This window comes from Calliphora vicina, chromosome 5 (assembly GCF_958450345.1).
Source record: "Calliphora vicina chromosome 5, idCalVici1.1, whole genome shotgun sequence".
Classification (NCBI taxonomy): domain Eukaryota; kingdom Metazoa; phylum Arthropoda; class Insecta; order Diptera; family Calliphoridae; genus Calliphora; species Calliphora vicina.
The window spans coordinates 107319894-107464072 of NC_088784.1; the positions used below are offsets into that span (position 1 = coordinate 107319894).

The 144179-nt window shown below is 29.0% G+C and overlaps 2 protein-coding genes across 4 annotated transcripts in view; both read left to right on the forward strand.

Moving 5' to 3' along the window:
* The first annotated feature begins 705 nt into the window (after positions 1–705).
* On the forward strand, positions 706–114271 carry Hr3 (Hormone receptor 3). 3 transcript variants are annotated; one of them, XM_065512127.1, is made up of 9 exons: positions 706–763; positions 109415–109642; positions 109775–109940; positions 112545–112708; positions 112996–113099; positions 113169–113315; positions 113410–113653; positions 113771–113921; positions 114003–114271. In XM_065512127.1, exons 1-9 carry the CDS (start codon positions 745–747, stop codon positions 114121–114123), a joined length of 1344 nt encoding a protein of 447 aa, XP_065368199.1. In that variant the 5' UTR covers positions 706–744; the 3' UTR covers positions 114124–114271. The 3 variants fall into 3 exon arrangements, with proteins under 3 accessions (XP_065368199.1, XP_065368197.1, XP_065368198.1); XM_065512125.1 differs by lacking the exon at positions 706–763 and adding an exon at positions 69513–69671; XM_065512126.1 differs by lacking the exon at positions 706–763 and adding an exon at positions 69513–69671 and having other exon boundaries at positions 112999–113099.
* Positions 114272–143903: 29632 nt separating this feature from the next.
* The window catches only part of LOC135959573 (uncharacterized), a 6864-nt gene continuing 6588 nt past the window's right edge, over positions 143904–144179 (forward strand). Inside the window, exon 1 of the mRNA XM_065510520.1 lies at positions 143904–143921. Within this exon, the coding sequence (XP_065366592.1) occupies positions 143904–143921 (18 nt within the window). The remainder of the gene's footprint in view (positions 143922–144179) is intronic.

A 144179-nucleotide genomic window follows, 5' to 3' on the forward strand; every position in this document is an offset into this window, starting at 1 on the left:
AAACACTCTGGCTTTAAAGCCAAAACAAGCAACAATCTCATGAAAGGCAAGTTTTCGATGGTTAAACAAAAAACAAAATTGTTTTTTTTTTGTGTGTTTGTTCCACTGCATCTTCTTTTTCGCAATAAGGCAAAGAAAGCTGGCTGGCAGGCAGGCAGGCAACATGCATCTCTTGGCCATCAATTGTTAAAAAAGGTTTTTCAGTGTGTAACCGTTAGTCCACCCGTTAAAGTCAATATTTATAAACTTTTTTTATTAATCATTTTATTTAAACAAAAGAATTTAGTTGTAATTTTAAACATTTAAAAAACCTAAAGAAACTAAATCTCAACAACAATTCAAACAACAACTATTAAAAGACTCCACTAACGTTTTGTTTATGGCCAAACAAATAGTTGGAGCGATGTTGAAAGGTGTTTTTATTAACGTGTTTACGATTACAATGCTGCCGTTACCTTTAGTAACTCAGACTAGGCTTAAATGTATGCCAAACTCAATGTCTGCTCCTGCTCTAGTTTTTCCGAATCCATGAGCATGTGTTAGTGAATGAGTGTCTTAATAATGAGCATGTGAATAAATAAGTAAAGAGAAAAACGAAATTTATGCTCAACGTTGTAAAAATATATCAAATTAGAAAATAACTGTTTAGTTTTATTACAAAAAAAAATATAAACATAAAAAATTAATTTTAAACAAAAAACAAAAATTGTCTTTGATTGTAAACCAAAACTGCAAAACAATATAATGCCCAGTACTATAAGAGGTAAGTTTCAAATGATCATTCTCTTAATTTCACTAATATGGATTATATATAAGAGGACTTGGCCGAGGTCTGTTTTACAGATCTCACTGCTCACTACCTGTCCAGCAAATGAATTATTTAAGCACATTACAAGTATTTATTTTTTGGCAATTTGATAATTTATATAATAATTACATCGTATAGATAAATGGCTTCAGTGCAGTAATGATCTATTGTTCATACGGGTTTTAAGGGATCCTTAAGTCTTTACAATATTGGTAATACTATAATATAAAATAAATAAAAAAATCGGGAATAATCGTAACAAAAAAGATTAATAAAATGAACAAGAGATGAGACATCTAAAGTTTAAATTACACCAATGGAAACCATTCATAATAACACTGCATACTCAGTATTTCTTTATCGGGTCAGATATTCTATTAAATTAGCTTTAAAATTTCAAAGGATAAATAATTTAGAAAAAATTTTATTGGGATGATGGATTTACAATAGATTGCGTATCTTTTGAACACGGTTTTTGTTTTTAAAAACTTATATGTCATTTTGAAGAGTACATATCTGTCATTTATTCTCACTTAGTTATTGAACATTATAGTGTAAACAACACATTTATTTTGCTTCGAAAACGTCAGATTTTCTGCCAACAAAGCTTCATATGCTGAAAGTTATTGCTGAAGCACACTGATTGCTCATGATGAATGTGTTTCATCGGTTTCATCGTGCGAGAGGTGATTTGTGCGGTTCAGAAGAGATGATTTTGACACGGAAGCCAAAAATCGCCCAGGCCAGCCAAAAAAGTTTAAAGGCCAAGAATTGGAGGCATTACTCCATGAAGATTACTGTAAAACTCAAAAATATCTTGCAAAATCATTGGGAGCTACTCAAGCAGCAATTTGCCAGCTGCACTTCGGAACCATACGAATATATGAAAGACGATTTTGCATGTCCGAAATGCAGCTTGAGAAGAAAATCATTTTTTCACCGACTCATTACTTGCGATGAAAAATGGATCCATTACGATAACCCGAGATGGAAGAACCAGCCGAATCGACACCAAAGTCAAATATCCATGGCGCTAAGGTACAGTGCAAAATGGTCCATCACAGGGAACATGTATCGAACGCAACTGCTTCTTTTCAAGCGAGCATTGTCCGAAAAACGCCCAGAATATGTCGACAGACATGAAACCGTAATATTCCATCATGAGAACGATCTGCCACATGTTGCAATACCTGTTAAAAAGTATTTAGAATGAAGTGGTTGGGAAGTTATACTTCACCCACTTTAGAGTCCAGACCGTGCACCGTCCGGCTACTAATTGTTTCGATCGATGCAGAATTCTCTCTCTTGGATACGTTTTACTTTGGAACAGAATACACGAAATTGGCTTGATTCGTTCCACAAAAAATTAGAATTTTTTTTGGCTCGGAATGGATATGTTGCAGGAAAGATGGAAAAAGGTCATAGCTAACAATGGCCAATACATTGATTAAATTTATATTGTACAAATGTTTCAAAATAAAAGCTACAAATTTGAAAAAATAGCGAATTTTTCAGTCATACACCCAATAGATTGCAGATATTTTATTCTTTCCGAGACCATTATTATTCACAAAGATTTCATGTTTTAGTTAAATTTAATAATGATGGGATCTTGGGGAGCTAATAAAATTTCCAATGATGACCAACTTTGTTTAACAATATGAATTAATGATCGATGCAGAACGCTCACTCTGGGATATGCTTCACTTCAGAACAGATAATTCGAAATTGGCTTGATTCGTTCTTGGACTCAAAAGATGAGTAGTTTTTGGCTCGGTATCCATATGTTGGAAGAAAGATAGGAAAGGGTCATAGCTAACAATGGCCAAAACTTTGAATAAATTTATATTGTTCAAATGTTTCAAAATAAAGGCTAAACATTTGAAAATCTCCTGCAAATTTAAAAAAATATATATTTTTTTTTCTGGAACAAAAATACAAAAAATTATTTTTAAAATTTTGTATAAAAAACCCAAAAAAAAAATATTGAAAAACTTAGAGATTTCACCCTATAACAATTTTAATACATTTTTCTATACACATGGTATAATCGATTTACATAGTAATAAACTCAGTTGTTGGCTTTTATTGAGATATTCTTAGACATCTTCTATATAAAAAAAGGAGTCGATTTTGGTCTTACGTTTATCGCCGCATCAGGCTCAAACCGATTCGGTCGGACTCCCACATTTTTAATATGTTTGAGTTAAAATAATAAAAAACACCACCCATTTAGAAATTTTTAAACATTTAAAACTATTTTAAATTTCTTGCATTCCATTCCTTTTACCAAAACATAAAAAGTAAGTGATCATACCCTGATTTAATAATAGTACGACTTGAAAATAAAACAAACACCTCCTTCTATTTTGGGGGCACACAGAAAGAAAAATTGAACTTGACCACACATTGTTGTCATATTTTTTTATTTAGTTTTTCATTTGATTTTTTTTGTTGTTGTATTTTGTTGGTTGTTGTTGCACATTTCAAAAAACCAGCAACTAAGGTTGCAAACATGCATTAATGTTCCATAACTACTGTTATGTTATGTTTTTCTCATACATGCAATTCATACATCAAACTCGTACAACAATAACAACCAGCCATCCAGCCAGCCAGCCAACCAACCGACCAAACAACTAGTTATTCATCCGTTGTTCGTCGTTGTTGATATTCGTACCAAACCCATTACGAACGAGTACAACAAAAACATCCATCCATCCATATACAATACTACGACCACAAACCAGTCTAGGTTTGTTAAAATGTTTACACATTGTTGTTTTTGTTGTTGCAGTTGCTGTTTGTTTATTGTAACATTGCAACACAGTTGCGCAATATAGAATTAGATAAAAACTGACTGACATACAGCCACAACAACAAATGCAACAGCAACAACACATTTCTTTTCTGTTTTTTTCGTTAGCTTTAACTTGTACGATGTTTGATGTACGAAACGTTTATGAGTACGAAAATCAAGTACGACCGCACACACATAGATACACACATGTGCAGATGCATAGGAGTCGGTGTTGCCATTTCCATATGTTCGTAACATTTGCCCTCGTTTGCAGTGGATCAAAGGACCAATCTATTCTATAATGTTGCCCTGTTTCAACATTATGCAATATCAGATATAAATATTTATATATTCCTCAAATCTGACTGAAATCGGATAAGTTTAACATTAGTACTGTAGAATTCAAAGGTGAAATTATAAAACATTTGAGATTTTCATAAAAATATTATGAAATATTTTGTTATTTTTCGAAAGTTTTTATTTAATTTTGAATTATTTATTAAATGTAACCAAAAAGCCGCCTTTTACTTATAAAAGCTACAATGGCCCATAATCATAGTCAGAAATAAAGTATATTTTAAGAGAAATAAAGTCGTCTTTACTTAAGAGTGGACTTTAGGTCTACCATAGACAAGATAAAATATACTTTTGACGTTCAAGTCGACTGTAAATATAAAACTAGCTGAAGCTCATTTAACAACAGCATCAACTGTTCTTCACCAAGTAAAAAAGTTCGACAAAAAGTCAAAAATGTTTATATTACCAGATATTGACAGAGATTTTGCAATTATTGAATAGTTATCAATAAAGTTAGAACCAAAATATCCTAATTATGATATTAATCTTACTTTTCCATTTTTCCACCACAATTTGCTGTTACTTTTATTGTTTACCTTTTTTGTTTTTTTTTTAATTTTGCCACTTGTCTATATCTTTTTGTATATTGTATGAAAACATTTTCTACATTTGAGGTGGCACCCAGTTAAAGTCGGTTCAATTTAAAACACACTTTAATTTTGACTATAGTTTCAAAATAATTAAAAGCAGGTATTTATATTAAAGTTGTTTCTAAAAAGAACCGACTTTAGTGTTTGACTATGATTACGGGCCAATTAATTTAACCAAAATTCGAACTATTTGACAGAAATTTACAAAACACCGGACTTAAAAATTCGGGATTTACAATAAATGGCGTATCTTTTGAACGCGGTTTTTCTTATTTATAACTTGTATGTCATTTTGAAGGGTGCATATCTAACATTTATTCTCACTTAGTTATTGAACATTATAGTGTAAACAATAAATTTAATTTTTGCATCGAAAATGCCGAATTTTGTACCAACATGGCGGGAAGTTTTGCTTTACTTCTTTAATTTAAAAAAAATGTGCCGCTGAAACACACCAAAGTTTATGGTGAATGTGTTCCATGGGGTTCAAAGTATGAGAAATAGTTCATGCGGTTCAGAAGTGGTGATTTTTACACGGAAGACAAATATCGCCCATGCCAACCATAAAAGTTTGAAGATTGTCGCAAAACTCAGCAAGAGCTTGCAAAATCATTGGGAGCTACTCAAGCTGCAATTTTAAAATGTTTGCATGTCCGAAATGATGCTTAAACGCTATAAAAGAAAATAATTTTTGCACCGAACCATTATTTGCGATGAAAAATGGATCCATTATGATAACCCATAGCGTAAGAGATCGTATGTGAAGCCCGGCCAACCAGCCGAATCGATACTAATGCCAAATATCCATGGCGCTAAGGTAATGCTCTGTTTTTGGTTTGACCAAAAGGGTCCTATCTACATGATGGCCAGACCACCACAGGGAACCTGTACACAACGCAACTGATGCGTTTGAAGCGAGCATTGACCGAATAACGTCCAGAATGAAACCATAATATTCCATCATGACAACGCTCAGTAACATTTTGCATGTTACCTGTCCAAACCTTGCCCGTCCGACTACTATTTGTTTCAATCGATGCATAACGCTCTCTCTGGGACACGCTCCACTTCCGAACAGAGTATCAGAAATTGACTTGATTCATTTGTGGCCTCAAAAGATGAGCCGTTCTTTTGGCCCGGAATCCATATGTTGCCAGACAGATGGGAAAAGGTCATAACTAACAATGGACTATACTTTGAATACATTTGTTTCGATATAAAATCTAAAAAGTTGAACAAATCTAGCTCTTCCATGACGAGCACCGTGAGTAATTTATGCTGGAACTGGCACTGCGGCAATGTGTTGTGTTGGAACTAGGAGAAAGTAGAGAAGTAATGTTTGTGGAAATTCGATTTGAGCATTCCGACATTGAAAGTGGCAGGAAAAACCTCAGCAGAAGTTTTATTCCACATACGCCCAACACGAATTTTCCCTGTAATGTGCTGTCCGGTCTATTCGCCAATTGACCTCAAATGAATAAGTTTTTGTTGAAAGACATGTATTACGTAAACATCTGCGGTTATCGGGTACAAGTTTCCTTGTTTCAACAGAACTCATTTCATTGTAGTATCATTGGAACAGTGAAATTCAAACCACTTTGCGACAATGGTCCAACGAACCAATAGAGTTGGATATCCTACTGTCACCGATAAGCTCTTCTGGTCTTCTTTCGACATTTGAATACTGTATTCTGATGACCTGAGCATCAAAAGCTTACCGATGAAGCAACATAATCTGTCGAACTTTTGTGTTTCAAAATAAAACATTAAGTCGTACTAGTATTGAATTCCAACCTATGCTCAAGAACCCTTACAGACATTGTCTGTCACAACATCCTGATTACCAGTGATTTTGCACAATTTGTTTTGCCATAAAATCGATTCGATTATTGGGGAGTTTTATGATGCAAGCTCTGGTAACACTGCTAGCAAGTACTTATTCGTGTGTGTTTACGAGTACAAAATATAACAGGTTTATGTACGAGTATTTCACTTAACTGGGACTTTATTACGGGACTTTTTATTATTTTTGTATTGTATTTTTTTTCTTTCTTTAAATTCTGTAAACAAGTTTGATTTTTGTGCAGAGCTTCGATTGTGTGAGAAGTCAAAGACGAAAAAGAAGATGGTACAACAAACCACTATACACAGATACTATATCCATACATACAAACATACATATGGATACGAGTAGAAGCAGCAGTAATAATTCTTAAAATACTGCACAAGTACATTTTGTGGCACAATAACAACTAAACTGAACTGAACAAACTACAGTGTGTTACAAAAATGTATTTAATGATCTTTTTACATGGTACTATTCATTTTAGTTCTTGCTGCTTCTGGCTGGTTCTTAGATATTTTTTTTTATTATTAAGTGTTTATAAGTTTTAAGAATTATTTGTAAGTTTCTTCTAAATATTGTTGTTTATTGAAAGTTTTCTTTATTTTTTTTTTAATTGTAAACATAGAAAAACTGTTGTAATTTAAAAATTATGCTTATACAGTTAAATTAAAATTCTTTGGTTTAATTAGTTGCTGGTTTGTGGGAAAATTTTAGGTTGCAATTAAACATTCAGCCATTCATTCATTTAAACATTGAAAACGAGTTAAAATTCTTAAAGCGGTTTTTCTAAAGAAACAGTTTGAGAAGCTAGTTATGTTTTCAGTAAATATATGTAAAATATATAAAACACATACTTCTAAGTATGTATTAATAAATTTGTATTAAATTGTAATTTTCCACTTCCGTTTATTGCGACAAAGTCTTTAATTAAAAATTTAAAAAGAACTTGAAATATAAGCAACATTTCATAAAATTTAACATATCGACATAATTTTGTAAAATAAATTTAAGAACTTTAGATTTTACAGGGATAACTAACTAACTGTTTTAGTAGACAAAAAAGATTTATTGTGGGAAATATTGATGATCCAGCTTCTGATTCAAGAAATAAAATGGCATATCTTGAGCACTGTAAGCAAAAAAGTAGAATGATAGGATATCGTTAGGCTTTACGGCCTTGAAGTTTTAAGTTTTTGCAAAGAACTTAGTTAAGGTGTTCTCATGATCGCTATCTATACTGAATTAGCTTTTTAACAAGATATAGGGAACAATATTTTTTTGGAAAAATAGTTATTACAAATTACCCGAAGAATATGGAACTTCAATAACAAATTAAACTATTGGGTATATGACTTAAAAATGCGGGATTTTTTTCAAATGTTTAGCTTTTTTTTGAAACTTTTCTGCAATATAAATTTATTCAAAGTATTAACCATTGTTAGCTATGACATTTTCCCATCTTTCTGGCATCATATGGATTCCAAGACAAAATAACTGCTCATCTTTTGTGGCCAAAAACGAATCAAGTCAATATCGGATACTCTGTGATACAAAGTGAACCGTATCCCAGAGAGAGCGTTCTGCATCGATCGCGACAAATATTAGTCGGAAGGGGCACAGTATGGACTATAAGGCGGGTGAGGCAAAACTTCCCAACCACTTCATTATATATACTTTTCACGGGTATTGCATAATGTGACCGAGCGTTATCATGAAGGAATATTACGATTTCATATCAGGCTGGGCGTTTTTCGACCAAACGAATCAGTTGCGTTCGGTATAGTTTCCATGTGATTGTCTGGTCAGATTTCAGCAGCTCATAATGGATAGGAAGGACCCTTTTGCTGCCACCTATAACAGAGAATTACCTTAGCGACATGGATAATTGGCTTTGGTGTCGATTCGGCTGGTTGGCCGGGCTTCACATACGATCTCTTACGCTTCGGGTTATCGTAATGGATCCATTTTTCATAGCAAGTAATGTTTCGGTGCAAAAATTATATTTTTTTATAGCGTTCAAACATCATTTCGGATATGCAAAATCGTTTTTCAAGGTCTCTCGGCTTCAATTCATTGGTACCCCATTTAACTGCTTTAGGATAAATGCTGCTGGCCTTAAACGTTTTAAAATCGATGATTGATTAGCTCCCTATGATTTTGCAAACTCTTGTTTACTTTTATAACAATCTCCATGGAGAAGTGCCTCCAATTCTTGGTCTTCAAACTTGTTTGGCTGGGTGATTTTTGTCTTCATCAAAATCACCACTTCTAAACCACACAATTCATCTCTCGCACGTTGAGACCGATGGAACACATTCTACTAGAACTATTTTTCGACTGATTCTACAAAAATGCAAAAGTCTGCGATCTGGAAAATAATTTATTAATGAAAACAGTTTTAAATTAAAATGTATTGTAGAAATGTTTGCATTGGTTTTTGTTTTATAAACTTTAGTATGATTTGTAACGCAACATATGTATAAGTACATATGTATATTTTGTGATGTTGATTTATGCCAGATACACATATGATCGTGAACGAGACACATTTTTATTATGAAAATAACATATTTAGTGTGATTATTCGATGCGGTAACTTGCTTTTTATTTAAAAATTTTTATTTGAATTATAATTTTGAGCCACTTTATTAAATCGTTTGCGCAGTACTGATAACAAACGATGATTTAGGTACCGGAACGCGACATTGAAACTTTAAAAAAATTCAAATATAAAATTTACCGTTATTCCTTTATTATATTTAAAAACTCTTGCGGAAAATTTCCTAAAATAATAATCAAATTCCAAAGGATATCCCAGTCCTTTAGCAATAAACATAGTTTTACAATAATTTCACACCGCACCTGTTTTTAAGGGATGAATTAATGGCACAAATTATGGTTTACATATAGACTTCCAGCCAATGCACTTGGCATTATGCCTACTAACCCTATTTTCCAGTGACGAGTCCTATTTTTCCGCGTTGTTGTTTTTCTTTGTCAGTGACTGAGTGTGTGTGTTTCCGTGTGCTTTTAACATCGTTTTCGTTAAAGAAAAAAAAACACACAAAAACAAGAAGAAACAAAACAAACAACAACAATGGAAATAAACATGCATGCACATAAACAACTTGAAAAAGCCCCCACCCTCTTGTACTCTCTCTCTGACTCTCTTTGATTTTACTCTGCAACTCTCTGAAAGCTGCATGAAAATTAAAAAGGAAATTCTTTAAACAAGACATACAGGCGGGCAGTTTGGAAGGAAGTATCCCTTTTTTGTTAAAGGAATTGCACTTAATTTCCTGTTGGCTTTTCGTTTATTATAATTCTACTACTAATAATATGGGAGCATTTAGGTTTGTAATAGAAGAAAATTAAAATTAATAAAAGTATAAAATAAGGGTTAAGTGGAAAGTGAAAATTTGTTGTGAAAGTTTTCATTTTAGTCACACACACAATCACACTCATGCAGGCACACATGCAATATAGAAAAAAGGAGTAGAAAATGTTTTTACCAGCATATGATTTCAGGCAGAGTTTTATGTAATGAATTCTTTTTTTTTATATAAATTTTTGTACATTACTCTACATTTTTGTAGGTAATAAAAAAACTTGTAATTTTTTGTAATTTCTGTCACGAACATTTGGGGAATGAAGGATCCTGAATCGAATAATCAATTATCTAGAGAAACCCTCTCTCCCTCGCTGAATGTGCTTTATATATGCTTGGCATTCGAATAAAAATTATTCAAATATTCGAGGAAAAAATAAATTTTTCATTCGACTGAATCAAATTTTTCAAATTAGAAAAGTCGAATAAATATATTTTAAAGTTAAAATTTAAAAAAAAAATAGTTCATATAAACAAAAATATGGAGAAAACTACCTCAAAGAAACGAGATCAATAGTTTATAGTTTTATTCCATGTTGGCTACATTGAACATTGAAATGACATTCTTCATTCATTTTTAAATCGAACCTAACTTAAAAACCAAAAGCTTGTGACTATTAAATACCTGGAAAAGTTTAAGGTATCTATAATAAAGTAAGAATGATTTTCAAATTAAAAATAAACATTAGTATTCATGTGCTCCAAAACAATATTTTCTACTGAATTTTGAGTTTTGAATTTGATAATTGAATATACAATTTTCGTTATTGGTTGAACTTTAATAAAAAATTCTTGAATATACAATTTTCGTAATTGAAAACACAAACAATATCTAAGGGTCTCATTTTGAAGAATACTAGGAAAATAGTTTGAAACTTGAATATTTTCCATACAAAATTTGTTTAACGTTTGTCGTTTCGTTTTATAAAATGAGGCCCTAAAATGTGTATTCAATAATTTTTTTTATTAAAGTTCAGCCAATAACGAAAATTGTATATTCAATTATCAAAATTATCAAATTCAAAACCTCAAAATTCTGTAGAAAATATCAGAAAATTTTGTTTTTGAACACATGAATACTTGATTCAATTATGAAATAATTTAAATTAGTTCAATATGTGATAAATATTTGAATTGAAATATAATTTTTTCTGTGTACCCACCACGAAAAATATGGGGGATTGTTTTATCATTCCGTTTATAACACATCGAAATATTCATCGCAGACCCACAAAAGTATAAAAGTATAGCTATGATCATCCTTCTGTTCGTCTGTCTGTTGAACCCGTGTAGGCCCTAACACGGAAGGACTTAGGAGGATGAAAGGACTTAAAAAATCAAATATTACTTGTGGATCAGAAATTTTTGGTATTGAAAATGGTCAAAATCGGTCTAGTTCATCCAGAGTTATGCACCAAAATTTGAGACATCCACCAAAAAATAGATATTTTTCGAAATTTTTTTCCAATTTTCTTTAAATACATTGAAATTTTGCTCATGTTACTCCTATGAAAAAAGGACAAGCTCTGTTCAAAATGGTAAGTATCTTTATTTTTTTAAAATTTCTAACTACATATTTTCTTATTTTGTCAATTTTTCTTAATTTGTCATTTTTTTTGTATATATTATTGTATTGACTTAGTAATCCAGATTTAGATCAAAAATATGTCAAAAAACGATGTAGTGGTTACATCTTTTTCGTCAAATATTTGCCATGTGTGACCCTACCTTTATGGTGAAGAGTACATATCAACTTTAATGAAAATGTTTGGTTAAAAGTCACTGCTATTTCATTGATAGTTTTTTATATAAATTTTGTCATTAAAAGTAGCTAAGAGCAAGCAAAAATATTTTTTCTGATTACAGTAAAATTTTCTCAAGATAACAATAAATTTTAACTAAAAATCAAGGTTGGTTACCGATTCAAAACGGTAATAAGATAAAGGTAACGCTAATTACAATTATTTCGGTAACGATTATTGCAGTTATTTGAGCTGAAAGGTTATTTTAGGGGTAGCGGTAGCCAACCTTGCTAAAAATACATTATATTTACAAAATTTAGAAATTTTTTTAATATAATGTTAGAAAAAATCATCTATTTATCAACAGATTTCCCGGGAATTTTGCAAATTTTTCACTACCCGATTCCCGAGATTTTTAGTCGGGATTCCCGGGAATTAAAAATTGACTAAACAAAATAAGTTAGAACTCGTTTTTTTTTAAAAAAATGTGAAAAGTTTTTCGTTTATATCTCGGCAATAATAGACCGATTATTAATCATGGCTATTCCTGTTCTCACTTTCACCATTCACCCTATTTTTGAAAGCATAATTACAACAATATCATATAAAATAAAATTTCGAAAATTATATAATTAAGGTTAAAAAAATCAGGTGTAAACATTTATAATTAGAAATGCTGAGAAAATTAGATACTATTGTTGTAATTATGCTTCCAAAAATAAGGTGAATGGTGAAAGTGAGAACAGGAATAGCCCTGAATATTTATTTGGGGTTTTTCGAATGAACATTTAAAAAGACATATGGAAAACTGCACGATCTAGAAATAAAGGTGACTAATCTTCAAAGCCAAGATGTACCGGTGCGAATTATTCCAGAAACTTCTAGTAGAACAAAGGCACACCATTTGGTATTTTCAAGTAAAGAATGGATTTTAGCCTTGAAAGAAAACACAGCAATAGTACTTGTTTTGTAAATGATTAAAAGCTAAATAAAACTGAATGAAGAAACAAAATTTTAACTCAATTTGTAGTAATTTTGAATCAACAAAAATTTAATCATTCAAAGTTTGAATAAATTTTATTATTTATTATATGCAAAATTAATTAAATTTAAATGAAGCTAAAGAATTAGATGTTGGGAATACATTTATGGAATGAAAGGCTGACATTTTTTAATTACGCATTAAGATTTTACTGAGTTAAAGTAAAATTTAATTAATTAAGACGAAGCTCCATATATACATAATGATTATAACATTAAGTTTTTATATGAAATTTAGCTACAATATTCATAATTTACAGTATTATATATTTCGGGAATAGCCGGGTACCCGGGAATGTAGAAACAAATTTTCCCGATTCCCGGGAATCAAAAAAGGTCGTGAAATTAAAAACCCTAGTGATGGATGATGAAACTTATGTACTGGCAGACAATACCAGACAAAAAAAAAATAAAATTCCCCACGAAGTTCTTCCATTTGCAGTTGTGGGAAAAAAAGCCAATCATTTTGACATCAGGCGCGATAAACACAAAAACGGCATTTATATTTCTTAAAACATCACAGAGTACCTACATATTTCTGGCCCGATTTGTCATCATGCCACTATGGAAAAAGGCTCTTGAGTGGTATTAAAACATTAATGTAAATTTTGTAAAGCGGGAGGCGGGAGGTGGAAAGGTATTGGGTTCTTGGAGAAACAGAATTAAAGAACACAGGAAAGGTATCCCAGAACATGTCCGATTTTAAGCGTATGTGGACAACCTCGTCCAAAAAGGTAACGGAAGCAACTATAAAATTTTTAATGGGAGGATTTCCGAAATATTTGAAAACTATTTTAATGTTTAATGAATTTGTACAACATTTGAATAAATTTACGTATTTTTGAGAAGAAAAGGGATTTATATGTAAAAAATTTGCTTGTTCTTTTATTAGCTTCGATTGGAGATTCTTACCAATGTTTAGGTTTTTCAAATTAAAGATAAAAATTGTAAGAATTTTGTAATGGGTTGGTATCCAGGACGGTTGCAAGGTGAGTTAGTTTTAGAAATTTGTATGTAATCTTATTATCTTCATGTTCATTTTAACTTATATTACTCGAAATTTGTGGCGAGTAGGTACTAAATAGTGTTTACAATTCTTGTTGTTTTATTATTAGTATTATAAGTTTTGTTAGGAATTTCAGGCTTTTTACTTTTGTGTCCAAAGTTAATTTGGACATAATGTTAAAAAAAAGATTTTTATTGCTGGTCACGGTGGACCATTCTGTGGAAATGTCCATGTTATTATGAGTGAAAACGTTTAGTATTTTTTATTAAATAAAACCAAGATTCGTTCACTTTAACTCATGTTATAAAGAAACATTTTGCTCAATTTTTTCTTTAACAATTCATATATTTAAATCTCTGCCCTGCATAGAACGAATAGCAGGCATAACACATAAATATTGTTTGCTCTATACGCAATCCTGGAACGATATGAAAAACTGGAAGAATTTTCGTGTCCTTGCTGGATATTTCGTTGAAAGCAACAGCAACAACAAAAAAAATCAAAATAGAAAAAAAAACAAAAACAACAAAAGTGAATACAAACATGCTGCATTCTGTTGTTTGTATTCTCAAAGTAGAGAAGTATTCAACGCAAAAACTGGAAGATTTGCAAAACAACAAAAAATATCTATCTATCTATATCACACATACAAAAACAGCAAAGTGTTATAAAGAAATAATAATACAAAAAAAAAACCAACAACAAAAAATAATTGAAACAATTGAATTGCAATTGTCCACAAAAAACATGTGCTAATGCGTTTAAATAAATAAATAAAAACAAAATGAAATGGAATAAAATATGGCAACGCTTGACGGAAATATCGATTTTTCCTTAATTTATCTAACGGTTTATTATTATTTTGTGGGGGATGGTTGGTAGAGATGTTGAATTTTTTCGCTTTTCATTTATGGTGCTTTTTGTTATTGTTGTTGTTGCTCTGAAACGACACACTTCCAATTACTTTGACATTATTTGTGGCAGCAGCACCCCATGTTAAAGTTTTTTTTCTTTTTTTTGTTTGTTTCTCGAGTGTGTGTGAGTTGTTTTTTTTTTGGTGTGCTTCTTCATGTTGCAAACGAACCCCCGCCGTTCCTCTCTCCCTGGTTTTATAGAGTGCGCACACGCTGCTGCATTTATGTTCGTTCGCATTGTTGCAGCCAGGATACACATCTACATCTAAAAAAAAATATCCAAACCATCCATCCATCCAGTCTGTTAGTGTTTGTGCAATACAGAAAAGTTAAGATTGCATTTAAAAAATAATAAAAAAACAAGAAAATACGCTAAAAATCATATAAAACGAAACGAATTTCCAAAATAAAATAAAATTCTTAAACTAAAAACTTAAGTGTAGTAAAACGAATACAAATAAAACAATAAGACTCAAACATTAATTTGCAAATAAGTTTATATTAATTAAAATAAAATAACAAAAACTAAAAAGCTTGAACAAAAACATTTTTCATCAGGAATTTTCTATTGTTTCGTATTTCCTTTCCTTACACTCGACAAGCCAAAACAGGAGCAAAAAGAGATTCACTTTCGTTAAATTGTTACGGGAAAATCGGTATAAGAAAAACGAAATAAAAAACTAAAGCAATTCGTATTTATTTAAAGCAATTTATTTTTTAAAATTAATTTTAATTTAAATTAATGTTGTACCGTTTTATAAGTGCACTTAAAAGGCTGATTTTTTTATTAAAAATAAAACTAACAAACAAAAAACCCCAAATGGTTAATTATTAAGTTTTACCGTGAAAAAACCCAATTAAAAACAAAATCAAATCAATCAATTTATCGAAAAAAAAAATAAAATTAATGAAATTTTTTGAATTTGCGAAACGGATTTTTTACTTGAAAATTTATTTAAATGTTGTGATTCTGTGTTTATATTAAAAAAAAAACCATAAAATAAAATAATAAATGAAAAATATACATGTAAGTGTAATTTTAACTCATACATACACCCCAATATCTCAGTGCATACTTGTGTGTGTGTGTGTATATGTGTTTAACTTTAACCCAGCAAACCAAAAAAGACAAAATAAAATTCCATTACAAAAGATTCAGGCGAATATTTCTTCTACAAGTTTTAATAGTTATATTCGGGAAATCGTTAAGATCCAACCGGCACTTCTGAAAAATTTGACTAGATTTATCAGTGATACATCTTTAAAGCTGGCCACACTCGGAATGATTTCTTCGCCTGATTTGTGATTGAATATTTTCAATTACTTGTGATTGAATTTCGATATACGAAGTACGTACCTTTTTAAATGATACACAGGTTTTTTGATACAAAATTGATTCCTTTGACCCTTCAAAAAAAAAGATTTTACGAAGTCATCAAAACAGGTATTGTTTGTGAGATGATTTCATCGTTGGACTCAAACCTCTTTCCGCCGATACATTTCCTCAGGTTTGGAAAGAAGAAATAGTCACTCGAGGCTAAATCCGGAGAATAGGATGGACCCTTGCATTGTCCTAGTGAAAAAGAACTTGTTTCTTGGCCAAATACGGTAATTTTTCCTCATTAAATCGAACCAATAAGTTGGCATAATATTCTCTATTGGTTGTTTTAGCCATTTGAAGGTAATCAATGCTGATTATACTGCGTGTGTCCCAAAATACGGCCGCCATGACTTTATTGGCTGACAAACCTACCTTGGCATTCTGTGTCGTCGATTCACCCCAAGAAACCCTCTGTTTAGACTGTTCTTTGGTCTCAGGTCTACGGCCATATTGCGGATAGCATTCTCATACCCAAGTGATCATTCAAATTTAAAACCACTAAGCCATGTGAGATGCCTACGGCTTCCACAATCTATCAATCTCCGATCGGCCAACACGATATAGTGATTCTTTTCAATTTTTTCGGGTGTAGAAACCTCAACTGGTCGGCCAGAACGTTCGGCATCTTCCGTGCTTGTCCGGCCACAACGAAATTCAGTAACCCACATTTTTACCATTGAAATTGATGGTACAGAGTTCCCATAGTATTTATCAAGCTTAGTCTTGGTATGAGTGATTGTTTTTTCATGCTTAATGAGCACACGTAATTCAAATTTTTTTCCAATTTCTCCTCAAATCACGAGGTAGTCTATTATGGCTGTCAAAACATAAACTAAATGACTTGTTCAAATTTTGACAGGAGCCAACTGACAGATGCCTGTTGAGAGGAGCAGTATTGCCGTTTCAGTTAAGATCCGGGAAATTCAAAAAAGTTGCGGACTTATTGATTCACCCTCGTATATCCAATCATACATTGTCCAGTAACTATAACTATAAAAATTCCAATCGACTTTCCACCAAGATCCAAGAGTCCTGATCCTTTTCCATACCAGAGAATGCCAGAGCCATAGATCAGAAACACTCCTGCCAAAGACCTAAATCAGTTGTCAAAAACCTAAGTAGTAAAAAAAACAATGTGAAAACAAAACTCGTGTGATTATTTTGAGTAATATTTTCTAGTTTCCGCTCTATGTATATTTCTCAATGGCCAAAGCATCTGAATATCGTTGCAAAAAAGTGGTAATAAATCGTCTAAACTACAGGTCCGATTGCAAAATGATGTATAAAGTTTAAAATATATTAAAATTTTGAAATTTTAGCTTTTTACCTTGACTTGATTTTGTTTCCCGCAAATTAAAGATTATGTCCTCCTCTATGATTCTTTCATACATAATTTAGCAATGGAACCAGTAGTTTAGAGAATTCAGATTTATTAACACTGTTAATTCGATCGACCCCACTGAGAGTCAGTATAGACTGAAATTGAGTCACGCAAGAGGACAGAGTTTGGAGCCCAATCTGCAATTTATGGAATATCGAAATTTTTTACTATAATTTAGTCAGTAAAGTTTTAATAAATCAAATGCTTTTTGGTTTGCTGGGTTAGATAAAACACCTCATTCATTCATTCACTTCCAAGCATTATCAGTGGTGTTCATCTGAAATAGTAAAATTCTACTAATAAACATTGTAAACATTTTGCGGCTTTATGGGCGTATGGTTAAACAATTTGACTAAAGCTCATAAAAACTACATATAAAAAAGGTTTACGATTAGTAGCATAAACAAAAACAAATTTTCATAAAAAACAAAACAAAAATCCAATAAACAGAGATAATCTTTTATATTGCAAATCATTTATAGAGTCGTCAATATCTTCGTTATAATCGTGTTTCTCTTTGAATATTATATATTCCTGCATATCGCGTACAATCGTTAAATAATTACGATAAACATAAAAATAATATTTGAAATATTTTAATAAAATATCGTCAAAATTAAAAAAAAACTCATTTAAATAAAAAAACCCAAATTTAAGGACAAAAAACAAAAACATACATAATAATTAAACGTAAGACACAAAAATCCCCTACGGTAAAGGGATGCAAAAATAATTAAACGCACAAATCTTAAGACTCAATGTTTTAAACAAAAAAACCTTAATAAATAGTGGAGTCAAGTACTGAAAGTGAACAATCTCCGACTAAGTCATCAAGTGAATACAAACCAAAGCCCCATTTCAAAACATCCATCATCTGAATAAAAATTGAAGAAGTTCATTCGATAGCAGAGCAGAGGACATTTTATTACACAAATCTAGGGTTGCCGATCTAGGTTACCTAAACGACAACACCACGACGGAGAAAACAAATTTGGTATTGATCCAGCAGCCTATAGGGCAGCTAAGGACAACGACGACGTCAACGTCTGTGTCGGCTGGTGGAGATGACAGCCACGTAACCACCACCGTTACAACGGCCGCCAATAGCGAAACACTATCGACTGCCGCCAATGCTGCTGCTGTTATAAACAGTAAAGTTCCCTCAATTTCTATATTTCCTTTGCCCTCCAACACAACGTTGCGCACTATTTCCACAGCCAACAAGGCTACTTCGCCACCTTTGACTTTTATAACCACCACAGCGGGCTCGAAAACAGCTACTCTGGTAAGGAGTGTGCCCAGTTTGGTGTTGCAGCAACAGCGACCACAGCAACAACATCAGTATCAGCAAACCGACAAGTGTACATTTTTAAAATTCGATGTGGTACGTAAAACCTCAAACGCTTCATCTTCTTCAACAAATTCAACTTGTACGTCAGCGAATGCAATTTTTGCAACCTCTGCGTCACCTTCATCTTCGGAAACCACCACAACAACAACAACACTTATGATTCCCAGCAATGCTGTTCATATAGACAGCCAAGATCTCGAGGAACTGGAAGAAGCTTCTAAACAACAATCACAACAGCACCAGCATCATCATAATCATCATCAGCAACAACAACAACAGCAACAATCTCACATTATTTCCAATCAACCGATTATAGTGAAAATCGAACCAACCCAAGCATTTCACATTGTCGACGAGAACGATACCAGAGTTTTGAGTTTGCCTTTAACCGACAGCGATAAAGTTGGCGCCAGCTGGATTGATCTTAAGGATATAGCCGGTTTGCAAACTTCTTCGGGTGCCACTCTATTGGATGTTTGTTTTGAGCCGGTAACAGCTCTCACCAATACGTCGGCGTCAACGGCAGAATCAATGACCATCGATATACCAACCGAAATTGTGATTAAACGACAGACTTTGAACAAAAATACACAGTCATCGATGTCGACGACAACAACGACATCAACTAAGGCGGTGGCAACGATAACATCTTCGGCCTCAACGTCGAGGGAACAATACTCGGGACCGAGTACGAGTGGAGCCATGACAGGTTAGTGTGCGAAGAATAGTTTTAGAAAAATCTTCTATCTCAATTATAAATATAAGATTATTATTGCACTGTGACCTGCTGCAATTAAAGTACATATGTTTATTCAAAACAAACATTTTAATTGTCATACAATTTATGTATTAGATTATTAAAGTTATTTTGGGACGATATCCACAAAATCTGGTAATATGTTTTATATAGAATATGGGGGATTTCATGTCAAGTGAATCAACTTTTGAAATCGATATCTTCCGATCGGGATGAAATTTGCACAAAGGTTAGTCCTATCGGAGAGTAATTTTCATACAAAAATGTTAAAATTAATTTATATACATATATGGGCATTTCCACGGAAAAGTCCATTGTGACCGGATAAAAATATTCTTAAACAAATTTTTTTTCTAACATTAAAGAGTGAGTCAGAAACAACTTATACACACTATTCCAGCCAAAAACATATCCTTGGTCCCACAAATTATTTTGTTTTTAATCTTTTCGAAATCATTAATTTTTAACTGTTATTTCGGTCAAAATGAACAGTGAAAAAAAAATACATGAACAAATAATTAAAACTTTTCAAAAAAATCCAATATTGATTTTCAAAAAAATAGCAAAAGATCTGAAAGTTCATTCATCGTCACTCTGTTTCAGTATAAGGAAGACTTGAACATTGGATCAGAAAAAGGTCTAATAGATATTAATAAGACTAAACAAGTAGAACAACACTTTCGAAGAGCACCGAACCCTTCTATCAGAAAAGCAGTTCGTAAAGTTAAATGCTCTGATTGTTTTGTGCGAAATCAAGCTAATGCTGGATTAAAGTCGTATAAAGTTCAGAAAGTTCCAGATCGCAATTCGGTAAAGAACTTAAAAAGAACTCAAGTCAAAAATTGAGAATAAAGTCCTTGTGTGGTATTCAAACAATAAAGTCAATTTTGTACCACGGAAGGCAAATCCACCCAACTGTCCAGAACTTCGCCCTGTGAAAAGGTATTGTGTTTTTGTAAAAAAGCAAAAAAAAAGAGGATTTCCGGAAAAAGTGGATAAATTTATAAATACCACGTAATATGCAAATATTTTAATGTTTAATCAATTTGCCCGGGAGTTCTAAGAGTTCTACTCCACAAAAGACGATAACAATATTTTTTTAAAGTTAAAAATATTAATTTGTAAAAATATTTCTTAGAATTTTCTAAAAACAAATTTTGCCCTAAAGTTCAACAATTTTCAAATTTGTTTTCATTTAGAATATTTAGCGTAAAGTTAGATTTTCAAAAGGTGTAAATTCCTAATACATCTTCCTAGAATTTTTTTAAATAACTTAAAAAGAAAAAAGGTACTTTTTTCCCAAAAACTAGCGAAAAATCGCCTTTTTAACATTTTTAAATTCAAATGCATATAACTTTGGAGTCAGTCACGATTAGGATTTTTAATTTCCCGAAATTTTTTTCTACATTCCCGGATACTCGGCTATTCCCGAAATATATAATGATACTGTAAATTAGGAATATTATAGCCAAATTTCATATAAAAACTTAGTGTTATAATTACTAAATATCAGAGCTTCGAATTAATTAATAAAATTTGAACTTAATTCACTAAAATCTTAATCCATAAACCCATTCATAATATTTAATTTTTTAGATTCATTCGAAAGCCTTTGTTTAAACTGACTTAATTTTAAAGTTAATTAATAACAGAATTTATTCAAACTTTGAATGATTAAATTTTTGTTAAATCAAATGGTTTACAAAATTGATTGAAAAAATTGTTTAAAACCTTTTTGTACTAGATTTTAATTGAAGAAAAATTTAATAAAATTTTGAAGAAGAAATTTAAAGAAATTAGAATGATTCAATAAGAAATAAATTCTATAAATAGTGATAATAAGCGGTATATTATTGCCAAGATATAAACAAAAAACTTTTCACTGTTTTCTGGTGAAAAAAAAAACAGAGTTCTAACTTGGTTTCAATGTATTTTCGTCAGTTTTTAATTCCCGGGATTCCCGACTAAAAATCCAGGGAATCGGGTAGTGAAAAATTGAAAATTGCCGGGAAATTTGTATCGGGAATTCCCGGGATAAAAACCCTAGTCGCGATTTTTAAATAATTCTTCTTCTATTTGAGAAAATCGGGAAATATTTGGACCCGCTGTTATCAAAAAACTAGACTAGAGTGGGTAAAAATGTTGAAAATTTAATTTTTAAATGCGAATATCTCCTAAGTTATAAGAGATGTAATAGTTTTGAAATCGGAACACAGCCGAAGAAATAGGATCGTTTTAAAAATTGAAGATACCCGAGGTGTTCTACTTTGGGGAACCCTAGTAGCACCCCTGGTGGGCCCATGCGGTCAAAATTCTAAACTTAAACTCAAATTTCATTCAAATCGGACTAAGGGTTTAGAAGTTACAGATTTATTTCCCTCTTTTTTTTCTCATACCACTGTGCGCTGGTAAAATTTTAAGACAATTTATTTTTCAAAAATTTTTAGATCTTTTTAATAGTTTTCAGGAATGAAAAATTCCAAGTCACTAGGAACACTAGGCCCTACACTTAATGGTTTTGGAAATTTTGTTATAAGTTGAAAATATTTCCAGCCGATTTTTGCTTGTTAATATAATTGGAAATATAAAAACAATATGACAGCTATGAATTACGAATTCAACAAATACCTGAAAACAAAATGTAAGATGTAATAATGCAAGAAGCTAAATAAAGGACTTGTACAAAGTAAACTATATCTCAATATTTAAAGTTAAATTAACAAATGTTTATTTCAAAATATGTATTAATAAAAACTATATTTTGTAGCTAGAATTCTAAATTGTTTGCCAATTTAAAAAGTAATTGAATTTATCATTTTGTAGCCAGTCTCAGCTTCATTAACAAATTTTATTTTAAATTACACATAATATTAAAGATTTGAGCTTAATTAATAAATATTAAAAAATGTGTCTTTTTACACTAACAGGTTTTTTTCTATCCATATTCTAACCAAAAATACTCAATCAAGGTCAGTTATAAATTATAAAAACCAAATTTGGTTGTTACAGCAATTGAACATATGCAGAAAATAAGTTTTTCCAAATACGAGTATAAATAAATGACCACAAACACCGCATCAATTTGTATTGTACGATTGAGTATTTAAAGAAAAAGAAAAAAAAAACAAATAAAGATGAGGGTAATAATGTAATAAATAAAGTGTAAAACCATAAAAATGGTAATAAAATAGCTTTTCATTAAAACCTCATAATCGTTAGCTAAAACTTAAACTAGCAGTATGTACTTAGTAACAATTTTTTGGTTATTTATTTTCAAGACTCTTCATTAGAATTTAAATACAAAATGAATCTTCTGAGTATTGAGTTTTGATGAGTCGAAGACTGCTGCACATACGAACAACTACTGGCTACCGACGACAGACAGTACGGTGTTTGAGTTAGTGAATTTAGCCGTCATAATGTAGGCAGTCAGTCGCTTATGTGCCATTGCAAGTACTGTTACTAGAGAGGGGATGTATGGCGGGGGGGCTTTTTAAACGGGGCTTCAAGTTTATAGTTCTGTTAATTCTTTAATACATACGTTTTTTGTTGTTTAATGTACTGCACGTATCTACATACAACTAGTACATGTGTTTTATTCTACTGGTTTTCTGACTGTTTTGTTGTTTTTTCATGTTGCCTTCTGTTTTTTTTTTTGTTCACTTTGCTTTACTACCAAGTTCTTTATTCTGACTGTTTCTTGGTTATATTGTATTCTTTTTTTATTATTATTATTACAGTTGTTGTTAGTTAATTCTTGTTCTTGCACAACATTCTTGGCTATAACATACATATACATACACGTACAGACAACCAACCAACTACTTCTCAGCACAAAAATATAACTGTATAATTTGTAGTTGACGCTTTTACCGCTATGGTTCGTAATACGGTAAAAAAAATGTATGTATATTTGTGTGACTGTATCTACTGGTACAATAACCAAACGATACGTTACCAACTGCAACAACTACTACCACATTCTACCAAAAGCACAGCAAAACATAGAACAAGAACCAACAAACAAACAGCAAGCTTAAGAATAAGAACAGCAAGAGAAAAAGTAGCAGAGAATGTTTGTTAAAAGCAGGCAAACAACAGCAACAAGTCTTAATATTCTGAGTATGACAAGCCTGACTTACCACCAGCAACCGACCGATTGGGCTTTAAGTAAAAATACACTTATACTTATGCACGCATTTACACACAGATACACCAAAATAATGCCAAAACAGTCAGTCGTACTACATTCGCAACAAGATATAAAAAAAGCTGTAGAACGTTTAAATTGCTAAAATCCAAAATATCATATATAGCAACAAGAAAAATAACCCAGCTGTTTTACAAGTCGTCTATGTTTTACCTTTAGACAGTAATTTTCACTGTTTTTGGGTCAGTTGTCATTTACGTGCTCCTTGTAATGCAAAGAATAATCAATTGTTTTCTTTATATTTTCCCTGGTAATCCAGACTGTAGTCACTTTACATATTTTTTGTCCTGCACTTTAGAAAGTAGATATTTCACACACCATAGGTATTCTCACTACAAAGGAAAATCACACCGATTGCTCGCCAAAGCTTATGATGAATGTATTCCATCGGTTCATTTCGTTCCGAAGTGGTGTTTTCGACACGGAAGACAAAAATCGCTCAGGCCAGCCAAAAAGTTTGAAGACCAAGAATTGGAGACATTACTCCATGAATATTGTTGTAAAACTCAAAATCATTGGAAGCTACTCAAGCAGCAATTTGGTAGCTGCTTGGCGAGCAACAGTATTCCTCAAAAAGCATGGAAATTGGGTTCCATACGAATTGAAGCCGATAGACCTTGAAAGACGATTTTGCATGTCCGATATGATGCTTCAACGCTATAAAAGAAAATCATTTTTGGACCGAATTTGCATGACCGAAATAATGCTTGAACGATATAAAAGGAAATTGTTTTGCACCGAATCATTACTTGTGAAGCCCGTCCAACCAGCCGAATAGACACCAAAGCCAAATATTCATGGCGCTAAGGGAATGCTCTGTATTTGGTGGGAGCAAAAGGGTCCTATCTATTATGAGCTCCTGAAATCTGGCCAGCCCATCACATGGAACCTGGGCCGAACGCAGCTGATTCGTTTGAAGCGAGCATTTTCCGAAAAACACCCAGAATATGCGGCCAGAAACCGTAGTATTCCATCATGACAATGATCGGCCACATGTTGCAATACCTGTTAAGAACTATTTAGAATGAATTAGTTGGGAAGTTTGGCCTCATCCGCCTTATAGTTTATTTCGATCGATGCATAACGCTCTCTGTGGGAAGAGCTTCACTTTGGAACAGAGTATCCGATATTGGCTTGATTCGTTCTTGGACTCAAAAGATGAGTAGTTTTTGGCTCGGTATCCATAAGTTGGCAAAAAGATGGGAAAAGGCTAACAATGGCCAATACTTTGAATAAATTGAAATTGTACAAATGTTTCAAAATAAATGCTAAAAATTAAAAAAACCCGCATATTTAAGTCATACTCCCAATAACATATGCTAATAGTTCCGAGAACGTTTTATGATGCCTAAGTAACAACAGTAAAACAGAGTTCGTCTCATAAGAAAATTATTTTTTTGTCAATTCTCCAAAATTTTAGATTTTTCTCATATATTGTCATTTTATTTAAGAACTACTTTATCATTTGGCCATAGCTAGTCAAGTTACCAGTTAGTAAGCTATTAAGGTAAAATACTGTATATAACCGATTTGTGAATTCCAAAACGTTGACTACTTTGGACCAGCTATTAGACAGTCTCTTTGTAATCTATGTAGGCGACATTTTGTTTCGCCTAGGACATACACATTTTAAAATAACTAGTCACATAGTTATTCCTATAACCAGTGATGAACCCAAATGATAAGAAAAATAACTAGTTCGAGACAATCACCCAGAACTGCTGGGAGTCTACTGTTAACTACTACAAACGCTTAGATACATACATATACTATCACAGAATCACGGAATAAAATTTGTATGGCAAAAAGAAGAATTTGTTAATTCAAAGAATGAAGACATTTTTCAATTCATTCGAAACGGTGTTGAAGTTATTTGAAAATTTAATTAAGACATTGTGAAATAATTTTTGAAGACTTTATACAAATACATAAATACTTTAAAAAGATTTTCAATAATTGTTATGTGAATCACAAATTTTTCCGACTATTATGTTACAGAGATCGCTGAAAGTAATGTTATTCAAAGAATCGTAGAACTCAACTCTCGTACTTAGTTGAATTAATTAGGGTTATCTATTATTCGAGTTTAATTTTAATCGAATAAAATTTATCACTTTTTTATTATTATTATTAGTAATTAATTTTTAAATTTTTCTCGATTATTCGAACGAATAAGATGTGCAGATTATTATTCGAATATAAAATGTATTTAAAAACCTAAAATTTTCAATAATTTGTTTTGTAAATCACTTTCCACAATTTTTTTTCCTTTGAAAATTTCGAATTTTTTACCAGGGAATCGTCATATACGGGAAGTTTTGCTTTACTTCCTAAGTTAAAAAAAGGGCCGCTGAAGCACACCGATTGCTCACCAAAGCTTATGGTGAATGTGTTCAATCGGTTTTAACGTGCGAAAGATGGTTTGTGCGGTACAGAAGTGGAGATTTTTGACACGGAAGTCAAACATCTCCCAGGACAGCCAAAAAAGTTTGAAGACCAAGAATTGGAAGCATTACCCCATGAAGACTGTTGTAAAACTTAACAAGAGTTTGCAAAATCAATTTCAAAACATTTGCGAACAGCAGGATTCATACAAAAGCAGGGAAATCGGGTACCATACGAATTGAAGCCGCACGCAGAGAAAAAGTATAATTGGGCATGGTTACTGTAACCATTTAAATAGTGTTACAAGTTTTTTAACAATATTATAGGCACAGTAACTATTTACATGATTGGTTACCATAATATGGTTAATTTATGAATCACATGATTGCATCAACCATATATATGGTTACAGTAAACAAATATATGTTTGTGGCAACCATATTTATGATGAATAATTTTATCATAATATGTTGTTCTCAGATTATGATAACCCTTAAGCCGAGAGCAACATAATATGATAAGACCTTCATCATATGAATGGTTGTCACAAACATATATTTGTTTACTGTAACTGGTTGCTACAATCATGTGAATCGTAAATTAACAATATTGAAATGGTTACAGTAACCATGCCCAACTATATTTTTCCTCTGCGTGCGTGAGACCTTGAATGACGATTTTATATGTTCGAAATGATGCTTGAAAGCTATGAAAGAAAATCATTCTTGCACCGAATCATTACATGCGATGAACAATGGAACCATTACGATAACCCGAAACGTAAGAGATCGTATGTGAAGCCCGGCCAAGCAGCCTAATCGTCACCAAAGCCAAATATCCATGACGCTGAGGTAATTATCTGTCTTTGTTGAGAGCAAAAGGTTCCTACATCTATTATGAGCTGCAGAGATATGACTAGACCATCACGTGATTCGTTTGAAGCGAGCATATTCCATCATGACAACGCTTGGCCACATGTTGCAATACCTGTTAAAAAGTATTTAGAATGAAGTGATTGTCCCGTCCGACTACTATTTGTTTCGATCGATGCAGAATGCTCTCCCTGGGATACGTTTCACTTTGGAACAGAGTATCCGAAATTTGCTTGATTCCTTTTTGCCAGAATGATGGAATAAATTTATATTGTACAAATGTTTCAAAATAAAAGTTACAAATTTGAAAAATAGCGAATTGTAAACACCCAATAAATTGTAGATATTTTATTTTTTCCGAGACTTATTATTTTAGTTAAATTTAATAATGTTGGGATCTTGTTGAAGAACTTTGTTTAACAATATGAATTAATGATTTTGTTTTTTTTTCTACAATATTTTTTTTTATACTGAACTGTTTTACAGCATTTTAGTTTGGAAATTCGAGTGTTCGATTATTCGAATATTATTCATCCGATTAAAAATATTGTTTTGCCTCGATTATTCTAATGACAGCCCTAGTATAAATTCATGGACATTTGAAGTGCATTTTTAGTTGAAGAACAGATAATAGCTTAGCTTAAAAATCGGCCGCCAACATCTAGATAGGAAACATCTCAGGGATATTAATAATATTAAAATAAATCCTCGCTTGGTTTTAGCTATTGAAAATTTTGGATTTTGAAAACAAAAATCTTAAACGAAGTTAAAATTAAAATTCTATAGCAATTCACAATTAACAAATCGTTATTGATATATAAATTACTGAAGTCTGATTAAAACATGTCACCACGCTTCTCTATTGAATTCTCATTTTCAAACGGTTAAAAAAAAGAATTAACTGTTTTAAAGCTTAGGTGACGAATTCAAGAATCTTATACAAAAGTTTAGAAGAATATTTGTTGTTTGGGTTTCTGTTAAGAATGATTTGTTCAATAGAAACATATTGGCAGTGGAAAGTCAGTCAGTCATTCAGTCTGCCAGTCGAACTGTCTATTCTTAATGTGTGTATAAAAAGAATTTTGACGTAATATCAAAAAAACTACATATAGACGATTACAGAACAGTGCTAAAGAACGGGTTACGTGAAGGTTTTACGCTGACGAGAGAGGGGCCATCAACTCTTTTTTGTAGCCAATACGAGCGAGCAACAAACAGCAGACATGTTTCTTTTGTTTTGAGGTAAAGTTAGTGTGTCGGAACATCGTTCAGTTACTTCTTTAAGTCAGTTATGTTTAGTTTAGATACTTTGCTGTTTTCAGTAAACTATTCTCCTATTGTTGTTGTTGCTGCCTGCTGTGGTTCTTTAAATTTTGCTAATGTGCTAGTTGTTGTTGCTGTTGTTGTAGTTGGTGCTATTGCTGTACAATACATTCATAGATACATATGTATTTATATTTAGCTAGTTGTTCTTTATTTATTTATATTTTTTTTTGTTTGTTTGGTTTTTTTTTTTCTTGTGTTCTGTTGGAAAGTGGGACGTTTGAAAGCATACTATGCAAAGGTGAATAGCCTACAAATAGTTGTAGTTGTTCTTTTAGTTGTTGTTCTTGTTGTTGTTATTTTAGCAGTATCTCTTCTATACATAAGTACATACAATAATACTCGTACATACTACCAATATAATGCCAAAGCGGTTTTTAGTTAGTTGCGATTTTTCTGTCTGTTTGTTTGTATGTTTGTTGCTGATTCTAGCTGTGTTCTGATTGTTGTTGTAAGTTGTTAATGCTGCTGATGTTGCTGGTTTTTCTTCTGCTTCTTCTTGTTATTGCGGTAGTATCTAGAAGTAGAGATGTTGTTGTTGCTGTTTTTGTTGAGGACTGACGTTGTCAAGAGTATTAGCAAGTCGTAACTCATACTTACCAGTGTTTAAATAAAACTCATGTATTGCATTGTATTCAATTCTTTGACTCAGTCATCCAGCAGTTCTGGATGACTGTCCCGAAATAGTGATTTTACCAGGATGACCACTAGTTTCATGCATAGCTACATGACCATTTATAGATTACAAAGGGACTGTCTTAAAGCTGGTTCAAAATATGGGATTCACATATCGGTTACATGGAGACCAGCTACCTAAGGACTGTCAAATAACCAATATTAAATAGTCTATGAATCATTTTTTTTTATAATTATATTGGGTATATTTTTTAAATTTTTAACTTTTATTTTCAAACATTTGTACAATATAAAATTATTTAAAGTATTGGCCATTGTTAGCTAACTATGACCTTTTCTTTCTGTCAACACATGGATTCCGAAACAAAATAACTGTTCATCATTTGAGGTAAAGAACGAATCAAGCCAATATCGGATGCTCTGTTCCAAAGTGAAGCCTATCCCAAAGAGAGCGTTCTGCATCGATCCAAACAAATAGTATACGGACGAAGCAAGGTCTGGTCTCGGATGAGGACAAGCTTGCCAGCCACTTCATTCTAAATACTTTTTAACAGGTTTTGCAACATGTGGCCGAGCGTTGTCGTGATGGAATATTACGGTTTCATGTCTGGCGTTTTTGGCAAATGCTCGCTTCAAACAAATCAGTTGCGTTCGGTACAGGTTCCCTGTGATGGTCTGGTCAGATTTCAGCAGCTTATAACAGATATCAACCTTTTGCTGACACCAAATACCGAGAATTACCTTAGCGCCTTGGATACTTGGTTTTGGTGCCGGCTGATTAGTTGTGCTTCACATGCGATCTCTTAAGCTTCGGGTTATCGTAATGAATCAATTTTTCCTCGCAAGTAGTGATTCGGTGCAAAAATGATTTTCTATTATAGCGTTCAAGCATCATTTCGGACATGCAAAATCGTCTTTCAAGGTCTATCATCTTCAATTCGTATGGTTCCCAATTTCTCTACATTTGGGTGAATCTGCTTAAGTATCTCCCAATGATTTTGCAAGCTTTTGTTGAGTTTGACAACAATCTTCATGGAGGTATGCCTCCAATTCATGGTCTTCAAACTTTTTTGGCTTTTTTCCGTGTCAAAATCACCAATTCTAAACCGCACAAACCATCTCTCGCATTTTGAAACCGATGAAACACATTCACCATAAGCTTTGGTGATATTCGATTTTTATACCCTTTACCATCAGGCGCGGATCCAAGTCAACCATTTGGGGGGAGGAAAATTAAAATTTGTTCTACATTTTTCTTTTTATTCCTTTTTTTATATGAAAACTTTTTGGTTTTAGGGAGGGGGGAATTTCCTATTTCACCACATCTGGATCCGCGCCTGATCATTAAAGATAACGAAGTTGATATAGCCATGTCCGTCTATAAGTTGAAATCAACATTCCGTAGTCGCCAAATAACTTACAAACTTGATTCTTACATCAAAATAGCGGAAATTCTTCCAAAGACCTTTGCAACGGCGTATATAAAAGTAAGTCGGACCTACAATTGGTCAAAATCGGGAAAAATATTTTTTATCCTGAATTTATTTTTTTCACCAAATAAATTTTTTTTTTTAATTTTTCCACAAATAAATTTAAAATAAATTTTTTTTTAAAAAAAAATATTTTTTTTTAATTTTAAAATTTTTATATTAAATTATAATTTGGTGAAGGGTATATAAGATTAGGCACAGCCGAATATAGCTCTCTTACATTTACAAAAATTTTGTTTTTAAAAAATTGGTGAATAATAGGTGTAAAAATCGAGGAAATCATAAAAAACCTCGAGGCAATCTTAGTTGGACTAAAGCAGATATATTGATGTATCAATAATTTATGTAAGTGGCTATGGAAATATGACTTCAAAATACAGATGGACATGCCTATGTAAACTCCGTATGTGGAAATTAAAAAAGGAATGACTAACTTATATATATCCATGCCACTCTTGGTGAAGGGTACACAAATTATTGATGAATATGAGGACTATACTCAATTATTTTCAATTTGTAAATTGACTTTGTCATATGATATTAGTGGTGACTAAAGAAGCTAGTCCTTAAATTTAAATATAATAAGACTTTTAAAATGACCACAGATTGAATCTAACAATGGACTATAAAATTACAATACACCCCGTTATTATTATCTTTATTCCGAAAGTGGAATAAATAGAACTGCTGGGTATAGATATTTAGATAAATAGATAGATTTCTTTTTCCATTACACATCTATTACTGATGATGCTGCTGCTGTATATGTAGTGCTGCTATTCTATTCTTTTTTGCTGTTTTTTGTTGCGATAATGAAGGTGTTTATTTCTAATTGAAATATTTTCGGTTGAGAAAGAGAAACGTTTCAACTAACTAATGAATGTAAAGAAAGAAGCATTTTTCGTATACAAAGCTTCTTTAATTTGCCGTCTTTTTGTCTAAAATAAAACTGTAAAATTATTAACTAGTTTTTTTTTTTTTGGTGTATTTTTTTTTGTATGGGATGAAAGTTACAGCTAATCATATTGTTTGTGGCGGTTCGATGTTGCTGCAAACCTAATCGTATTAAGGTTGTTTTTTTTTTCGTTATAGCGGAAGATTTGATTGACTTATTTGTTGTGACGGGGAAAATATTTAGTAGAGTGAGAGAAACTGTTGCAGAATTCAACAGGTTTTTGGGAAGTTCGATTTCTTAATATTGGTTTTATTATGATGCCAATTTTAGAACTGATGAAACAAAAATAGTTATTAACAGTTTCATAACAAAATTTTAACGGTATAAGCGAACAAATAAAATACTCACATATAAGCTTTAACATGAATTTATTGTTAGCTGTGGAAAAATTTGTGTTTATAAAATTAAAAAAAAAATATGTATTTTTTAATACTAGTAGTAGGGAGGAAACAAAAATGTTCGAAAAGGCATCGGACCTTACCCGTTCAAAAATTTTTAAAACTTGGTTTAAAAGATATATATACAATCCTGTGTACCAAGTTTTAACAAAGGTGCGATGACTTTTCGAACATTTTTGTTTCCTAGCAACTCACAGTGGTTTCAAATCAAAATTTAGGTGGAAAAAATTATTTGGCTCTTTTTAGAATAGAATTGGTGTCTCCGATTCCAAAAAAGAAAAAAATGTTTAAAATATCAATATAAATTTTTTTTCAAGTTACAGTAGGGTCTAGATATATAAAAATCAATAATAAAAATATTAAAAAAAAGTATTTCGGCGGGTGCTGGCGGCTACAATTTTTTTACAAAGACATTCCCTAGAAGTTTCTTTAAATGATGTATATAGTCATTGGACGGGCTTCGAAGGTCTTTTTTTTTGGCAAGCTATATAATATTCTTAGAAAAAAAAAATATCAGGATATTTGAGACCCAAGTTTAAAGGACTATAACAGGAAAATGGAGACGCCCATAAATATAAGATATACACTTAATAAAAGCCTATATTAATGTTTATCTATGTTTTGAAGTATGAATTTCTACATGGTAAAACAATTGAGATATATGCAATTTAGTAAAGCAGTAAAATATTAAAAAAAATTAACGAAAATTTGTTGAACTTTTGGAGCTTCGGTCGAGAAAACGAAATGTCGAATTGAAAAGCCCATTTGTATTGGTGGAGAGCAGATTGTCAGCTTTCGAAAAAACTTTGTTTTACCAAATTCTAAAGATACCGATTTTTATAATTTTGTCCACCTAGATTTTGATTTGGAACCACAGTGCTACTACGAGTATTAAAAAATATTTTTTTTTAATTTTATAAACTCAAATCATAAAAATTTTAAGTTATTAAAAAATTTTAAATGAAATTTGAGAGGTTTCCCTCTCCTTATGTATATTCACTGGATATTGGAATGTTTAGAAGGTAAAAATGGGTAAATTCGGTAACATTATGTCTTCTAAACTAATACAGATATAATGAATATTTAAAATGCATCTTCATCCTTTTTAAAAATTTACAGAAAGGTGTTTGGAACTTTTGTTGGAATTCGAACTTATTAGGAAGGAAATCGGGTAAAAACTGATTTTTACGGTTTATTTTGGAAACGTATGTACCTCTTAAACCAATAAACATGGAATTTAATTTTTACTAGTATTCATTACTTATCAAAAAATTCCAAATATAAATTTGGTACTTTTTGGAAATTGTGAATATTGTAAAATATGTTTTTCGATAAGCTACTAAATATATTTGAATACAATTTTTTATCATCTCAATGGGAAACAAGAAGTACCAAAAAGGTGTAAAAACGGGAAAATACATTTTATTCAAAATTATTAAGCCAATTTTGATTACATTTAAAATATTAGTTCTTCCAGTCATGCAAAAATTAACCCGAGTCCGAAGGTTCAAATCCGGGTAAACAGTTTGGTACTTTTTTTTTAAATTTTTTTGTTGAGCACATGAACACAGATTTGCATTGTTTCTGACATATCTGTGTCAGAAAAAATTTCGCCAAAATGGAATATTTTTAAAGTTCAAACTTGATAGGTAAAAAGAGGAAAAAGAGAAATTAGTACTTTTTCTTCTAATGATACTTTTTTAAGATTTTAAATTAAAGACACAAAATGTTAGCTGATATGTTTCCGAGTGAAGTAAGAAACAAAAATAGCTGTCTTAATTGTATTAAAGTACAAAAAAGGGAGACATAATGGTATTTTTTCAGTCTTCTAATGGTACTTTTTGAATTTTCTATAATAATGGTCCTAGAAACGTGAAATTAAGCATATATCGTAATAATTAGTCATAAGCATGTCATATTGTCACAATGTCCTAATATTTCACGACTCGGCGGCTCGGCTCTTAGGGGTTCAGATCTGGTCTCTGCTGGTTACGATACACAATAAACATTTTAGGACATTTTTTGCTAGAAAGGCAATAACATTTCCAATTTCCATTTTCGTTGTGAAATATTAGGACATTGTGACTTGATAGGAGACCTTGTGAATTGAACTTGCTAAAAACTACAAACAAATTCATTATTAAATAAATCTAATAAGTTTTTCAAAAAATTATTTCACGTTTGGCATAACTAATGCCCAGTTTTTGACTTCGTATTTAAATACGTATTTAGCAATTTAGACATAAACAATATTGAATTAAAATATAGAAAATACTTCTGCTATGTAGATTACAAACGTAACCTTTATTTTAAACTAATTTATATGAAAACAAATTACAAAATTTATGAACATCGAGATATATATCTTCAAATGACCTTAATTGTACTAATTATCCTCTTTCTAATTAAAATATTGCTTTGAATATATTAGAATTAAAAAAACTTTCAAGGGTTAATAGAAGACCGAGCCATATTTTCTCAAACTCTCGTTATTTTTGACAGTTCTCATACAAAAATGATTGTATCAACAAAGCGTCATATGCGGGAAGTTTAGCTTTACTTCTTTAATTTGAATAAAAGTGCCACTGAAGCACACCGATTGCTCACCAAGGCTAATGGTGAATGTGTTCCATCGGTTTCAAAGTTTGATATGGTTTGTGCGGTTCAGAAGACAAAGATCGCCCAGGCAGGTCAAAAAAGTTTGAAGACCAAGAATTGGAGGATTATGCCATGAAGAGTTTTTTTTTTAAAAAAACAAACACAAACTGCGAAGCTTTTTGCTTGTCTGCAGAAACACCCAGAGTCTCTTGCAGGAATCGAACCCTTGGATTGATAGTCCAGTACACTATCGTCTAGTCTATCGGGGCACCCTAATGGTGTCAAACACAGCAAAAGCTTGCAAAATCATTGGGAGCTATTCAAGCAGCAATTTTAAAACGTTTGCGAGCAGTAGGATTCATCCAAAAGCAGGGAAATTGGGTACCAATTGAAACCAAGAGACCTTGAAAGACAATTTTGCATGTCCGAAAAAATGGATCCATTACAATAACCCGAAGTGTAAGAGATCGTATGTGAAGGCCGGCCAACCATCCGAATCGACACCAAAGCCAAATATCCATGGCGCTAAGGTAATTCTGTGTATTTGGTGGGAGCAAAAATGTCCTATCTGTTATGAGCTACTGAAATCTGAGGAGATCATCACAGAGAACCTGTGAACCAGGGCATTGGCCAAAAATGCCCTGAATATGTGGCCAGACATGAAACCGGAATATTATCATGACAACGTTTGGACACATGTTGCAATGCCTGTGAAGCAGTATTTAGAATGAAGTGGTTGGAAAGTTTTGCCTCACCCCCTTTACAGTCCAGACCATGGCCTTTCCGACTACTTTTTTTTTGAATCGAAGCAAATCGCTCTCTCTGGGATACGCTTCACTTTGGAACAGAGTATCCGATATTGGCCTCAAAAGATGACCAAGCTGTTATTTTGGCTCGGAATCCATATGTTGCCAGAACGATGGGAAAAGGTCATAGCTAACAATGGCCAATACTTTGTGTAAATTTATATTGTACAAAATAAAAGCTAAACATTTTAAAAGGTCCCGTATTTTAAAGTCATACAATATGAACTTTAAACCTATATAAAAACTAAATTAAAGTGAATTTAGCAATTCTGGAGAACTTTTAATGTTGTATGGCCATGGAAAATATGTATACAAAATATTATCGAAATCAAAAGAGTAACGGTTCAAAAATTAATTTTTTTGATCGATATTTTTCCAATAGTAGAAATATAGTGAAAATCAGAGGCGATACAGAATGAGGATGAAAAGTTGTATGTATTTTTACACCGAAAGAAACAATTCTAGGTAGAGTTATTATTATTATTTTTGACCAACAATATTTTTGCCTAATATATGTAACTAAAATTTATAAACGAAAAAATAATGACGCTGGTATTATTATCATCAAGTAAGTATGAGTAAGAGTGAGAGTTTATACAATATTTGTTCCAAAATATTATGAAGATACAATCAAATCAATGCAGCTTTTAATTATGCTGCCCATGGAACCGTCTAAACTTAGTTTATTACTATCGATTCATTAATTAAACTTTTGTAAAAACAACATTTATTTAATACATACAAATTTAAAAAATAGAAAATTAAAAAACGCATATAAATATATTTCTGTTAAACTGTTCGTAATGGATGATTTGGTTATTTGTACATTTGGCCCTGAACGTGGTCGTTGGTCTTGGCGAATAAATTTTGGTGTTTTTGGTTGTTTCTTTGGTTAATTTTTTTTCCAAAACATTTCACAATTTTTGGTTTATTACAAAAGTTATTTTCTGGCTTTGCCATTGTTGCTAATGTTGGTGTTGTAGTTGTTAATGTTGTTATTGTATTTTTTGCACTATCACCTTTTATTATAAATTGTCTTTTGTTGTTGCTGTTGCTGCTATTGCTCTTGCTATTTGGATAATAGAGTGTCTTGTTGTGGTTATTTTAGCTAAACTATACAACGGAGCGGATGAACAGCTAGATAAACTGACAGCCAGACAGACAGACGGATGGACAAATGGACGGTTAGACAAACCGTGTTTCTTTCATACATACAGACAGACATAATCACATATGTATCTGAAAGTTTCCAATGAACTATAGTAATCTGTTCAAAAAAAACAAAAAAAAAAACGATTTCATAATATTTAATATGCAAAATTAATTCAAAAAAAATAAAATTAAATAAAACGAAATGAAATGAAATGGAGAGAAAAAGCAAAAAAAAAAAAGTTTGCAAACTCCATCATCATAAACGCACACATGCGAGCGAACCTGCATACAACTACAAAAATCCACATAATTTTTTATTTTTCGCAAAAAAAATAAAAAGCGAAAAATCCATAGATAATTGTCTAATGATTTCATAAATATTTGTTGTCTGTAAAAAATAAATAAAAAATCAAATTAGATAATATTGTATAGATTTACATATAAATGATGGTATCTATGTTTTATATTAACAGAGCTGTAAAAGAATGATTCATTTCGGTATGAATCTTTGCATCATTCATGTGTGCTGATGTTTGTAGCTCCCAAAACTATTAGTCTAACACCCATCTTATACTGATCGATCAGTATCACCTTGTGAGTAGATATCCATGTGAAATTTTGCCAAAGTGTGCAGGTCGAAATTTTGAAGATGTTGCGATAACATTTGGCACTTGTATTATTTTCAAACCAAAATTGGTCCATTATTTCACCTATCCCCCATACAAATGTCCCATCAAAATGAAACTTTTCGGTTATAAATGCTTAATTTATATATTGAGTGTTTGATTTAAAAATTCGGGATTTGTTCAAATTTTTAGCTTTTATTTTGAAATATTTATACAATATAAATTTATTCAATGTATTGGCCATTGTTAGCTATGACCTTTTCGCCTCTTTCTGGCAACATCTTTGCCAACTCATCTTTTGAGGCCAAGACCGAATCAAGCCAATATCGGATACTCAGTTCCAAAGTGAAACGTATCCCAGAGAGAGAGCGATCTAATTTGATCGAAACAAATAGTAGAAGGACGAAGCAAGGTCTTGACTATAAAGCGGGTGAGGCAAAACATCCCAACCACTTCATTCTAAATACTTTTTAACAGCTATTGCTACATGTGTCCTAGCGTTGCACAGTGGTTTTTTTTTGGAAATAATTCGGTATCTTCGGAACTATTAGAGATATTGTTACGAAATTTCTCATAGTTTGAGCTGAGGTGTTTTCGAGTTGGTTTACTTTTGTTCAGCTTCCTAGCGCTAATGGGGGCTAGTACGTACGCCCCTCAAAGTTGGTCACCTCGGGTCTCAAATTTGTAAAAAAAATCTGAAATTTTGAATATAAATATGTCTTGAGAAGATTTACAAAAAATACGCTTACAAGTGTAGGTTATCTCTATTAGTTGAAGAGATATTCAGGTTTATTGATTTATTTTATTTGAATTTTGCTCGATCTTTTTATAATTTTTTAGATATTGCGGGCCTACGGAGGTTCGAAATTTATTTTTAAAATATCAGCTATATTGGCAATAAAATTCTAAATAAAAAAAAACTTTTCTAATTGTTATCTCTTCCCTATAAAAAGTTATACAGATCCAAATTTGGAATTTGTAAAAATGGCCGTATTTTTAGTTTTTTTTTTCTTTTGTAGAAAAAAAAAGTTTTCTTCGGGACTATATAGAATTTTTATATGACTTGGAAAGATAACTTAATGCAAAAGCGTGTAAAGAAAAATTTGGATCACTTAAGCGGACATACCATCCCCCAGTCCTATCCAAACTTGGCCAATTAAAAAAAATAATTTCGGTTTGAGTAAAAAATTCTAAAAAGGCAAAGCACCGATCCACGAAAAAGCTCCATATTTGTATAAACCCATATGTTTCTTAAACTCAGTTTTTGGAACACATTTTCCCCGTTTTAGGAATATTCGTCTAATGCCATTGATTTAAGGATATTTGAGTCTATATTGGTTCCAAATTTTGTTATGATATCTTTAATTGTTAAAATTTTACATTAATTTAAATTTTATATTTTTATTCGTGAAAAATCACCATATGAAATTTTTTTTTAGTTTTTAAGGTAAATGAAGTCCCAAAATTTTATAGAATTATTTAATTTTACTAAAATATCAATCTAAACGCCCTAAGGTTTTCAACAATATCAAATACTTGTATAAAAAGCCGTTATTTACTCCTTAGAAGTTCCACAAACCGTGTCAAAATCACCACTTCTGAACCGCGGTACTTTTTTCACATCCTATAAACTCTAGACTTGCGCAAGAAAAATTGCCCTGTTTAAAAGCAGACTAAGTCATTTTCAAAGCTAAAAAAGTTGTTGTTTACAATATAATGTTGAATAACTAAGTTAGAATAAATGACTGATATGTACCCTTCAAAATTACATATAAGTTGTTAAAAAAAAATCACTTACGGAAAAAAATTATTTAAATTTTAAAAGAAAAATGTTTTTTCTCATTTACTCTGTGGCTAATCCTTCCTACTTGTTATACCCTTCGTGAGAAGGGTATATATAAGTTTGTCATTCCGTTTGTAATTTCTATATTTTTCATTTCCGACCCTATAAAGTATATATATTCTGGATCCTTATAGATAGCGGAGTCGATTAAGCCATGTTCGTCAGTCTGTCTGTCCGTCTGTCTGTTGAAATCAATTTTCTGAAGACCCCAGATATCTTCGGGATCCAAATCTTCAATAATTCTGTCAGACATGCTTTCGAGAAGTTTGCTATTTAAAATCAGCAAAATTGGTCCATAAATAACGGAGATATGATCAAAAAACCGCGACAACCTCAATTTTTGAACTATTTTTGATCTATATCTGGATTACTAAGTCATTAGTATAGACAATATGGATATCTAATGATAGATATTTCAAAGTCCATTGCAACGATGTAGATAAGGCTATAGTAAGTTGAACCTACAAAAATCAAACAATTTTTTTTGTCATAAATTTTTTTTCAAAAAAAAAATTTTTTAAAAAAAAAAATTTTTTAAAAAAAAAAATTTTTTAAAAAAATTTGGAAAAAACTTTTTTTTTAAAAAAAATTAAAAAACAATTATAAAAAAAAAAAATTGAAAAACAATTAAAAAAAAAATTTAATTTTGTTTACCTAAAAATATTTAAAAAAATTTATTTTAAAGTATAATTTGGTGAAGGGTTTATGAGATTCGGTACAGCCGAATATAGCTCTCTTACTTGTTTTTTGAATGTTTTAATTTTGCCCAAAATACGAATGAAACTAAAATTTGAATAAATTCATCCTGAATGAATTCATTATACAAGAGTTTTTTTATAAAAATATGCGCTTATTTTTCATCTTTATTCTAATTAAATTTAATGGAAAAACGAATTAATCATCGATGAATTAATACAAATTTCAATTTAATTAATTTTTGGGAAGAAATAAATGCTTTCAAATTTAATTTTCTTTCATTTTGTGGGCAAACGAATGCATTCGAGAATTTTTAATTCATTTGAATTCTTTCAAATTCGAATTCAATTCATTTTGTGGATAAACTGATTTTTTTTCAAGAATTTTTAATTCATGGTGACTTAGAACTGAAATATGAATCATTCATTTACAGCTCTGTTTGTTAATAATGTTGTTGTAATTGCATTTAACATAAAATATTATTTGGTGTTGAAGCTGTTGAGTGAGGACGGATATTTATTGTTTTAGACAATGTTTGATAAACATGATTGATTTTTGTTTTGTTTTTGGTATCATTAGTTAAAAGCCAATGTTGCACAAACATTATTTTTAAGTTCAATAAATATGTATGTTTGCAACAACACACTTATGCCAATGCAAAATTAATTTGCACGCAACATACAAAATACAAAATACAGGCAGGCGGCAGTAGCCGGACAGCGCAGCAGCACACGAAAATTATTAAAAATGAATGTGTATCATAGAAATTAATTTAAACACCACACTAGACCACTTCTTTCACTAATCGCCATTCGATAGTCAAGGTCTTTATCAAACAACATAAACATCATCATCATCATTATCAACATTAACATCAGCGTCACCATTAAAACGTGAAATTTCGCAAGGAATTCGTTCGTTCGTTCGATCGCTGTTTAGAGTTAGTTACATCATGTGTTTGGCGGTAAATATTGTTTATAAGAAACGGAACAGACGAAATAAAAGTTGACATAAATTAACTTTCTTGATTTTATTTAAACTTTATAATCGTTATTATAATAAATTTATTAATGAAGGAATCAATAATGTATTCTCAATGACTTCATGGTTCATTGAAACATTTGTTGAAAACGTGTACAAATTTCACCCTTTCATTTTTATATTGAAACTTGAATTGAAAATATTCCAATGTAACAATGGCCAGCTAGTTTAATTATTCATATTCTTTAACATAACTCCAATTATCTCTTACAACTGCCCTCAAAATTGTTTGGAAAATTAAAATTTTTCTCATTTTCTTTAATAGCAACGGAAATTTACAATAAGATATTCTAGGGATTAAGAACTAATTCTAAAATTTGGATCTGAATTAATTTAGCATATGAAACAAAACTAATTGAATTTATATAGTAATAATACAATATTATTCAGCAACTTCTATTAGGAACATAAGCTGTGTATTTAGAATCTTCATGTCTGTCAGACTGCTGAGATATTTGGTATTCCATAATTCACAAATTTCATTGAAAGGTTTTCTTAGCTAGTGTTTTGATGTTAATTAAATTTTCTTATCTTTATTTTAGTGTTAATGTTGTCTGCGATTGAAGAAGTTGTTCATTGGTGACCACTTTACATCCCATTATCTGATTCATGTTCATTGCCAGCAGTATTAGGTTTTCAGTGTAATCTAAATACATACTTAAGATCAACTTCTTCAAATATTGTTAAACAATAGAATTGAATGGTTGATATTGGCCATTATTAATTTCTTTTAATATGGTATAAATTTGTAAATAAGAGCATTTATGTACTATATGTATTTTGCCCAGATCGATGACTCATATTTTACGACATTTGAAAATTTTACGTAATGAAAATATTTACAATATTGCAATGATATTTTAAAACATTTGCTATACATATTTTAAATTTTTTCGACATTTAAAAATGTTTACGATATTTGAAAAATTTACGATATTAGTAAATTTTACGATATTTGAAAAATGTTTGATATATACTTGAAAACTGTACGAAATCAAAATTTTGTGTACTCGAAAATTGTATGTACTCGAAACATCAATAAATTTACGATATGTATTAATAAGTTTTACGATACTTGAAATTTTTTTATTTCAACAATATAATACATAGTTATAAAATAATAATTTTGCAATACCTATTTAATAATTTTACATTATGAAAATGTTCGATCAATTTCAAAAATTAAGCGATATTTGAACATTTACGAGAATTTAAAAATTTTCGATTTTACGACATCATAAGTTTGGGATATTTAAAATTGTATGTAGTCGAAAAATTTTACAATATACATACGATACGATATTTGAAAATTTTACGACATTTAAAAATTTCACGTAAATTAAACAATATTTGAACATTTTACGAGAATTGAATATTTTTTAGATTTTTCATCATTTTTCTATATCAAAATTGTGTGTACTCGAAACATTTTACAACATTTGAAAATTTTCGATATGTGTTTATAAGTTTTACGATTCTTGAAAATTTTACATTATGTCAACAAGATAATAATTTTGCAATATTTGATCATTTTAAAAATTTTACGATATTTAAAAATTTCATGATATTTCAAAATGATTTCAAAAATTAAGCACCATTTGAACATTTTACGAGAATTTAAAAATTTTCGATTTTTCAACTATTTTATCAACATTTTGGGATACATACCTATTCAAAATTTTAGATAAAAATGTAACACTCTAAATTTTAGAGCATCTTTATGTGTTAAATCTTCATCTTAAACTCACGAATGATTTTTATGGATTAGTATCTAATTCTTAATAACATACAAGTCCAAGGTTTTATTTCAAGATTTTCTATATGTATCTACAAACCTTCTATAGGTGTTTCAAAATTGCGTAATTTACAAATGTATTTTTTTTTAATTATAAAACTTTCGAAATTTAGGAAAATTTCGATCAGATTTTTGGCAAAGTCGAACTCTATCTCAAAAAATGTTGAATATCTATAACATAACAAATTTCAAATAATATTTATTTGCATAATACCTACAACATACTAATTTAAATTGGCTTTGTGTTTAATGATCTCTCTGGCCCATTGTACTACTTTAGGTGTGTGAATTATTTATCACATAATTTAAAGCAAAAATCTTAAACGTGTTGTGCACAAGTGTTTGAAATAATTATAGGACAAAATTGCAACAAGAAAAAAATCATCATCTTCATCAACAAAGCACAATCTCTTAAATCAAACACTTATCAGGTTAAAGAGAGTTGATGCAAAGAGAATAGAAAACAAAACATTCAAACTCGTACTTTTGTATTTTTATTATGTTTTTTTTTACATTTCTCGAACACAATAAGTTATTCACCTTACACGGCAAAAAAACACACAAAAAAAAATCAGAAAAAAGGTAAACACAACAATTTTTATGCTCATTCCATATAACAGCTGTTTCTGTTAAATAGCAACAACACCAACTATTTCCCTTACTGCGGCAAAGAGAATTAACAAGAAATTAAAAAAAAAAAGTTCGAAAACTTCAAACACAACAGTGAACGAACTGTGACTGCCGAGGAGGAGATACATTAACGTTGAAAAAACAACAACAGCATATAAACTTACGAATGAAAATAGTAAAACAGAAGATACAAAAAAAATCGGCACAGAGACACACATACCCAGTCAGCAAAATTTTGTAAACGAACAAACACCCGAACTAAACGATGTATGAAACGACCGCATATAGATGGTAGATGGTAAAAAATTTAGAAAAAAATCATAATGAAGCAACAAAAATACATAAAAAAACTAGTGCTTCATGTATCTTATTCATAAGAAATTCATGTTATTTTACCATCATTGTCATCATCAGCAGCAGCAGCAAAAACACCAAACATCACAAACACTAGCATACTCCCATTGAAAATCTCTTGGATTAACGATAAAGAGATATTTTTTTACATCCATACAAAACAAAATACGTCTACATAATGTAATCGTATTTACATTGTGTGAACGTTCGTTTGTTTGGTCGTTCAATCCAAAGATGACGGAATGTTTACAGTTTTGGGGCTCGTTTTACCTAAAGAGTGTATATTAAATAATAAGCAAATATTAAGAGAGCAAATGTGATGTTGTGTACCATGCTAAATTGTTTTAACTTTAAAGTACCACTTGTTTTGTTTAGTACTTTGTATGCAGTTCTGTAAAAAATACAGTTTTTAAGGTTTGCAGAACTAACTGATTCTAGCATATTCTTCCTAAAGATACTCTGTTAACGCTACACATGAGATCACGAATGTCTTGCAGCCATGATATAATATTATTAGGGTATCCATTCGAATAATGATCGTTCGATTAATCGAACATTTCTTACGACTAATTATTCGCAGAATTGAAAATTACCATTTTCGAATAACGAATTATTCGAAATTAATTAATGAAGATTAATGGAATAAAACGAATAATTTGTTGAATTTATCAATTTTAAAATTTAATTTTTCAAGATATGAATATTTATATTAGTTTAAATTATTTTAATTTTTTAAAATATTTTCGTGAATAGGAAACTATACGGAAACTATGACCAATTATTTACAGAATTTTGAATGTACGTATATCTGTATATTTCAAACATTTATGACCGTTAAATTCATTTTTGGGGAGGACTTTTGTATGGGGCAAAGTTAAGTAATGGATCAATTTAAAACTTATGGTGGCAAAAAACTCCATGAATGGATGTTAAACATATGGAATATTTATCCTAGAGTTTGATCGAATATAGTATGGTTTCGATTTGTTTTTAAATTTTCCATAAAAATGCTGGTTGGAAAACAAGTAAGAACATTTTTCTTTAATTTATAGTGAAAAAAATTTTATGAAAAAAATTATTTTTGGGAAATATTTTTCCCGATTTTGACCCATTGTAGGTCCGACTTACTATTGCCTTATACAGTGGTGGCCAGCTTTTTAAGACATATACTTGAATTTTTTTCATCAACTGAATTCTAAGTGCGATAGAGCGAAAACAAAAGAACCTAAGGGTATGAAATTTATTATTAATATTTCTAGTTTCTCAAAAATGTTTTGAAAACACGTATACGTAAGGGTATGTGGAAATACGTGGACCCACCTCAGCGAACATCTGCTGTTAATAACATGATATGACCGAAACTAATGGAACTAAAAATACGAAATTTGGTCCGAATATTTTATCATAATATTAATAGGCAAGTCGATTTCTTTAGACCCCTTTTACGCTCTCATTATACATTCAATTAGGGTAAAAAATATACTATTTTAAAGGGATTTCTTCACAGAAGTGCAGAATATATATTTTGTTGAAATCGGTTCAGTTTTTTGGGAGTTGTAAGCGTTTCAAGATGTTACTAATACATATGCAAAAACGTGTACATGTGAACCTTAAGCTAAAATGTAAACAAAACAATGCGTGTTTGTCCAATTTGTTGTTGTAAATAAATAAGAGAAACAATTAAACAGTATTGATTTCGCTCTGTTTTAAGTGAGAGTTGTTATAGAAAACAAAGAAGAAGACTTTAGTAATACAAAGTCACTTAAAAACCTATATTTGGAAGGTGGTTTTTTGTTTGTTTTCTAACTCCCATATGCATAACCAATTTTTAAATTTATCAAAGGTGTTTATAAACAAAATTGTGACGGTTTTCAAACTTCATACGAATCAATTTCTTATCACGGCATGAAGTTTAATAAAAAATGGGACTGGTTGGAACAAATGGTGAGTCCCATACAAAGTAAATAGTTATTTCTAAATATTTTGTGAACTATAATTACAAGATTCTTTAAACTTAGTCTAAATGGCTCATTTATAATTTTGCATAGTTTCGCTGAAATTGTTCGGGATTGGAATAGTGGGCGTGGCCGTATACAAAGTAAATAATTAATTTCGAATATCTGTAGAACTATAATTGTAAAAGTGTTTAAACTTTTTACGAATTAATTTGTTATTCGTACGGAGGTTAGCCGTTTTTAGCTAACTAATTTATTCCTGATCCCTGTACGAAGTTTAGCTAAGCGTGATGAAAGGAAAGTTAAAGTAAAGCTTGATATGAGTTATTTTTTTACACAAAATATTTAAAAATGGGTGGGATTAGAATAGTGGAGTGGTATCTCCCATACCAAATTAGTTAGTTATATTTTGCATGTGTTATTTTCGTTCCATTGTACGGAGTTAGGTTGTATCAGAAATCATTCATATTTTTTAATTTTACTAGGGTAGGGGTAGCGAAGTACACCGATAGAATAAATTTTACCCTAACTCAAGTTAATATATTATTGTTATTAATATTTATTCAATCCAAATTTAATTTACAAAAAATATAAAGAAAAAATGATTGGCTGTCTGGGCCTTAAATAAATTTATTTATTTATTTTAAATAGCTGAAACAGTTACAGTAATTGTTTTATTGAAATGTATAGTGTTTTTTTAAATGTTTTTGAGTGACAGTGATTACAAAAAACAAAGTAGTTTGAATTCTTAAAAATCTTTTACACAAAATCTGTATGATATTATTACTACGTTAAAAATATGTACTCTTTGTGGAAAATTCAATAATAAATTGATTAAAAACAAGCTAATTCTTCCCCTATTAAAACAAAAGTACCAGAAACTGCAACAAAGTACACATTATTATCATGCCTGTTTGCTTTTAAAATAGAGAGAGAGAAAATTAATTACAGTGATATAAAATTCTCTCTTAATACATGTTGTTTGGTAAATGAAAGAGTAAAGAAAGTTATGAAAGCAAGACAGAGGAGGAATAGTGAGTGAGTGAAATTTTGGGGAGCAATGTATGTTGTAATAATATATTTTTTTTATTGTTGTTGTTGCTACTATAACAGTACCGTTCGTTAATCATTCGTTAAATGTGTGTTTTGTTGTTTGGCTGGCTGTCATGCACATAAGTGAAGTGTGTGTGTGTTTGTGTTTCAGTCAATGTGAGCTGCAAAATTTACGAAATACAAATATGTATATGAACTAATGTGTGTGCTTTAAGTGCCACATACCACATATTTTTATCTAATGGAGTACAAGTTATTTATTGTAGTTGCTGTTGTTGTTGTTTATGTAACTGAAGATAGTTTTGTATCTTTCGACTACATTAAGAGGGAGCATAATGAAAATTCAAACTAACGATTTTCATTTCAACTCTCTGCATTTAGTTTATACATTTTATTATTTATGTACGACTACAATTTACAAAACACGTAATGAACGCTCGCTCGCTTGTTTGCTCACCGGTTTAAGAGCGTTCGTTTTGTGTTTTGTGTGTGCCGTTGTTTTCTATACAGATTTTACTGTTTTGGGGAGCCCGCGAGCGTAAGTTTTCCACAAAAACAAAGCTGCAGAGACGTTGACGGCGTACGGATACGTGGACGCCAGCGTCGCGTGTCATGTGTGAGTGCGCTGCGTTGTGTAGGGAATCAGTTAAGCTGGTTGGTGGCTGGCTGGTAGACGGGCAGACAGACTGGTAAAGAGGCAGCGTACTCAAACAGCAAGCAACTAAAAAAAACACACAAGCAAACAAACAAACAGCAACTACTAGCCAACAATGTTGAGGATGGATGAATGACTGTGGCTGGTTGACTTGACTGGCTAGATGGATGGAATACAGCGAACTCGATAACATTTTGAGGCAGTCTTTGGCTACACTTCGTATTGAGCGTATCGCGGGTATGTTGTTTTGCGTATCGTTTGTACCGCGTTATAGTTACTCGTCGTCGGGCCACCACCACCAACAACACTACCACCATCATCATCATCAACATCGTCGTCATTCAGCATGATAATACAACAACATTTATAGCAGCAACAACAACATTTTATTATAACAGACACATTTAAACAAAAAACACACACACACTCATGAAAATATCATAAAGAGCGAGCGTTTTTCATAGTGCTGCATTAAAATACAAAAACAAAAAACAAAAAAAGAAACTTAAAACATTTTGTTGTAAAGAAAATTTAAAACAATTCTAACGTTGTCAAACTTAAAATATCGGTTCAATATATTTAACAAAGCGGACGAAACACACTTAATGCGAAATCGGTTAGTTTTGTCTTCAAAAGAAAAAATAACTAAATAATAAATAAATAAATAAATATTAATTCAAAATACCTACATACTTGAATTAACTTCAATTTGAAATTGTGGAATTGAAACGAAATAAAGTGTCCATAGATTTATTTAAGCACAAAAATGCACAAGTGCATTTGAAAATTGTAACGAAAACGAAAAGAAAAAAATTAAATTAAATGAAATAGAAAAAAAAGTATGGAGTTCATGACGGAAGTGACGTAATTTTTCCTTCCCCCTTTTTATTTATTGTGAATGAATTAGAAAAATATATTATAGAAAATCAAATTATGTACAAAGAAAATATTAATTAAATCCTATTAAACAACATAAAAATATATATTCAAATGAAAAAGCAAACATGAAAAAGTTTTATTTAAAACAAAAAAAAAAAATAGAAAGGAAACATAAAACATAAAGAAAATCACAGAAATCTTTAATAGAAACGAAATATTTTAAAAAACAACAGTTTCAAAATGGAATTAATTTAAAATAAAAAAATACATAATTTTATAGTGGTTGTATAATACAAGTATTTATCAAAAAAAAGAAACCCAAAGAGAAAATTACAAAAAATAATAAATATTTAAATTTAAAAAGTTTAAAAAAAAAACAAAATTAGAAACTATTATAAATCAAAACATGGAATTTCATTAAGAAAATCAAGTTAATTAAGAAAACTAACTGAAGTTTTATTAAAATTATTTTTTTTTCTTAATTTTTAACCACAAAAAAAGGATTACAATTTTATATAATACAAAAAATTATACTTTTAAAAGGACTTTATTACATTTAAATGGATCAAAAAACATGTTCCCAAACTCCCAAACTAACTTAAATATACATATAACGAATACGAAACAATACTGGTTAAAATAAAGGAAATACTGTTTTTTTGTAAAATAAATTAAGTTTAGCAATTTCACAAACTAAATTAATACGGTTGCCATTTCAAATTCATTGTATTATTTGTTTAATACGAACTTTCTAGTAAACCAGACTATGTAAGAAATACAGGGTTTTCTATTAATAGCAAAAGAGATATAAAAAATACTGTCTATTGTCAATTGTAAAATCACAATAAGCTAAACTGTTGATAACTATGAAGCAAATATTGGGTTTTCCAACACGTCTTCCATTTTTTAATAAATGAACGCTCAAATAGTTATAGTTCATTAGAAAAGAAAGAAACTCTAAAATAGTTTTATAAAGAAATACTGGTTTTTATAAATCAAAGTGTAAAAAGTAGAAAATCAAAAGAATTGAACATATTTGAAGCATCATTTCTCGTAAAAATGTATATCGATTCAAAATCTTTCCTTTTATAAATTTTGCAGTAATTTAAAGCCTATTTTAAAAAATACTGGAGAATAATTCTGATATTCCATTTGAAAGAAAACATTTTCGAAACAAAGATTTCAACGATTTTCTTTTCGAATTGAATTAACCTTTAATAAAATACAAATTTTATTATAATTAAAGCTTTAATGAAGTTGATTAATGAAGTTGACTTTGAAGAGAAACTTTCCAAAAGTTGGAAAAAAAATCTTAGTTGATAGATTTTTGTATAAGCTATCATCTATTGATATAAGTTTTCACCCTTCCTGGATCCGCGCCTTGACTAATAAAGTTACATTAACATTGTCCAAATGTTTTACGAAACAATGTGATCACTAAAAGATTATTCATTTAATTAAACAAGCTACAATTTAGAAAATATCATCCAACGAAATTTGAATCATACCTCCGGAAAGACTCGATTATTAATTCAACGTTAGCTATATCAATCAGAAGTTTTTCCTTAGGGAAGTATTTACAAATACATTACATTATAATATTGTTTGTTCTTACAAATGCCATGTAAGATCGAATAAATATTTGCTAAAAAGAGCTAAAAATGAAAGCAGCATAATAAATATTTTGGTTAAAATTTTTTTAGCTTTTTTATCATTCATAATTTCCGCATTTTTCATTTGCGACCTCATAAAGTATATATGTTCTGGATCGTTATAGATAGCGATAGCAACGGCCGCCTGTCCGTCTGTCTATTAAAATCCACTTTCCGAAGACCCCAAATAACTTATATGCATGATTGATACATCAATATATCCACTCCCTTTGGTGAAGGGAGTATAAGATTCGGCAGAGCCGAGGATAACTCTCTTACTTGTTGAGTTTGTAATTGACATTGTAATGATATCTTGAGTTCTGAAATTTTTCGAAAACGATTATCACAAGTCGGTAGCCCATACCCATATTTAACTGTAAAGACTTCACCTGATCGGTTCACAAATTTATCAACAAAGCACATTGTTTTTCATAAAAACCTAATTTTAAAGATATCGATTCATAAATGGCCCAAAAATTCTATGAATAAAAAACTCTATTTATAAAAAATCTAACTTTTTTACAAAAGTCATAAAAATCTAAAAAATAGAAAGTATATAGCTGGTTGTCAACTGCTGCAATATTTGAAAACCTGGATAAATTCAGAAATTTTGAAATCTTAAGGAGTGCGAGAGGTAATGTTATGACACTAGGATTGAGGTCAAAGGTAGCATTTTCAGACAGGCATAGAGTTTCAAAATTTTCAGACAGATTCTCATTGAGTTTCTTAAGGCTTCGAAGACATATCTATATTATCATAATAATTTATTTCAAAAGAAGTTTTAAATAATTTACCAGATTTTTCTTCATTTTTATCTTTTTTAAAAATAAATTTCTAAAAAAAAATTATGATATATAGAACTTTCTATATAGGGTTCTAAATCGGTTTAGATGGAATTGTCTAAAAATCTGACTTCATCTATCACACAAAAATGAAACTTCACAGAAACATTTTTATTGTCCCATGGAATTAATATGTAAATTTGTGATCAATTTTAAGCAGTTTCTTGAGTTCTAATAATATAGATCAGTGATCGCCATAAAGACAAAATGGATTATTTTAACATATGCAATTTCTTTCATTATTTGAATGTGATCAGATATTAATTGAGAATTTGAAATGAACTTCGTAGCAATTTGCGTTGTTTACTGATAAGTAACCGATCATGTTGTAGCTATGAGTGTCGATCGCTGATATAGATTATAAAAATAATTGTCAATTATCTCAAGCTTTAATTTTGAAATCATCACAAGATCTTTTTTATATTATTTGACATTCTTTGCTATTACAAAAGTTAGCAAATAAATATTCGCTGCATACAAGGTTTATGCTTATTCAGTCATGGATCCAGGTCAACTATTTGGAGGGAAAAATACATATATTAAAATTTATTTAGCATTTTCCTCTTTTTATATTAAAACAATTAGGAGAATTTCCTTTTTTCACCCCTGGGCTTATTTCACCATATATGTATGCAGTGAACTTACCTTTAAAATAACATGTCTGGTAAGATCATGCAAGATCGTATGGCAGTAAAGTTTAACTAATTTACAGACGTTTTATTTGAGATTGTTAAATATATTATGAAGAATCTAACAGTTTTAGAACAAGATCCAATATTTTTCCTGACACAATCTATTAAGAATAAATTTGTAATTCTAGAAAATAAAACAGTATTTCCTTTACAAGTAAAGAGTTTCTTTAATAATTTGACTCTTATTATATTTAAATTTGTTATTTGTTGGGAACATTATTTCACAATAATTAAATTTTTATTTAAATAATTATAAAAAACTTTAAAAACAAACAAACTATAAAAATTAAAAGTTTTAAAAAAAGGATTTTTGTATGAAAATATTAAAGTGTTTATTAAAATTATTTGTTAATTATAAAAAATTAACATACAAAGGACTAAAAAAAGTGATTTATTACCTTAATAGTTAAGAATATGATTAAAAATAATCTAAATGGCACAATTTACGTTAAAATTCCACAACAAAACATATTTTAACAAAAAAAAAAATTTCAAATAAATTTTTTTTTTAAAACACATCCAGTAAAAAAATAAGGATTAAAACACAATACTAAAGTAGTCAAAAAATGCTGTATGTATTTGAAAAAACAGTTGTTAAAGGGATAAAAGCATTTGGTAAAAGGATTAACTCCACATTTAGATTTTTTTTTAAATTTTAATGGAAAAGCTTATTTGATAGATTTGTATTCATTATTAAATTTCTTAATAAATAAGACAAAACACTACTAAATATAAAAGGCCTTAATCATAATCAATTTCTACAGGTTTATAAAACAAATTTTATATTGAAATTTTGTTTTATAAACCTTTTAAAAAATTGCATGTGAACAAGGGGGAAAAAGTTTAGTTTAAATTAATTTTTTTTTCTTTACTTTATGTTTTACTAGTTGACCGCCCCGGCTTCGCCCGGTAGCTATTTACTAATGTTAGTTCTCCAAGTTTCTCCAACCCACATACACATGCCTGTTCTTATTTATTGGCAAATAAAATATATAAATTCGTACTGCATACTTTAGGGAGATTTTTTTATTACAGTTGACTGGAGTCAAATTAATTGACGGAATTTTTTGATTTTTTTCTTTACAAACCATCTCCTGAAAATTTCGAATCGAATAAAACAAAAATCAGCCAAATCGGTCCAGCCGTTCTCACGTGATAACATTACATACATGGACCATTTCATTTTTATATATATAGATGAAGTTAAACTATTTAGCAAATGAACTAAATATTCATAGTTAGATAGAACAAGAACAAGTTTTGCTACTTGAAAAACCCTTTCAGCACAGCTTGTCGTTTTCAGGGAAAATATTCATTCTATAGAGCTTTTTGGTGTTTCAAAACCTATTTGATTTAAGTTTATCTAAAAAGCTGTATAACAAAAGATATTTAACATAGTTTTCAATCTATTTAATTACATTTGTTAATCCTAATAATGCCATTTTTTTTGTTGTTGTATAATTATTCATCTTTGAATTGCTTTCAAAGCATAATTGAACCTAATTTATGTGTGTCCAACTTAAATAGAAATCATTTGGGTTCAATGACCACCTCTAACATAATAGATAAGAAAACATAAAGAAATTTATTTCAAAAATGTTCTTTATTTTCATTTAACTCATACAAAAAAATAATTAGTGTGATTAACATTTAAGTCATTAGTTGTATTTCAGCAAGAAACAAATGCAGCCTAATTTATTCTTTAAAAGGTTATTAACGTTATTTATTAACTAACTAACGTTAGAAATGAAAAAAAAACCGTTTGTTTTCTTTAAATAGTAAACTTGTATTGCTAAAAAAGCAAAATCTTAAATGTTTGAGCAATACCTTGGTTTGCTTAAAACCTGATTTAGATTAGAGTTATTTGAAAGCTTTGTCACCCACTTACCGAAATTTAAAAACATGGTGGATTCTTTGTTGGACCTGAAAAGGAGAAGGAAAATATTTTGTCAGATCAATTTATTAAAATCATAAAAATTTCAGATGATTTAATTAAATTTAATTACAATTTCGATAAAATCAAAAAAAAAATTTTAAAGTTTTGAATTTGGACTTTATAGAAAAACGGGGACTTGTTTCCTAAGTATAGAATATGGAACATTGAAAACGATCTCAATTTTCTGTTTTGGATCAGATTCGAAAGATCACGCAGAGAAAAAATATAGTTGGGCATGGTTACTGTAACCATTTCAATATTGTTACAATTTTTTTAACTATATTATAGTCACAGTAACCATTTACATGATTGTATCAACCATATATATGGTTACAGTAAACAAATATATGTTTGTGACAACCATTCATATGATGAAGGACTTATCATATTATGGTGCTCTCGGCTTAAGGCTTATCATAATCTGAGAACAACATATTATGATAAAATTATTCATCATAAATATGGTTGCCACAAACATATATTTTTTACTGTAACCATATATATGGTTGATATAATCATGTGAATCATAAATTAACCATATTATGGTAACCACAAATGTAAATGGTTACTGTGACTATAATATTGTTAAAAATCTTGTAACACTATTTAAATGGTTACAGTAACCATGCCCAATTATATTTTTTCTCTGCGTGATTGTATTCTAATTCAACATATTTTTAACACATTTATTTGGCTAGGGCAAGGGGCACGATGGAATATAATATTGTAAATTAGTAGAAAATTAAGTTTTCTGTTTAAAAATTATGATTGAAACGTTTCAAATCGGTATTCAGGGTATACATACCATTCCATTTGTAATTTCTACATTTATCATTTGGATCGTTATAGAGAGCGGAGTCGATATAGCCATTACGTAGCCCCCAATTAATACATCAACACATACGCTATAGAACCGGTTCGTTTGCTATTTAAAATCGAGAAAATGGGCCCACAAATGGCTGAGATATAAGGAAAAACCAGGACAACCTCGATTTTTTACCTATTTTTGATCTATAGCTGGACTACTAAGTCATTAATATAGACAATATGGATATATAATTATAGATATTTTAAAGTCCAAATGCAATAGTAAGTCGGACCTACAATGGGTCAAAATAGAGTAAAATATTTTTTAACCCGATTTTTTTTAACAAAAAATTTTTTTTCTTTAAATTTTTATTTAAAATTATTATTGAATACAAATTTAAAGAAAAAAAAATTTTTGGAAAAAATTCAAACTAAATTTTTTTTAAAAAAATAAAACAAAAATTTTTGAAAAAAAATTTAATGTTCCTTAAATTTTATTTATCAAAAGCATTTATTTATTTTATACATCATTTCTTATTGTATAATATACAAAAATATGGAAAAGGTTCGAAATTTTGAATTAATTCTTAATTCAAATTAAATTTTATCTTTTATTCATTGCGTTAATGAATTCATTAAGATTATGAATGAATTCATAGGCATAATTTCTTAATACTTCAAACGTACTGAATTCATTACTTTGAGAATTCATTCTTTATAGACTTAATTCCTTATTCAATCATTCAAATTTTCTTTCATTCATAATCATTACAAAATAGCATAATAAAATTAATTTATTATCAATTCAAATCTTTTACAAAAAGGGTTCAGTTAAGTTTTTTCAATTAATTTTGTAAATGATTAAAAGCTAAACAAAAGCAAAGCTGAATGAAGAAATAGATTTGAATTAACAAAAATTGAATCATTCAAAGATTGAATGAATTTTATTCTGAACTAATTCAATTATCCAAAGCAACTAAACTAAGTTTTTCTGATTTTTAGGGTTCTGATTTGTTAAAATACACGGCTTTATTATGGGTTTAAATCCCGCTACAAAAGTCAAAATCATAAACTATATACATTTTCTTTAAAAGAATTGACAATCAGCTGCTTTTGTTTTGCTGTCATTTAATCAAATATATGTATGAGGAAGTCAGAGAGTGTCGTCATCAGATTGTTTTACATTTTAATCAAATGAAATAAAAAATATTTATTTCCAAATTAATACATTTCTTTTAACACAGCTGTAGCTATTTCTAAAAATATAAACTAAAGAAATATTTAATCATAGTTTCCGAAAATAAAAAAAAAACATACATATTCTAATTAACATACAAATATAACATCCCAGGTCATTAAACCATAGATAAGAAATTATTAACTACAAACCCATAAACATACAAAAAAAATAACAGAAATAAATATTGTTTACATTCTAACAACAAATCAATATTAAACAGATAAAACAAATTGGATAATATTAAAGAATTTAAAGGTGAAATATTGCAATTGAGATTTAAAAGTTTTGAAAACAAGGGAAAATAAACATAACTGAGTTTAGTTTTTACATTTGAATTTAAATACATAGTTCTTAATTTACTTTAGTTAGTCCTCCTTATTCATAATTAATGTTTAATTTGACAAATTCCCTTCATACAAATAAACACTTGAAAACAAAAAAAAAAAAAAACTCAAAATATACAAGAAAAAAATCTGTAGGTCATTGAACTGTAGATAAAGAATTATTGGGTGACTTTAACCAAATGCCCACAATAATCAAACACACGAACTAGAATGTTTGCAGATAAAGAAAATACAGTTATTTTTTTTTTTACAAATAACTAACTTTTATTAAAGTTTTATTGGAAAAAAAAAGAATTGTTTATTTAAATTAATTTTTACAGAAAATGCATTATAAGCAAAATAAAGTTTTATTACAAAAATAATCAATATTTTTTTTTGCAAACAAAAATGTCACCCACTTTAAAAATGCTGAAAATCAAGCAATAAACTGAAATTTAAATTTTTCATTAAACAAATTATGACTTTAATAGTTTTAGCTGTCAAAGAAATTTTTGTTTAGTTTGTTTTTTTTTTTTTGTTCTAACAGTCAAACAAATTTCTATCATTGTTTTGTAGCAGTGTTAGTTAGTGAGCGATTGAGCGAGTGTGTTGGTATGTGGGATAGCGGTAGTTTAAATTAAAACAACTACATTTTATGTTTTCCCCCCGCAAAAAGAAAGAGAAGCTCCCTAATATATACCCACCAGAGATGGAAAATTGTATACGATTGTACTTTTTCATACTCAAAAGTATGAAAGTACTAGAGTACCACGACTTATTTGAAGCATTCAAACAATTTTTAGTATATAAATAGTTAAAGGGACCGTAACAGTTATGAATTTTTTCATAAAAGGAAAATGGCGGAGTCGATATAGCCATGTCCGTCTGTCCTTCTGTGTGTTGAAATCAACTTTTCGTAGCCCCAAAATAACTTACATACATGTTTCATACATTAATATATCCGCTATAGACCCGGTTCGGTTGCTATTTAAAATGAAGAAATCCGGCCTACAAATGGCTGAGATAAAAAAATCACGACTATCGATTTTTTACCTATTTTTTATCTATATCTGGATTACTAAGTCATTATAGATTATATAGACAATATTTATACATATACGTTTCTAGCGCCATAATAATGCGGAATGGGTCCAAATCCGAAAAAATATTTTTTAATTCGATTTTTTTTACCAACATTTTTGTTTGCTATTTTTTTTACTAATAAATTTAAAAAATAATTTTTTTACAAAAAATTTTTGTTTTAAAAAATTTTCTCTTGTTTATTTTCTGTAGAAAATCTTGTGGATAACAGTATTTTCTATAGAAAATCTTGTGGATAACAGTATTTTCTATAGAAAATCTTGAGAATAACAGTATTTTCTATAGAAAATCTTGAGTATAACAGTATTTTCTATAGAAAATCTTGAGTATAACAGTATTTTCTATAGAAAATCTTGAGTATAACAGTATTTTCTATAGAAAATCTTGAGTATAACAGTATTTTCTATAGAAAATCTTGAGTATAACAGTATTTTCTATAGAAAATCTTGAGTATAACAGTATTTTCTATAGAAAATCTTGAGTATAACAGTATTTTCTATAGAAAATCTTGAGTATAACAGTATTTTCTATAGAAAATCTTGAGTATAACAGTATTTTCTATAGAAAATCTTGAGTATAACAGTATTTTCTATAGAAAATCTTGAGTATAACAGTATTTTCTATGGAAAATCTTGAGTATAACAGTATTTTCTATAGAAAATCTTGTGTATAACAGTATTTTCTATAGAAAATCTTGTGTATAACAGTATTTTCTATAGAAAATCTTGTGTATAACAGTATTTTCCAAAGAAACTCTTCTGTATAACAGTATTTTCTAAAGAAACTCATCTGTATAACAGTATTTTCTAAAGAAACTCTTCTGTATAACAGTATTTTCTAAAGAAACTCTTCTGTATAACAGTATTTTCTAAAGAAACTCTTCTGTATAACAGTATTTTCTATAGAAAATCTTGAGTATAACAGTCTTTTCTATGGAAAATCTTGTATATAACAGTATTTTTTATAGAAAATCTTGTGTATAACAGTATTTTCTAAAGAAACTCTTCTGTATAACAGTATTTTCTAAAGAAACTCTTCTGTATAACAGTATTTTCTAAAGAAACTCTTCTGTATAACAGAATTTTATATAGAAAATCTTGTATATAACAGTATTTTCTATAGAAACTCTTGTGTATAACAAAATTTTCAAGAGAAAATCGTGTATATAACTATATTTTTATAATCGATTTTCAATACAGAACTACAATAATTTGAAAATATTTATATAAAATAAATTTAAATTTTAGTACTCTGGGGGTGAAAAAAGCATTATTTCCGAAAATTTAATTTTCCATCCCCGATACCCACTCTCAAATACACACACACCCCCTTATTTTCTATCACTCACTCTCTGTTGCTTCCCCCGATGGCCCCAAACAACGGTGGGGACAACAAGCAACATTAAAACAAACATTAAGCAGTTTTTTTAGACAAACATTCATACATAAACTACAACTACAATTGTTTAGCCATCTCTTCCCCACACTTGTCCCACCACATCGAGCGATTTCTTTTGCCCACTGTGCTCCGCTCCGCACCGCTCAGTTGGTAGGTTGGTTGGTTCGTACGTTCGTACGTTCTTTCTTTCATTCAGTTCGTTATAAAAATGTTCTGTGTTCTTTCTATACTTTTGTTAGTAGAACAAGTACCTTAACTCAGCATAGGTCATTGGTCTTTTTCGGCGTCAACGAACGACTATCGGTACTCAACTCAGTCCCGTAGATACACACATATACACACAAACATAAACAAACACACACACACACATATAGCTACATACAAATAGACAGAAATATGTAAACATCCATACGTACATGCAAACAAACCCATAATAAATTGTAAAGCTTTAAGCAGAACGCTGCCATCGACAACGACGACGCCTGTAACGCCGACATGAATCTATGAATATTGTTCTCTGCCCCAGTGTACGTGGGCGCTGTGTAACAATAATTTTTCTTCATTTATTTATTTCTTTTTTTTACACAAACAGAAATGAAAATAAAACAAAAACAAAAAAGATTCTTTCTTCTCGCTGGCTGGTTTAAACAGCAAAAGAAAACTAGTTGTAAAGCGCAAGCGCATTTTCTAACGGGAGTCTAATATATTTAATGATGTTGCTGTTGTTAGTTGCTTCTTCTTTTTCCATTTCTTCTGTTGCTGTTATTCTCCACTATTATTGTTGTTGTTGTTGCAGTTATAACATTTTTCCACATGCCGTCATAGAAAAAGTTCAGTAGAGCAAAGTTTTTTTTTATGTGTTTTTCCACAGACATACTTACACAGTCGTGTTGTGTTGTTGCTGTTTTTATGAGATTTTCTCTAAATGACCAAATTTCTCTGCAAAGTTAACAGTGCAGTGTTGTATTGTTTTGATGCAAAAAGTCAACAACATGCAACATTTTTGCATTGTAATGCATTTATTGTTGCTGTTGTCTACGCTTTTCATTGCTTTACCGTTTGTTTTTGTAACTTGGTCATATGCTTGAGATGAATAGAAAGAAATTAAAAGAAAAAGAATTGGAATTTAAAGGAAGTTTTTATTTTTCTTCCCATTTGTCTTTGACTAGTATTCAATTACAGAGAAGAATCTAACTAAGAAAGAAGCACGAACAAAAGAAGGAAATAAAAGAAAAACAATAGAATAAAATAAAAAACATGAATAAAAAACATTCGTTATAGACAGATTTTTCCGTTATTAGACATTATAAAACACACTGGGAAAAATACTTATGTGTTTGAAACAATCAATAATATTTTGTTTATTTTGATTTAGTAGGCATAAATAAATCTTTTCCCAATAATCATTTTAACTGGAATTCAAGTTGGAAGCAAGTGTAATTCAAGCCTTGAATTACAATTTATATCAATATTATTCTCCAGTAAAAGGGAAACAAAAATTCAAGCCATATGTTTTTTTGGTAGAAAAACATTAAAATTTTTCAAGTTTAAAACATTCAAGTTAAGTTCCAACAAAATATTCAAGTGCTTGAATTTTTGGGGCTTTGCTAGTTATTGGTTTATATTTAAAGAAACTTCACATCGTTATTTTTAGTAGTTTTGTTGAGTTTAATTTCAGATGGCTGAGGATTGGTTGTTAATGACACACATACATACATGACACACTGGGTTGATTGACAAAAAAAAAATCCAGGGACAAAACGAAAAATGTTGTTCAAAGAAATTAATTTGAAACCTTCTGATATGGATAATATTTGGTATACATGTTATCCATAGCCTTACAAAATTTAAAGTTCTCCAGAAATTTGAAATTCGCTTTAGTTTGATTTTTATATGGGCGCAAAATACCTAAAGAAAAACTATTAATGCTTTGGAACTATTAGCCAGATTTTATAATTTTTGATCTCATATTAAAACTCTATGCATTAGCTTTTTTTCTAGAAATCCGTTTTTCATAAAAAATCGTCCTTGAACGAAGGATATCTCGAAAAAGGTACCTTCCATTTTCCAAAGATTCATGGGAGTTTCTCGAGTATATATTTGAATATTTATGTATATTTTTATAACTATTTGTTCAATTTTTATAAACTTAATCCTATTCTGTATTAAAAAAAACCAAATGTTTTTAATGTTAAGTTAAAAATTCACTTGGGCTGTATGACAGTTAAGCAGTTAAGATAGAAAATATATAATAGAACTTAAAAATTATACGATATTTTTAGCGAACGTTTTATGGTATCAATTTATATTGTTGAGACATTTATCTTTACTTTACTACTGCCAATTATATGTTTCCCTCGGAAAATGGTTTTTAGAAAAGACTAAAGGTAGGGTCACACACGGCTCATAAGAATTATATGTATTTGTAAAATAGATTTCAACCAATAAAATTATCGCAATTTATAGGGTCACAAATGACAAATGTAGAATTTGCAAACAAAAAAAAAAACTGTTCCGCATTTTCATTGTTAAACAATATTTGAAAACTTGATGCCAACAAACCCACAACCACTCATCAATTCAAGGAGGATATTGAATGTTTTCTCACAAAAGCCTGTTATAATTTCCATGAAGGAAACATGGGGACAAGTGTCTCCAAGTCTCCAGTTTTGTCGACTATTTTGGTAACTTTTTGACAATGAAGCGTCTACATTTTTTAGTTATGTCTTTGATGAGAAAAAAACAAAAACATGAATTTAAAGATGTCTCTTCCAACTGTTACAAATGTTAACAAAATATGCAGTTTTATTATCGACATCTACTTCAGAAAAGTACCAGAATTACTAAAATGTACTAGTGAGTTTCTGGTTCCAATGTCTACATATGGTCCCAAAAGAAGAACCTAGTCAATAGTACTATCTATAGCTCTTAAATAGCATTGTCTGGTACTGGTGACTGTGTCAATAGCAAGTCAGTACAGTTTCATTATTGAAATTTGAGAGAAATATTGAAACTTCATTTCGTTTTTACATGTCAATTCAAAGGTTTTTATTATTTTAGAACTGGCTGATATTGTCCTGCAGATACTTGTGCATATATGGGAAAATTTCTAACGAAATTTCGGTTTATTTCGATTTATTTTGTTAGCAGATTATCAATAGTACAGACATATTGTACCACATTTAACAGATTAATGCAGACTTTTGCACCTGTCTCATACTCAAATGACAGTTGTAAAAGATCAGCAATTTGTCGATAGAACTGAAATTATGTAAAAAGAATATGTAAGAGATTATATCCCTAAGAGCAAAGAAACTGAACTGTCATTTTGAGATGTGATGTTAAATTGACACCATTTAGTAACTATGTGACGCATTTGTCTACCTTTTCTCACAATTGGACAAGTAAAGTGGCAGGTCATTCACATTTTCACATGTCACGGTACTGATCATCAGTAAAATTCATCACGTGCTTATAATTTCTATTTGCAAGAATTATTCTATTAGTTATCATTGAAAACCTATTGACATTTGGCCAAAATTTATCAGAAATCAAATAAATTGTCTAATTTTAATAAAAACAAAAAATCGTTAAAGTTGAATTGTATTTTCATGATTAATAAAAAATCCCGTTAAAAATTAATTCCCCAAAATCCCACCAACATTTTTCTCACTGCACTTTTCTCTTCTCTTCGTAACATTTCTTCTGTTTGGGTTTGTTTTTGGGTTAGTTTAGCTTTTCATGCCAGTGGGTTTACACAGCTTTCTATCGTAACACACTCTTTGGTGGGGACTGTTGGTGTAGATATGTGTGTGTGTGAATGTATGTATGTATTAGTGATGGGGTTTACACACATACATAGATGCATACATATGTAATGTGTACACAATAAATAAATCATTTTTATGTTCCTGAATACTTGCAGTCTCTCTCACTTGGGCTCCCTCCATCATGTTCTCTTTTATATTTGTTGTAATTTGGTGGTTGCTTTAGTCATTGTAGTTGTTGTTATTAAGTTTTGTGTTTTATTTGGTTTCTTGTTGGTGTCTGTGTGCCACATGAAAATCAATGATGACGTATACATGCGTTGTGGGGCAAATACTTTGTTTTTTTAGTTGTATGTAGATTTCCTTACTATGCGATTAAAACAACAGCAAAAACATTATAAATACAACAAAATAAAGAAAAAATCATGCCGTTTATTTTAGTTTTTTTTTATTATTTTTGTTGATGTTTTCTTTGCTGTATGTGGATGTATGTATGTTTTCATTTAAATGTGGATGGATACCGGTATGCAATGCGGTTCACAGTGTTACGGGGTCATAAGCAGCAGCAACAACAACTATAATAATTTGTGATTACAACTTATGCAGCAGTAGTTTAGTTGTTGCAGTGCAAAAATAAAGAACAAAAATTATTGGTGTCAAAAATGGAGGAAATATTTTGTAAACATTTGTTTAATAATTCCAAAATATCATTGAATTCCTCAACATGCTTTCTACAATACATGAAGTTGTCATTGATCTTAACAATTTTTTTTCTGTTGCCGACTAAACCAGACTATATTTTCTACGATAAATTTCTATCAAAATTAATTATTGAACCGTTACTCTTCTGATTTCTAGTTAGAAATTTAAATCCCTGAAGACTTATTTGACAGAATGCCTATACAAATTAGTTTACCGTGAAATTAACCGGGTTTTTACATGTACACGATACGAATATTAAGGAAACTCATAAAAATTAGAAGGAATCGTAACGGTTATAAGTGATATCAAAGAATTTATTTTGTGACTTTAAAAATAAAAAAGAGTTTTAAATAGCCATAATAAAAAACTCATTTGAGGAGTTTTATTTTTCCCATTAAAAAAAAATAAAACTAAATTGAGGAGTCTTATTTTTCCCTTCAGAAAATAAAACTCATTTGAGGAGTTTTATTTTTCCCGCCAGAAAATAAAACTTATTTTATGTAAATTGATTATTATAATTTGTAAAGCACCTTGCATTGCATTTGAATAAATTGTCATTATAATAAAATCAAGTGGGATTTTATTTTGTTATTTTTTGATTCCTATTATCAAATTGTTATTGTTTTTTTTTCCTTCAACAAATAAATTACTACAAACATTATATCAGATAGACTTAATAAAGAAAGATACCGAAAAAAAGTAGAAAATAAACGAAAAGAGTTTTATGTTCGACGGTAAAAATAAGACTCCTCAATGGAGTTTTTTTTTTTTGAAGGGAAAAATAAGAATCCTCAAATGAGTTTTTTTTCTGACGGGAAAAATAAAACTTCTCAAATGAGTTTTTTTGTGACGTCTATTTAAAACACTTTTTTAAGAATTTCGTGTGAACTTTTATTTTTACGTTGAAAAATAACTGTTAACTGTGAAAAAAGTAGAAAATAAACGAAAAGAGTTTTATGTTCGACGGTAAAAATAAGACTCTTCAATTGAGTTTTTTTCTGAAGGGAAAAATAAGACTCCTCAAATGAGTTTTTTTTTCTGGCGGGAAATAAAACTCTTTTTTTAAGAGTTTCATGTGAACTTTTATTTTTACGTTGAAAAATAACTGTTGAGTTGAGAAGTTGAGATCATTTTTTTTAATATCACCATAGATTCTGAAAAAGCACATCAATACAAATTTATTGGTATGTCATATAACAGTCTCTGTTGATTCTAACAGAGTTTTTGATTTTTTTTTAATTTAATTAATTTTAAATTAGTTAATGAGAAACTTAAATTGCCATTATTAGATTGTTCTCTTTGAGCCGACCACTGGTTTTAGCCCGTGTCTGTTTAAACACTTGATTAAAAGTTGTTAGCAGATAATTAATTGTATTGAAATATCACAGTCCTATTTTATCTTCTGGCAATTGATCAAACTTTTGAGAAATTCAAGAAGCGAGAATGAGAGATGTTTTTTTTTTCAAATTTTTCTATCCAGCGATCTTCATTACTATTGTGGTCGATTTCACTGAAATTTTTACTTGTAAATTAAACAAAAATTTTCCTACACAAATTGTTTTCTTGCTTAACACTGTGCCGCATGGCATAATAATCTTTTTCAACAAAACAAAACATGAGACGATGTTAAGCCACTGGGTCATAGAACTTTTTTATTCTCCACCCATTGCAACAAACATGCTTCTGGTTGTTGTTTTTATTTTGTATATGTATATCCATATATAAGTACATGTGTATTTTTATGTTCTTTTCCTATAAATTTCTTCTTTTTGGGGATGATGGTGGTTTGTACGACGGATGACAAGGTGCGGTGCGCTGCGGGGCCGAGACATAGTAACCAACCCCTTTTTCTTTTATATTAAAATGACAATTTTTTGTAGTTGTTGCTGTTGTAGTTTTATGCTGTTTTTCCATATCGATTTTTCAAGTTAAAACAAATCATAAAAGGAAAGTTTGTGGCATATAGACACACACACTCTGTTTTTTTTTTGTTTTTGTATAGCATGCAAAAAGTAAAAAATAAATTAATGAGGGATTATTAAGACATTAAAGGATTTTATGTTTTACAGTTAAATTAAATTGGTGTTTTTCTTTTTAAACATTGAAAAGGGTCTAGATAATAGAAATATAATGAAATGGATTTTAAAGTGTGTTAATAATAAATGGTTAGTTTGTGTAGAACATGCTTGTTAATTGAATTTAGGGGATATTTGAAAAAATATTGATTTTAAAGCTAACAAGAATTTAATATTCATTTGGAACGCACAGAGAAAAAATTTGGTTTATAAAAAGTAATTATTCATATGATTGCGGTAACCATAATATGATAAAGTTAAGATTCACATGATTATCGGAATCATATATATGATTGTAGTAAATAAATATTTGTTTATGGCAATCATGTTCATGTTGAATCATTATATAATATGCTGTTCTTAGATTATGATATCCATAAGCCGAGAACAACATAATATGGTAAATTCTTCAACATAAAACGGTTTTCACAAATATATACTTATTTGCTGCAACCATATGTATATATGATTGCTACAATCATGTGAATAGTAATATTACCATATTATGGTTACCACAATCATATGAATAATTACAGTTACCATAATATTGTTTAAAAACCTTTAAAAAGGTTTAAATGGTTACAGTAAACATGCACAACTATTTAAAAACACATACATATATGAGTAAACATATTAGAGAACAGGTTCGAAACATTTATTTTTGAAAAATTAAAGAACTATTTTCCAATTTTAAAACCTTTAATCAAAAACAGATTCTGTTAAAAATAACACAGGGCAACAAAATCGAAAAAAAATGTAGAGGCTTTTTAAACCACTACACAATTTTGATGTATTATGGTCCCAGTAGTACAAATATGGTCCAAATTTTAAATTCAATGGAGAGGTTTTTAAAAAAAAAATTAAGTAAAATTGTAAATTTTTTTATGCGTTTCTCCACATAATTAATGATTACTCATAAACGGTTAGTCCGATATTATTAAAATAAACTTAGAAAAATTTAAATTTACATAACCTTTAATCCATTTATATATTGCGTTTTAATCGGCTCAGTACTTTCGGAGTTATAATAACAAATTGAAGCAAAAAATAGATGTTTATGTGCAAATATTTTGGTTTTAAAAAAATTATGAAAAATCGAAAACGGCAGAAATTGTTCAGCTTTGTTGCTTTAACGCAAAGCCACATGTAATAGGAACAAAATGAGAGATCGATCATAAAACTCGTTTGATTCTTTTCGAATTTAATCACAATTAAGTGATTTCGCTTATTTTCATAAAATTTTAGTTTTTTGTTTGATATACATGAAACTGAGTAGTTAATGTTCTTTTTTCCATTAATTAAATGATGAAAACATTTTCACCATGCTATGTACAAATTTTCACACATATATTGCGTTTCAATCGGCTCAGTAGTTACGGAGTTATAATTACAAATTGAAGCAAAAAATAAATTTTTGTACGTGAAAATAACAAATTTTTTTGTTTTAAAAAATCATGAAAAATCGAAAACGGCAGAAATTTTTCAGATTTATTGCTTTATCGCAAAGCCACATGGAATAGGAACAAAATGAGATATTGATCATAAAAATTTATGGATTTTTTATCGAATTTATCACAATTAAGTGAATTCGCTCATTTTCACAAAATTTTAGTTTTTTTGTTTGATATACATGAAACTGAGTAGTTAATGTTCTTTTTTCGATTAATTAAATTATGAAAACATTTTCCCCATGCTATGTACAAATTTTCACACATATATTGCGTTTCAATCGGCTGAGTAGTTCGGAGTTATAATAACAAATTGAAGCAAAACATATATTTTTAACGAGAAAATAGAACATTTTTTTCTTTTAAAAAAATCATGAAAAATCGAAAACGGCAGAAATTTTTCATATTTATTGCTTTATCGCGAAGCCACATGAAATAGGAACAAAATGAGATATTGATCATAAAAATCGATGGATTTTTTTTTGAATTTAATCACAATTAAGTGAATTCGGTCAATTTCACAAAATTTTAGTGTTTTTGTTTGATATACATAAAATTGAATGTTCTTCAAATTTTGAGATCTGATAATTGAAGAACTTTTTTACTGCACAATGGATATCAGTGTTTTCAGTAAATATATTTTTTCCTCTCCAACAAACTTTAAAATTTTTTTTTTAAATTTATTTGTGAAAAAAATTTTATGACAATCACTTTTTTTCAAAATTAATTTTTTTATTTTTTAAATTTTTTAAAAAAAAAATTTAAATTATTAGTGAAAAAAATGTTATGACCAAAAATTTTTTTGGTGACAAAAAAATTCGGTTTCAAAAATAAATTTCCCGATTGTAGGCCCAATTTACTATGGCGTTATATATGACGTTGCAAAGATCTTTGAAGTATCTATCATTAGATATATGTACATACTGTCTATATTAATGACTTAGTAATCCAGATATACATATGTAGATATAAAATCAAGGTTGTTCTGGATTTTTCCTTATATTTCAGCCATTTGTAGGCCGTTTTTCTCAACCAGGTCAAAAATTATTTTACATTTTCCTTTTTTTTCCTTTTTTATATGAAATCTTTTTTTGGGTTTTGAGGGGGGATTCCTATTTCACCCCCTCTGGATCCTGGCCTGCGTTTGCCCCTCATGGTTTAAGAAATTAATTAAAGAATACAACAAGAAAATTCTTATTTTTTGCTATACTGGATGTGTTTTAAAAAAACCAATTGATTTCATAAAAGTTTATCTCGATCTTATTTTTATTAATATTTTTCTTTTCTTTCTAATTTTTATTTTAGGAAAATTTCTTAATTTCTTTTCATCATAGTTCTTATATTCTTATTATTACTATTATGCGTGTTTTGAGTATTTAAGTTGAAAATTTAAACAAAATGTTTTTTATACTAAATACTATACAAACTTTGAAACAAAGTCCGTGTCGCAAAAACTGTAATTATGGGTCAACCAATAAGGGCCTTTAATTAGAGGCCTATATAGATAGACTATAATAAATATAATAGAACACAGAAAGAAAGGAGGGTGTGTTACATTTATTTTTGATTTGTTTTTGCGTGGGAGAAAGAAAAGAAAAGAAGAAGAAGAAGAACAAAAGCATAAATTTGTTTTTTATTACAAAAAAACCAATTCCACCAAATGTCTTCCGGAATAAATAGTCGTGAAATTTTCGTGTTTTTGGATATTTTGATTTGGAATCAAACAAAGCGGAGAAATCGACAAAACAATGATAATAACAATAACAACAGCAACAATAATAACAGCAGTAACAGTAACATAAGCAGAAGCAGCAGCAGTCACAGCCACAACAACTCTAATAAAACCAGCCTGATTAAAAGTGCTGGTGCTACAAACCTCAGCAGCACTGCTCAGACCAACAAACAAAAGTCGCAACATTTGAAACATTCAACTTTAGTAGGGCCAACGTCATCGTCCACGACATCTTCCTCATTGTCGTCATCATCATCATCAGTAGCAGCAGCAGCAACAGCAGTAACAGCAACTAAAGCTGCAGCCACAAAAACAAAAACAGTGAAAGTGATAAAGTGCAAAAATACAAATAAAACTATTACAAAATTAAATAGTAACAATAATAATAATAACAATAACAATACAACTATTATTAATAATAAAAAAATCAACAACAACAACAAAAGCAATACAACAAAAACAACAGCAACTAACAACAATTTGATGAAAAATCAAATTGAAATTTTACACAAATTCAGCTGAAACTTTCTAACACAAAACTAAACTAACACACGAACAGATAGATACATTATCAAATCAATCATTGTTAAACTACAGCGGGAATGTGTAAGGTAATGAATGTGTGAACAACTCTGTGCGAACTAAATGATTCATTTAAAGAAAGTATGAACAGAGTCAAGAAAAAAAGAAGCCACCACCACTAAAAAAAACTCTTCTTAAACATCTTTAAGTTTTTGCTTTCGTTTTGAATTTTTTGACAACTAAACAGAAAACTTGTGGTTAAATTATAATTTCACTTCAAACTCAAAATTCATCATTATAAACCTCTTAAAGAGGTGAGGAGGAAAAGGTGACAGCTTGAATTTGAAATGTAAAACTTAAACAGAAAAATACTGGTATTTAATCTTTCAATTACTACCTACAAATTCTATCAAAAATTTCGGTTATTTGGAACAATTTTCTAACTTTTTCAAAAAACAAAAATTATATAAAACCAAACAAACAAACAAAACAAACCCTAAATAAAATAATAATCCAAAATCAAGGCTTTAAAAATTTATAAAATAATTTAAAATAAATTTTAAGAAATTAAAATAAAAAAAATCAGAACAAGTGTCTTAATAACAAAAAATAAATAAATAAATTAGCAAATACAACAACCCTAATAAAATAATAAATAAATCCAACTACAAAAATATTAAACAAAATATATACATAAAATTTAATAAAATTATAAATAATTCAAACCAAATTTGTACCTATCACTTCATTAAATACATAAATAAATCAATAAAAATTAGCTAAAATAATAAATAAATAAATAAAATTATATATACAACCTTTAAAACAAAATAATAGAGGACTGTGATACTAGTATTTCACATCAAATTCAAGTTAAATTTATAACAAACAAACCAACCAACAAATATTTAAATAATATTTATAAATTTATATAACAACAACAAAAAAAAAACGCAACAATTTATTATAATAATCATCAACACAAATTGGCATTTATTAAACAAAAAACAAAAGAAAATTTATTTTAAAAACCCCCCTCTCATTAAACCAAGTGCAATGTTAGCCCCAGATTTAACAGGGCCTTAAAAGAAAAAAAAACAAAAATCTAATAGAAAAATTATTAAAAAGAAAACATCAAATGTTTCAATATTAAACAACAACAAATAATAATAATAAATAATAAATTAGTAATTAGCATTTATTTATTTTATACATACAAAACAAATAACAAACAAACAAAAAACCCTTATTAATTAACAAATACGATTTGTTACAAACAAAACATTAAAAACAAAAGAAATTTGTAAAAAAAACAAGAATTTTTTACAAAAAATATTAATAAAATAATAAAAACATATATATGCCTTAAAACAAAAATTTTGTGAATAAATATTAGTATAACAAACAAAATATATTAAAAAAAATAAACATTATAACATTTAAACATTATTATTATTATTACAAATAATTAACAAGCAACATTTAATAACTAAACTAAAGAAAACAACAACAACAACAAGATTTATTTTAAATTCTTTTTTTTAATTTGACTTCAAACCACAACAAAAAGTTAATAAATTAAGCAAGTATAAAATGTATACGCAACGCATGTTTGATATGTGGAACAGCGTTACATCCAAACTGGAAGCGCACGCCAACACATTGGGACAAAGTAATGTACAATCGCCCGGACAAAATAACTCAAGTGGATCAATAAAAGGTAAAAAAAATAACAAACAATCAACTAAATATAATAAAATATAAGAAAAATAACAAAACTAAAAAAACTTTAATCAAAATAACAAACAAATTAATCGAATTTATCATAAAAATATGTAATCAATTCAATGAAATAGTGAGTTTTTTATAATCAAAACGATTTGGAAGGGCATATTACAGAAATAGTAATCATGATCTCAACATATCACAAAGTCAAAAGTTCTATTTATTATACATAGAACATAATTATAATGATTGCACCAGAATCATATCAACATTTTTGCAACTTTTTTTAACATATTACGATCACTGTAATTTTGTATATGATTGCGGTAACCATAATATGATTGAAGTAACCATAATATGATTGCGGTAATCATAATATGATTGCGATAACCATAATATGATTGCGGTAATAATAATCTTCACAATACCTAATTGTTCTCGGACTACGGTTACTCTGAGAACGACATCTTATGCTATAATTAATGATTCTTCATGAATATGATTGCAATAAACATATATTTATATAATACAATCATATACAAATAACCTCAAAAGTGAGTAAACATCAGTGAACATTCAGCCCAATTTACAACAACCGCAACCGAAACTTTTAAATTTTAATAGATGGATAGATTTTCAAATGTTCATTATCTTAGAAAAAATCAAATAATTTATTGTGATTAAATTTAAAAATGGGGAATTTTTTAAAATTGTTTGCTTTTAATTTGAAATATTTGTACAACATAAATTTATTTTAAAGTATTGGTCATTGTTAGCTATGTCCTTTTCCCATCTTTCTGGCAACATAAGGATTCCAACCCAAATCATTTTTGAGCCCAAGAACGAATCAAGCCAAAAAATACACTGTTTCAAAGTGAAACGTATTTTAGAGAGAGTGTTGTGCTGCGATCGAAACAGATAGTACTCGGAAGGGGCATGGTCTGGACTATAAAGCGGGTGAGCAAAACTTCCCAACTACTTCCTTCTAAATACTTTTTAACATGTATTGCAACATCTGGCCGAGCGTTGTCATGATGGAATATTACAGTTTCATATCTGGCCGCATATTCTGGGCGATTTTAGGGAAATATTCGCTTCAAACGAATCAGTTGCATTCGGGCCGGATTTCAGCAGCTCATAATAGATAGGACCATTGTTGTCCCACCAAATACAGAGCATTACTTTAGCGCCATGGATATTTGGCTTTGGTGTCGAGTCTGCTGGTTAGCCGGGCTTCCAATACGATCTCTTACGCTTCGGTGCAAAATTTATTTTCTTTTATAACGTTGAAACATCATTTCGGACATGCAAAATTGTTATTTAAGGTATCTGGGCATGGTACCCAATTTTCCTGCTTTTGGATGAATACTGCTGCTCGCAAACTTTTCGAAATTGCTGATTGAGTAGCTTGCAATGATTTTGCAAGCTTTTGTTGAGTTTTACAACAATTTTAAAATTTGTCTGTCAAAACTCTAGAACTAATTCAATGGGTGCAGATTGGGTCTGTTTTCATGCTCAGTAAAACTGCCATAACTCAAAATATGACCGATTGCAAAACATTATAAAGTTTTTCCTGAAAGCTACTACTTCCATTTGATAATAACATTTGTAAATAACCGCTGAAAACAGTTAGGATTAATATTTTTAATTTTTTTGTTTGTTTAAGGGGTATGATTTTAGTGTGGTATTGATATTTTAAACCTATTAATTGTGAAATGAGTCCTAAGCTGTTTATGACAGCCTGCTAAAATTGACATTTTATAAATGAAAATTCGGATTTTGGGCTTATTTTCAATAGCGTAATTCTCGGAACCATAACCTATAAATTGATATCGAAATGTTGATTTCAACACACAGATGCACATCGTTAGCCAGCAAACACTAAGTTAAACGTTTGAAATATGATGTATTTGATATTAAACCTTATTCTCAAACCTAATTCAAACAGAGGATTATTTGGATTTGAGAAAAAAAACGTATGAAAAATTAAATTTTCTCAACTTTATATCAAATCTTAATTTCAAATCATACTCAAAGCTAAACACAATTCACAGAGAAATATAATTAAAAAAATTTATAATATTTGTAATTTGTAATTTGTTGTGGCAGTAACACAGAAATTAAATAATTAATTCGAAAATTTCATATGAAACCATCGTAATTTGAAAAAATAATCTGAAAGTATGTGCTATTGTGAATAAAATCAAAATGTATCTCTTTTGGTATCTGAACAGGGAGAATGAAATTTAACAGAATATTTTTTGAACTTAGGAGGAGATTAATTTACTTTTTTTTAAACCACTAAAATTTTTAGTGAATTGTGTTATTAAATCGCCTGAAAAATTACAACTATGTAATACCTTTGCTGAACAGGGAATTTGAAATTTTAATAGCAAAATTGCTCAACATTGGAGGCAATGAATTATAAAATTTCTTGTGAAATCATCATAGTTTGAATAAATAATCTGAAAGTATGTGCTATTGTGAATAAAATCCAGTATTGTTCACTTTAAAAATGCCATAGTAACGATATTTTATCTCAACATGAAATTTGTAATTATAGCGTATATTTTTGTTGGAGTTTGGAGAGGATTAATATTAAAAAATATTTAAAGACACTATAATTTTAATGAATAATCTGGAAGTAAATACTATTGTGAATAAAATCAGTTATGTTATTGTTATATCGCTTGAATAATGCCAACGAAATAATACGTTTGAAACGTTATAAATAAATTATTGAACTTTGAGAACAATCAATTTAAAATTTTGTTTTGAAACCATCATAATTTAATAACGTTTAGATACGTCTGAGCTTTTGTTTATAAAATCAGATATCGTTCAGTAAAATCGATTGAAAAATCACAAAGTTGTGCTACTTTTTCTAAACAAGGAATTTTAAATTTTATAGCTCAAATATACAATGTCAATCATAAACTTCAAAGCAATTAATTAAAATTTTTTATAATTTTAATAGCAAATCTGAAAGCAGCAATAGTTATTGTGAATTAACGAATTTTTCCAAATTTTTTTTTGCATTTTTTTTAAGAAATGAACATAGATTTGAGCTGTAAGTCATTATTACAGTACTTCCAGGTATGCACTAGTCATTGAAAAATATATTAATGAGTAATTGTTAACAAGTTTTTGCTGGCTAAATGATAAATACTTCAAAAATATCACCCACAAATCTTACAAAAACTCTTAACTTGCCATAAATATCTTTGTTTTTTAGGCTCATTATTGTTATTGTCAATATATAGTTATTGTATTATTTGTAAAAAAAAACTTTAAGGGTTGGTTGTCCGATATATTTTTTTCTTGTTTGTTTCCAGTTGTTTATTCAACGTTGGCAAATTTTTTGTTGTAATGCCAACTTCATCATACATAATAATTATTGCCAAGTTTTTTTTTTATTTTTTTTATTATTATTATTTCTTTAAATCACTTTGTTGTATAAAATAAATAAAATTTAAATGTGTTGTTATTTTTTTTGTTTAAATTTTGTTGGTAACAACAAAATATCATACAAATAAACTGAAATAAAAGTAGTGAAAGTCATAATAATTTCTCTGTTTGTATATTTTTAAACTTCCACATACTCGCTCACACACATTTCAATCTAAAGTACAGTTAGGGTCATTTAAATAGGGGTGGGAGGGTGTTGTAAATGTCACAAAAAAAGGAAGATTTTGAAAGATTTTTGATACATTAGAAAATTTCATATGAATTTGATTATAATTTGAATAAATTATCTGAAAGTAGGTTCTATTGTGAATGAAAAATTAAAAATTTCTATCTAAACGGGAAGTATGAAATTTTTATTAATTTAAACTGTTTTGATACATTGGAAAATTTCACATGGAACCATTATAATTTGAATAAATTATTCGAAAGTATGTGCTATTGTGAATAAAATCATATTACATTTTTCACCTTAATTGCTTGAAAAATGCAAAATTTCGAATATTTTTAGAACTTTGAAGGAGATTAATTTAAATTTTGTCTTGAAATCACTACAATTTTTTGTGAATAATCTGAAAGTATGTATGTGTTATTGTGAATAAAATCGTGATTGATTATTTAAATCGCATGAAAAAATACAAGGATGTAATACTTTAGCTGAACAGGGAATTTTAAAGTAATTACAAAATTTTGTGTGAATCCATCATAGTTTGAATAAATAATCAGGAAGTATGTGCTATTGTGAATATAATCATAATTCGTTTACTTTAAAAATGTCAAAATAACTAGAGTTGGGTTGTTCATGAACGAACAAGTTCAATTGAACAATTCAGTCAAATTAACAATGTGAAGTTGCTCAATCATCTTGTTCTTTATTGTTCTTTTTATTCACTTTATTCCTTTTGGTCATCTGTCATTATATGAAACTTATATTTTGAAAAGCTTTTAAATGGGATTTATGTTGTTTGAATTTTATATAATTCCTTCTTCTTTTCTTTATTATTAAAATCAAATTCATTTTCCAAAAGCAGAAGTGATCTGTTCGTTTTGTTTACTGCAAAAACATTAAGAGAGCAATTGTTCATTCACTTAGTTCAGTCAAACTCCACAGAATAGAAGTGAACAACTGAACAAAAAGAACGAACTTGTTCATTTATTTGTTCTGAACAAAAACGACCAATCAGTAAAAAGAACGATTATGCCCAACTCTAAAAATAACGATATATCACAACATGAAATTTGAAATTAAAGCGGATAATTTTACGGAGTTTGGAAACCATCAATTTAAATTAAAATGCTTGAAGCCACTATAATTATTATGAATAATCTTCAATATCGTTAAGTATATGCTATTGTGAATAAAATCAGTTATGTTATTGTGATATTGATTGAAAAATGCCAACGAAATAATAGTTTTGCAGAATAGGGATTTTGGAATGTTATATTTAGCTAAATTGTTCAATGATTGAAAATTAAGAAATTTTAAATTTGAAGTATGATTTTTTTACAATTTTTATAGAAAATTTTTATTTTAATTACAAATGGTTACGATAAACATATACTTAATTACTATATTCATATATACGATTGCTACAATCATGTGAATGGTTATCACAATCATATACATAATCACAGTGACCATAATATCGGTAAAAATGTTGAAATAGTTATGGTAAATATGAACAACTATATTTTTTTTGCTCTGGCTGTAGGTGGTGGATATATAAAAATCGGCACACAGCCGAATAAGTTTAGATTATTTTCATGTTTTATTAAAAAGAAAGTCTAAGTGCTGCTATACTGTTCATCTGTACTGTAGAGACATAAAACATATGCACATGTATCAGTAACACCAACCATATCAGTCAATTCATTTTTTTTATTTTGAATTTTTTTTTTATTTTTTTTTTTGTTGAATAGGGAAATTAAACAAACAGTAACAAATACAAACACAAAATGATCTTACTTTAGTGCCAAATAAAGAAATATTTTGTAATCGAAAAATTTATAAATAAATAATGAAAGAAATGTAAATGAAATTCAAATAAATAATAAATACAAATTTACTTCTTCAGGCTTTTCTGTTGAAGACCTAGTAGTGGTGGTGGTGGTTCGTTAAGGAAAATTCTTTTTAAACAAAAGGCCATTTTCAATGCTGGTTGTTTAATTATTTATGTAGGAAATTTAAAGTTAAATGTGGTAGCTTTTGTAGCTGGCAAAGTTTTCATTTCTTAATGCCTGACACGTACCTACTCTTCTCACTCGACAGTAATAAAATTAACAAAAAATTAAATGAATAAAAATTGTTAAATACATGATAAATATACAGTTAGTTATAGCCCGTTCACGCATTTGTTGTCATTTTTGAATGTTAAAGCGATGACGTGAGGGACAGCAAAAGTTAGCAGCAGCGATAAAAATGATGAAAGCGGCAGCAACATCAGTTAGTAGTAAAGACATTCCTAGTACTTAAAGTAAAAGCAAAAGAAATTTTGAACAAAGAGAAAGAAAAGAAATGCGGGGTACAACAAACCAAAAAAACTTTTTTTCTTCTTACAAACCCATACAAACACCAAATATCACACACATTCTTACTTAAAAAAAATAATGTTTTTACGAAATAAATACAAACAAACCAAAAAATCAAAAAAAAAAAACTATTCATATAAGGAGTGAGATCGAAAAATTCTTAACATACATATATGTTTATAAAAAAGAAACCACTAAACTTACAGCTTTAATTTTTTTTTTATTTGATTGAAATTATTATTACAATTTACAAAAAAAATTATTTTTATAGTTTTAATCACTAGTGATGAAATTTTGAACCTTTTTCGGAAACCCTTCCATTAACGTTTTTATAGTGCTTTCTGTCACTTTGCTCGAACATGTAGTCCATCTCCGTTTAAAATCTACCACACTTTTGGACACCTTTTTTGTACTCTTCAATTCTCTTTTAACAAGAGCCCAATATCTCTCCACTGGCCTTAGCTCCGGGCAGTTTGGAGGATTTGCCTCTCTTGGTACAAATACCACATTATTGTTCTTGTACCACTCAAGGGCTTGTTTGCCATAGTGACAGGATGCCAAGTCAGGCCAAAAATAAGTGGACACATTATGAAGTCTTATGAATGGAAGCAGCCTTTTTTGTAAACATTCCTTGATGTAAATTTCGGTATTTATAGAGCCCGTTGTAACAAATGAGTGGCTTCTTTTGCCGCAACTGCATATTGCTTGCCATACCAAGAACTTTCTGGGAAATTTTGTCTGCTTTTGGGTCCTAAACTTTTCTTCAACATTCCCTCGAGCATCAGCAACATAAAATTTTTGACCTGGAAGTTGCGAAAAATCTGCCAGAACATACGTTTCGTCATCCATTATGCAGCAAGAATATTTTTTTATAAAACTTGACTTCAATTTCCGTGCTCTGTTTTTGGCCTCTAAATTTTTAGTAGCGTTCCTGTCAGGAACTTTTTGAGCCTTGTATGTTTTTAAACCTGCATTAGCTTTAACTTTTCGTACCAAATAGTCCGAGCACTGAGCTAACCGGGCTGCTTTCCTACCGGATGTGTTGGGAGCTCTTTTGAAAATGCGTTCTATTTTTTTGGCTTTAGAAACATCATGTGGACCATTCCTTCTACCTGAACCAGGTTTTCTATCAACTGACAAGTTCTCCCGGTACTGTTTAATAACATTGGAAACAGTTTGACGGCAGACCTTTGTATGCTTGGCCAACTTTTTGTAAGACCAAGTTGGGTTTTGTTGAAAATATTTAATAATTTCAGTACGCACTTTTTTCTGGTCACTCATTTTAATCAGATTAACAAAAAAATTAATATAATTGACATTACACATAATAACTGACATGTTTTTCAAAGGTAACTTGATCAAAAAAAAATTCAAATAATACTTGGGTTAAAAAATGTAATGAAAAACGTGTGTTAAGAATTTTTCGATCTCACTCCTTAGTAAAAATGCTGATTGTGAATCTGGGCAAACACTGTTCAAAAAAAAAAGAAATAAAATAAAAGCATTTTATAATAAAATAATAATAAAAAAACTACAATATACACAAACAAAATTGTCTTTTTCCGTCTACAATTCCCGCGATTGTGCTCGCACTCCCGGCCATTTACCCAAAAAAAAAATTTCAAAAAAGAGGGAATTTCGGTTTTCAGAGAACATATAAAAACAAATGGTTTCTTTTTTTTTGTTTGTTTGTTAATTTCGGATCTGCGTAAAGAAAGAAAGAAATTTGTCAAGTATGGTTAATATGAATTATTGCACAGTGGGCTGTAAAAGCACAAAATTTTAAAATTAAATTTGAAAATATTAAAATTTGTATAAAAAAATCACAAAGTATATCTATTGTGAATGTAATTAGGAAGTTTGTGCTATTGTGAATAAAATTAACTATCGTTCAATGAAATCGATTGAAAAATTACAAAGTTTTGTTATTTTCTCTGAACAGGTATCTTTAGGTGCAAAATTTTTTATTAAATTCCTTGCAATACAACCAAAATTTTAATAAATATTCTGAAATATTTAAGAATGTTAAGTTTGAAATTTGTTTGTTATGAATAATCTGAAAGTTTATGTTATTGTGAATTGTTACAATTATTTGTTTCGATAATGTTTTCTCAAATTTATTGAAAATTGCCAATGATGTAATACTTTTACTGAGAAGGGAATTTGCAACTTCATAGCAAGATTGTTTAATTTTAAGGGCTACTAATTTCAAAATTTATTTTTGAAACCATTACAATTTAAATAAATAATCTGAATAGCTATGCTATTGTGAATAAAATAATCTCAGTAAAATCGTTTGAAAAATTACAACGCTATGAACAGCGACATTTGAAATTGAAGCAATTTTTATTTTAAATCTTAAGGGCGAGGAATTTTAAAAAAATTGTTTAGGGCCACTATAATGAATAGTCTATAAGTCTGTGTTATTGTTATTGAAAAATGCCATCAATAATGTATGTGTTGTAATAATTTTGATGAATAGAGAATTTGAAATTTCATACCTAGATTGTTCAACTTTGGGGGCTATTAATTACCAAATTTCTTTTGAAACAATTAAAATTTTACTAAACAATCTGAATATATGTGCTATTGTGAATGAAATCAGCTATCGTTGGGTAAAATTTACCGAAAACTTACAAAGTTGTAATATGAAGTATGAACATAGAATTTTAAATTTAATCGCACAATTTTTTCCACTTTGGGGGCGATTGGTTTGAAAAATTCAGCAATTTTTATTAATAATCTGAAAGAATGTGCTATTTAAAATTGTTTCAAAAATTACAACTTTATGATTCATATGAACAGGGACATCTAAAATTAAAAAAACAAAATTTTTTAAATTTTAAAGGCGTGTCATTTTAAAGATTTATTAAGGGCCACTACAATATTTATGAATAATCTGAAAGTCTGTGTTATTGTGAATCAAGTTTGCTAATTCTTTTTTACATAAATTGCTTGAAAAATGCCACCAATAATGTATATATTGTAATAATTTTGCTGAATCGGGAATTTGAAATTTCTTAGCAAATTTGTTCAAATTCGGAAGCTATTTATTACATCATTTCTTTTAAAATAATTACAATTTAAACAATTTCAATATCAGAGCTATTGTGAATAAAGTCCACTATCATTGAGTAAAATCCATTATATAATTACAATGTTATGATATGTGGTATCACAACAGGAAATTGGAAATTTAGTCACAAAATTTGTTCAAATTTGGGGGCGATTAATTTTTAAAATTATGAAGTTTTTCAAATAATCTAAAATTCGGTGCTATTGTGAATAAAACCAGCTGTTGTTCAGTAAAATTGTTTGAAACAAATTATAATAATATAAAATTAGAATCGTCTTAAATTTAATCGTCTCTATTTAAGAGAGATTATTTTACAACAATCCACTACAATTTTTGAGAGTGTTGGTGTGTTATTGTGAATTAAATCAGCTGTTTCATTAAATTACTTGAAAAGTAGCCAACAACTTCTAATTCTATGTTTGCCTGGGCAATTTGGTAGTTTCTCAACTTTGGGGGCAATTAATTTCAAAAATTCTTTTGAAACCATTAAAATTCGATAAACGAACAGAAAGCTTAAACTATTGTGAATAAAATCAGCTGAAGTTTATTAAAATCGATCGAAAAATTATACAGTTCTATTGTTTCTGAAAAAGGAATTTCAACTTTTGTTGCTAAATTGTTTAACTTTATCTTTGCAGGCAATTAATTTAAAAATTTCTGGTAAAACCATTATAATTTTAATGTGCTATTGTGCATAAAATCATATATCGTTACTTGAATATATTGAAAGGTGCCATAATTGTAATATTTCTTCCAAAATTGAATTCGATTAATTTTAACATTTTTTCTGAAACCTCGTAACTTGTAAAAATAATCTATAAAACTGTTATTGTGAATTAAATCGTTTGGTGAATTTCAAAATTTTTTTAAATTGGAAATTTAAATTTACCAGTTGTGAAAAGGAATCAAAACTTAAAAGTTTTCAATCGATTTAAGTGAGCTAAGGTTGATTTTATTCAAAATAAAACACTATTAAGGAATTTCAATTAAAATTAAGGTCATGTAGAGAAATTCTGAATTATTAGACTCCCAAGATGAAAATTTAAGAAAAAATAAAAAAATAGAGTGTAAAATTGGTTAAGAGATGAATGAATGCTATACAATTTGTAAAGGGAGTGAAGTTTTAAATTATGTTTGATCATAACATCTGGGAGGTTCTTTATAAACCATTTTGAAAAGAAAATCTTATGAATTTGTATGTTTAATGCACTGAAATTTACATAACTAACGCATTTGCGAATTTTCAGATTTTTAATTTAGAATCTACACCAGTTTTCATTGCAAAGCAATGCTACTATCAAACATTGTTAATTTATATGCTAATGAAATTCACTACAACTAAATTAATTACATTTCAACAAACTTTATTTTTAACTTTAGCTTAATAATAAAAACTTTTTATCTTCTAACATGCCACTGTGCATTGTTGATAGCAGTATGTTGTCAATGTTGTTGTTGCTGTTGTTGCTATACGCTTATTTCGTTGCGTTCTGCGTTTAAATCAACGAGCTAGCGGACAAACGAAATGTATACAAAACGCACACGCATAAGCTCACACACGCACACACTTACTCACCCGCTAACACGCATAGAAAAACATAGATACATGCACATACACTTTACTTTACTCACTCCACACACTCAATGGGGCTTTTGTTGAAGAAAAAAAAAAAATAAAAAAAACTCGCGAACAAATTTAAAGCAATAGAAAAATAATGATGAAAAAAAGGGACGGTGGTAACAAGCGGTATGGGAGAACAAGCAATTGAATGGAATGAAAATCTAACAACAAAACAAATTATGAGGGTTCCAAAACTATGGCGACAAGAAAAAAGCACTACAAACAAAAAAGTACACACACATAAACTAAACTACACTCACTCTGTCAGTCAGTCAGTACTTTAGTACTATTACATCAACAACAACAATAAGAAGAATAGGAAAAACATACACTCAATATATCGTAATAACTACAACAACAATTATATCAACCCACTATCATTAAAATAATTTATACACTCTTCACATTATGCGTATGTTGTTGGTGCGTACTAGAGCTGCAAAATTGAATTCTTTGTTTTCAAATTGTAACAAAAATAGTACTTTTTTGGCTTCATTAGTACGAAGCCACAATCTGTTGAAGAACTTGCTATTTCAGTTGAGTTATCCTCAACACTGGATTTTCAACTCCTACGAATTTTTTTTAATGAAATTTTTAATATTCTCCTCTAGCGTTCCTTATTTCCCGCACTTTTTCCATTACCGGGAAAGATAAAAAGATTTTACGGGAAGTTTTTAATATTAAAGAAAAAATAAAAAATACGTAATTTGTTTCAAGTCAGAATATATCGTTACCTTAACATAGACACGCCCTAACTCATTTTTCCCAAAAATTTAGTTTTTTACATACTTCGATAGATAATCCCGTAATACACCATTAAATTAAATGTCACAACATTAAATTGGTTGAAGACCTTTATAAAAGGGATACAATTTTCCCCTTCCTATTTGATAGTATTCAGATATTTTTCAACAAGAGAAAGAAATTTCCAAAATTTTCCAAAAATGTTTAATTCGGGAATTCCTGTGAAATTTTTCCCGATTAGGAACCAAAAAACAGAGAATTAATGTGCATTATATGATATTATAATAAAAGCTACATGTTATCTGTATGGCGATCACTGATTTATATATGCAAAACACGAATGTAAATGAAGCTCGTTAAAATTATCAAAAGGAAAACTAATTGGAGTTTTTTCTTTAGGTTAGTTAGGTTAGCCAATTCTTTATTTTTAAAAATTTTAAAAATAATGTGTCCTAGAAAGATTATCTTAAGTCTCGAAGGGAATATTCGATATTTAGATGGTAAATGAAAACTGAATTTTGATGGAATTTCTAATGAAGTTTTACCTAATAATACTTCACATCACCACTAAATTGGTTTTTCACATAAATTACGTGCACACAGAAAACAGATTTGTGACAGCAACCGAATTTGTATGATTCTACCTTAGTTGTGGCTATTAAATTTTAAAAGGGATAACAAATATTTGGTTGCTTTAAACGAAATTCTTCTTTGTCAACTGACTTTCTGTTGATAGTACCGAAAAATTCTATGTGTGCAACCGAATCATTCCATTGGCAACAAAGTCAGTTTTCTCTGTGTGATTACAAACGTGACATTCGACAAATGTCAACAGGTTAGTGCTGAAATGTATAGTAGGTTGATGTGGATTTTATACAAAAAAATCATGTCCTGATCATTTTAATATAGTTGAAGTTTTCCACAGGTTTTGTATTGCTCTCATAATATATTTTCTATCAAGATTTTCATTTTATTTAAGATTGCAGATTGAAATTTTTATTACGCCCATTTATTAAAGGGCGTGTAATTTTATAAATCTTGGAAAACGCAATATTTTCATATTATATTCTAACATTTAAAACTTAAAAAATCATATACCTACAACAAATCGGCAAATAAAATAAAACGGGTTCGCTATTATCTAGTCTTAGTCTAGAACCTTATTCGTATTTAGTGGTCTTACTAAAAAGGATCAAAACTTAAATGGTATCACGTGAACCAACTTTTCTCAATCTGTCTATAATATTCTTAACAACATTAGATTCTTACTTTTTCGAAGAATTTGCTCTTATATATTTAAATCAGTATAATTACCCAAATTATAAAAAATAAAAAAAACTTTAAATGTAAAATTTCCAAAACTTAATGAAAAGTTAGGTTTAGATGATTTTTAATTGTTCCGCTCAGGTCTCTGAGTAGGAAACTCAAGTTATGGTAGAAAATTATTATTATAGTAATAAGAATGTTTAATAATTTGTACGTCGCTATGAACTAAGTCCCCTAAGAACTGAATTCTCTAAACAAAAATGAATTATGTCAACAATTATAGGTTCCAATTAAAATGTATGCATATTCCTTCCAAAAATATACCTACTTTCAGATTTTCTAGAGACTCATTTTATTTTAGAAAATTGGGGAGTTATTTCATTGTAAACTGAATCCTGAGAATGAAAAAAATTAACAAATTATTTCAAGTTTTGTTCTCGAATTTTGAAAGTGATTTTATTTTTCTCAAGTAGGTATGTATGTAGGAGAAAAAATGTTGTAAAAACGAAAAAAAATTATTAATTGCCCAAATTTAACTCAAGATTTCAATTGTTTTCAAGCAATTCTAAAAGCGATTTGGTAAGGTAACTAGGACTACAAAACTACACTAGGTAATTTCGTTAGAGTACAGAATATTTTTTTGTTTTAATTTAATCTTAAATCTTGAGCTAAATATTTTGGAAGTAAAGACTGGTTCTTACAATCCCAAGTTTTCATTTTAAATTGCAGTCTATAAACTTCTTTCTATATTTATCAAATATTGAAATAGTACCAAATATATTAAACACTTGGTTCATTATTTGCTTGAAACATGTACCAACATTTCCAAAATAATAGAACTAAAGAAATAGAAAACAAAAAGATTGTATTTATTTCATACAAAAGAATGAGAATGAATCAGATGAACGAAACAGCGATTATTTATGAAGAAGAATATAAGAGCCGGCAGCAGTTGTTGTTGTTGTTGTTGTTAGAAGAGGAAGAATAAAATCTAATAGCAACGACAACAATAAATCTATACAAATTCAAATGTTGATTACGACAAACCAGGAATAAATATTATATTAACAACAACACAAATAATAATAATAATAAAAAAAGGGGAATCGAAGTGCAAAGCACATAATCAAAGATTCACAACAACAATAATTTCAAATTTCTTGCTCATTTACAAAAATATACACGCACTCTCATTCATACACACACACTACAGTTCTTGCTTTTGTTGTTTTATTTTTCTTTTTATTTGTAGTCGTCAACACATAGTAAAAGTCTAAAAATTCACAACAAAAAATATTAAAAAAAACAATTTATACTTTTTTCGGCGGTCATTGAACCCATCGCATTCAGACGCCAACGTTGTTTTGGGCGCAACGTAATCGCTACGATTGTAGCAGCCAACAACGCAGCTACTGCTTCTTAATATTCTCTGTTCTTAACGCTGCTCGCTCCTCGTTTTTTTGTTCTTACTAGCGCTGCTGTTCTGTTGTTCTTTCATAAGAATTCATATCATTTGTTTGGCTGTGTTTGAACGTATGTGAGTACATAGCGTTGTCGTCATACAAAAGAATCAAAATCAAACAAATTGATTTTAAGTTTTTCCTACGGTATTCTCTTTTTTTAATCATATTTTTTTGATAATGAGTAATAAGGGAGAGCAGATATTTATTCAAATTACAACAACTACCAAACAGAACAATTCTATTTGGGTTCTTGTTTGTGGGGGTAGAGAGGGTGTTTAATCTATCAAAATGTAAAAAGATTTCATAAAGTCATATGTTGATGCATGATGCTAATTTAATCCTAAATATCAATGAAGAGATTTTAAATAATTTTTAGAGGGCTATTATTAACTGAAAATATTTATAAATAAATTTTGAACAAATTAAAATAGATTTTGGGGAAATTTTTTTCTTTTTCTATTGGGAATATTTTAGGTAATTTCTTTAAAATAAATTTTCTGAATTTTTAAAAGACAATCAAAATAAACTTTTGTTTTATTATATTGAAAATTTCGTAAATATGTATCAATATTTGTTTGTGGCTTAAAAACTAAATACTGTTGCAATTGAAAAATAAATTATTAGAGTCAACTGTTTTTTTTTTGGAATAAATTCGAAAATAATCCATAAATTTCTATGATCGATATCTCATTTTGTTCCTATTTCATGTGGCTTTGCGATAAAGCATTAAACCTGAACAATTTCTGCCGTTTTTGATTTTTCATAAGAGATAGCTCTCTTAGTCTGTGCCGAATCTTGTATACCCTTCACCAAATTTTTTTTTAAACTTAAAATTTTTTTTTTGTTTTTTAAATTTTTTTAATATTTAGCGAAAAAAAATTTTCAATTGTTTTTTGTAAATTTTTTTTTTGTTTTTTACATTTTTTTTAAATTTAGCGAAAAAAACTTTTGGTGAAAAAATTCGGGTTAAAAATATTTTTTCCCATTGTATGTTCAACTTTCTAAGGTATTATATACGTCATTGCAAAGGTCTTTGAAAAATCTATCATTAGATATTCATATTAATGTCTTAGTAATCCAGATATACGTACAGTGAGCCTCAAAAGTGAGTAAACACCAAAAATAATTTGATTTTTTTTAAGATAATGAAAATCCTAAAATCTGTCCATAGATTCAAATTTAAAAGTTTCGATTTTTTGCAGATTGATTTGAATAATCGATTTGGTTCTGAAAAAAAAGATTTAATTCGGAATATAATGATTTTTATGATCTTTAAATAATCAAAAAATTCACTGGTGTATACTCACTTCAGAGGCTGTGTGTAGGTCAAAAAATAGGTAAAAAATCGAGGTTGGCCTGGTTTTTTCCTTATATCTCAGCCAGTTGTGGACCGATTTTCTCGATTTTAAATAGCAACTGAGCCGGAAAAATTCTGGAGATATTGATGTATGAATCGTGTAAGTTATTTGGGGGCTTCGGAAAGTTGACAGACAGACGGACATGGCTTAATCGACTCTTCTTTTTACATTATCATCATACGTTCGTTGCTGTTTTTCCAACATCTTAAGGGATTGTTTTTAATAACTTATATGTCATTTTGAACAATAAAGTTTTTTTTTGCTTCCAAAATGCAGAATTTTGTGCCAACAAAGCGTCATATGTGGCAAGTTTTGTTTTACTTCATTAATTTGAAAAAAATCCGCTGAATCATACGGATTGCTTATGGTGAATGTGTACCATCGGTTTCAACGATCTAGAGATAGTTTGTTCTGGTTATAAGCGGTGATTTTGACACGGAAGACAAAGATCGCCCAGGCCAGCCAAAAAAGTTTGAAGACCAATAATTGGAGGCATTACTCCATGAAGACTGTTGTAAAGCTCAACAAGAGCTTTCAAATTCATTAGGAGCTACTCAAGTAGCAATCAAAACGTTTGCGAGTAGCAGGATTCATCCACTTTGGAACAGAGTATGTATTTGAAACTGACTTGATTAGTTCTTGGCCTCAAAAGATGAGCAGTTCTTTTGGCTCGGAATCCATATGTTGCCAGAAAGATGGGAAAAGGTCATAGCTAACAGTGGCTAATACTTTGAATAAATTTATATTCTACAAATATTTCAAAATAAAATTTAAAATTTGAAAAAATCCCGCATACTTACCATGAAGCCTCATTAACGCAACCAAATTTAGCATAAATTCTTGATTTTCGTCAAAATGTAACTAAATTTTCATTTGGATTTAAAAGCTTCACAATTCTACAATATGTTAAATATTTCTAAACTTATTTGCAGCATGGCTGGCAAAAAAAAAACAGTTTTGATTAATTAACATTCGTTAAAACAATGTATATACATACATGCATGCATTTATATAAAAATGGGAATTTTCTTGTTAATTATTTAAAATAATATTGAAATCCGTAGTTGTATATTTTTTGGTCTTGTAATTCCACAAATCGCAAACATGTTTGAAAACATGTACCCCAAAACAAACAGACAGACAGATGGACGGACGGACAGACAGACGGACACGCATGCAGTATCTATGAGAATACAACAATTTAAACAAATTATTTTGTTTTTTTGTTGTTAATTTTAGTATTATTTTGTGCGTAGCGCAAAATCTGGCAAATGTCCATCATAAAAACAACAACAAATCATTAATAAATAAATTTAAGCAAGAAAAACCCACAAACAAACACAGTCACTCATTCACAATCAATAAATGAATTTCGCATACGCACTAAACTGTGTGTGCATTATTATTGTTTCGAGGAGTGGCTGTGTGGGGAGGTTAAAAAGGTTAAAGATTTTAAGTGTCCAAAGACGCAAAAACAACAACAACAACAAGAAATATACGGACTTGGAAAATAAACAAAACTAAACAACCACACGCAATCTATTGCATTACTTTTGCGCGCAAAACTACAAGTTTCTAGTTTTTCTCCGCATAAACACATTCATTACTTCTGAATATGTTAGAAAAATAGTAGAAACAAAAAACAAATTGCATTTCATTTCTAACGTGGGGTTTAGTGCAAAATGCCCATACAGTCAGTCTCTAATACCCGTTCAAATAAACATCAAATGCTATTAAAATGCTTGATGTGTTGCTAAAGAGAGGGGTCAAGCAGCTGAAACGAAGTGGAGTTTGTCAGCTGCTTAACCCCTGCCTGCATCCTCTAACTAACACAACATCATCAATTTGAAAACTCATTGTATGTAACACAGATTGTGCATTTAATTTTATTTAGTGGCGTCTATGTTTGTTTATACATATATTTATATAATAGAGAATAGATTCATACAGGCAACCAACCATATTTCGACGTTCTACCAGAATGCATGTTGTAAGACAGGGTTGGGATTATTTAATACTTGTGAGGAATGAAATTTGAATAAAACTTTACATTCGATTTGAACAAATTTCAACTAGTCAAATTAATGAATTCGAAATCCGCATCATATCCAGGCCTGTCATTGAATTTCATTCCGATCGAACATGGAATTAATTTTGTATTTCGCTTCTTCAGATTGATATTTGTTTTTCAATTTCGGTACCAGAAACTTAACTTTTGTTTTAATAAAAAAAACGCTGTCAAATTAAAATCTGAAATTCAGAATTCTTAAATATTTTTTGAGTTAACATGGAATCTGAAGATGGGAATACAAACTACGGAATTGAAACAATTCCAAACAAAATGTATGACCGGCCTGATAGTACAGGAATTCTGCTGTTGTATCATCTATTTATATCAACCACTGCATTACCATAGCGCAAGGAGAGGCCATTTACTGAAACAAGTAATTTTAACCATATTAAAGAATATACAATTTTTAAGTATTAAAATAAATCATGAAAAAGTTTTTACAAAACAAGGCAAAAAAGTTTTCACATGAGTTTTTGTTGATATTAATCATTTTTATTATGCCATAAAATGTGTTTGTTTATAAATGTTTTGAAATGAAATTTTACAGTTATAAAGAATTTTTAGTTTAAAATGCTATATTATAAAAAAAATTCCACAATTCTCCAAAAAAAAAAAAAAAATTTTAAAAAATCCCTAAAATGGCTTTTTTATAGCAAAAGCGGGAAATATTTAATAAAGAACATTATGGGCGCATACAAAGTCATACAAATTTAAGTCATATTAGTCATTTTAAATTTGTAAAAAAGAAATATTTTTAAATTACGTTTTTTTATAATATATTCTATTAATCTAATAACTAAAAAGTAATCACCATTATCGTGGTTGGCGTAAACGTCTTACGCCTACGACAGTTTAGTACTAGATTAAAGAAACAGTTTGCATTTTATCTTTAATCTATTACGAAACTGTCGTAGGCGTAAGACGTTTACGCCAACCACGATAAGGGTGAATGTGAATACTTTTTTCTCCAAAAAATTTCGAAAATTAATTTCTTTTAATTTAAATTGTAGATATTGTTACGGTTTTTCCTTTTTAAAACGGTGGTTTATTTATTTTAAATAAACCGTATTCTTTTAATTGCAAATAAAAGCGATCAATAGTTTAAATATTGTAACAACTCTTATTTATTTAAATTTACACAACAAATTAAATAGTCACACTCTTTTAATATACCTACTTTAAAACGATACTTTATAATGAGCAAGAATACACTGGTAATGCAGTTGATGTTGTTAACCCATTTCGCTCCGAGATAAAATTTTTATTTTTTTTTAATAAAAAATAACTTTTTTAGGGTAATTATGACCCCCTGATTGCAAATATCTGGTCAAAATTTGTTTTCAATTTTTCGTTTTTCCAGAAAATCCAGTTCAAAATTTCGAACAGTTAAGTTTAAACATATGTGATGTCCCGCATTTGCATGTAAATCATGGTTTTTATATTTTATGAAACAGTTACATACATATGTTGGCAATAATTCCTCATATTTATTGTTTTAATTTTATTTTTTTTTTACTATTTTTAAATATTAATTTAAAAATGCCTATTTTTAGACACTTTTTTTAATTTAATGTAATTGTAGAAATTTGCCCCTAGCAACGAGGGGATGGTCACGTCGGGATATAGTTTTTTATTAGCTAAAAAATGAGACTTAACATTCATACCAAAATTTTTCAGAAATTCCACCTTTTTCACATATAAAAATTTGTTTGAAAAATTTTATTTTTACTGTTCGAAATTTTTTTTTACTTTTATCCAATAAAAAAAACTACTAAAAAAAATTATATTGAAATATAAATCGACCCTCAATAATGTACAGGCATTTGGTATTATTGAAAATCATAGGACTAGGGAATTAACAATTGAAGCATTTATGAAGATCACTTTAAGATCAATTTAGAAAATTTTATTTTTTTTGGGGGGGAAGCTTAACAATTTTCTAAATATTCTTTAGTTTTAGTATTTTTACAGTTATTGTGACTTTAACTAAAGTTTTCGTTAGCAGTTTTTATTATACTTAATAAAAAATTTTCGTTCTCTCAAAAACCCATCCCTATACAACACCGTCCGACAAATAGAGAAAAAATTCGTTAGACACGAACCGGATGATATACGTCTCAAACTATAAATTTAATGGAGAGAAACTGTGTTTGCAGTTTTTCATTTGGTATTCAATATTTGGATCTTTAACTCACTACTTTTTTTAAAATAAAATTATTGGAAACCTAAAAGGATATTCAAGGATAAAAATTTTAAAGGACATTTTTGACATCTTTTGATCCTTACAGGATAAAATAAAAATAATACGAAATATTTTACAACTCTTCTTGATCATTTGACAAAATGTGACATAGTAGGATGAGTATTTTAAAACATTTTTTTAAAAATGTACTCCTCTGAAAATTTGAAGTCCTTTTAAAAGGAAACAAGATCAGGAAATGAAAAACTGAAAACGCAGTTTTTCTCCATTTAATTAATTGTTTCAGACGTATATCATCCGGTTCGTGTCTAATATTGAGTGTCGTACGGTGCAATAGGGCTATAACTTTTATTTACATTTTTTGCAAATATCAAAATGGCTTTAGCATAGTCGAATAGACGATTGAAAGTTATTTAAAAAAAATTTTATTACTTTTTCACGGTTGTCAAAAAAGTTCACCCACAAAACGCGGTAAAGATTAAAGATATTTTTTTTTATTCTGGAGAGCATTCTGGATGTCCAATTTGGGCCGCTTTTTCAAGCATTGCTGGCTGTATAACACGAATTATGTTGACCTCAAAGGCGTCAATTGCTGCTGGTTTATCAGCATAAAACAGTGACTTCATGTGGCCCCACAGGAAATAATCGAGAGGTGTTAAATCGCTCAACCTTGGAGGCCAATTGTCAGGATCATTTCTCTAAATGAATTTATTGCCAAATTTTGATTTCAATAAATCTATGCTTATGGTCACCAAATGGCACACAGCGCCATCCTGTTGAATCCACAGTTCGCCCGGATCAATGTCATTCATATTTTGAAACAAAAAATAATTGATCATGGTGTTGTAACGATCACCATTGACCATAACGCGAGATCCGGCTTAATTTTTTAAGAAATAAAATGCCACCAGCATGTAAACCGCGCCAAACGGTGAATTTTTCTGGATATAATGGAGGGTCTGTTGTTGATTGATCTCACTCCATATAAGGCAATTTTGTTTATTAACAAACCCGTTAAGCCAGAAATGAGACTGATCGATGAACACAATTTTGCGAAAAAAAACAGTCGAATATAAGTTGCGCGATGATTGATTTTCAAAGTACCTTTTTTTATAATTTGGTAGTGTTTTTCAAGGGTCAACCTATTCATAATGATTTTCCAAAGTATACCGATCATAAATATTAAAAAGTGAGCGTAATATGACAGTTCGTTTGACAGTCAATCCCTATCGGGATTAAAAAAACACCTTTACTATAAAGTTATAGTTTTATATCCTTCGAAAGCTAATAGAAATAAGCAATATTTCGAGTTTAAATTAAATATGTAATTTTTAGAAAATTTAGCAGCAATTTGATATCGAAAAATTGCTTTAATATGTATTTCAACTAGAAAAAATTAAAAAAAATTTAAAATCACTTATAGTTTAAATATTGGAGTTAATAACTCCATATAAAAATAATAAAAAATTGCATTTCTGTAAAAAATCTAAAAAAAATTGCATAAAGAAAAAGCCTAAGAAGGGACAAGTATTTTGAAAGGTGCTTTCAAAATAGCTACATTTGAACTCATCATTTCCTTTCTTTCTTATCGATTCTGAAAAATTATGTAAAAGTTTAGTGGAAATACCTTCTTGAACATTTTTTCATTATGTATTTTTGAAATGCCTCTTCTTTAATAAAAAAAAAAAAAAAACATAAAACTTTTTTTAGGTTCCGTTGTAGATTGTATGTAAAATATCTGCCTCTAAGCAATTTCCTCTAAATTCTATATAGAAAAAACAAACACACATAAAACAACAAAAATAAAAAACGATTTAATAAAAAAAACTGCCATGTCTGAACGGAATGCATTTTTCAATTCTATCGTTTCATTATTATTTTGTTGTTGTTTTTCCTCTTCTTCTTCTATTTCAAATTAATGTTTTCAAACGAGTCTGATGTTCGTAAATGATTCGTTTCGGTTTTTTTTGCAACTGTGTGTGCAGAGTACGAGTGTGATACGAAAATGCAGCAAATAGTCAGGCAGGCAGGCGAACAAGTCAGCAAATAAAATATAAATACTAAAGCATATGAATGTGTATCTGTGTATATCTTGTGTTTGTGTGTGTGTGTCGTTGTAAATTTGTTAGAGCCAACTAATGAAAAAGTAGGACAAAGTTGAACAGACGAGCCAAGGACGGATACTAGATAGAAAACAGCAAAAAAAAAACACAACAAAACAAAAATAAAGCGAAAAATAAAAAAACCAACAACAGCAAAATGGAAATACATACAATGTACTTTGTTGCTGCTATTTTTTTTTGTGTTGTTGATGTTGATGCAGTTTTGTGTCTGTGTGTGAGTGTTTGTGTGGCGGCTAATCATATTTTTTTGTTGGTTTTTTCTGACTTTTTTTCTATTAGTGTTTGTGTCTATGTTTATGTACTTAGATGTTGATGTTACTTTATTGTTGTTATTGTTTCTGCTTTTTTTCAATTTTATTTTTTTGCAAAATGCGTCTGTCGTGTATTTTTTTGTCTATATTTATGCACAAAGTTAATTTTAAACAAAAATTTAAGTTTTTTTTTGTGTGTTTTATTGTATGTACAAGTAGTTTTTGTATGTTGTTTTTTTTGTTTCTGAAAATTTATTGAAAAACTTAACGTTTTTATTTAAAGTTGTTTTTGTTGCTGCCGCTAGTTGTTTAATAAAGAGGTTTTAGTTCTAAATTTGTTGTTTTCTTAGAATTTCCACAATTTTCCATAAAAGCAACAATTGTTTAAAATAAAGTAAAACAGAATATTGGCTGGTAAAACAACAATATTTTTTTTTTTAAATAATTATTAACAAATACAACCCTGAAAGTTTATCAAGTAGTAGTTACAAGACTCAAATAGACAGAGTTTGAAAGAAAGGAATTGATTTTTGAAGTTAAACAAAAATCAATTCCTTTAGATAATAATGAAAGTATGATCTATATACAAATATCTAATTTAAACCTTAGTTTCTCCTAACTTTTTATATTAAACAACAAATTAAAAGCTGCTTAATCTCAAAAACTCCATTTTTGCCCATTTTTAAAAGTTCTGTATTAAAAAATAAATTTTTGTTTTATTTTTTCATTTGTTTGCCTTCATTTGGAAAAAGTCTTTTATAAATTTTAAAATAATTAACATGTTTATACATTTTCGAAAACTAGACACAATTTCCTATAAATTGATATATAATATATGTAAATTTACTTTTCCAACAGTCAAAATAATGAACACAAAGTACTCTCCACTTTTTATTTGGCCAATGTTCAACACATTTTTATTGGCTCAGTGTGAAATTTGCCTACATTAATTTTACGGATGGAAATCACAAATTATACATATTATATATCAATGTATAGGAAATTGAGTTTTCTTTCATAAAATGTAAACAATTTTCAATTATTTAAAAATGTGTAAAACACTCTTCTAAAAAGAAGACAAAAATAAAAACATACATTTTCATTTGTTTGTTTTCTTTTTACAAAAGTATTTTAGAATTTTAAAATAATTAAAAAGTTTATAAATTTTTGAAAACTAGACACAATTTTCAATAAATTTGTATATAGTATGTGTAACTTTTCTTTTCCAAGTGTCCAAATAACTACTCAAAGTATTCTCCACTTTTTAGTTGGCACAGTTCAACACTTTTTTTATTAGTTTAGTGTGAACTTTGACTCCATTAATATGACTTTCGTAAATCACAAACTATACTTATTATATATCAATGTATAGGAAATTGCGTCTTCTTTCCAAAAATGTAAACAATTTTCAATTAATTAAAAAATTATAAAACAATTCTCTAAAAAGAATCCAAACATTTAAAAAAAAACATACATTTCACTTTTTTGTTTTTTTTTGTACAAAAATATTTTAAGAATTTTAAAATAATTAAAATGTTTATAAATTTTTGAAAAGTAGATACAATTTCCAATAAACACAAAAAAAATTAAGTTCTCCAAAAATTTGATTTTTTAGATTTTTGACTATAAATATTTATACTAAAAGAGAGGTAAATAAATATTTTCTTGGCTGATTAATTCCAAAACATATTGGGACATTTTAAACAGCTTTTAAGTTTTTGCTACCAGCTTTGGCATTAAATAAACTATGGCTTGAAGTTGAGATTTATCTAAAACTAACTGAGCTATTTGGCAAGGCTTTGGTTACAAGATCAAAAACTATTTGTATAAATATTGCTTGTATAATATTCAGCATAAAGTTATCTTTCAGAAAAGTACAACATTCGAATTAGTTCAGCAAAATAACCAACTTGGTGCTGCTATTAGCAAAAAACTAGGCTGCACGCAGAGATAAAATATAATTGGGCATGGTTACTGTAACCATTTAAATAGTGTTACAATATTTTTAACAATATTATAGTCACAGTAACTATTTACATGATTGTGGTAACCATAATATGGTTAATTTATGATTCACATGATTGTATCAACCATATATATGGTTACAGTAAACAAATATATGTTTGTGGCAACCATATGTATGATGAATAATTTTATCATAATATGTTGTTCTCAGATTAAATCTGAGAACAATCGGCCTTAAGCCGAGAGCAACATAATAACATAATAAGCAACATAAGTCCTTCATCATATGAATAGTTGTCACAAACATATATTTGTTTACTGTAACCATATATATGGTTGATACAATCATGTGAATCGTAAATTAACCATATTATGGTTACCACAATTATGTAAATGGTTACTGTGACTATAATATTGTTAAAAAACTTGTAACAATATTGAAATGGTTACAGTAACCATACCCAACTATATTTTTTCTCTGCGTGTGCTACATTAATTTTTCAACTTTTAAATCTGAATATCTATAAAACTATAATATATAATCTCTGGGTATAATGGAGTTTTTTTTAGGTTGTAATTAGTAGATTCTATATATATTATAACGATTTTTAAATCGACTAAAAATTTTCCATATGTCCTACTTAGCTACATTGTAGCTTGGCTCCTTGGCTCCGCGTATGAGTTCAAAATTTCTAACCTAAACTGTACAATATTTCTGTTATAATTTGGTTGAAGAATGGGCACTTAAAAGTGTTTCCACTTTTTATAAATCAGTACTACGGGTTGTATGAGTAATATTAATTAATTGGAATTGTTTCGTTTGAATACGGTTGTTAATCGAGCTTAAATGTGTTGAAATGGACATGACGTAGATTTTTTTTTAATAAATTTGATATCCTGATGGTTTTCCCTGCTCAACACTTGACCAAATACGTTTTTCCTAATTTAAATATTCTAGGATTTTCACTGAAATCAAAGGGTTTTTAAAAGAGGACGGGAGAAATTTTAAAACAAATATTTATCGCAAACACTTCTACGAACACATTCCTTTGTTGCCCTGACTTACAGCCAACAGAGAAACACTTTATTGGGAAAAACAAGTTTTTTTTTTTTGTATTTTATATAAATTTGTGTATTTCAGTTTTTGTTGGTGTTGAAATTTCCACCAATTGCAACCAATAGCAACAATTTTTAATATTTAAGTTTAATTCTTGTTTAGATTTCATTTTGGCTCTTTGTTGTTGTTGCTGCTGCTGTTAATGCTGAAGTATTCGTGTTTTTGCGATTTTGTTAATGTTGGTTTCTGTGTCTGTGTATTGATTTGCACACAAACATGTGTGTATGTTTGAATAATTGAACATTAGAAAAAAAACCTTTAGCAGCCAACTATTAATCAAATCGTACCTCGAACTTGCAAAGCTGCTCTATGATTCTTGCTTGTTTGTTTGTTAAATTTGAAATTTTGATTTAAAGTTTGAATAAGAAAATATTGAAAAAAGACAACAACAACAAAAAAAACACGAAATACATTTTTGTTTGATTTCTGTAAAAACAAAACCATAGAGAGCAGGACGCCGGGGTGTACAAAAAAAAAGTTATAAAGACATACAAACATATATTTATTTATTTTTAAATTCATACATGGTTGAATACTTTTAAAGTCGTTGTCTTTGAACCGCTTGTCATTGATGGTAAATGCATGTCTGTTTTTTGTATTTATTTTGTTGTTTTAACTTTTAATATGTATTTTGCCACAACAACCACGATCATTCAACACACACATTCTTATTTTATATGCACTTTTTGAGATTTGTTTGCATGCAGTTGTTGTTGTTTTTTCCTTCTGCAAATGTGTGTGAACAGAGCTACACACTCGCACAATTCTTGTACATATTATGAAATTTTGTTTTCTTGCGCAATCTCTCTCTATTAAAACAACTTAAAAATAAACCTTGTATCAGTTGGCGGGATGTTTTAAGTGATCAAGATTAACCATTTTTGCTTAAACGTTCGTTAGTTGGTTAATTTTTTTTTTGTGTGTTTTATTTTTTTGGCAACCAAAAATTATGGAAACTTTGTTGGTAACCTTAAATACAGGTGAATATTTGTGAAATTTGGTAAAGAATTGAGGAAAATTATCCATAAATATGTTATAATAGAAAACAAAAGGTTAAACATTTTGTCCGCAGATGTAAACATTCATTAAGGTTTAAATATGTGAGTAGTTTTTAAGTAAAAATAGTTTTATTTTTATTTCCTTCAAATGTCCTTGAAAATTATTTATGTTATTTTAATAAAATCAAGTAAATTAAATGAAAACCATAATTATAGCTTTGATTTAAAGTGAAATTTCATTAAGAAAAATTATAATTTTGAAACATTTATGTAGGAGTTTCTTAATTTGGGAAGCTGGCCCATGCAATTTACTAGAAAATCATTGGTTTTTCCTGTATAACTTATTTATTAAGCATACAGATGTTTTTAACATTATTTTTAAACAAAATGGCTAAATTTTTTCGTAAAATTTCGAAGACTTACCCGAAATTGTTTAAGGTCACGATACTTGCCGAACGATAGTACCTTCTTGGATTTATTCCAGGATATTGAGAAAAATAGTATCCCATTAGGGATACCATTCCCCCCTACAAGCCAAACAACCAGCCAATTTGTTACCAGAATGGTCCGGTATTCAGCATAATGTTAACCTGTGTCTAGCTAGTTCTTTCTGTCGACAATTCCCGACTTCATCTCATACGGCGACACGAGCGTAGTATTTTATACGACATCACATGAACACTTGTTCGCAGGGATGGAAAAGTTAATGCGATCGTACTTTTTTGATACTATTTCACATTCAAATGTGGAAAAAAATTACAACAAAAGTTTTGACGCTGGTCAAAGAAAAATTGCTTGAGTTGTAGGTTCAGGGCTTTTTTGAATTTCGTTATGCTTTGTCATAATTCTTTTAAAAACTATTTGAAGATATTGCAAAGACGTTTTATTTTTGTTAGGATTTAAAGAAATGCTAAAAAAAAAAGAAAATGCATACATTTCTATTGAAAATTGTCTGTATAACAGTTTTTTCTAAGAAAAATTGTCTGTATAACAGATTGGTCTATAGAAAAGTATGTGTATAATAGTTTATGTTTACTTTTCTATCAAAAACTTAAGACAAATTTATGTATAACAGTTTTTTTCTATCGAAAATTATGTTTACTTTTCTACACAAAATTGTCTGTATAACAGTTCCTTGTGAAAAATTGCTGGTATTACTGTTATTTTTATAGACAGTTATTTTTATATCAAAAGTTTATGTATAACAGTATGGTGTATATATGATTTGCTAATATGTATAACAGTTTTCACTATCTTAATTTTGTATATAACAGTTTATATAAAAGTGCTATTATAGACAGTTATTTCTATTAAAAAGTTTGTGTATAACAGTTTTTACTATCTAAATTTTGTGTGTAACTGTATGTTGTATAGACGATTTGCACGCTATATATAATAGTTTTTTCTATAGAATTTTTTTATATAACAGTTTCTTCTTTCTGTAATTTTGTGTATAACAGTTTCTATAAAAATACTATTTGAATATTATTTTGATACCGACCCCATAATCCGGTTTAATTTGTGGTATTTCTATTACATTTTGTGTATAACAGTATGTTATACAGAACTAAGCTAATATGTATAACAGTTTTTTATATTGAAAATTTTTTATATATGTAACAGTTATTTCTATCGAAAATTTTGTGTACAACACTTTTTAATATCTAAATTTTGTGTATAGCAGTTTATATGAAAGTGCTATTTCAATATTATTTTAATAGCTTTTTCTGTATAACAGTTTATGATTTCTTTTCTATCAAAAACTTAAGAAAAGTTTGTCGATATCAACAGTTTTTTCTATCGAAAATTATGTTTACTTTTCTACACCAACTTATCTGTATAACAGTTTTTATTATAGATAGTTATTTCTATTATGAAGTTTGTGTATAACAGTTTTTACTATATAAATTTTGTGTATAACAGTATGTTGTATACACAATATGCACTACAGCACTACGGTAATTTTTTTCTATATTTTTTTTTATAACAGTTGTTTTTATCGAAAATTTGTGTATAACAGTTTCTATAAAAGTTCTATTTGAATATTAATTTGATACCGACCCCATAATCATCTCCACACATTTATAATGTGAAATTTACCAAGATAAGGGTGGAATGTGCAAAACAGCCTCAAAACCCTACAAATGTCTCCTGAATTGAAGATCTAGCAGTGACCTGTTACAGATTAAAGGAGTATGTCAATATGAGCTTTATAATAACCCATAATGATCAGTAGATGGAGAAACAAGCCATTAAGTTTCTCCAGCAGTGAGTGAGATTTATTTATTTTTTTTTTTTGGAAATATTGTTCATATATATTTACACACAATTTCATTTCCGCTGATATAAAATAAGTGCAACTTGAAATGTAAATTTCAGATTTTCAATCAAATTATTAAACATTATAGTTTCACCATTAAATATAACAATTTCTCAAAAAAAACATCACTTGGCTGCCAAATACAAATTTAGGTTAATCGGTTTATTATTATGCTCAAGTTTAACTAAACCCACATTTACACACAGCAAGTTTAAAAACAAGTAACCAGCACTAATAAACTGTAGTTACTGTTAAGCTAAGCTGTTTAAGAAAATTCCGTTAAAATTGTGTTTTTTATATGTTTAAAAATTAAAGTTTGCATTAGAAATTAAAAGCCTGTCATGGTTAGTAAAACTAAAGTTCTAAGAATATTTGTTAACATCAATTTCTAGCACGAATTGTGTGGCAAAGTAAAAAGGCAAACAAACGGTTTTCTTTTTTCTTAACAAAAATTTTTAAATAAAACAAACATAAAATTTTATTACTTGTATAACAAATCATTTAGAGGAAAAATAAAAAAGAAATGCTGTTTTTCTTAACGTGGCAGGGAAATACATACAATAAAAAAAGAGAAATTTTGAAGATATTAAAACATATTCTCACAGATTGTCAAGTAACAGGCAACAACATATGTAGTAAGAATGCCGTCAAATAAAAGTTCTAAACAGTATTTGTTCTAATAATGCAAAGCCGAAAACAAGAAAAATATTACAAAATCATGTAACTAAAGAGTATGTCTTCTTGTACTTAAACTAAGAGCACTCACTCATTCATTCATTTAAAACAGAGTTAAGAGCAAAAGAACTTTAGCAAACTCTTTTTAGTTAAACTCACAATTTTGCTAAAATTAATGTAAAAAGAATTTAAACGCAAAAAAAAAGAAAAATACTAAGAAACTGCAAAAACAAATCAACATAAATAAACCTGAAATTTAAGTGAGTATGGGAGCAACAACAGCAATAGCAGCAGCAGCAGTTGTAGACGCAGCCACTAGCAGTGAAACGAGTCATGTACTAGTACTTCGTTAGTTTGCTGCTGCCAACAGTGGCTGACTTACGTGATTGCTTTGCTCATTTATACATTTGTTTTGTAGTTGTTGCTGCTGTTGTTGTTATTATTGTATATGAGTTGTTGGTTGCTTGGTTGGTGCAATGACCCCACTTCGCGTTGACCCACTTACGATGTTGTTTTTGCGATTATTGCCGAAGTGCTTCTGATGAATCGGTCGTGTGCTCACTCTAGTGCTGTTATTATTATTGTTGCTTTTCTTCTTAATATTGCTGTAGTAGTTGTAGTTGTTGGTTTTGTTGTTATTTTTTGTTGCTGTTTAGTACAATGTACAACTTGCTTGTGCAATCATCATGTTTTTTTTTATTTTTGTACGTTTTTTTGTGCACAGTGTGGTAGAACTCAGGCAGCAGCACACTACTCCGATACTCATAAACGCTTGTCGCACAATTATCCGTATAACACTCATACGCACGCACACCTCTCCCTGCAAATCATACCGAATAAAAAAACAAGTAAGAAAGTATGGTCGGTCAAGCCCGACCATATAATACCCTACACCAAGTAAATGAGTAAAAATATTTTTCTTTTAAAATATCAATAATTTACATTTTTGAGTGATTTTCGGAAGTGGGCCTTATATGGGAGCTATGACCAATTATGGACCGATCACCATAAAATTAGGTCGTGTGATTTATGTCTATATTAAAGTTAACTATGTTGAATTTTGTGTGTATACCAACATTTTTAAGCGATTTATGCACGTTAAAGTGATTTTCGGAAGCGGGTCTATATGGGAGCTATGACTAATTATGGACCGATCGTAACAAAATTTGGTGACATGAATTTTGTATATATAAAACTTATTTGGAGCGAAATTTGTATAGATACATAGATAAATTAAACGTTTATGACCGATAAAGTCCAAATTCGAGGGGACATTTGTATGGGGGCTAGGTGAAATAATGGACCGATTTCAGCCAGTTTCAATAGGCTTGGTCCTTGGGCCGAAAAAGTAATATGCACCAAATTTGATCGAAATATCTTCAAAATTGCGACCTGTACTCTGCGCACAAGGTTTACATGGACAGCCAGCCAGCCAGCCAGCCAACCAGACGGACGGACGGACGGACGGACGGACATCGTTTAATCGACTCAGAAAGTGATTCTAAGTCGATCGGTATACTTTAAGGTGGGTGTTACACTAATATTTTTGGGCGTTACAAACATCTGCACAAACGCATAATACCCTCCCCACTATGGTGGTGTAGGGTATAAAAACTGGTCGTTTTCAAACATGCAAACATTTTTATGTGCATTCATAGACTCATACATGCAAACAAACTAACAAATAATGCACACACACACACTTTTTTCTATATGCAATTTGTTGCAAGTGTGTTACACAGTGAACAAGTACGAGTATTCTTAATGTTTATTATTATGTTGTGTTTTTTTTTTGTCTTTCTTTACACAATTCATACTCATCCGTCCGTCTGTCTTTGTAAATTTTTTATGCGTTTGGTTTGTTTTTTTTTTCGTTTAGTTTTCTTTGGCTTTTTCTTGTTGTTTTTATTGCATTTTCGCTGCCAATTTTTATTTGATTGCTTGCATACGGTGGGGCTAATCATTCAAAATTTAATTGTGATAATTATGAGTTTCCTAAGCTATTGAACAAAAGCAATTATATACAAATTGCAAAAGAGTTTCCAAGGTCGCTGTAACCTCCCTGTTTCAATGTGTTGTGTGATCTACAGGAGCTCAATGTTTACCTCCTCGAGTTTTTTAACAATCATTTATTTTAAAAATATCATTCGATTAAGACCTAAATGTTAAATTTTTTATTAATCAAGGTTTGCTGCCGTTATCGATAAGCTACCGTTACTGCTAAAATTCCCTTTCAGCTGGATTACCGTTAACTTTAAGCCCATCGTTACGGAAATACAGCGAGGTCCAGAGCAGGTTGAAAATTTCAACCGCTAAAAAAATCTTTACCGATATAATCGTAAATATTGTTACTGCTATTCTGTAAATAATTTTAAAATATGAAATTGATTATTTAAATAATTGATTTTATTGAAATATAGAGAATTTTAAATGTAAACGTCTATGTCAGCTTATTAATATTTTTTGTTAACTTTATTAAACATTTAAATCAGACAACATACAGCAAATTTACAGAATATTGCTGTCACTGCATTGCCGACTACTGCATTACCAAGTTCCGAGAGTTCTGTATTTTACATAAAATGTTTGATCAAAATGCAAAAGTAAAAAAAAATTGTTTTCCTACATTTCCAAGATTTTTAAGATTTTGAAAGTTCCCTTTGCATAATATTTGAAAGTAGCTTTATTTATTTTTTTTACTGTTAATGCTCATAACTTTAGACTCCTTTACACAATCTTCTTTTATAAATACTACTAAATTTGTTATTAATTAAAAACAAATAATTTTAAAAAATCGAGAAAGTTTTGGATCAGGTTTTAGCCAAAAACCAGACTTAGGTTGGTAAAAAAAAACTGAATGCGGGATATCTTGCAAACTATAAGCTATAACGGTGTAGATGTCTTCTAGTAGATTCAATATATTGCTACGTTTTTACCTTTTAAAAACGGTGCTTTATTTCTTTTAAATACTTTTGATTGTAAATAAAAGCATTTTAAAATTTGTAACAACTTTTTATTTATTTGAATGTACACAACAACAATTTAAATAGTCACTCTTTGTTTGAATACACACGTTTATAATTCACAAGAATGCAGTTGATGTCAATTCAAACAATGCCTATGATAAACTAACTACCAACTGCAACCGCTGCCTCTATTTTTACACTGCGCCATCTTCCTTCCAGTAGCTTCATGAACTATCTTAAAGGACAAAACTAAAATGCTCTATTTCTAGAGCTTTCAGAAGCTGCAATGTTAAACATTTAGTGTCGCCATTCTTCAAACAATGCTAATAACTGCGTCAAATCAGATCGAGAACAAAAAAATTGGTATAATTTTTAAATTTCTATATACCCCTCACTTTGGAGCCTTGAGACTCCGCCCTATTTTGGTGTTTAAAGTTCAAATTCATAACTTAAACTCAACTACACCTTCTTTATATGGGACTATCCATTTAGAAGCTACAGATTTATTTCCACTTTTCATTGTTATTTACGTGAAGAATAGACTTGCGTCAATCAAGGCTCTCAATCTCAACTCCAGCGTGATATGGTCGAAATGTCCTCTCAATTGTATTTATTTCCTGGTTGGGACAGGGAAATAAGTTTCGTTATGACGACCGAATTTGTTCTAAATCGAATAGATAGAATTGTGGTATAGCTGTTGATTAATTCAACTGAAATTTAACTTTAAACTGAATGGGCGTTGAAAGAGGCGGAATGCAGGTGGTCTAAGAGCTCCACTTCTAGAATAGACAATATTATGATTATTGGATTTTGAAATTGCGACACCTCATATCTTCAACGTATCATCAAAAATTATTGATTTTATTATTGATTACGATTCACTACATCATATTACATTTGTGTACAAAATTTTAAACTTTTACTATAAAAAAAACCATGTTATAACCAAAATTCAAAAAAAGTAATTAATTAAAAAATCGTTTTTATCTTATTTTAGGTAGAGTATCGCAATTTATTTTAATAATTAAGTATTTGTTAGTAATTAAAAAAAGGATAGGATAGGAATATCTATAACTGCATTTATTTAAAAAAAAAAACTGTTTTTATTATACCCTACACCACCATAGTGGGGAGGGTAAATGCGTTTGTGCAGATGTTTGTAAAGCCCAAAAATATTGGTCTAACACCCACCTTAAAGTACCGATCGACTTAGAATCACTTTCTGAGTCGATTAAACGATGTTCGTCCGTCGGTCTGGCTGGCTGGCCATGTAAATCTTGTGCGCAGAGTACAGGTCGCAATTTTGAAGATATTTCGATCAAATTTGGTACATATTATTTTTTCGGCCCAAGGACCAAGCCTATTGAAACTGAAATCGGTCCATTATTTCTCCTAGCCCCCATACAAATGTCCTTCCGAAATTGGACTTTATCGGTCATAAATATTTAATTTATAAATGTATCTCCACAAATTGCGCTCCAAATAAGTTTTATATATACAAAATTCATGTGACCAAATTTTGTTACGATCGGTCCATAATTAGTCATAGCTCCCATATAGACCCGCTTCCGAAAATCACTTTAACGTGCATAAATCGCTTAAAAATTTTGGAATACTGACAAAATTCAACATAGTTAACTTTCATATAGACATAAATCACACGACCCAATTTCATGATCGGTTCATATCACTCAAAAATATAAATTATTGAAATTTTAAAAGAAAAATGTTTTTGCTCTTTTACTTAGTGTAGGGTATTATATGGTAGGGCTTGACCGACCATACTTTCTTACTTGTTTTTTCATACAACTTTACATTGATGATACGTTTTTAGGTTTCAGAAAACAACAATTCAAAATAACGTAAGACACAGCATAAAGTGTACTAGTTTTTTATAAAATATAATTCTAGTTTCAATGTAATTCAGATTTGAAAATTTTGTTTTAATATCTCAAGTAGCTTTCATTTTATACCGTTTTTTGCATTTTAGATGACGATATGTAGAAATTTGATTATTAATTATATGAGAAATGTTTATCGTTAATTACAAACTCATTCCAAATATATTACAGATCCTTTCCTAGCTGCCTACCTGGCAGAATCCGAAATCTATTGGAAATTAAATGTAAAAATTAATTTTCCAACTTTAAACCCACTGTACTTCTCCATTTTAGCTTCCAACAGTGCCTCTTTCTTCCTCTTCTGGCAAAGTTTTAAATTTTAAGTGCAAAAATAATACAACAACAACAATAATAATAACAGCCAAATCCAACGGTACATAAAGACCTGCTGCCTGCATAGAAATGCAATCTATACAAAAACAACAACAAAAACAATATTTAACTTAAATGTTTTTTATTTGAGAAAATGTGCGTAGTTTTTTGTTTAATTTGCATGAGAGTATTAGTGTGAGCAAGAAAAAACCAAAAAAGTATTAGTATCGGTGTCTTTTTGTGTATGTATAGATGTATGGATGTATGTATCTATGTACGTTTGAGTATTTTTGCATTAAGTCAATGTGCAAATGTGTTGTAGTTGTTGTTGTTGCTATTGTTTGGTTGCTTGAATGGATGGATAAAGTACTTTAGACTTGTTGTGGCTTCATTTCCAAAGTAAAGTTCTTAGACAATTTGACCCATATTTTAGTACTCTACTCTACTGCCGCTGCTGCTCTACTCTAGGTTACTACTCTCACACAACAAAAAAAACAACTAAATAAACGAAAAAACACACAGAAAACAACAAAAACTCAGGCACACAATTGCATTTGTAAAAATGTTTGCTTGTAACTGCAATAATAATCATTTAGGCTAAATTGAGAGAGAGAAAATTCATTTGTAAGAATTTTGTTTCTGTTTTTTTGTAATTTTTTTTTATTATTTTGGTCATATACAACAGAACCAGCAGTGAAATTGTGTCACGATTTAACTGTGTATTGTAATTTTAATTATTTATATGGCCGGGTATTACGAGAATTTCACAAAAAAAATGCATTTATTTACTACAGCTGCAGGAATTTAAATTAAAATCATCCTTAAAGTGATTTGAGTATTAAATGATTTTTTTTTGTACATATTTAGTTTAAGAGGATTTTTGTTGGGCCATTAATGGGTAAAAGATAGTTGTGGTAAATGGATTTTGAGAAAATTTTAATTTGAGTGGAAACTTCTGCAAACAATTTTAATAGATGGTAGTACCTATTACTTTGCAAAACTTAAACTTTGTTTTGCTATTAATGTATTTTTCTTACATTTCTTAAGGTGGGGTCACACATGACAAATATTTGACGAAAAATACGTAACCACTTAATAAAATATATTTGAATTCTTTTATTTATTCCAAAAACTTATTTTACTTTGCATGATTCAAAAAAAAATTGTTTTAGTTTATTTGATGCTGTTTGATCTTACAAATCACTTGTAAGAGTAAACACGTCAAAAAAATTTGTGCTAAAAAAGTGGTTACGCTTTTTTGAGCAAATATTTGTCATGTGTGACCCTACCTTTACAATTAATTTACACTGTCCAACAAATTGAGACTTTTTGATTGCAACAGAATAGTGACCCTATAATTCTGAAAGAGCATGTTGATTAGATCATTTTTGTAGAATAAACTTATAGTCCAACTGGTCTGAATTTTTTTTTACAGTGGGTCAAAGTTTTAATTTTTTGATCGAAGGGAGCATTATACTAACTGAAACAAATGTTGTAAGTTATTATCTGAGAGAATTCTTAGGGTCAGAGTTATATTATGGAATTTTATGGGTATAATTTTTGTGGAAGATTTAGGGTTCAATTTGACCCTCTTTTTGAGCAAATCAAAAAAAAGTCCTTTCAAAAAGGACATTTAAGGATTCAAATATTCTACGAAAATTTTTGCTGGAAAATTTCAGTGGGGGTCACCAAAGATACCAAAGTTGTAAATAAAGCTCTTTACGCTAAATTAACAAAATTACATGCAGCCTTGGGTCTCACATTTTTTAAAAAAATTACAAAAAATCGATTTATGATCCGAATGAGCTGATATTTAAAATATAAATAGTCCTAGAGAAGATCTACAAAAAATATGTTTACATATGTAGATTATCACTTTTAGGTCAAGAGTTATTTAGGTTTATTTATTTTTAATTTTGTTCGATCGTTTTTTAGTTTTTTAGATATGTCGGGTGGTTCGAAATTGTTTTTCAAAATTTGACCAATATTTGTGATAAAATTTCGAATACTATAAAAATAACTTACTAACAGTCATGTCGTCCTTATAAAAAGTTACACGCATCCAAAGTTGGTACATGTAAAAATGGCCGTATTTTTTACTTTTTTTTTTCAAATTAAAGAAGTATAGCAAAACTTCCGGCATATGACGCTTTGTTTTCACAAAATTAGACATTTTCGAAGGAAAAAGAACATCGTTGTTTAAACTATAGTGTTTAATAACCAAGTGGGAATATATGACAGATATGTATCCTTCAAAATGACATATAATCGTTCAAGACATAATCCGTCTATTGTAAATCCCTCAGTTTTAAGTCATACCCCAATACATATTATTAATCGTATAGTGTGGCTCATTTAATTTAAGGAAAAATCTTTGGAAAATGGAAGCTGCCTTTTTTGAGATATCATTTGTTTAATACGATTTTCTATGCTATATCTTGTTTTGATGAGAATCCAATTTCTAGAAAAATTATTCTTAAAATGCAAATTCCGAAAATTTAAATTTTCTACAAGTTTTGACCTGGATTCTCCCAATTACTAACTTGGTAATCGTTTACAACTACGCTAATTTTGCATTAACCTACTTACTAACCAATAGAACAAATAGAGACACAGTAATCACAATAAACTGTAAAATCAAAATTTGCAGTTAAGAAGGCTAGAAAAAAAACACGCAAATTAACAAAAGAAAAGAACAACTATTCCCCAGAAACCATAAAAACAAGACGAATTGGAAAAAAATATATAAATTTTATGTATAATACATACAAATACAACTTGCTACAAAAGCTTTAAAATAAAATAAAAAATTAAAGAAACATTTCTTTTAGCGGTAAATAAATGTCTAAATTTCTTTCATAAATTAGCTGTAGACAAATGACTATCACTCATTCGTGGCATAATAATAATAATGGATGGCATCCATGCCAAAAATAAAAAAAAAAACAACTCAAAAATAGAAGAAAAATAAAAAAAAACTCCTCTAAACAAACACACACATTTAAAAAAACGACGTAATCAATCAATGTTGGAGCAGATATTTATGGATTTTCACATAAAATAAATCACAACATTAAAGAGAAACTGCAATTGCAGTAAATACAAGAAAACTCTTTAAAGAACTTATAAACAGCAAAGAGAAAAATTAACTGTTAACACAAATTAAGAGTAAAAAACTGTTAATTTCAATAAAAATTATAACTTAAACAGAAAATTTAATTTTTTATAAAAATTTATTAGAAATAAAAAGGAAATTTTATTGATTTTCATTATTATACTTCTTTGTGGTAAATATTTACATTTTATGTAAAACTCTTTAACAAACTCTTATTAACAGATTAAGAATAAAGAGAGTTTACATAAACTGTTATAAAGAGAATTTCTCTGTTGCAAAATAACAGTGAAGAGTGAGAAATGAAAAACAAACAAACAGTTAAAGAGCAAGAAAAATAAAGTAAACATTCTTGTAGTTTTTATGATTATTTGTTTTTGTTTTTGTTTTTATTTTTATTTATTTTACTGTTGTTTTTTGTTTTGTTCAGGTTTTTCCTACTCACCAGCCAGCCAACAACAAGAATGAAATTTATTTATACAGTTCTTTTACTTTTTTTCTTTCTTTCATTTTTATATTTTTTTTTGTTCATTTAGCGATGATATGGATGGATATTATTCCTCCGAGTAAAAGTTCATTGACACTTGCACACTCGTCATCTGTCACGTTTACACCAAACGAAACAAATTTCTTCTTTTGCTTTTTTTTTTGGATTTTGATTTTGTTGCTGTATTTTTATTATTTATTTACGAAATATTTTTATTTATTTTATTATTTCGTCTTCATTATTACTACAGTTTTTTTTTAATTCATTATTATTTTGTGTATTTTCTTTATTTCGACTGAGATTGTTAAAGTACGTAGCGTACGTGTGTATTTTCTTTATACAATTTTTATTACATTTAATATTAATGATGTGTAAGTGATGTGACAGAGATGGGTTGGGTAAAAAATAGTACTTTTTATAGAATTTTACAAATAGTAAAAAGTTTATAATTTCTTTTGTAATTTGTATTCAATTAACAGGTCAAAATCCAAAATTATTACTAAGTTATAGGGTGTATAACTTAAAAATTTGGTATTTTTAAAATTTTTAGCTTTTATTTTGAAACATTTGTACAATATAAATATATTTTGAGGCCAAGAACGAATCATGTCAATTTCGGGTACTCTGTTCTGAAGTTTAGAATTTAGCGTATCACAGAGTAATGGAAACAAATAAAAGTCGGACAGGGCAAAGTCTGAACTATAAGGCGGGTGAGGCAAAACTTCCCGACCACTTCTTTCTAAATATGTACATAGTTTTCAACAGGTAGTGCAACATGTGGCCAAGCGTTATCATAATGGAATATTTCATGTCTGGCCGCATATTCTGAGAGTTTTAGTGCCAATGTACGCTTCATACGAATCAGTTGCTTTTGGTACAGGTTCCATGTGATGGTCAGCCAGATAGGACCGTTTTCCTCCCACCAACTAACTACAGAGCATTACATTAGCGCCATGGATATTTGGCTTTGGTGTCGAATCGGCTGATTTCCGGGCTTCACATACGATCTCTTACTCCTCCGTTATCGTAATGGATCCACTTTGCATTGCAAGTAATGATTCAGAGCAAAAATGATTTGCTTTTATAGCGGACATGTAAAATCGTCAAGGTCTATCGGCTTCAATTCGTATGGTAACCAATTTCCTTGGTTTTGGATGAATCCTGTTGCTTGATTAGCTTCCAATGATTTTACAAGCTCTAGTTGAGTTTGACAACAATTTTCATGAGCAATTCTTGGTCTCCAAACTTTTTTGGCTTTTTCTTCCATGTCAAAATTACCACTTCACAAACCATCTCTTGCACGTTGAAACCGATGAAACACGATGAGCAATCAGTGTACTTCAGCGGCATTTTATTCAAATTAAAGAAGTAAAGCAAAACTTCCCGCATATGACGCTTTGTTGGTAAAAAATTCGACATTTTCGGATCAAAAAAAAAATTTATTGAACTTTAATGTTAAATAACTATGTGACAATGCTCATTAATAAATACACTACAAGACGAAACGAAAAATATCTAGAAAAAAATAAATTTTAGAATTTCGAAATTCGCCGTTATATCTTTAGAACTGTTAGACAGATTTTCTGATTTTTGATATCATATTAAAACTAATGAATAATCATAGATTTTAAATTTTTTTCTACAAAATACTAGTGATATTATTTTATTTATACCTACCATATTAATATAACCAAAATGTTTGTTCTTTTCACTTTCAGCTCAAATCGAAATAATACCATGCAAAGTATGTGGTGACAAATCATCGGGTGTTCATTATGGTGTTATAACCTGTGAGGGCTGCAAAGGTTTCTTTCGACGTTCACAAAGTTCTGTTGTTAATTATCAGTGTCCCCGTAACAAGCAATGCGTTGTCGATCGTGTTAACCGTAATCGGTGTCAATATTGTAGACTGCAAAAGTGCCTCAAATTGGGAATGAGCCGAGATGGTGAGTGGTGCAGCAAATTTTGTATTTATTTTTTTTTTGTTTGTTGTTGTGTGTTTTATTGTGCAATACCCCCCCTTTTGGCCTCACAATTCAAAATTATTCTAATCGTGAATGTATTTTCTGATATTGCAGCTGTAAAATTTGGTAGAATGTCTAAGAAACAAAGAGAAAAAGTCGAAGATGAGGTGAGATTTCATCAAGCACAGATGCGGGCTCAAAGTGATGCGGCACCTGATAGTTCTGTATTTGATACACAAACGCCGTCTAGTAGTGATCAACTGCATCATAGTTATAATGGGTGAGTGGAGTGGACCGGAGTGAGTGTTTGAGGAAAGCGTTCGAAATATTGGAAAAAGCTTAAGGAAAATTTTATCTTTTACAAGGAAACCATAGGGATGAAAACAATTATGAAATGAGTTTAAATTTCGTTAAGTTTTATAACTATATTCAAAACCAAAATGTATTTGTTTTTGTTATAAATAGAATAGCTTATCTATGAAAAATTAATATGGTAAAGCTCTGTTTCAATTAAAGGAAATTTTAATTTCGTTACGTTTTTTAAAAAGCATTTTTTAGATTTAGATCTTAGTAAATCGAATGGGAAAAGTTTCTTTAAGATTTTTAAATGGCTTAAATACAAAAAAAATCTTTGGATTTTGGATGCTAAACAAATGTGGAATAGATTTCGTTCAGTTTTTCAAAGTCTTGTGCTACGTTTAAAATAAATAGTAGCTTAATTAAAATTTTAGGGTTTCCAAAAGCTTGCTTATTTAAAAATTTCTTGAGAACTAAATAAAAACTTATTTATTATATTTCAAATAATTCAAATTCTGTTGGTTTACAAAATAAAGTTTCGTTGAGTTTTTCAAAAGCGGACTTGGTAAGAAGATAGACTATGGAAAAAGCTTCATTCAAGTGCTGTTAGTTTACAAAATAGAGTTTCGTTAAGTTTTCCAAGAGCGGACTTGTTAAGAAATTTTATTAGAAATAAATGGTAGGTTCATTATAATTACAGAATATGGAAAAAATTGTATTAAAATGCTGTTTGTTTAACAAATAACGTTCGTTAAGTTTTCCAAAAGCGGACTTGGTAAGAAATTTCATTACAAATTAATAACAGCTTAACTACAATGATGGACTATGGAAAAATCTTGATTAAAATGCCGTTGGTATACAAAATAGAGTTTCGTTAAGTTTTCCAAGAGCGGACTTGGTAAGACATTTTATGAGAAATAAATAGTAGGTTCATTATAATTACAAAATACGGAAAAAGCTTTAATGAAATGCTTTCAGTTTAGAACATAAAAATTCGTTAAGTTTTCCAAAAGCGAACTTGGGAAACAATTTTATCATAAATAAATAGCGGGGTTATTAGAATTGCAGAATATGGAAAAAGCTTTATTAAAATGCTTTTAGTTTAGAAAATGAAGTTTCGTTGAATTTTCCAAAAGTGGACTTGCTAAGACATTTTATTAGAAATAGATAATAGGATAATTAGAATAACAGAATATGGAAAAAGATTTATTAAAATGCTTTTGGTTTACAAAATAAAGTTTCGTTAAGTTTTCCAAAAGCGGATTTGGTAAGAACAATCAATATAAATAAAAGCTTATTTACAATGATAGAATATGGAAAAATCTTTATTCAAATGCTGTTGGTTTACAAAATAGAGTTTCGTTAAGTTTTCCAAGAGCGGACTTGTTAAGAAATTTTATTAGAAATAAATAGTAGGTTCATTATAATTACAGAATATGGAAAAGCTTTATTAAAATGCTATTGGTTTACAAAATAATGTTTCGTTAAGTTTCCCAAAAGCGGGCTTGGTAAGAAATTCCATTAGAAATAAATAACAGCTTAATTACAATGATAGACTATGGAAAAAACTTTATTAAAATACTGTTGGTTTACAAAATAGAGTTTCGTTAAGTTTTCCAAGAGCGGCCTTGGTGAAAAAATTTATTATAAATAAATAGCATGTTATTTAGAATTACAGAATATGGAAAAAGCTTTATTAAAATGCTTTTTGTTTGCTAAATAAAGTTTCGTTAAGTTTTCCAAGAACGGAATTGGTAAGAAATTTTATTAGAAATAAATAGTAGGTTCATTATAATTAAAGAATATAGAAAAAGCGACATTAGAATGCTTTTGGTTTACAAAATAAAGTTTCGTTAAGTTTCCCAAAAGCTTGCTTACTTAAAAATGTCTTGAAAAATAAATAAATGCTTTTTTATAATGATAATGTGGATAAAGATTATTTTCAAAATGTCTTCGTTAAGTTTTTCAAAAGCTAGCTTAATAAGAAACTTCTTAAAAGCTTTATTAAAATACTGTTAGTTTAGGAAATAATGTTTGGTTAAGTTTTACAAAAGCTCGTTTATTAAAAAATGTCTATAGAAACAAATTAAAGCTTATTTATAATTATACAATATGTAAAAAAGCTTTATTAAAACGCTTTGGCTTAAAAAATAAAATTTAGTTAAGTTTTCCAAAAGCTAGCGTAGTTAAATTAAAATAGAAACAAATTGCAACTAAAATAACAATTACAGAATGTATAAAACCAATATTTGAAATGCTTTCGGTTTAGAAATTAAACAAGAAATAAACTAAGCTTTTTAAATGTATAAAGAGTTTCGTTAAGTTTAAAAATAGTTAGTTTCTCCAGATTAGTATAGCAAAAGTTGCATTAAAATGGTAATAGCTGAGAAACTAAAATTTAGTTAAGAGTCTTAAAATGATCAAAATGACCAAAGACCTCAATTTTCCATCGCTGATATCAATACAAAAACCTTTTTGAAAGCTAATTTCTTACTAAAACCTTTCAAACTATAAACCGCTGTGTTCTATGTAAATTTTTTCCTAATTAAATATTCAATAATTTATCTCCCGTTTCTCTCTCGCTTAGCTATGGCTATTCAAGCAATGAAGTCAGTTATGTCAGTCCCTATGGATATTCAGCGTCCGTGACCCCGCAACAGACAATGGCCTACGATATATCAGCCGATTATGTCGACAGTACCACATATGAGCCACGAAGTACAATGATGGATCCCGAATTTATCAGTCATGGTAGTATAAGCTCTAAAAAAATACCCATCACAAAACAGCCAACATTCACAACAATTTATTGTATTTGTCACCAACATTCATCAATTTAACTTTTTGTTTTTTCAATTTTATTTTAAAGTTTTAATCCACCCCAAAAAAAAACTCACATCCATCAACATCAATATTAAACCAAACGTTTCAAAAATCATCTAACTCATGACATTTGTAACATTTATGTATATCATTAGAAAAAGAGTTTTTTTTGTTAGAAATTTAAGAAAAATATTAATAATAATTGAACATTTTAGCAGATGGTGACATTAATGACGTTCTCATAAAGACCTTGGCGGAAGCTCATGCAAATACAAATACCAAATTGGAAGTTGTGCATGAAATGTTTAGAAAACCCCAGGTAATTTTGAGAGTTTAAACATTTTGTGAAAAAAAACTAAATAAATCTTAATTTTTATTTCGTTTAAAGGACATCTCAAGAATACTTTATTATAAGAATCTAGGCCAACAGGAACTGTGGCTGGACTGTGCGGAAAAGTTAACTCAAATGATACAAAATATAATCGAATTTGCCAAATTAATACCCGGCTTTATGCGTCTAAGTCAGGATGATCAGGTTAAATTATTTCCTATTATCTTTATTTGCTAAATATGAATATATATTTTATTAATTTGTTATTATTTTTCCAATTTCCCTGTTTTAACTGCAGATCCTACTGCTAAAGACCGGTTCATTTGAGCTGGCGATTGTACGGATGTCACGTTTGTTGGATCTCTCGCAGAATGCGGTGCTGTATGGTGATGTTATGCTGCCGCAGGAAGCATTTTACACATCCGACTCGGAAGAAATGCGACTGGTGTCACGTATTTTCCAAACGGCTAAATCAATAGCCGAACTTAAATTGACTGAAACTGAATTGGCTCTGTATCAAAGTTTGGTCCTGCTGTGGCCAGGTAAATAAAATAAAAATCGTTTTACATTAATTTAAATATTAAATATTAAAAAAAAGAGCTTTTAAAGCTCTTAATTTATAAAAATAAATTCTCTAAAATATTTATTTTCAATTTTAGAGCGTAATGGTGTGCGCGGTAATACGGAAATCCAGAGGCTTTTCAACTTAAGTATGAATGCAATAAGGCAGGAACTGGAGGCCAATCATGCACCACTCAAGGGCGATGTGACGGTACTCGATACACTACTCAATAATATTCCCAACTTCCGGTATGCTTTTTAACTATTTCTGAAATCATTTCAGACATATGTATTAGAAAAAAAAACTAAATTTTAATTTATTTCCTTTAGTGACATCTCCATAATGCACATGGAGTCGTTGAGTAAATTTAAACAACAACATCCAAATGTGGTATTCCCTGCCCTGTACAAGGAACTCTTTTCCATAGACTCACCCCAGGATCTCACATAACAGCAACCGGTGTATGATGATACCACCACAACAACCGACCTAGCAGTCGAGACTGCAACACCAACCGCTTTATCATCAGCAGCAACAACAATAATAACAACATCAGCAGCAGCAACAGCATCAGCTAATAATACTGCTTTAGTAGAAATCTCTCAGACGTCATCAAATGAACACCACAGCAACACAACAACAGCCGCAGCAACATCAGCAAACACAAGAAACAGCAATAACATCAATAATGCCTCCTTAACATCATAGATTAAGAGAATAGAGAAAACAACAACTTCATTTAAATGATCTTCTTAACAGATAAAATCTATGAAAGATCATTTAACCGCAGCAACATCATCTTCAAAGCTCATTTCTTTTTTAAACAACTCATATAAAAGGGCTAAGGACAGCAAGAGGACATCATCGTTTCGGGTAGCGTTTCACTTTTTTATAATTTAGTTTAAAGAAAATCCAAAAAAAAAACGACAAAAAAAAGAACTCTTTTATCAAATGAATTTCACTCACTATTTATCCTTCAGAGTGATTAAGACTTATAATTATACAACAACAAGAAAACAAAACAAATATTAAATACTATAAACTACATTTAAATACTGTTAAAATACACTCCAGCATACGACAAAACACTATCTATCTTCTAACAACCATCAAACTCCATCAAATTACATACAAACATTTCAATTAGAGTTTTTATTTTTTTAAAGAAAAATCTTTAAACGACTTTGAAACGTTCGAAATAAACACACTTTTCAATTTAGTTTTGGGCGAAACGAATTTTCCTGGCATTTAAAAAAACAAAATCACTCGAATATAAATTTTTACTTTATTTTAAAGAAAACAATGTTTGTTAAATTTCTTTAACATAAGCAAATTTAGTAAGAATTGTAATAAAATAAACTTTTTTATAACAAAACATGCGCAATTTCGCAAGCTTTTTTGGGAGAAAATTTAAAAGCTATGGAAAGCTGCAAGGCCAATTACTAAAGACAGAGAAAATATGATTTCTTTTCTAAGGCAACAATAATTAAGAATAAAAATGTTAAAAATTAACAATTTTATTTTGAAAATGCCAAGCAACTAAAGCTGAAAGTTTAATTAAGAGCTTAAATTCAAGACATGGACATAAACTTTAATAAAAACTTAAAATCTAATTTAAAGCTTTCCAGTTCAATATGATATATTTCAAGACTTGAAGCTTTTAAATCTATTTGTTAGGGATATCAACATTAATGGAGCAGCACAAGTTGCTTGATTTCAGAAAAAAAATATGTTATTTGTTCAAATATTTCTGACACAAATCAAATTTATTGTGTATGATATCGATATGTTTTTAAAGCCTGAAAACTTTAATTAGCATGAAAGTGCTTGAAAATTTAGTATAAATATTAATAAAACATCAAGCAACTAAAGTTGCTATGGTTCCAAGTTCAAATATATATGTTGTCAAATTTTAAAATCTAATTTTGTTTAGAAAAATTAAATACATTTCCAAGACCTTTTGAACTAATTTCTTAAGGATGACAGTTTTCATGGAGCAACAAAAAAGCTTGATTTCAGAATAAACGAATAACTTCAATGTTATTAGCAATGATAGCATTCGAAAATAAAAGTTGCCCAAAGCCAATATATGTGATATTTTGATTGGATCTAAAAGGCTGATATCTCCGCTATTGGTTGCAAGAGATGTAAGCAACAAAAATTGCTCCAATATTTAAGAATTGAAACTTTTGTAGTAATTCTTCCTGGCTGGCAACTTTAATTGCTTGAAATAAATTAAATTTATTAAATTATTTGGAATTTCCAAAAACTATGTTTTCATAGAATTTTTTTCGGGCAACTTTAATATAAACAACAAAAGTTGCTCAAATATCTAAAACCCTACAAAGTAATTATGCGATATCTTAAAGCTGGCTTCAAGACATCTTTAAAAATACTTTGGCAGCCTCACAAATTTGAGGAATGTTGTATTGTTTCGGCCTTATCCGGCAATTTGTCTTTCATGAATTTCTAAAGTTGCCAGTTAAAAAATAGACATATTCACACCTATTTTATTATACATGTTTAAACAGCAACTTTTCATTTCAACATCTTATTTTAAAAATATTATGAAAGAGTTCAAAAGTTGAGGTAAGAGAAATATCTAATTGTTTCCATTGCTAAATAAAAATCTGCAATATCAAGTAATGTCTTTAAATAATATCAATTATTGCTCGTGCGTGAAAATTTTAGTCCATGGCAACTTTTGCTAAATATATTTTCAAAACATTTGATTAGAATATGTTTAAACAAAGTTATAAAATAATTAAGGTCTACTATTCGTAGCATGAGTACACAAAGCAACTAATGATGCCAGCTAAGTTATACTTATGTCATTTGGCAACAAAAGTTGTTAGCTGCATTTCATTTCTGTCATATTTCAAGGTTATTAAATATTTCAAACCATTTGATTAGAATATGTTCAAACAAACTTATAAAATAATTAAGGTCTACTATTCTTGCAACTATTGCTGCAAGCTGCTTTCTACTTCTGCCATTTGGCAACAAAAGTTGCTTTTCACTTCTGCTGCATTTCAAGATTATTAGAAATTGATGTTGATAATGTCATATCCTTAAATATTTCAAAACATTTGATTAGAATATGTTTAAACAAAGTTATAAAATAATCAGGGTCTATTATTCGTAACATGAGTTGATAAGGCAACTGATGTTGCTTTCTACTTCTGCCATTTATAAATTAAAATTGCTAGTTGCATTGCACTTCTGCCAAATTGCATTTCGTTAAAAAAAAACTCTCTTTAAAACCCAGTAAAGCTAGAAGAATTTTCTAAAGTGCAAACAATTTTATGCGATTTTCTTAACATAAGGGAATTTAAGTTGTATGAAATATTTGTTGTCAGTATTTTTATAATTGATTAACTACATTTTTGGACTGTTTAAGTAGTTAAAATGCAAGCAATTAAATTAGTTTCATATACATATTTAGAACCGGATTTTGCTTAAGTGTCTTGTTTAAATTGCTTGGATGTTTAAGGAAAATGCTTTGTGGTATTGCTTGGTTTTACATAAGAAAAAATAACCTTAACTATGATTTTGATGAACCTAAGACTAAATTGATAAGATTTTCTATTAACAACAGGATGACAATTGTAAAGGTGTCAAATTCATTATCAAAATGTACTTAATTTTCAACTAAGCCTTGTTTGTATAAAAAGGCTTGGAAAACAATTAACAAAATTTTATAAAAAAAAATCTTTTAAAATATTCAGTGAAGTAGTATGTATAAAAGGGGTATTTCTTTAAATTCGTATGTTTTAGGTTACTTATCAGTTTATAACTGTTTACGAAACTTGCTCAAACCCGCTGATTTTGTCATATAAATGTTTGGTTAAATGTCAGTAGAATAAATCGGAATGTTCCAACTATTAATTGCAGAATTTGTCAATTGTTGTTTCATTGAAAATTCAAAATTATGAAAGATTTTCAAATGCTTTGAATCGAAATTGAAACTTTTGATATTATCCTGCTGTTATTGAGTCAAATGTATAAAAATGTCAAGGATTTCATCAAGTTTTTTTTATTAAAAAAAGTCAATAGGGAAGTCAATACATTTTATTGAAATTTTTGGCAAAAAAACTTTAGTCTCTTTAAAATATACACTTAAATTTAAAGTAAATGATCCAGTTCCAAGGTAGCATCTTCAATAGAGTTTATTCGACAATGAAACTCAATTTTTTAATAATAGAATAAAAATGATTTTAATTTAAAATTAATATTTCCAAGGAAAATTTATATATTATATTAATATATTTATTAAAAAGAAACTAACTCTTATAAATTCTAGAAATTTTATTAAATTTTTAAAAAATTGAGTTTTCAATTGAAAAAAAAATTCCAAAATGTTAATTTAAACATATTTTAAAACTGTTTTCAACAAATTTTGAATTTTTACAGGATTTGTTATCTTTAATGTTCACTTCAAACATTTTTATTTAAGAATGTTTAAGAGACTTTAGGGCGAAATAAAAAAAAAAAATATAATTTTCGAATTTTTGCATGAAAATCACAAATTTAAATAAAATTTGAGTGATTTTTATAAAAAGCAGACTTTTTCGGAAGTCCCTACTAAATGCTGCAAACCATAGAGAAATAAATATATGTACATGGAAAGGAAACTAGAAAACAATTACTTAAAATAATCACAAATACGAATATTGTTTTTGTTTTCGCATAGTTTTTTTTTAATAATGCATTCTCACCACTTAGTTTTTTGACAACTGAGTTAGGTCTTTGACAGGAGAGTTTCCGATGTATGTTTATGTATTTATCTATGCTGCAAATATATAGATAAAGTCATTTGGCTCTTGTTTATTCTTTACCTGGTAAGGTCTGGTGTAGCCTCACTTAATTGGTGTCATTTCTTCACTAAATAGGTGATTCAGTCAAAGTTTTCTAACTGCGTTATTTTAAATTCAATTTAAGATTTATTTATTTATTTTAATTTTTTTATTTTAAAGTCTTTAAACAAAGAGATGACAAGTTTATAGCTTCGAAAATTTAAAACATCTTTGCTGAAAATTGGTTATTTAATGCTTAATTTTCGGAATTTCCAAAAACTGCCAATACTTTCTTATATGCTTTTGTTTAGAAATTTATCAATGAATTACCAATTTATAAATAATGAATTACCAAACACCTGAACGAAACATCATCCTTTAGAATTTTCTAATCAATTAAGCAATTGAAATTCAAAACGAACAATGTGTGTGGCAAACTTCAAATGAACTTAAAATGACGTCTAAGACCATTAACTAACTGCAAACGGAAAAGGAAACACACATCCATACAAACATAAATAAATACCCACATAATACGCATACATTACAACCATTTCATACATATGCATAAAAAAACGGTAAAAGAAATTCTCTCACTCCCATTTAAGAAAAATATACATATACACTCTCTCACACAACCCACACCACACACACATACTTACATTACGTTACATACATACATTTATTTACAAATTTAAGCAAACAATTGTGAAAGGGATACAAAACAGAAAAAAAATCAACAAAAAAAAAAAAACAATTTAAAATTTAGATTTAACTCAAACAACAACAAAAATGAAACATTTTTTTATTAAAAAAGGAAACCTTTTTTTAAAATTTTTATTTGTTTTTTTTATATAATTCTTATTTTTTTTTATTAAATTTTTGGCCTTAATGCAACAACAAAAAAAGATTAGTTTAAATCAAATTTATTAATAAAAAATTATATATATTTAAATTAATATTATATATATACATATATATATATATATATACAATACATATATTTACATTTACAATGTATATGTAAAAGAAAACAAAAAACAAAAATTAAAACAAAATGAAACATTTAAGTAAAAGAAAATAAAAAAATGCATTATTATTAATGTTATCGTTTAATAATTATTGATTAATTAATTGAATGAATGAATGAAATAAAGAAAAAGAAGGTTAAAATATGTTGAAAATATTGAATGATAATATGTGTATGTAGTAATATTTGAATGATTATGCAATACACATAAGTACATAAACGTAAACAAGATCATTATTAGGAGAAAGAGAGAAATAATTTTGTATCAATGAGGAAATTTATGAGGAGATCTATTTGTATACAGTGTGATGTCTTTATAAATGTACAAAAATACAGGTTATAGACATTGATTAACCTTTTGAACTGAAAATTTTCGAAAATGTTCAATATATATCTTTATTTTTTGTGTTAATAATAAACAACATTTATTTAATATTTAAAATTCACAAAGGAACTTTAACCTTTAATCGTATTCATTTTAATATAATCCCAGGGGGAAGTTTGTGTCAATTGTTTTAAACGATCTTGTGGCATGTGAAAAGAGGATATATCACTTCACTAATGCACCAGAACTAGTACCGTTTCCTAGATCTTTGGAACTAGTTACATGACATGTTTTGTGTAAGTTTCTTTAGTCTTAGTCATTTAAAGGGTTAACACAAATTTCTATTTCCAGAAACTTTCTTCGAAATCAACACAAAATATTATAGTTTAGTTGGCTTCCAAAATTGTTTTATTTATGAAAATTTATTAGAGCTTTGATATGTATATTTATTTGGTTAAATGTTTTAAGCTGTGATCGAAAAACCCAATCTTTGAAGGTAGTTATAACACGCAACCCGCAAGTGATTCTATTTGACAAGACCAAACCATTCAATGAGATCGATGAACTAGATCAATAATACATGCTAGTGAAGTTAGTAATAGATCCAACCTGTCATATTCAGGTATCCAATAAGGCAGGCAAGGATCCGGTTCAATCATTTGGGGGGGAATAAAGTAAAAATTTATTTAATATTTTTCTTTTTTTTCCATGTATCTAATCTTGCAATAGGGTCACACTGTCGGATTCTCTATAACTGAGACAGATCGCTGAGCACATGTTCGCTCAGTATTTGTGTGTTAACAAATGAAGAGATGGACTTTTGCAGACAAGCAGACACCACCTTCATCTTTCAGCAATCCCGTCAGCTGCGACAGTAATTGTTGAATGCAACTCCAAGTCTGCTTGCATACTTACATATCGTCCCCTTAATAAAACAATAGTGTATAATTTTTTTGCCATTTCGAAATAATTGTGTTTAACATTTTTGTGTTAGTAGACATCTAGAACAAAAGTAATATTTTGATTAATCTTTTGACCCACTTTGTGGAAGTAGAATTTCACCAAATTTTGAATGCATATAGAATCAGTTATGTAGATTCTTATTATACAATAAAAAAAAATAATGGTGTACATGCTTATACACCATTGATTTATTGAGGGGACGAACATTCTTCCGGTTTCTTTTCAAGAGCTTCATAGAGCATTTCTCATCGTTAAAGATTTCGCTTTTGTCTAACCAGCTCGTTTGCCTATTGAGTATCGTAGCACTGTTAGTTCTCATTCCTTTAGGCTACCAACTTTTCTTTGGAATGATTTTGAGAGCGATAAGCTTTTGTGGAATTTGACTCATCTAGTAACACCTGCTACGGTCTTAAAGAGGCATTTTAAAGTGATTAAATTTGTTCAACATTCCTTTAGACTAAATCATATTAACATCTAAATAGGTTCATCTAACACAAAAAACTCCAACAGTCAACTTTCAACTATGCATCGAATTTCTGAGCACAACAAACGATTTTGAATGACATTTGCAACTACTTCTGAACAACGCGAATAATTATTACGAGCAAAAATCAAACTGAAAGCAAAACACAAAGTCAAACTTTTCACAAATCATTGGGCTTTCATATCGTTTCAAATGTAATTTCAAACCTCTCCTAAAACCTAAAGACAATTTGAATAAAAAACTCCCCAAATTGTTGCGAAATTAATTATTTTTAAATACTTTTCCAAAATGAGATCAAACCTCCATTAAAATAACTGCTCGAAATGTAAAAAGAGTTTTTAAATTCTGAGTAACAAATAGAAATAGCACTTCTGAAAGATTCGTTTGCATTCTAAGCGAAAGAAAGCTGATTCGTTGCCATTAATTTAAGGTTAGGGAAACTCCAATCAGGTTTTTTTTGCATAGAATGCAAACGAAATCTTCCATTAGATATTGTGAACTGGCTATTATTGTGCTCGGCCCCTGATAACCTAATGAAATTCGAATTTCTAATAAATCAGTTTTATATCGAAAGAGATGACAAGTATGTAAAACCAAATAACATACAACCCAGAGAAAAAATATAGTTGTACATGTTCCACTGTAATTATTTATATGATTGTGATAACAATAATATGTTTTAGATACCATCCACATCATAGTGGCAATCATATATATGATTGTAGTAAATAAATACATGTTTATGGCATGTTCATAATAAATTATTATATCATAATATGGTGTTGTCTGAGTTTGATAACCATAATCCAAGAACAATATGGCGAAGTATTACATCATCAAAATTATTATCACAAACAAATATTTACTTAATTACTGCAATCATATATTTGATTGCCACATTAAACATATTATAGTAACCGCAAGCATATAAATAATTGCATAAATTTTTAAATTATTTTTGGTAAAGGGTAAAACTATATTTTTTCTCTGCGTATACCTTTCAACTCTTACAAATTCCATTTAAATCTAAGGATTGTGAAATTTCGTTAATATTTTAGCTTTAAAACAAAAGCATATGGTATTAAAGCAAGATTCAAAGATTTGTTTGTTTCATTTAAATTGATTCTTTCACAAGTAACTGGTACAGCAAAACCATTACTTGCCGGTAAGCAGTTTAGTAATAGAGATGCATTTAAATCTAATTTGTGCTTATGGATTGCGTAATTTTGGTTCTTTAATTTTTTGCTTTGTAGATCTGCTTTCTTCAATAAATAGCAGCTTATTTTAAAGCATTCCAAATACATACAGTCAAATCATATAAAATTTGTCATTACTTTGTCATGCTCACTGTTCTTAACATTTCAAGTAATTCCTCATAATAGAATTGTAACGAAAATAACTAAAATTTGTATGAATATCGTTCAAAAATATTTAAAAAAAAAACGTATCGCCATTTTCTCAATCGTGACTAACAGTTCTCATACAAAAAGGATTTTAATTAGAAGTATATCGTTACGAAAAACCATAACCAGAGATTTAAAAAATGGGACTTAGTGTTTTTCATACAGATTTGCAATACAAATTGTTCGTATCTCATTCGTTTTTAAACTATTAAATATATTCGAATCCAAATTTTTTTTTTAAATACCCCCTAGAAGTGTGTTCAAATCTACATATATATAATTTGTATATTAGCTATTTACACTGCAAAATATTTTTTTCTGTAGTAAAACTTTTTAAAGAATCTCTGTTTCTTTTTTTTTTCAACAAATAATTAAACAAATCTATAGAACAAAAATATTTTTCTTAAAAATTTGGATAAGTTTCTTATTAGAAAATTGTAATAGCTTTATTGATTATTTCTTGGCTTTATTTCAAATATTTGCAAATAAATTTTTGTTCATTTATTAAAGGCTCACACTGTAATATGTACAAATGGACATAGAGAGGAAACTAGTAAAAAAAAACTCAAACAAAAAAATTACTCAAAATAATCACACATAAACAAGTGCGGATTTTTTACATAGTTTTGTTTACTAATACATTCTCATTGCTTAGGCTTTTGACAACTGAGTTAGGTCTTTGACAGAAGAGTTTCCAATCTATTTATCTGTGGTACATATTACCAAATATAGTGTCAACTCTCTTATACATTTACATTAACTTTATTCTCTTATAAATAACTGCATACATATGTTATTATTCAATAAAATAAATTCAAGACCACAACAAAATATGAAAAAAAAGGAAATAATTAAGAAAATAAAACAAAAACATTGTGAAAAGATAATGAGAAGAAATGATTAAAATTATTAAGGAAAATTAAGAAAGATAAAAATTATAAATAAATAAATATATATATATTATTGTTAAAAATCTATTTTTAAGTTTTTAGTAAAAATTAATATTGAGAAAATGGTTAATACTTTTTTAATTAGCATTATTATTATTATTATTATATTATAATTATACTACAATTATTATTATTATTATACATACAACAAAAACAGAAACCAACAACAAAAAATAAACAGAAAAACAAAACAAACAAAAAATTAAAAAAAAAAACGATTTATTAAAAAGAATATTATGTTACATATGTAAGATGAAAAAAACAAAAACAAAATGAAAAAAATAAAGGTAGTAGCAGTAGGAAGTAGGAGTTGAAGGTATAAACAAACAAAATAAAATAACAAAAACATAAAAAAATAAAATTGCACGCTGAATTTTATTCAGATTTAAATAAAATAAACAAACAAAAAACCCCAACATTTTTCAATAATAATTAAAAAAACAAAACAAAAAGAACAAACATACAACAAAAAGAAAATAAAAGAAAAAACAATATTTTGCCTTTTATTATTACAACAAAAAGAAAAACAAAACAAAAAAAAACCAGCAACAACAAATAATAGCAGTAAACAAATACATACAACTACAACACCAACATAAACACAACACACACCATTGCAAACAGCATACAACAACAGCAAAGACAAAATAGGAAATTTAAACTACAAAACCAGATCTAATCCCTCTAATTAAAAACAACAAACACAGAAATCAATCAAACTCTTCATCAATTCATTTACTCACAAAAACTCTCTGGCATTACATCTCTTTCCATTTTGTAATAAAAAAACAGCGCTGCAACTGCAACAAATGAAATCAATACAATACAATCTCTACATACTTACAGACAAAAAAAAAACATTCGAACAACTTTATTCAATTAACCCAATTACCCCAGCCCCCCCCGAAACAAAATCCAATAAATAATAATAATAAAACCATAATAACACTGCAAATAAATATATTAACAAAACTAATCAATATTTTTTTCTTTTTTTTCTTTTTGTTAAAATCTTTCTATAAGATTTTGTTAATTGTATGTACAAGTTTTATTTTTGTATTTATTTCTACATTAATTTCCTGTTTCCGGTTTAAGGAATTAAAAAAAACAACAACACTGCTATTTTGTTTTATACATATACATATGTACTAAAAATACATACATACTTATTTATTTATATACATTTATACATATTACATACAGACTTACATACATACGTTGATACATACATACATATTTATTTATAAATGTATGGATTTGGCTCTGTTTCTTTCTTTCTTTGTTTTTAATTTAAATATAAATATTTATATTTATATATATAATTTCTTTGTATATTTAGCATATATTGTGTTCTAAGCTTTATTAAACATTTACAAAATATAACAAAAATCATAAAAACAAAACTATTCAAAACATTGCAAACATTCACATTTAAATACCTACAAAGACTATACAGTTGTGTGCTTAAATATAGTTGCATTAGTACAGAGACATTCAATAATTGAATATAATATTTCAACGATTTTGTTGAACTTAATTAATTGTTTTTAACGGAAGCTACCCAGCAGTAGTAGTCAATGTATCCCTTATACACAGTAATTCTCACTAATGTCTGATAACTTGGCTAACTCCAATTGATAAATTTTGGGCCATTTGACACGTACGTGCACTTTGTAGTGTAGAGAGAAGTCAATTACTTTAGATTACATGGGATGTATAGAGTAACATCCCACTGTAATCTACACCTATTCAATGTCACTTAATTGTCTCTAAGTAATCTACAGTGTAGACACTTTAAACGTTTGTTTTGTGAGTAATTCGTACAAACAGGTTTTTTTACAAATTGTTTATTTTTTGCTTAAGTATACTAATATACCATGTAACCTAGCTTGAGTCAATTGTCACTTTAGTGTCTCTTAGTAACCTAAAGTGTAGTCACTTTAATCTTTAGAAAGCAGTAATTTTACCCAGCGGAAGTAATCTATTGGAGAATTGTCTGAGGAAGATTTGTTTACAAGCAATCGGTTATTAGACTGTCTATGAAATATTTTTTTAACTGACTATTACGCCTGCCCCAGTACATGTTAAAATAACTAGTTATGTAGCTGATTAAGTAACCTTAGACCCGGTCCACACTGCAAAACATTTTTAAATTCTCTTTTGAAACTGCATTCGTGTCCACACAGTGAATGATATACTCAACAAAAACTTCATGTACATGAAACAGAGTACATTTTTCCATTCCTCTTTCCCCTTTCATCAACAAACTCATCTGTTTTGGAGCAAATGTTTCACAGTATGGATGGGAACTTAGGTAGCTAGTAAGGCAACTGACTCTTTATAAACGGTATATGAATCTAATGTGTTAACAACTATGGACCAGCTATCAGACAGTCTCATTGTAATCCAAAATGGTCAATTGACCACCTTTCTAATATTGTTCTCCATAAACTAAATGCTGAGAATTTGAGCAAAATCTGATAAAGTTTAGAATTTGAGCATTTTAAAGCTTCGTGTTCTGAGACCAAAAAGCAATATTTTGCAACAAAATTTAATAAACTAAATGTTGAGGAAAAAGCTTTACGTTTTTCATTTTGAAGACGTACTCATGTCGCGTTCTTGACAAAGATTTTCCATTTAGCCCCTAAAAATATGCCGTAAAAACAAGTAAGAGAACTATGTTCGGCCTACTTTAAAATACAAATTTTAAATATTTTTAAGTAAACAAAATTTAAATTTTTTTTTTTTCAAAATTTATTAGTTAAAAAAAATTATTTTAATTTTAAAAATTTTGAAATTTTTTTTTATTTTTTATATTTATTAGCGAAAACAAATTTTTGACAAAAAAATTTATTTTGGTGAAAAAAAAAATTGTGTTAAAAAATATTTTTCGCGATTTTGACTCATTGTAGGTCCACCTTACTATATACATATATCGTTGCAATGGACTTTGAAATATCTATATTGTATCCATATTGTCTATTTGAATGAATAAATGTAGGTCACACATGACAAATATTTGACGAAAAAGACGTAACCACTAAATAAAATATTGAATTCTTTTATTTATTTCAAAAACGTTCTTATTTAGGATGATTCAAAATAAAAATTCGTAAGAGTAAACAACATCAAACAAATTTGTGCTAAAAAAAGTGGTTACGCTTTTTTGAGTAAATATTTGTTGTGTGTGACCCTACCTTTAGTAATTCAGATATAGATATCTGGATTATATATCTCAGCCATTTGTGGGCCGATTTTTTAATAGCAACCTAGGCGAAAGAATTCCCGATGTATTGATGTAATTTATTTGGGGGTTACACAGTTAATTTCAACATACACACTGACATGACTATATCGACTTCGCCATCTATAACGATCCAGAATATACATATGTACTTTGTGGGGTCGCAAATGAAAAATGTAGAAATTACAAACGGAATGACAAATTTATATAAGCCTTGTCACTCATGGTGAAGGGTATAAAAATCGAATGTCACCAAAGCTTATGGTGAATGTGTTTCAACGGTTCCAACGTGTGAGAGATGATTTGCACGGTTCAGGACTCCATGAAGAATGGTGCCAAACTCAACAAGTTCTTGCAAAATCATTAGGATATACTCAAGAAGTAACTTCAAAACGTCTGCGAGCCATGCGAATTAAAATGATGCGATATAGAAGAAAATCATTTGACGTTACAAAGAAAAAAACATGTTTTCACCGAATCATTACTTGCGAAGAAAAATTGATTCATTACGATAACCCGATGCGTAAGAGATCATATGTGAAGCCTGGCCGAATTGACACCAAAGCCAAATATCCATGGTGCTGAGGTAATGCTCCGTATTTATTTATATTAATATATTAATTCCTGTTGTTCCTATAAGGAGCATAGGGCCGTAAATGCTCCGTATTTGGTGGGAGCAAAAATGTCCTAAACGCCCAAAATATGCATCCAAACATGAAACCGAATTCTATCATTACAATTTTGTTCTAATACCATTGTTGTAATACCTGGTTAAAGTATTTAGAATTAAGTGGTTGCAAAGATTCGCCTCACCCGTGTTAGATTTCAGACCGTGTCCCGTCCGACTAGTATTTGTTTCGATCGTTGCAGAACGGTCTCTTTGTAATACGCATCACTAAATTGGCTTGATTCATTCGTGGCCTCAAAAGATGCGCAGTTCTTTTGGCTCGGAATCCATATATTGAACAAATGTTTGAAAATAAAATCTTAAAATTTTTAAAAAATTTCACATTTTTTAGTCAAACACCCAATAAATGTTTGATAGACAGACTTGCATTAAATGACCGATATGTGCAAGGATTAGTTGGATTAGATTAGTTGCAGCGAACGAATTTATTGGAGTTGATTTTATACATTTTTTGTTGGTTTTAGCAAATGAAAGTCAGAGAAAGATGAATTATAATTAATATAACCAAATTTGTTTTTCAAGCATACAATTTCATAAAGGATTTCGAAGAAACCTGTGGGATTCTAAGGTAGAGCAAAATAATATGAATATTTTTAGAAGATTAACTAGTCAAATTTCACACACATTTCATTATTTAGTAATGGAATTATTGAAACTACATATAATTGTTATTTCTGGAGCTCTTAGAAATATATCCTCATTGACTAATGTTTTATATCTAATAATATTGGTTACCTCCAAGTCTTTTAAGTGGTGAATTAGACATTATGCCATTGCGTGGTCGTTTCATGTAAAGTTAAATTTTTCCATGGAATGTCTTTTTTTTTGTCATCTCTGTAATTATAGCTTCTTCTGTTTATTGTTAGAATTTAGGAATTTACTGTGAAAAGGAATACATCCTTTTTATTTTTCTTATTTTTAACCTCATGTTTAGTAAATGAAACCCTAGTGAACATGATGACCTTTTAAAATCTTTTATTACTTGAACTACTAAACCTCCAAAACTAGTACTGGCTATATGAAAAAAACACAACTAAATATAAATTTGTAATTCTACCAAAAAAAAATTTTTTTGTTTCGTATTTTATTTTTTTTTTTAATTTAACTTGGTTTCCGTTCTTAGGTTATTACTGCCAAACACAACTACCACTACATACACCAGACACACACACACAGACTCACTCACTCACACTTATACAATAATAAAAAATGTACTAAAGATTATGCCTTAAAGGATATTTTATAACTAAGTACATATGTATTGTATTGTTTTAATATTATATCTAGATTATTTTTTATTGTAGTTTGTATTTTTATTTAAAATAATTTTTCATTGTTATTTCTCCTAAACTATGCATTTGTATGGGTAAAATTAAAAATAAAATAAACAGAAACAAAAACTAAATAAATATTAAAATAACGGGTGTCTGTCTGTCTGCCAACTGGAAAAATAAAACTAAAACAAGAAAATATAAACAAGCAAAGAGTTAAGAAATAAAATTAAGAGCAAAAATTAATAAAAAAAATAATAAACGAATTTTTCTAAACAATTTATTTTATAATAAATTTAACACTTAAAATCAAATACTAACCAATACATTAACATTAACACACACACTCTTACAACACTCACCCACACATACAAACAAACAAGCCCATGCTTTGCATAATATAGATACAAACAAAAATATAAATAAAATAAAAAAAGAAGTAAAGTTTTGTTTTTTTTTTACTAGATGAATTCATTTTTTTAATTATTAAATTTTATTATTATTATTATTAAATTTATAAATTGTTTTTTAGGTAAATCAATTTATATATTATTATACATATATTTCATAATACAACAACAAAACAACAACAAAAACAACAAACAAAAAATGCATATTTAACATTAAAACAAAACAAAATAATAAATTCAATTTATTCTTAACAATAAAGTGTATCTGAAAACATAAAACAAAAAAAGAAAAAAAAAACAACAACAACAACATAATTAAAATAAAAAACATCATGTAAAAAAGTGATTTCTTTTCAATTTTCTTTGTGAGTGTTTATTTAATTTGGGCGGGAGAGGGATGGAATATGTTTGAAATCTTTTTGTACTAATGTCGCGTTCTTGTATCTAAATCATCGTTTGTTATCAGTACTGCTAGATTATTTTACTCAAAGTTTAAATACAAATCAAAACTTAGCTTTTATTTATACATTTTTAACATTTAACTTCCACTTTTTTATTTATTTTATTAAAAAAGGCTAAATACGTTTCAATTTACTCTTTTGCACGAATTTGATGTCAGTAGTATTTCTACTACTTTTTTTAAAAAAGTAGTATTTCTACTACTATTTCTAAAAAAGTAGTATTTCTACCACTATTTTAAAAAAAGCAGTATTTCTACTACTATTTTAAAAAAAGTAGTATTTCTACTACTATTTCTAAAAAAGTAGTATTTCTACTACTATTTCTAAAAAAGTAGTATTTCTACTACTATTTTTAAAAAAAGTAGTATTTGTACTACTATTTTTTAAAAAAAGTAGTATTTCTACTACTATTTTTTAAAAAAAGTAGTATTTCTACTACTATTTTTAAAATAAGTAGTTTTCTACTGCTATTTCTAAAAAAGTAGTATTTCTACTACTATTTTTAAAAAAGGAGTATTTCTACTACATTTTTTTAAAAAAAGTAGCATTTCTACTACTATTTTTAAAAAAGGAGTATTTCTACTACTATTTTTAAAAAAGTTGTATTTCTACTACTATTTTTAAAAAAAGTAGTATTTGTACTACTATTTTTTAAAAAAAAGTAGTATTTCTACCACTATTTTTTAAAAAAAGTAGTATTTCTACTACTATTTTTTAAAAAAGTAGTATTTCTACTACTTTTTTTAAAAAAAGTAGTATTTCTACTACTATTTTTGAAAAAAGTTCTAAAAAAGTAGTATTTCTACTACTATTTTTAAAAAAAGTAGTATTTCTACTACTATTTCTAAAAAAGTAGTATTTGTACTACTATTTTTTAAAAAAAGTAGTATTTCTACTACTATTTTTTAAAAAAAGTAGTATTTCTACTACTATTTTTAAAAAAAGTAGTTTTCTACTGCTATTTCTAAAAAAGTAGTATTTCTACTACTATTTTTAAAAAAAGGAGTATTTCTACTATATTTTTTTAAAAAAAGTAGTATTTCTACTACTATTTTTTAAAAAAAGTAGTATTTCTACTACTATTTTTTAAAAAAGTTCTAAAAAAGTAGTATTTCTACTACTATTTTAAAAAAAGTAGTATTTCTGCTACTATTTTTAAAAAAAGTAGTTTTCTACTACTATTTTTAAAAAAAGTAGTTTTCTACAACTATTTTTACAAAAAGTAGTTTTCTACTGCTATTTCTAAAAAAGTAGTATTTCTACTACTATTTTTAAAAAAAGTAGTATCTGTACTACTATTTTTTAAAAAAAGTAGTATTTCTACTACTATTTTTTAAAAAAAGTAGTATTTCTACTACTATTTTTTTAAAAACTAGTAGTATTTCTACTACTATTTTTAAAAGTAGTATTTCTACTACTTTTTTTAAAAAAGTATTCCTACTACTTTTTTAAAAAATAGTAGTATTTCTACTACTATTTTTAAAAAAAGGAGTATTTCTACTATTTTTTTAAAAAAGTAGTATTTCTACTACTATTTTTAAAAAACAGTAGTATATCTACTACTTTTTTTAAAAAATTGTAGTATTTCTACTACTATTTTAAAAAAAAACAGTAATCTACTACTATTTTTAAAAAAAATAGTATTTCTACTACTATTTAAAAAAACTACTATTTTTAAAAAAAGCAGTATTTCAACTACATACTATTTTTAAAAAAAGTGCTATTTCTACTACTATTTTTAAAAAAAGTAGTATTTCTACTACTATTTTTTAAAAAAGGAGTATTTCTACTACTTTTTTAAAAAAGTAGTATTTGTACTACTATTTTTTAAAAAAAGTAGTAGAAATACCACTATTTTGTTAAAAAAGTTGTATTTTGCATTAATTTTATTGCAAGACAAACATTAAATTTAGATCCTTTCATTTTTGCATTTAAAAAAATAAAAAATTATCATATTACCAATAAAATTGCTACCAAATTATTATAGTTTGTCATCCGACATCTCAGAAAAACAAGAATTTTCCGTAACCAAAGTGATTTATAAACAGTAGAGATGAGCGATCCCGTGATTTTTGAAGAACGTCGTTCTCAGTGAACGTGATTTATAAATCACTGTTCTTTTAAACAGTGACTGCGATCACGTTTGGTTTATGTTAAGCAAAATAATAATTATGTTAAGAAGAATCATTATGTATTATTTTCATTCTTAAATCTGTTCTTATGTTAACCAAAAACATAGGAAAATAACAAAATTAAGCTAACTGATATGTTACTTAACATTTTATTTGATACCAGCGTTGCCACTCATAAAATATTTTTCCTACCAAATTTCTAATTAAAAACTACAAAACCTAACAAATTTAAAATATTTGAGAAATGCTATATGAATTCGTTTCAAAATTAATAGTTAACTTAAAATTATATTATTGCTGCTATAAAATTATCCAGAGGAAGAATGATATTGAAGCAGAGTTTAACACATATTATTAGAAAATAAAAGTTTTGAGAGCCCTTTGGCATTTTTTGAACTCAACACTACTAAATAAATACACATTTACCTGACTAAACTAAATATTTTAGAAAATGCTATCTTCATATTTTGCAAATATGTAGTTTTATTATTTTGGCTTAACATAAGTAGTTTTTTCGTTATTATTTTAATTATTTTGTTCTTAAAAATACTTCTGTATTCAGAAATATCGTAGCCTACCAAAATACGACAAATATCGGAACAAACCAACCAAACTACCAAAAGTCAATTTGTTAATTTCAAACTACCAATTTTGGTCCAATTGGACCAAAGCGGCAACGCTGTTTGATACACTGTATTGGAGATATATAAAATTATGCGCCTAAAAATATGCTCTAACTGTTGTTTCCAGTGAATGTTGAAAAATATAAAGAACGACATTTAACAGTTTGTTGAAATGCGTAAAAGAACGACATTAAAATATGTACCTGTTACTTTCTCCATTTGTTAGCAGTGATTGTTTTTTAAACGTTACCAGTGAATGTTGAATAATATAAAAGAACGACATTTAACAGTATGTTGAAAAATGTAAAAGAACGATATTAAAAGTACCTGTTACTACAGTTGTTCCAGTGATTTTTCTAAAACGTTACCAGTGAATGTTGAAAAATATAAAGGAACGACTTAAATGTACCTGTTACTTGCAATATTCAGTAACTGTTGTTACCAGTGATTTTTCAATCACAGTGATTAAATCACAGGTATGGAAATATCGCTCATCTCTAATAAACAGTGAGTTAGTTGATTGCAAATAATTTTTATTTGCGAATAAGCTACGTATAAACGTAGTATATAAAAGGTCGTCTTTAGTATAACATGCCGTTTTTATTAAGTATAAATCGCTCTAAATCGCTAGGTATTGATCGTTTTGTTAATTAGATTTGAATTTTAAAAGTTCGTTATTTATTACAGTACGTCACAGAGTGCCGATTCCAAAATAACTCTGTTTTAAATAAGATTTTTTAATTGTGGCAGAAAACAAAAATGTTACTAAAATTTGATAAAGACTGTCACAAATTTTATGAAAGATATGAATTAGATAGAAAATACAGTGTTTTTAGATTGTTGTTTTCTACAGTATATTATTTATGTTCGTAATATGTTTTCACAAAAAGCCGACTTAGCACATTTACACACTAAACCGACAACATATGTCATTTGACTTCCGGCACAGCACTGCACAATTACAATACATGACAAACAATGTAATATGACATCACCGTAACTAATAGAGACTATTAATAAACTTTTATTAGTGCAATAAATATAAAAGCAATAGAAATCAGTCTTTGAGGCATCACATGTAACAAGAGGCTTTATTTACAACAAATGTCTGTTCAAATGTTCAGCATAGTTTTCCATCATCAACACACAATCATGAGTGTTAAACACATTCCAAAATCAATAAAAGTTTATAGACGCCATTAAACATTTCATATTTAGTTAATATTAACAAAACTAAATACAAAACTACACAATACATTGAAACAAACGCAACAATAAGAAAATTAAAACCATAAAAAAATCATGTTGTTTAGGCAGGATTTATTAACAACCGCAAAATATGTCACTCAACCGGTCAATATTGCAACAATAAATTATTAGTTTTTCTTCAACTTTGTATTTTTATGCACAACAAAATATTTACACTAAATTGCATAAACGTGATGTTGTCTTGAATGGCAAAGACATCTGTAATTTGAAGTGAATGTAGTTTTGAATTTTGCTTGCAACAAGCCTCTAAATCATAATGATATCCTGACCCACTGCTTGTTTTTCAAAGAAACCCAATAAAGGCGCTAAGAAAGGTTTGGTTGCTTAAACCAACCTAATTTTACTTTTTTTATAAGGCCTTTACACTTACAACGAATTGAAACTAAACTGTATCACCGGAAATGAAAATTTCCTTTTGTTGTGACCGACCATTAGAGATAAATCTGCGATTTATGTTTCTGCGTCTTGGTTTTTAGTAATTTATTCAAATACTTGTTGTTATGAAAATCCATTTTATATTTATTTATCAGTAATTGTTTGCGGCTTTGTTTTTAAACAAAAGATACAAAATTGTCAAACAGATTTAGTTAATTCTCTCATGCGTTACAAATTATTTATAATAGTGACAGTAATGTGTTTGGTAAAAACCGAAATGTTATATAAGGAATTATCAATATTTACACAGAGAAAACAGATTCGTGATAGCAACCGAATTTGTTGTCAATCGAATGATTCTACTTTAGTGACCTAATTTTACTGTCGTGGCTACAAAATTTTAGAAAGGGTAACAAAAGTTTAGTTGCTTTAACCGAAATTCTTCTTTTTCAACTGACTTTTTGTTAATAGAACCGAAAAATTCTATGTGAGCAACCGAATCATTCGATTGGCAACTAATTCCGTTGCTACAACGAATCAGTTTTCTCTGTGTACTAACATAATTTATTATTTCAACGGATATATGTATGTTTGATTTTATTGTTTACAATAGAGCTATTTCCAAGGAAGTATTGCAATATGTTGCTCCACTAGTAACCAGACCTCGATTTAATTTCCACGATGCAAATAAAAAAAGAACAGTTTGACAGCTGACAGTTTAGGTTTAGTAATTACAAGGGAGAAGATCGGTTTCAATTTGCGAGAGATGGTTTTTGCGGTTCACGGAAGACAAAGATCGCCCAGGGCAGGCAAACAAGTTTAAAGACCAAGAATTCGAGGCATTACTCCATGAAGATTGCTATAAAACTCAATATGAGCTTGCAAAATCATTGGGAGTTAATCAAGCAGCAATTTCAAAATGTTTGCTAGCAGAGCAGCAGGATTCATCCAATAGCAAGGAAATTGAGTACCATATGCATTAAAGCCGATAGAGTTTGAAAGCCGATTTTGCATGTCCGAGATGCTATAAAATAATGAATAATGTATCCATTACGATTACCCGAAGCGTAAGAGATAGTATGATAGTACGATCCGTCCAACCAGACGATTCGACGCCAAAGCCAAATATCCATGTATTTGGTGAGAGCAAAAGGGTAATATCTATTATGAGCTGTTAAAATCTAGCTAGACCATCACAGGGAACCTGTACCGAACAAAACTGATTCGTTTGAAGCGAGAATTGCACGAAAACCGCCCAGAATATGCGGCAAGACTTGAAACTGTAGTATTCCATCATGACAACACTTGGCCACATGCTGTAATACCTGTTAAAAAGTATTTAGAATGAAGTGGTTGGGAACTTTATCCTCACCCGCTTATAGTCCAGACCTTGCCCCGTCTGACTACTATTTGTTTCGATCGATGCAGAACGCTGTCTCTGAGATACGCTTCACTTCAGAACAGAGTATCCGAAATAAGCTTGATTCGATCTTGGCCTCAAAACATGAGCACTTACTTTGGCGCGAAAAGATCGTAGCTGACAATTTTTTTAAAATCCTGCATTTTTCAGATATACACCAATAAAATAAATACATTCACAACATGCCACTGTCTGGTGTGGATTTTGGTCTGGAGCCATCATTGGACAATAACCCAACCTCCTGTGCATTGAAGGAAAACATTAATTACTGCATGGTTTTAATTGTATAATATCTTTAGTTTTTCTAAAGCCTTTTGGGAAACGGTTTCCTGATGATCTGGCCTAAGTAACCAGTGAAATGCGCATAGAAACTAGCTTTTCCCATAACAATAAATGTCAATGAATTTATCAATAATTAAATTGGGATTTTAGCATATGAAAACTAAATCTTACTAAGAAATTCAGCCATATTTTTGCTAAACGATCATGAAAAGCATCTATAAAAGAGTGCGTATGTGCCAGCGAAGCCTAGGAGGCTTTTGCCTACATTCCCTAAAGGATTGGGTTCCTGTGTGCTTTATGAATAAAAAAAATTAATTTTGGGAATTCCAACAATATGGTAGAGCACATAATTTTTGTATAGCCTTTTCTAATCCCCAACTTTAAATTTGCCAACATTTTGTTAAGCATTTACCAAAAAATAAAGCTTCATTATTTGAGATTTTCATGATATCAAAGATCTTGGATAAAATCAGGCTCCTAACTAACTGCTTTCCAATGTGTTTTAATAATAGCACAAATACATAATGGAAGCCTTTAATGGTTTGGCTGCCTTTGCAACTTTCGTTGGCGTGTAAAGTTGTGGTGTATCCGAGACTGGAAGGTTTTGCGAACAATAGTTCGTTTCGCCTAGTCTCCATGTGTGGTGCTTCCGGAAAATAAAAAGCCGGAAGCACCATCTACAAACCAAACCTTCTTCATCGGGTTGCAGAGAGAGACCAAACGTGAGATCTCAAGTTGCAGTTCTTCAAATGATATAACCATTTTTCCCTTATGTCCTTATATATCTATTTGCTGATGAGGCGATTCAGCTGGGCGATACGGTGGTCGTCACGGTTGGTATTTGATCGATCCAAACAAAATATTATGGGAAGGTGATCTGATCTTAGTTCATCAGAACAGGGTGGTTATTCTTTTTCGAAATACATGTGTAAGGCACATAAATTTGAACGATTTCCTTTTCTACAGGACTCGCTATTGTGATATCTGATGAGGTAGCACAGTGTGGGGGTATCGTCATTCAGGGTGAAGAATATGAATTCTTCAGTTTGCTTCGCCAATAACTCACCTCTCTGGTCGTCCCTTAGGCAAGAGTAGCAGAGTTGATTTTGCATTTTTAAGCTTCCTAAGACCAGGATTTCCAAAAAGAACATAATTGTAGACATTATAGGGCTCTAACTTCTGACTGTAAGTTCCTTGAACCTCGAGGTACTTTTTTATATATCATTTTCTCACTGTAAGTCTTATGCATATCACTGGGTCTATTGTCATTTTATTATATTTTATTAGATCAATGTGTGGTCAGATTCAATTTCTATTTAAGGATTCGCTTTAAATTGGACTGGATTTTATCATTTATTATATTGACTGACAGCTTGAGCCCCCTTTTTAGACTGAATTTTTAGGGTTAAATTAGTTTACATTTAGGACACGTTAAAATTTGTAACCAATGTTGCAACATTCTTTAATGTTGCAACATTGGATCGTTAAAATGATTTAACGATCCATGTTCTGTGGAATCAATAACATGGAGTTTGAGACCAATAAACTTTAATTATATTGTGTAAAATACATTTCATATTTGGCTTTTTTATAAAAAAGTTTTCAGGAAAAGCTTTTATTGAACTATTTCTCTAATCACAAACGGAAACTAGTTAACTAAGTAGCTGGTTAAAAGAGCGTGATAATTGTTAAATATACTTTAGTATTACAATTAAATAATTTACTATTTACCTTTGAATTTTATGTTTTGAATGAAAATAATTTTATAATACATTTTTCTAAATTTGTTCACTCGTTATCAAGTAGCCATACAATAAACACATCAAATTGTTGTCATAATTATTTTAAATAAACTTTTATATAAAATATAATTTTCTTCTGCCTCTGTCTACTCAATTATAATTCCAAGTCATAAGTTTAATTTACATATATAATGGTTCCTTATTAATTATGATAAACAACCCTGAACTTCATAGAAAATAATTTTCTTGGTCAAGCCAACCCAAATAAACGTGAGTTGGCCTCTTGTAACTGAAAAATAATGCATGATTTATAAATGTAACGCTAAAACTGGAAATAAACGGAGATTTGTAATAAACAAAATATATGAAAAAAAAGAAACCAAGTTTATAGGCAGTTTTGTATGGATTAGAGGAGTAATTGGCTCCATTTATGTATTTACATGGATGGAGAAGAAAATCAACATTATTGTTGTTACTGCTGTTGCATGATTACAAATTATATAATACTTTGTTATTTAAACGAACCACAATATTGGCCGCAGTGGCAACAACTAACATACATTTGGGTTTATAACAATTTATTTTTATTCACCAAATATTTGATGGCTTTTAATGGCAAACTTGACTGTTTAATAGTAGTTTGCAGCTAAACTAAATAAATAAATATTTATTTATTTATTAAATGTTAGTTACTACATGTTAAATTTATTATAACCGGATATACGTTTTCTTAATGTCGTTATTGTTGCAGGCTTAAGTTTTGTGTTACTCAAAGTGTATTTCCTGTGGAATGTAGAACGATTGTTCTTGTGTGTGTTTAATTTCAATTACGCCTTTGCTGATGAAAAAGATTTTAATTAAGGATTTTGAGAATTTGTTTTGCAACAAAGTCTTCATTTAAGCTTTAATTACAAACGGAAGTAACTGTTTTTTTTAATATTATTTTGTTGTTCAAAAGAAATTCAAAATAGAAAAAATAATTTATAAAAATTACCTGTTGTGACAGTTGTTTGTTGGCTGGTTTTATGAAACGCAGACGTTCATAGACACTCGAACAACCTCTCCAACTCAGCTTCTATTACAATGAGGAAGTCTCAGTTGTTTCAAGTTGTTTGTGTATTTTCCACGAATTCGTAGTCATTTTTCTTTGGGGGCTGGTTTGTTACCAGCTTCAGCTTCAGTTTTGTTTTTGCTTTTTGTTTTATAATTTCTTAAATTAATAATAGACAAAGAGAAGCAACTAACTTTATTACAAACAAAAAAATAATGCACCTGATTATTGAACTTGCATTAAAAGCGCGCTAGTGGAGGAACAATGTTGTCAATTTGTTATTTTTTGTGAATTAAATAATTAAAGAGTTAGAAATCTATTTTTTTGCAATTGAAAAATGATAATGTTATAATTAAATTTTCAATTATAAAATTTGGACAGCATTTTAGCTACATTTAGAGTTTTATTAATATAGATTAGCTTAAAAATATTTATACAGGATATACAGTGGTTGACAAAACAATGGAAACTTTTTCAAATATTCCATAGGTAGCCAAAAATTTAAAATATTTTTTTAAAATTTTTTTTTAAAAAAATAATTTTTTTTTTTAGTATTTTATTTATATAAATTAACTGAAAAACAAACAAAAGAATTAATTATATTCTGAAAAATGGAACAAAATTAAAAATATTCACTATTTCGCTACTGACAAAACAATGGAAACTTTTAAACTTCTGCAAGAAAGAAGTGTAAAACGAAAATAATATTTAAAAGAACGATGTAAAAAGCATCCTGTTTACAGTTATTTTATTTTTAAATTCTGGTAATTTTTTACAATTTCTTTTTCAAAGTTTTTCGCATAATTGCTTTTTTGCAAAGTTAACGAAAATGGGTAAAGTTAAGATTTGTGAAGACTTAAAAAATAAATTAATTAACGATTTTAAAGCTGGTTTAAAACAAAAAAGTATCTGTGACAAATATTCAATAAATAAATCAGCAGTTTCAAAAATTATAAAGAAATTTCGTGAGACTGGTTCTGTAAAAACTCAACATTTAGATGGAAGACCTCGTAAGACTACTCCTAGACAAGATAATTTAATAGCGAGAGAGTTCAAGAAATTACCAAAAATAACTCCTCGAGAGGTTGTTAATAGCCTAAAATTAGAAAGAAGTACCCGAAGACGACCAAAGAGAAAAAGATTAGATCCAAAGTACACAAATAAGACTGTAAAGTTTGGCGGTGGCAATATTATGGTATGGGGATGTTGTTCAGGGCAAGGTATGGGCCCAATTCATATTATAAAAGATACCATGACAGGTATAGGATACAGAACCATATTAAACGATGTTATGCATCCATACGCTGAGGAAAATATGCCCCTAGTTTGAAGATTCCAACACGACAACGACCCGAAACACACCTCTAGGGTTGTAACCGAGTGGTTACAATCCAACGAGGTGGCCTGCCCAATCCCATAGAAAATCTATGGGAAATTTTAGATCGTAAAATAAGGACCCAAAATTACACCAGAAAGGAAGATTTATCGGAGGCGGTTATAAGGGAATGGCAAAATATTTCAAAGGACACCATTGACTCTTTAATTGGTTCAATGCATCGTCGATGTGTAGCAATTATAAAATAATAAGGGATACCCAACAAAATATTGAGTTATTGCAAAGTTTAGACCATATTCGTTCAAATAATATATAAGTTTCCATTGTTTTGTCAATGCTGTAATAAAGAAATCTTTTAATTTTGTTTTCTCTTTTTTAAAATTTAATTAATTATGTCCTTTGTTATACCCTTCACCTTCGTGAGAAGGGTATATATAAGTTTGTCATTCCGTTTGTAATTTCTACATTTTTCATTTCCGACCCTATAAAGTATATATATTCTGGATCCTTATAGATAGCGGAGTCGATTAAGCCATGTCCGTCTGTCTGTCTGTCTGTCTGTCTGTCTGTCTGTCTGTCTGTCTGTCTGTCTGTCTGTCTGTCTGTCTGTCTGTCTGTCTGTCTGTCCGTCTGTCTGTCTGTCTGTCTGTCTGTCTGTCTGTTGAAATCAGTTTTCTGAAGACCCCAGATATCTTCGGGATCCAAATCTTCAATAATTCTGTCAGACATGCTTTCGAGAATTTTGCTATTTAAAATCAGCAAAATCGGTCCACAAATGGCTGAGATATGAGGAAAAAACCAAGACAACCTCGATTTTTGACCTATTTTTTACCTATATCTGGATTACTAAGACATTAATATAGACAATATGGATATCTAATGATAGATATTTCAAAGACATTTGCAACTACGTATATAAGACCATAGTAAGTTGGACCTACAATGGGTCATAATCGGGAAAAAAATTTTAACCCGAATTTTTAAAAAAAAAAAAAAAATTGAAAAAACAAAAAATATTTTTTTTAAAATTTAAAAAAAAAATTTGAAAAAAAATTTTTTTTTAAATTTAAAAAAAAAAATTTTTAAATTTTTAAAAAAAAAAAAATTTAAAATTTAAAAAACAAATTTTAAATATAAAAAAAAAAAAATTAAAATAACAATCAAAAAAATTTTTTTCCAAAAAATTTAAAAAATGGAAAAAAAATTAAATTTTGTTTACCTAAAAATATTTAAAAGTTTGAAGTATAATTTGGTGAAGGGTATATAAGATTCGGCACAGCCGAATATAGCACTCTTACTTGTTTTTTGTTAAATTAAGTTAATAAAAGTATACAAATAAAATAATACAAAAATGATAAAATTTTTTAAAAAATTATTTCAGATTTTAGGCCACTAATGAAATATTTAGAAAAGTTTCCATTGTTTTGTCAACCACTGTATGTATCAAAAGATCTTTTAATCAATGGATTACTTTTGCCATTGTCTGTACATTTGTACAATATAAATTCATGCAAAGTATTGGCCATTGATCGCTATGACATATTTCCATCTTTCTGAGTTCAAAAGCACTGATCATATCGAGCCATAACCGTCAAAACGACGTAAATGCCATGATTATCGATTTTCGTAAATCGACCCTTCGGTATTCGGCGCAGGTCTCTGCTTGTTGGTTACGATAACACAATAAACATAGCATACAAAGTAGTATTATTTTAGGACATTTTTTGCTTGAAAAGCAATAAAAACCATTGTGGAATATTAGGACATTATGATAATATGACACGAGACTTTGTGAATTGACCAAATATGTTTTCATAATTAGCAGGTTAGAAAGTTAGAATGATTTTGTTGATAAATGCGTTGTTTTCGTTCAGTTTTTCAAAAACACAGTTCACAAATGTTCCAAGCGTCCAGGGAATTATATGCCTAAAATTACCAAAGTTTGTACTATATATGTAGCTGTCATGGGATGAGAGTACAATTCTTGGCATTTCATAATTTGACAGCCAATTTGCTTCCTAACCTCCAATAACCTCACATATGAAAGGAAATTTGTGAATATTTGATTGTTTTTCATTAAAATGCATTAATAAAAACCGCTAAATTAGTCTTACTGCGTTTGCAATTAGACTTCATTATTATTATCATAACATTAGAGCAACGTAAAGTAATGCAACAAATAAATATATAGATGTAATGTGATTTTATGTCACAAATAGACAACTTTATTGTGGCACTTAAGGCATCTTGTCATGTTCTTTCAAAAGTTTACAATGTTTTTAGGCTCCAATTCATTCATTCAGGCGTTCGTTCGCATTCGCATTCGTAGCCATGACATTTCTTTACAATTAATGTTTTTTTTTTAATTTTTGTAGCCATATCACATTTTGTGATTCAATAGACAATGTCATTTTGTTTCAATTTGGATATGTTTTCACGGTGTTTGGCTAAAAAATAAATATTACCGGTTTGTGTTTAGATGCCTTCACATTTAGGCGTGTCACAGACTTTAATAATATTGCAGAAGACGAGGTCTTTTTTCTAAAAACTCGCTTTTGTCCTTAAAAGTAGTTTTTTCACAAAAAAAACGGTTTTTCACTAAAAAAAACATTTTCATTAAAAAAACGTTTTTTTTTCACTAAAAAAGCATTTTTTTCATTAAAAAAACGTTTTTTTCACTAAAAAAAAACATTTTTTTCATTAAAAAAACGTTTTTTTTTTCACTAAAAAACCTTTTTTTCATTAAAAAAACGTTTTCTTTTACTAAAAACCTATTTTTCACTAAAAAACAGTTTTTTCACTAAAAAACTGTTTTTTCACTAAAAAACAGTTTTTTCACTAAAAAAATGTTTTTTTCACTAAAAAAATGTTTTTTCACTAAAAAAATGTTTTTTCACTAAAAAAATGTTTTTTCACGAAAAAAAAATGTTTTTTCACTAAAAAAATTTTTTTCACTAAAAAAATGTTTTTTCACTAAAAAGAACTGTTTTTTTCACTAAAAAAAAGTATTTTCACTAAAAAAACAGTCTTTTCACTAAAAAAACAGTCTTTTCACTAAAAAAAACAGTCTTTTCACTAAAAAAAAACAGTCTTTTCACTAAAAAAAAAGTACTTTCACTAAAAAAAACAGTCTTTTCACTAAAAAAACAGTCTTTTCACTAAAAAAAAACAGTCTTTTCACTAAAAAAAACAGTTTTTTCACTAAAAAAAAACAGTTTTTTCACTAAAAAACTGTTTTTTCACTAACAAAACGTTTTTCAAAAAAAATCTTTTTTTTCAATAAAAACTTTTTGCTTTTAAAAAAAAGTTTTTCCACTAAAGTACCTCTTAAAAATATTGATTTCTTAACAAATTCGTGAGCACCCCTCTAAACAAGCACTCTTGTCTTATGCACTGATTATGTTGTTGATTGTCTGCAAATGAAAAAAAAAAAATACTAGTGGCACAGCAATACGTAGCAATAGTGAGTGGCAACAATCGAATCGTAGTTGCAACACTAACTAACAATAACAACATGTAAATAAAAATAAATATGTAGTTTAAATATCTGTTGAATGTCTGTCTGCCTGCAGTGAACCATACTGGCACGTTTCGCAATAACATTTTGTTTTGATTTTGGCCATTTCTTTCTTTCATTCAAACTCGTACTTTCTGGGCAATTACAATTATTGTTGTTGTTGCTTAGCTTTTTGTTTTCGTTTAACGTGCAACATAACAAAATGCAACTGCAACAACAACAACAAGAAGTGCCAAGTAAAAACAAAATAAAACAAAATATATTTTAAAGAAAAACCTAATAACTCGTTTCAACTTTACGGTAGAGTTTGTTTGATTCATATTTAAACGCTTGCAACGGCATTAAGCCACTGGTAATAATAACGGAACTCAGTCTTACAAGGTTGTCTGTGCAACGTGATACGGAATTAAAAATAAACAAACAAATATTTGAATTTTAATTAACAAAACCAAAAAAAAATGTATTTTCCCAAAGGAGTAAGTGTGTGCTGCAATAATAAAAACAAAATTAATAAACAAAGGAAAATTTAGAAATTTTTAGAAATTATGGATAAAAAGAATCCTTGCTAAATGAAACTTATTTAATATGAATGAAGTATAGTGTAATAACGGAAGTGTGTCTCGATTTTGTATGAATTTTTAATGAAGTGCTTGCATACAAAATAAACCTTAATAAGAATTCCAAATAGAAGTAAAATAATAAGACAATATAAATATTATGTACCGGGAAAATAT

What these genes read in the sequence shown, in the direction of transcription:
- Hr3 (XM_065512125.1), top strand. Translation starts at nt 69,545, where the DNA reads ATGTATACGCAACGCATGTTTGATATGTGGAACAGCGTTACATCCAAA. An exon ending in TCCCGAATTTATCAGTCATG is followed by an intron (nt 112,709 to 112,995) that starts GTAGTATAAGCT and finishes TGAACATTTTAG; the next exon opens with CAGATGGTGACATTAATGAC. An exon ending in GTCTAAGTCAGGATGATCAG is followed by an intron (nt 113,316 to 113,409) that starts GTTAAATTATTT and finishes TTTTAACTGCAG; the next exon opens with ATCCTACTGCTAAAGACCGG.